At 50.6% G+C, this 122,550-nt stretch overlaps 3 protein-coding genes and 2 long non-coding RNA genes across 6 annotated transcripts; 2 read left to right on the forward strand and 3 right to left on the reverse strand.

Annotated features, from left to right (window-relative positions):
• Nucleotides 1-17,144: 17,144 nt before the first annotated feature.
• On the reverse strand, nt 17,145-47,159 carry NCKAP5L (NCK associated protein 5 like). Its single transcript, XM_038577607.1, is given in 14 exon segments — nt 17,145-17,739; nt 18,159-18,301; nt 18,378-18,686; nt 19,017-19,098; nt 19,330-19,492; nt 20,396-23,019; nt 24,103-24,216; nt 27,247-27,366; nt 28,094-28,132; nt 28,257-28,325; nt 29,100-29,156; nt 29,158-29,259; nt 30,229-30,288; nt 47,024-47,159. Coding segments are annotated over 12 exon segments (4,002 nt in total). The 5' UTR covers nt 29,224-29,259; nt 30,229-30,288; nt 47,024-47,159; the 3' UTR covers nt 17,145-17,523.
• Nucleotides 47,160-47,242: 83 nt separating this feature from the next.
• On the forward strand, nt 47,243-81,143 carry LOC119866371. Its single transcript, XR_005380128.1, has 4 exons — nt 47,243-47,364; nt 64,515-64,733; nt 65,456-65,581; nt 79,937-81,143. It is a non-coding gene; the product is annotated as an uncharacterized LOC119866371 (long non-coding RNA).
• Nucleotides 62,204-69,199, reverse strand: BCDIN3D (BCDIN3 domain containing RNA methyltransferase). The gene is made up of 2 exons (XM_038577608.1): nt 68,928-69,199; nt 62,204-65,108 (listed from the first exon to the last, which is right to left on the reverse strand). Exons 1-2 carry the CDS (start codon nt 69,156-69,158, stop codon nt 64,464-64,466), a joined length of 876 nt encoding a protein of 291 aa, XP_038433536.1. The 5' UTR covers nt 69,159-69,199; the 3' UTR covers nt 62,204-64,463.
• An 8,036-nt stretch (nt 81,144-89,179) lies between the features above and the next one.
• Nucleotides 89,180-122,346, reverse strand: FAIM2 (Fas apoptotic inhibitory molecule 2). 2 transcript variants are annotated; one of them, XM_038577609.1, is made up of 12 exons: nt 122,188-122,346; nt 118,595-118,790; nt 115,804-115,898; nt 115,315-115,379; nt 114,885-114,938; nt 108,801-108,851; nt 108,437-108,476; nt 107,875-107,912; nt 107,245-107,332; nt 106,879-106,974; nt 105,198-105,251; nt 89,180-92,743 (listed from the first exon to the last, which is right to left on the reverse strand). In XM_038577609.1, exons 1-12 carry the CDS (start codon nt 122,200-122,202, stop codon nt 92,594-92,596), a joined length of 942 nt encoding a protein of 313 aa, XP_038433537.1. In that variant the 5' UTR covers nt 122,203-122,346; the 3' UTR covers nt 89,180-92,593. The 2 variants fall into 2 exon arrangements, with proteins under 2 accessions (XP_038433537.1, XP_038433538.1); XM_038577610.1 differs by lacking the exons at nt 118,595-118,790; nt 122,188-122,346 and adding an exon at nt 117,588-117,717.
• LOC119866370 lies at nt 116,655-119,498 on the forward strand. The gene is made up of 2 exons (XR_005380129.1): nt 116,655-117,618; nt 117,919-119,498. It is a non-coding gene; the product is annotated as an uncharacterized LOC119866370 (long non-coding RNA).
• Nucleotides 122,347-122,550: the final 204 nt, after the last annotated feature.

A 122,550-nucleotide genomic window follows, 5' to 3' on the forward strand; every position in this document is an offset into this window, starting at 1 on the left:
GCAAAACCTCCCACACCCCAGATCTTAGTAACTAGGACAGTGGGCTCCCTTTTAGCCCTCCCTCAGCGAGCCTGCCAAATAGAAATTAAACAAGAGACTAACGCACAGCAGCTCAGTCTGTACCTAGCAGACATGCAGGCCTGAAGTAGGGTGAAGAAAGCGCTGGTCGGGACCGAAGTGGAAGAGCTAGTCTGTCCTGCCTAACCAGGTGACCAGATGGGGGCATCCACTAGGCACCAGGCCATGTGCTCCGTACTGGGGGAAAGACTGATAAGGCAATGACTGCCTTTTAGTCCTCCCTGGCGGAGCAGCGCAGGAGAGCTGCATGGAGACATTAAGGTGCTCACATTGGGTGTAGGCACAGTGGCCATGAGACGATAGTGGGAGACAGCCCTGCCTGGTGGTTTAGGACAAAGTGTTTTGGAGAGGACACCCAAGAGAGCTGAAGCTCCAAGTTAAAGTGAGACACATGATGAGGTTAAGATAGGTGTGGGAGCATCAAAACATAGGTTTTGCTGGGTTTTAAAGTTTAAGGAGACTGGCAGGAAGTAGGAGGGAGGGGGAAATCGGGAAACAGTAACAGGACCGGGCTTGTCCGCGCTTAGTAACTGGCTTTGTCCTGAGGGCAACCGAGCCTGAGCCCAGGGCAGGACTTTGAGCGAGGGAATGGTCAGATTTGCATTTTTACATCTCAAATGACTGGAGGATGGACCAGGATGGATGCCCCTGAAAAGCAGAGACACTCTAACATCCAGATTGTGGCCTTTCTCATTTGCCACTAAAAAGAACCAGAGCTCCATTGGGAAATGGTGCCGAGAGGTGTGTGTAGATATGCTAGATGAACCTGGAACATGATGTTATGGCAGAAAGTCAACAAGCTGTCAAAAATGGTGTAACTCATAAGGACGCAGGCTCCTGGCTGAAAATGGGATCATTTGAGCATCAACAGGAATTACAAGTATGATGGAATGGGGATCCCTGGGTGACGCAGCGGTTTGGCGCCTGCCTTTGGCCCAGGGCGCGATCCTGGAGACCCGGGATCGAATCCCACGTCAGGCTCCCGGTGCATGGAGCCTGCTTCTCCCTCTGCCTGTGTCTCTGCCTCTCTCTCTCTCTCTCTCTCTCTCTCTCTCTCTGTGTGACTGTCATAAATAAATAAAAAAATAAAAAAAGAAGTATGATGGAATGAAAAATGTTTTAAATCTGTAAGGTCAATATTTTATTGGTCACTTTGAAGGGTGCAAGTACTTGTTAACAAAGGGATGGAAACAAACATTTATCTTTCCTGTATTAACAATACTTCAGGGTAATCAAAAAGTAAGTGGAAGTTTGTAGGAATATTCTAGCTGTTGGGCGGGAGGGGTGGGGAAACTGGGTGACGGGCACTGAGGAGGGCACTTGATGGGAGGAGCACTGGGTGTTACACTATATGTTGGCAAATTAAACTTAAATAAAAAAAAAATTCCAGCTAATAGATGATGGAATTATAGGGTTAATTTGTCCCTAATTTGTAAACCTCTAATGAAATAATGAAGCAAGGTAATGACAACAGCCACACTATCGTAAGACTATAGCTGACGTCATGTGCCCCCTGCTGGAAGTCAACAATACTTTCTTGCAAAAGAAAAAAAAAAGTCCATATTAAGTTCTAGATCTAAATACCAGTTTACAGGAAAGACATGAATCTGAGGACTGTGTTCAAATGACATCATGAGGATGTAAGCAGCAAAAACCAGTAAATGTAAAACTAAAGAAAATCTGGATCCTAAAAAAAAAAAAAAAAGACAAATGACAAAACGAAAAAACAAAAGACAGAAAGGAACCTAGATATTTAGAGCCATATCAACAAAATGCAAGCATGGATCCTGATTCAAATAAGCCAGCTATCAATGGAGACAACTGGGATAATTTGAACCTGTGGTTAACCATTCTCTAGGACGACCCTCTAAAATCCTAGCCTCCTGGTATTCACACCCTCTCACAATAAGGCGGGCTGGCATGTGTGTGACCCACACATGGGTCATGAAAGGTCTTGGAGCTTCCTCCTTGGATCCCTGGTTCGCTTGCCCTGGGGGAAGCCAGGCAAGGTTCTAGGGCCATTCAAGCTGCCGTGTGGAAAACCCTTGTGGAGAGGACCAGAGCCCCTTGCCAACAGCCAGCACCCACTTGCCAGCCAGTGTCGATGAGCCGCATGGAAAGCAGATCCTCCAGTACCTGTCGGACTTCCGGGTGACTGGCATCTCATGAGACTCCAATCCAGAACCAGCTAGATCATCTGCTCTCAGGTTTCCAACCCATAGAAAGTATGAGCAACAGGAGATGCCTGAGTGGCTCAGTGGTTGAGCAGCTGCCTTCAGCTCAGGCTGTGATCCCGGGATCTTGGGATCTTGGGATGAAGTCCCATATCGGGTTGCTCGTATGGAGCTTGCTTCTTCCTCTGCCTATGTCTCTGCCTCTCTCTCTCTCGCTGTCTCTCATGAATAAATAAATAAAATCTTAAAAAACTATGAGCAACAATAAGTGTTTATTATTGTTTTAAACCACTAAGTTACACAGCAGTGGATAACATACAAATAGTGATTAGTTGATGATTTAAAGAATATTTAGGGGATCCCTGGGTGGCTCAGCGCTTTAGCGCCTGCCTTTGGCCCAGGGCGCGATCCTGGAGTCCCGGAATCAAGTCCCTCATTGGGATCCCGGCATGGAGCCTGCTTCTCCCTCCTGTGTCTCTGCCTCTCTCTCTCTCTCTCTCTCTTTCTCTCTATCATAAATAAATAAATTTAAAAAATAAAGAATATTTAATGCATAAGTGAAGAATGTTATTGTGATTGTTATTTGAGTGTTGTTTCAGAGCATACTGAAGTATTTACAGATGCATTAAGATGCTGAGATTTGCTTCAAAATAATACAGTTAGGTGGCAGCAGGCAGGGGGCGGTATAGATGAAGTGAATGGTCATGAGTTTATACTGGTTGTAGCAATAGACATACTCATAGTCTTCTCTACTTTTTGTGTTGTTGAAATTTGCTATAATAAAACATTATTAAAAATAAAACATTATGAAAAAAAAGGTACTTACGGTGGTCCACACAAGAGAAAAGGTGGCTGCAATAGAGCAGTAGTTATAAGGGTTGTAGAAAAGATGATGGAAGCAAAATATTCAGAAAGCAAATGTTTAGGCCTTAATGACTGAACAGACCTGGGGAGGTGAGAAAGGAGAATCAAGGGTGACTCTGGGATCTGGATAGACCTACCGGACGCTTGCCAGCTGTGCAAGCTTGGACGAGTTACTCAGCATCTCTGTGCTCATTTTCCCTCTCCCTCTGCCTCTCCCCCACCCCTCAAATAAATAAAAAGTCAACAACAACAACAACCCAGTACTACCTAAAGGATTAAATTAATTAAAATACATAAAGCACTTAGAACAGTATTGAGCACATAGTAAACCCTCAAAGTGTTAGCGCTTCCACTGGGGAGGCCCAGGACTCCCGTGGGATGGTGGTTTTGGCTTTGGACATATTGAGAGTACAGTGGTGAGGGACTTTCATGAAGCTGTCAACAGGCATTTGCATCCCAATCTGAAGTTCAGGAGGGAAGCTGGAGATAGAGATGTGGATGATTTGATACATCTTATTTTATCTTATTTTTTATTTTTTAAATTTTTATTTAAACTCAGTTAAAATATAATGTATTATTGGTTTCAGAGGTAGAGTTCAGTGATTCATCAGTCTTACATAACACCCAGTGCTCATTATATCACGTGCCCTCCATGACGTTCATCACCCTGTGTCACTCTGTCCCCCCGCCCCCCTCCCCTCCAGCAACCTTCAGTTTGTTTCCTATGATTAAGAGTCTCTTATGATTTGTCTCCCTCTCTGATTTTATCTTATTTGTTTTCCCCTCCCTTCCCCCATGATCTTCTGTTTTGTTTCTTAAATTCCACATGAGTGAGGTCATATGATAACTGTCTTTCTCTGATTGACTTATTTCGCTTAGCATAATACCCTCTAGATCATCCAGGTCGTTGCAAATGGTAAGATTTCACTTTTTTTTTGATGGCTGAGTAGTAGTCCATGGTGTGTGTGTGTGTGTGTGTGTGTGTGTATACATACATATACACCACATCTTCTTTATCCATTCATCTGTCAATGGACATCTGGGCTCTCTCCATGGTTTGGCTATTGTGGACATTGCTGCTATAATCATTGGGGTGCAGGTGCCCCTTTGGATCACTACATTTGTATCTTTGGGGTAAATCCCTAGTAGTGCAATTGCTGGGTCATGGGGTAGCCCTATTCTCAACTTTTTGAGGAATCTCCATACTGCAACCTCCAGAGTGGTTGCACCAGCTTGCATTCCCACCAGCAGAGTAAGACGGTTCCCCTTTCTCTGCATCCTCGCCAACATCTGTCATTTCCTGACTTGTTCATTTTAGCCATTCTGGTTGTGGTGTGAAGTAGCATCTCATTGTGGTTTTGATTTGTATTTCCCTGATGATTCGGCACATTTTAAAACCTTAAGAGTGAGTCAGCCCTTTGGACAGACACTTCACCAAAGAAGATATACAAATGTCAATAAACACATGAAACAATGTTAAATATAATTAGATATTAGGCAAATGCGAACTAAAGCAACAATGAAATATACCTACTAGAATTGACTAAAATTTTTTTTAAAAATCGTGATAATACCAACTACTGGTAAAAATGTGGAGCAACTAGAGCCCTCATACTTTGCCAGTGGTAAAGTAAAATGGTACAACTCCTGGAAAACAATTTGGCAGTTTCTTTTAAAATTAAGTACCATCCAACCCAGCAATTGCACAGTTTATCCTAGAAAAGTAAAAATGTGTGTTCAAACAAAATCTTGTACATGAATGTTTGGAGAAGCATTATTGGTAATAACCAAAATCTGGAACAATCCAAATATTCTTCAACAGGCAAATGGATAAACTAACTGTGGTCCATCCAGACAATGGAATGCTCCTCTGCAGTAAAATGGACTAAGCCATAGCCATCTACAGCCACCTGGATGGATCTCAAGGCATTATTTTATGAAGAATGATTGAGCCCAACAGAACCCCAGGAAACTCGTATTTTTTTTTAAGATTTTTATTTATTTATTCATGAGAGGCACAGAGAGAGGCAGAGACACAGGCAGAGGGAGAAGCAGGCTCCATGCAGGGAGCCCGACGTGGGACTCGATCCCGGGACTCCAGGATCATGCCCTGGGCCAAAGGCAGACGTTAAACTGCTGAGCCACCCAGGGATCCCCAGGAACCTCATATTTAAGGAGCATATGGAAACCTCGTCCCTTGCTCTCTAACACAACACATGCTGCCTAGGTTTGGGCCCTACTGAATCTTGCCTGGGCTAGTGCTCCAGCCTCCTCACTGGCCTCAGCCCCTCGCCTTGGGTCTCTCCAGTCCACATTGCACACTATTTCTAGATGGATTTTCCTGATAGTAAACACTGAACTTTTTTTTTTTTTAAGATTTTATTCATTTATTCATGAGAGACTCACAGAAAGAGGCAGCAACACAGGCAGAGGGAGAAGCAGGCTCCCTGTGGGGAGCTGATGTGGGTCTCAATCCCAGGACCCCAGGATCACGCCCTGAGCCGAAGGCAGATGCTCAACCGCTGAGCCACCCAGGTGTCCAACCCTGAACTTTTCAATAGCACATTTTTGCTGTCAGGCTAGAGTCCAAACTCCTCCTTTATACAGCTTACCTCTGTCCTCTCATTTTTCTTTTTTCTTTTTTTTTTAATTTTTTAAAAATTTATTTGTGATAGTCACACACACACAGAGAGAGAGAGAGAGAGAGAGAGAGAGAGGCAGAGACACAGGCAGAGGGAGAAGCAGGCTCCATGCACTGGGAACCCGACGTGGGATTCGATCCCAGGTCTCCAGGATCGCGCCCTGGGCCAAAGGCAGGCGCCAAACCGCTGCGCCACCCAGGGATCCCCTCCTCTCATTTTTCAATGCTCCAGCCATTATGAACTCATCTTTATGCTATAGAATGTTCCATTTGGTCCCTCACTGCGAGGCTTTGGAATTTATATTTCTTTCTTTCTTTCTTTCTTTCTTTCTTTCTTTCTTTCTTTCTTTCTTTCTTTCTTTCTTTCTTCTTCCCTTCCTTCCTTCCTTCCTTCCTTCCTTCTTTCTTTCTTTCTTCTTTCTTTCTTTCTTTCTTTCTTTCTTTCTTTCTTCTTTCTTTCTTTTCTTTCTTTCCTTTCTTTCTTTCTTTCTTTCTTTCTTTCTTTCTTTCTTTCTTTCTTTCTTTCCTTTCTTTCTTTCTTCTTTCGATTGTATTGATCTATTTGACAGAGAGAGAGAGAGTGAGAGCACAAGCAGGGGAAGAGGGAGAAGCAGGCTCCCCACTGAGCAGGGAGCCTCATGCAGGGCTCGATCCCAAGACCCCCCGGAATCATGATCTGAGTTCAAGGCAGACGCTTCACCGACTGAGCCACCCAGGCACCCCGGCATTTCAAATTTTCGGCCTAGAGCTCTTACCCAACCCTCTGGGTGTGACTCAGTCACCGCCACCCTGCTGGTCTAGGTCTTGCTAGCACCTCGTGGAAGGAAGACTGGCCTATAGAGCCCCTTCGGCGGCCTCGAGAGCCCAGGGGTGCCCCCCATCACAGCACTAGCCACGTTCCCCTGGGATCAGCCACAGATTGTTTGGCACCAACCAGTAACACTGAGTCCCGAGGGAAGGGACCTGTCATCACATTCGCCTCTGGGCCCCCGGAGTCTAGCTGGGTGCTTCACACCCACCGAGTGTCCAACAAATGTTTGTCGTCTAAACAACGGCGTGGGTGGATGAGGAAATGAAGGAGTGAGCGGGGAGGTCCAAGTGCCCACATTCATATTCTCTCGGTGGGGCAACCCTGGGAGGGCACCCTGCATTCTCCCTTCTCTCCACTGGGTGACAGTTGAGGCCCGCAAACCTCTCAGATGGGCGCTGCTGCCGTTGCACCCCCTGGTGGCCACACATTCTCCAGCTGTTCTATTGGAAATGATTTTTTTTGTATCAAGAATCGCAAACAAAGAAAAGATGTGGTAAATTTAAATTAGGGAAAAATGACTCCTTAGAGTGCTCCTAGCCTGTGGGCTTCTACATGAGTGGGTGACAGAAGCTAGATTTCCTGCTGGCTTTTGCCACCTTGGGTCCCCCTGGGTGGCCCTACCGCCCAGACTCTTCCCTGCCCATCACTCTACCGCGAGGCCCTCCCTGCCTTTATCAGAGCTCTGTCTCCAGTCGTCCCTCCCTGCACACCCATGTCACCCCGGGTACTTCAGTGTCCTGTGGATGACCCTTCACCCCCCAGCTCCCAGGTTCCCTGCAGTGACTTCCCTTCTGCCTCATTTCGGCCAGTGGCCCCGGATGTGAAAGTCCACCCTTCCGCTCTCAGGCCGCAGCCACACGTGGATCCGGCCCCCACTTCCTCCCCCTGCTTCTCCCCTCCGCTGTGCTGGCACCCACCCCCAGCCCTGCCCCTTCACCCCTGCTCCTCCCAGCAGCCCCTGCCTCCCTGCCCTGCTTTCCCAGGCGGAATCACGGCTCCTCCCAGGTAGGCCTCGGCCTTGGCCTCGTTACTTGAGCGCTCTGAGCCTCACGCCCTCACACTGAAGTGGGGATGACCACACGCAGGCCTGAAAGAGTGTGGGCTGGAAACCGAGTCACTACGGGTGAGCACTTAGAATGGGCCTGGCACAGCCTACGTGGTGTCTGCTCCCAGGGGTTATCAGCGTCGTTCAAGCCGGAGCCCCTGGTGGTTGGCCACACCGGCCACCTCAGACTCCCTCATCAGCCAACCGGCCCTTGCACTAATCCCACCATCTTCCTTCTCCACACTTAGCGCCAGGCCTCTGCACCCGGGGAGACAAGAAACAGCAACCAGAGAGCTCCACGGCCCCTGGAGTGCTGCCGCCAGCCACCCCCCTTCAGCCTCTGCTGGCTCCAGGCCCATTTGGAAAGCCTTGATTGTCCTCAGCTCGGTCCCCCCGCTCTGTCGGCAGTGGCCATTCCACATCTTCACCACGCTCCCCATCCACATGCTGAGAAGTCTAAAGGCCCAAAGGGGTACCACTGATTGGGGTGAGTGGATAAACACGGCCACAGTATTTTGTAGTTTCCCACCGACGTGTGATGGCCCCTCACCTCCCACACTGATCCTCACAGCCCTGCGTGTTCCCTACTCTGTTCCCATCTCCTGAAACGCCTCCAGCGGACCCTCTGGAGTCGCTGCTCCTCACCTGCAAGCTCCCTCTGGACACGGTCTCTGTGAAGAGCACCCCTCCCTTCCTGCCTCTTCCTGAGGACGCTGCTTCTTTCCCTCAGCTCGTGTGTCACCAGCCCAGAAGGTGTGCAGCCGCCACCCTTCAGCTCTACTTTCAGGCCCTTCTTCTTCCCTAAAGTCCCTCAGCTTTAAATCTCCTGTTGACGCACGGTACCGCTCACTCTACCTCCCTTTTCCGCTCACCTATCAATCCCTGGGTTACTTCTCATTTCTGGAAGGCTTTAGCTCCTGCCTCATGCATTCCTTCTGATGCTAATCCTGTCCACGTTCTCAGAGATTCCAACATCCACACGGACAGTTCCAGGATCTCTTCTCTTCCAGTGACCTTGCCCTTTACCCTGTCTGAACCACTCACTCCCATGGTCATTCCTGGTCCTTGTCATCACCGACAACCGCAGTCCCTCTCTATTAGTGTCCCAGAGCTGCTGTAACAAAGCACCACCCACTGGGCAGTTTGAACAACAGAACGTTATTGCCTCACGTTTCTAGAGGCTGCAAGTCCGAGATCAAAGTGTTGGCTGGGTTGGTTCCTTCTTGGAGACCATGAGGGAGCATCTGTTCCCTTCGGACCTCTTCCCTAACTTCTGGTGGTTTGCTGGCAATCGTCATTTGGCATTCCTTGGCCTGTAGACACATCACCATAATCTCTGCCTGCATCTTCACATGGTCTCTCCCTGTGTCCCTATCTGTCCTTATGTCTTATTTTCTGCTTTTTGACACTGGTCATACTGGATTAGGGCCCACCCACATGACTTGTTTGAACTGGATTACCTCTGTAAGGCCTCCATTTCCAAATAAGGTCATGTTCTGAGGTACAGGACGGCACAATTTAACCCATAATACCTCCTATAAATTCAATCCCATGCATCCCACCCACCAATCACCACCTCATTTCTTCCCAACTCATTCCCTCTAGTACCCTATCTCCAATGTTCCTTTGATCCCACCATGACCTGCAGGTCACTGATCATCCCCCTCTCCCCCCACCATGCCTCTCTCCTTTATCATTCTCTCTTCCCTCTTTAACCAATGGAAAGCCCACAGCTTCTCTCTCCTCTACGGTAGTCATTTCATAAATTGGCAGCCCTGGCTAGCCTATTCTGTACTTAACATGGCAGGAGAAAAACCCCAATACGTTTGTGTTAATAAGTCTCACTTTAGGGACGCCTGGGTGGCTCAGTGGTTGAGCATCTGCTTTTGGCTCAGGTCATGATCCTAGTCTTGGGATCGAGTCCCGCATTGGGCTCCCCACAGGGAGCCTGCTTCTCCCTCTGCCTGGGTCTCTGCCTCTCTCAGTGTGTCTCTCATGAATAAATAAATAAAATGTTTAAAAAAAAAAGTCTCACTCTAAGGGGTACCTGGGAGGCACAGTCAGTTGAGTGTTTGACTCTTGGTTTCTGCTTGGGTTGTGATCTTGGGGTGGTGGGATCAGGCCCGGGTTGGACTCTGCACTCAGCATGGAGTCTGCTTGGGACACTCTCTCCCTCTCTCTCTCTGTGCCCCTCCCCACTGTGTTCACGTTCTCTCTAAAATAAATAAATAAAACTTTAAAAAAATAAGTCTCACTTTAAACTCCTACTCACTTCAAGTGGATGCTTCATGCTACTTGGGAGCTCAATACATTCCCTAGTGTATGTACACTCTTGATCTTCTAGATGACTACTCATATTATCTCCCCTCTTCTCAAATCTCCAACACCTTGTTTTCCCATCCTTCCTCTTAGCTAATGACTTTGATTATTTCCTTGAAATAAAGCAATCACAAGAGTACTTCTATAAGCAGACACTCAATTGCCTTGTGCCTGCCTCGCTCCTATACCTGTAGATTCTGCTTAGGGCCACACATGCCCTGGAGCCCAACAATTCCCTTTTCTCTCTCCTGGAATCATCAAATTTTCTCTATTTTACCTTTCCCATAAGTATGAGAAAATGCCTTAATTTCTTAAGAAATTAGATTAGGGGATCCCTGGGTGGCTCAGCGGTTCAGTGCCTGCCTTTGGCCCGGGGTGTGATCCTGGAGTTCCGGGATCGAGTCCCATATCAGGCTCCCTGCATGGAGCCTGCTTCTCCCTCTGCCTGTGTCTCTGCTTCTCTCTCTCTCTCTCTCTCTCTCATAAATAAATAAATAAATATCTTTAAAAAAAAAGAAATTAGATTAGGATTTCTTAAGAAATCCTCTCTTAGGTGGACACCTGGATGGCTCAGTGGTTGAGCATCTGCCTTTGGCTCAGGGCGTGATCCTGGGGTCCTGAGATCTAGTCCTACATTGGGCTCCCTGCAGGAAGCCTGCTTCTCCCTCTGCCTATGTCTCTGCCTCTGTTTCTCCATCTCTCATGAATAAATAAATAAAATCTTAAAAAAAAAAGAAAAAAGAAATCCTCTCTTAGGGCCTAGGAGGAGCAACTCTGCAATAGCAATGAGCATACCCAGCCTCCAGATCTTGGTTTCTAAATATCAAACCCCAGTAAAGGGCTCTTTGGAGAAATGGCTGATTCCTGGGTTGGGTTTAAGGAAAGTCCAAGATGAACTTTGAGCATGTCATGCCAGAAAGTACATCCTCAAAGAATAATGGGGGTTTGTCAAAGAGATGGAAGCCAACTTGAAGGGCCTCCTACTGGCCAAATCATGGACAATTTGAGCACCAAAGTAAATCATGATAGTAATAGATTACAAACCATTGAATAAAATGGGAAGTCATGAGTCCCTACTGATATAAGCAAATGAGTAAGTAGAAAGTTTGATGAAAATGAAACATTAAAAAAAAAGAAAATGAAACATTTACACAGTTTCAAAGTACCCCCCATGTTCTTATTAATTATAAAGGGAAAATTATAATTTTGCAATTATAATGCATAATGAAGTCCAGTAAACATCAACTTAAGTAATGAAAATGAACATCCTTAGTAATGACGTAAATGGCAATTATGGCCTGTAAAGTTAAAAAATGTCAAGGTCTCAAAAGTCAAGGACAGTTTGGGGGCACCTGGGTGGCTCAGTCAATTAAGCATCCAAATCTTGATGTCTGCTCAGGTCATGATTTCAGGGTTGTGAGATTGAACCCCATGTCAGGCTCCCTGCTGGGAGTGGAGCCTGCTTGGGATTCCCTCTCTCCTCTGCCCTCTGCCCCTCCCTCACCTCTCTTTCTTAAAAAAAAAAAAAAAAAAAAAAAAAAAATTAAGGACAGATTGAAGAATTGCTCCAGTTTGAAGGACACTAAAGAAATGTCTAAAAGCAAGGTGCGACTTTTGAACTGGCTATAAGTGACATTATTTGGACAACTGGTAAAACTTGGATGTGGTTCCAGGGACTAGATTGTCATTATATGTTATTCCTGATTTTGATGATGGTATGGGGCTTTATAAGAGAATGCTTTTATTTGTAGAAAATCTATAGTCAAGTATTGGGTGATGGAACATCAAGTTGGCAGCTTTCAGCATGCTAGGAGAAGAAAGTTTTTGTACTGTTCATGAAACAGTTATGTAAGTTTGAAATAGTTTCAAAATAAGACTTAAAAAAATAGTAAAGATTGCATTTCTTGACCCCACTCTCCCCTCCTGTTCTCTACTCCACTACTTCTTACAAGAGTCATCTACACTCCAATCCTTTCTTTACCCTTTTTTCTTGAACCACTTCAAACAGCTTTCGTTACCACTGATGCTCTCGCTAAGGTCACCAGTGACTACTGTATTGCTAAGTTGAAGAAACAATTTTCAATCCTTATCTTGACAGACACATCAGCAGAATTTGACACTGATTAATCTTTCTTGAAACATTTTCTGTATTTATATTCCAGGACCCCACTTCCTGTTGGTATTATTTTTTTTCAGTCTCCTCTGTGATCTCTCCTCATTTCCTCTGACCTCTGAAGAAATGAGGGATCCCAGGATTCTGGACTCAGACCTTTCCTCTTCTTACTGCTTTGTTGAGTTTATTCAGTCCCCTGGCTTTAAATAACATCCATATGTTGATGACTTACTAATTTATATCTCTAGCTTAGGCTTCTTTTCTAAACTGTGGACTTCTATAACCAAATGCTTACTCCACATTTTCCATTGGATGTTGTCCAATAGCCATCTCAAATTTAACATGGCCAACACTTAACTCCTGATCTTCCCTCCCCCAAGTCTGCTCTATTTACTCTCCCCCTTATCGGTTAATGGCAACTTCTTCCTACCAATTGCTCCAAAACCCCTGGAGTTACCCTTGGCTCTTCTCTTTTCTTCACATCAATTACATTAGCAAATTTTATTGTCTACTGTACCCCTACCCTGGAACAGGTCGCCACCATCTGTCATTGGAGTTACCCGAGAGGCCCCCTTACTGGTCCGCTTCCATACGCTCCAGTTTATTCTTTGTCACTCTCTATTGACTCCCCATTTCACTCTGAGTAAAAGTCAAAGTCCCTAGCATTGGGGCACAAGACTCTACATGGTCACTTACTCTGACCAAGTTGGCTGAGAATAAAAGTTTGATAATACTGAATGATGTAGGGGCACCTGGGTGGCTCAGTCGGTCAAGCATCTGCCTTTGGCTCAGGTTATGATCTCAGAGGGGAGTCTGCTTCTCCTTCTCCCCCCTGCCCCTCCCCCCACTCATGCTGTCTCTCTCTCTCAAATAAATACATAAAATCTTAAAAAAAAAAACCAAATGATGTAGAAAATAGTCCCACTTATACAGTGTTAGTGAAATGCAATTTGTTAATATCTATAAAATATTTAAATTAAGCATATGCTGTGGCCTAGCAATTCCATTGGTAAAAATTTATCTTGTGAAAATACATAAGTGGTCAGACACACATATGCTATGTTCACTGCAGCATTATTTGTCATGGCAACACAAATTAACATGGCACATCCATACAATGGAAGACCATATATGGTAATGGAAATTCATGGGCTTTGGAAAGATCTCCAAGATATATTGTTAAATGCTAAAAGAGGGGCACCTGGGGGGCTCAGCAGTTGAGCATCTGCCTTTGGCTCAGGGTGTGATCCCGGGGTCCTGGCATCAAGTTCATATCGGGCTCCCCGCAGGGAGCCTGCTTCTCCCTCTGCCTGTGTCTCTGCCTCTCTCTGTGTCTCTCATGAATAAATAAATAAAATCTTTAAAAAAAAATGTTAAAAGAAGTAGATTGGTTGGGAACTGTGGAATAATCTCATAGTTTAGTAAAAGGTCAACATAAACATGCTCTGTGCGTGCATTTAAAACATGATTTGCAAAGGTTACCGATCAGCTTGGGCTATGTCTGCAGAGTGAGGGTGGGAGCTGGAGTACAAAAAAGATGCGTCTTCCTATTCATTTTCAATTACTTTTTTTAAAAAAGAGAAAATACGTGTTTTTTTGAAGATTTTAAAGAAAAAAATGTACTTTTAGGGGATCCCTGGGTGGCTCAGCAGTTTAGTGCCTGCCTTTGGCCCAGGGCGTGATCCTGGAGTCCCGGGATCGAGTCCCGTGTCGGGCTCCCTGCATGGAGCCTGCTTCTCCCTCTGCCTGTGTCTCTGCCTCTCTCTCTCTCTCTCTCTATGTCTATCATGAATAAATAAATAAAATCTTTAAAAAAATTAAAAAATGCACTTTTATAATTTGTATGTCTTTAATAATTATAAAGATTTTATTTTTTAATTAGAAAAAAGATTTTATTTATTTACTCATGAGAGACACAGAGAGAGAGGCAGAGACACAGGCAGAGGGAGAAGCAGGCTTTGTGCAAGAAGCCTGGTGTGGGACTCGATCCCGAATCCCAAGATCACACCCTGAACCGAAGTCTGAGGCTTAGCCGCTGAGCACCCAGGTGTCCCGATTATAAAGATTTTTAAATGTTCATCCCCGTCCCAAGATCAGAGAAATGCTCACCTGTATTTACTTCAAATTCATGTGTCTTTAAAAAATATATATGTTTGAATTAACTCACACAGGATTAAAGAATGGGTGTGTATATCTAGAGTTAGCTGCAGAGCATGACTGTTTCTTTCTTAAAACCTTTTTTTGATAAATAAAACAAAATATACTATTTGTAGAAAATCTAGCAATAAAAACTCTTGGCAACCCAGAGAAAACCTGTTAATATTTTAGGACATTTCCTGTAAAAGACAGGGTGTCCAGTGATGTGGAACCTGAAACCTTCTCAGTCTTTTGCTGATGCCTTGATGCCATTTAGAGGGGTTAAGCGGGGCGGGGGCTGGCAGTTTTGCCTTGCTTTGTTTGGAAAATTCAGCAGAAGGGGTTGTACACGATGGTGAGGCAAACGTCACCCATTGTTCATGGGGAAAATAGTGAGGTCACCTTAATGCTGCAAGCAGATGTTGCAAACTTGAGATGTGAAGCATTCTGGCATAGTGAAGATCAAATAGTCTCTTAGTCAAACCCTTCCTTCAAGTACAAGGAGAAACTGGCTCCCCAGGAGTGTCTTGAACTCACTGGCATGTCCCCCCTTCACAGAATTACTTCAGATGGAGGGTGCACACAGTTCTGTGGGCTGTGAGATGGCTCATCTGGGCCCACGACCCCTTAGCAGGACACAGGCTGGGGTGGGGGGGGAGCGTATTTAGGAATGAGAGCCGCCTACCTGCTCCAGCAGTCCGTAGGGCAGGGCCAGCCCCAAGGAACCAGGTGTGGCTGATGCTGCTGGCCCACATTGCCCCAGGGCCCAAGGTGACACTGCATTTTTTAAAAAAAGGTCTTATTTATGAGAGAGAGAGAGAGAGAGAGAGAGAGAGAGACAGGCAGAGGGAGAAGCAGACTGGAGTCTGCTGGGAGCCCAATGTGGGACTCGATCCCAGGACCCAGGGATCATGACCTGAGCCAAAGGCTGATGCTTAGCCACCAAGCCATCCAGGTACCCTGACACTTTGCATTTGCAAACCCTGCAGAACAGAGCCGGACCCTGGGGACAGAAACATGATGGACCATTCAGTCTCAGCTTGTCAGAGGTGGAGTCCAGAGTCAAAGCCACCTCGCCAAACTCTTTTCCCGGAAAGGACATAGGGTAAATATCCTGCAGGCGAACAATTCTGTGCTAGCAAGGAAATGAGGTAATACATCAAGGTTCCAGCAGAGAAAAGCTCTTGAAACCCCAGAAATAAAAAGTGAGGAGGACTTAGCCTTGGGAATCGCCCTTGTGGCAGGAGGCAGGTTAGCAGTTTGGCAATATCATATCATACTTGAGCCCATGAGAGTGGAAGGGACAGTGGGATAGGACCTGGGAGGGGAAGACCAGGTGCGAAAATGGGATTCGGACATTTAAAGGAAACCAAGATATCTGATGTGACCCTTCTCTAAGTCTTTTCAATTTCTTCCACGACATGCAACCAAGGGAAATTGGTGGGAGGGAGAGAGCCAGCCTGAAGGAAGAAGAGAGCTAAGGACAAGAGAGGTCCGGTGCAACCTCCCAATCTTCCCTCCATTGGTAAGGAAAACCAAGGCCCAGAGAAAGGATGCACCTTTCCTGCAAAACCAGACTCAATGGCTAAGACTCTTGACTTCCAGTCTAGTGCTCTCAAGCCTTGCCCATCAGGAGTGATCCGCAGGCCAAAAAGGAAGGAGGCGATTAATGTCCTTCCAGAACAAAACAAAGCTACACACTCGAAAAGGAATCACTCTCACCAGGCTCCGTCACTTCTCGGCCTTAGGAAACCATTGAATGTTTCCAAGCCTTGACGTCCTCATCCCTGAGAGGAGGCTCTGGTGGGCATTAGGGATCAGGAGGCTGGGGGTGCAGTAGAGATTTATTTTAAGGGGCAGTTCTTCTATGGCTCTCTGGAGCATTCCAGCTAGAGACCCCACTGCAAGGCACTAGTATAAAGGGAGGCCCTGACCCCCTCCTGACCCCCACCTTCCTTAGGCTGCCCAGAGCAAGGAAGGCAGCCAGTGGTATCACCGAGGTGTGAATGGGCCCAGCTCTACTCCCTGCCAGGCACCCCGACCTCAGCTCTGCAAGCCTGTGGTGCCAACGCAGACCATGTTCACCACAGGGCCTCCCATCCCCGCGATGAACTGTCCAGAATCCCAGCCCCAAGGCCAGGGGTGCCGAGTACATGCTGCCCAGGGGGCCTTCAGACCATACGTCGTGGGGAGAGCCTAAGTGCTAGGTCAGGTGGGCATTCTAGGCAAGTCACCCCACATCTGGAAACCTGGGCAGGAAGGAAGGCCTCCCAGACCCAACTTGGCCGGCCAGCGTATGACGGTCTGGCTGCACCCTGGTTTACCTTCAGGTAATGCGCAGCTCCACGCCCAATGGGGAATCCGAGGGCTTAGAAGGCCACAGCCACCCTGTGGCCTCTTTGTGCCGTGTGGGGAGGACAAAATAACTCCTGGAAGCCTAGACCCTTCCGCACAGCCTCATTCTTGGCCTCTCTTTCCTGAATTAAGAATTTCAGAGCACGGGAGGAACTTCTGGTTGAGATCTGAGGTAGAAATAGGGGCAAAAAGATCTGGGGGGAAAGCCCAATGTCTAAGGAGGGCTAAGAAGGTGGCAACAGGAGGCTACTTTATCTACATGTCAGCCCCCGAAGCTTGCTTTGCACATCCTACTTGCCCCCTCCCCGCCCAGTGTGTACAGGAGTTGGAGTGCACGCCCAGGGCCACCGTCCCCCCAGGCTGCCGGCCTTCCGCCCTACCCAAGGGGCATCCCCAACCCCGGGTGCCATTCCAGGCCTGAGCAGCCCCACCTCCCCACCCCCACCCAGTTACCTTTTAAGGTGGGGCTGCCTCACAAGGGCACCTAAGGCAAAGTCTAAGGTCCTGGGGTCCCTGGCCCTGGTGCCCATGCAGCCTCCACCCACCTGTCCATCCCCGAGTCCTCCCCCCAGAAAACAAACAAACAAACAAACAAACAAAAACGGGAGTCCAGGCCAGGGAGGGGCCTCCACATTTTATTAGGAAGAGGGCAGAAGCAGAGGCTGGAAGCAGAGCAGCCGAGTTCTTAAGGACAGATAAATTAACCGCAGTGCGGGGATGGGGGTGGGTGGGGACTGGTCCAGGCGCTTTAATATAAAAAAACAACAAAAAGACAGACAGACGGACCCCAAAGACGCGGGGGGGGGGGGGGGAGGGCAGCACCATCCAGACGGCGGGGGGCCAGGGCAGACAGGGAGAGAAGGCAGCGCGGCCCTTCGCCCCCGACTCCAGCGCCCGGGCGGGGCGGGCGGAGCTGGCACAGCTGGCACAGCTGGAGGGCGGAGCCCAGCACCTCGGACGGCCCAGCCGGGCGGTCTCTGCCCAGCCTCAGCCCTGACTCCCGCAGGACGACAGCGAGTCGTAGAGGGAGTCGCTCAGAGACTCGGAGGTCTCCAGGCCCGGGGGACCCCCGCTGGCCCCTCGCCCGTCCTCGCCCACGTCCGACGTGCTGGGCGTGCGGCTGCCCCCGAAGGCGGGGCCCTGGGGCGGCGGGGCCGGGCGGCTGGTGGGCTCCAGGCTCCGCTTGCGATCGACGGGCAGGGCCTGGGGGGGGAGGGAGGAGGGGGGAGCTCAGGAGGCCGCAGGGCCTGGGGGGGAGGGGGGAGCTCAGGAGGCCGCAGGGCCTGGGGGGGAGGGGGGAGCTCAGGAGGCCACAGGGCGGGGAGGGGGGGACGGGGGGCTCAGGAGGCCACAGGGCGGGGAGGGGGGGACGGGGGGGGCTCAGGAGGCCACAGGGCGGGGAGGGGGGCGAGGGGGGCCTCAGGAGGCCACAGGGCCTGGGGTGGGGAGGGGGGAGCTTGGGAGGACGCAGGGCCTGGGGGGGGAGGGAGGAGGGGGGAGCTCAGGAGGCCGCAGGGCCTGGGGGGGAAGGTGGGGGTGGAGGGGGTGAGGGTTGAGGGGGAGCCCCAGTCGTCCCTCCTGCCCTCTGGGCCCGCCCCGCCCCAGGCGGTGGCCGCGCTCACCATGGGGGTCCTGGGCAGCCCCTCCAGTTGTCGCGCCGGGCAGAGGAAAGGGTCGGCGGAGCTGCCGGCTGCCCTGGCGTTGGGGAAGGTCCAGTTCTTAGCCAGCTGGACGGGGGCGGGAGGGCCCGGGTCTTCACAGGGATCTGCGTGGGGACAAGGGAAGGCGGGAGGTGGCGCGTGGGGCTCCCGGGCCGCCCGCCCCCCTGCGCGGACACTCACCGTCGGGGCAGGCCTGATGGCCCCGGTGGCCCGGGGGCGCGGCGAGCAGCGCGGGGAAGGCCGGCAAGCTGGGGTGCCGCCCGCCCACCAGCAGCTCCTCCAGGCCCGGCACCTCGCGCTCCAGCGTGTGGGCGCGCCGGGGGACTTTGGTAAGGGGCGGGGGCCGAGCTGGGGGCACTCCCGGGCCGGGGTCCAGCCGCGGGGGCTTGGTCTTGGGAAGATTCTTGCTGGGGGTCCCATTGCTGCCGTGGTCTGGGGGCGGAAAGGTCCCAATGCCACTGTCCAGGGTGCGAGTCAAGGAGCCACAGGCTGGGGGAGGGGACGGTAAGTCAAGGACGCGAAGCTGCAGGTTCAGCCCCTCTGCCTCCCTCCGGCTTCCTGCCCCAGCCCAGGCTCCCGGGCGTGGCCCCGCCTGGCCCAGCAGGCTGTCATCCCCCACCACTCCTCCCCCAACTCCCCCAGACTTGGGCCAGGTGCCCAAGGGCCGGGAGGGATTTAGTTCTGTGCAGCCCCGGTGCCCACCTGGTGCTTGGCACCAAGAGGCACTCAGGGCCTGGTACCTGCTTCGGTGATGGGAACAGGGTAAAGTGGGCAGGGGGCAAGGGGCAGGTCCCATCCTGGGTCCCTGACCCTGCTGACCTGTGAAGTGTGAGGTGGGCACTGGCTCAGCCAGGCTGTCCTCTGAGGGCATCTCTTCCCGCCTTCCTGGCTCGCTGTTGGGCTGCGTGGGGGTACAGGAGACCTCAGAACCCATTCCTCACGCCCCCACCCGTACCCCTCCCCAAGCTCTGCCATGAGGACACTATGGGTCTGAGAGCCTGCAGCCCACCGGGCCCCAGAGACCGTGGTGCACCTGGCAGCTTCCACGACCCAGGGCAGGGGAACCCTCCAGGGGTGCAAGACCTGGCCGGGCCCCAGAGCTGGGCCCAATACCTAGCAGCCAAGAACCTACCTTTCCAGGAGGTTTTCCACAGCCCTGAAGAGGCCCCACCAGGCCGTTTCGAGGCCCACAGGCTGGCCAGGGGTTCTTGGGGTCAGAGGACACTGGCTGGAAATCGCCATACTCGGGTTTGGGCTCCCGCCAGTTCTTGGGCGGCAGCTCCTTGCCATCCACCCTACAGGCAGCAGTGCACACGAAGGTGAGGGGAGGCCTGGGTCCACCCAGACTTTCTGACCTCACTCCCTCCAATGCTGCTGGGCCTAGTACAATACCCACTGCCCCCCAGGATAGGGGACCTATCCCTGGTGGCTGCCCCCCATCAAGTCCTCCTGATGCTGGGAAAAGGCAGAGACCTAGGGAAAACCTCAGAGAAATGGCAGGGGAGATGGGACAAGTTCCCCAAAGCTACACAGGGTCAAGCCTAGAGACTTCTCGACGCCATCTGCTAGCAGACGGCAGATGCATCACCTCCTGGTCCACACGTGACACACCCCTGCCTGCCCCAGCTGAACTCAAGCGCCCTTGCTGTCCAAGCCACACCCCACCCTGGTGCCCAACCCCTAGGGACATTGTGCTTCATCTGGCTCAGACGGAGCAACCCCAAGATGGGATCGCCCCTTCTCTGAACCCCATTTCCACTGCTGAGTCTGTGGCAGGCAGCAATGGGCACCTCCTTGCTCTATAGGATAGGAAATCCCAGAGTAAGACCTTTATCAGCCCACGGTTATGAACTAGTGGTCCCTGAACTACGGCCTCATCTGATGCTAGAGACAATTTAGGAAAATGTGGCCTGTTAATTCTCCTTAAATGAGAAACTGGGTGTCAGCACATGCAATGTCAGACGGCCAGAGAGGAGGCGAGCTGGGGCCCAGACCCCCGGCTTCCGATTCCAAGCCCCATCTTTCCTCGGGGCCCGGCCACGAAGCTCCAGATGCTTTGGTGGCACTTTTCTTGACCTCCTAGCCTCTTGGCTCTCAGGATAAGCAGGGCCAGCCCCAGGTGTGCCCATGGAGGGAAAGGGCCCCCCCACTCCTGAGCACCCGCTGACCTGGCTGGCTGACTGGTCCCAGGCCCTCACCTGTTGAGCAGCTGCTGCATGAAGGTGTCCGCGCCCTGGTACATGCCAGCCAGCTGGCCCTGCACCTGCCCCAGCCCTGCACTTGGCCCCGGTGCCGGTCCTCCGGGCCGTGGCCGGGCCCGGCTGCTCAGATAGGCCTTCTCCTCCTCCAGTGCCCGGCGGAGGTCTTCTGCTTTGGCCATCAACTTGGAGATGTTGAGGCTCTCAGCCTCCAGCTTCCGGGCTTCCATCTTGACCTCCTTCCGGAGTGGGGAGCCCCCGCTGGCCCCTTCCTTGCTCTTGGTGGTCTCTGTGCGGCGGTTGAGCGCGGGCAGCTTGCTCTTCTTAAGGCCGAACCAGCTGGCAATGCTGCTGGTGTTGCGGTGCTTGACCTCGGTGCCTGGCGCCCGTTCCTGGCCCTGCAGCCGCAGCACGTTCTCCTCGATGCCCTTCATCACCTTCTCCTCGATGGCTGAGTGTGGGGCCCGCCCCTCGGGGCCTTGGCTTGGGTCGGCAGGGCCAGGTGCGGGGGATGGAGGCTGGGCCCCAGGGCCGCCACAGTCTGCCCACGGGGGGCCCTTCCCCTTGTCAGGCTTCGGGGGCTCCTTAGTGGTCGGTGGGGCCACAGGCCGGGGCACCACCTTGGTGGGTGACTTGGACGGTAGCTTCGTAGGGCTGCCATGGGGGCTCTTATTGGGCTTGCCGAGGCTGGGGGCTGAGGTTGGCACTTTGGCAGGGGTGCGGGGTACCTGGGGGCACAGGGCCCCTGCCAGCCGGCTCTTGGCCAGCTCCACTTTGGTGAGGCAGCTCCTCGGGGAGACAGGCTCCAGGTCCACCCGGGCCCCCATGGAGTGAGAGGAGTAGACCCGGGCCCCGGGGTCCCCCAGGAGCCCAGGTTCTTGCTGCTTCAGGCTGCTTGTGCCTAAGGCCACTGCCCCCCGTGGGGTCCCCTTGGCTTCTGGCCCTTCGGGAGGCCTGGGGGCGGGGGGTGCCACTTCTCCAGTGCTCTCCCCTGACCTCCCTGCTCCCCGGGCCTTCTCGGTGCCAGGCCTGGCTGGCACTCCATTTTTCTCTGGCCCCTCGGGGCCGGTCTTCAGTTTCCCCAGGGCTGCCAGTCTGTCCCGCAGAGGGGTAGAGCCAGGATCCCCAGGTCGCCGCCCTGCCCCCTGGCTGGGCTTCTTGGATGAGCTGCTGGGGGTCCTGCGGCCAGGATGGGGAGACTCCGGGCCTGCTTTGTCCAAACTCTTCTCCTGGGCACTCACATAGGAGCAGGATTCCGGGAGGCAGGGGCTGGGGGGAGCTCCGGGACTTCTGAGGACCTCAGGGGCCCGTGGCACCTCCAGAGTTAATTGTGGGTAGGTGGGTACCTGCAGTGGGGATGGAGGTGGCTCTGGGGAAGGCCCCCTATAGGTGCTCCGGGAAAGGTCCAGGATGTTCTCGTAGCAGGGAGATACCACGGGTCCCGGGGACAGCGTGGCGGACAAGGCTGGCTGGGGAGGTCTGAGTTGCGCGGAGTCCAGGGCTGTGGAGCAGGGCGAGGGGCTGGTGGGTAGGCCCTGAGCTCCGTCCGGGGACAGCTCTCCTCCACCCAGACCCCTGCGAGCCAGCAGTGGGGACGGGCTGCCATCAGAACCACTGTTTCGACAGGGAATTCGGGAGTTCCGGGGAAGCTGGGGGCTGAGCTGGGGGCCTCCTGGGCTGGGGACCTTCTCCGAAGCTGGAGGCAGCTTTAGAAACTTGAGACCTCTGGCTGGAGAGGGCAGAAGGGGTCCCTGGCCTTCCCCAGGAGAAGGGGGGCCAATTTGGAGCTTGCTTTTCACCTGAGATGAGGAGTAGGGGTGGCCAGGCCGCGAGCCCAGGGGGGCATCACCTGCACCCACGAACATGCTGAGGAAGGGGAGGGGCCCCTGGCCCTCTGAGGTAGCACCAAAGCCCGGCCTCTGGGCCTCTGGGATACCCCCGCCCCAAGCTGACTTGGGGAGGCCTTTGGACTTGGACAGCTGCGGGGGCCCCTGGTCTGGGGAAGATGGCTGCCCGGGACCGGCCTGGTCCCCGCTGAGTGGGCCTGCTGCAGCCCCAGCCAAGAAGGCCTGTAAGTAAGACTCTGTGTCCTCAAGGAGCTGGCCCAGGTTCAACTGTTTGCGGGCCAGGGCCCCAAGCAGGGTGTCAGGGCTGGGTGCCTCGTTGGGGTCACCTGCCTCATCGGAGGAGGAGGAGGAGCTGCTGCCTGGGGCACAGGGTGGCCCAGAGCCAGTGCCTTGGGTCTGGGAGGAGCCCCTACTAGGGCCCCAGGGCCGCCCAGCACCCTCTTCCTCCCCTGGGCCCCCCAAGAGGCGTTCCCAGTGTAGCAGGCCTCCCAGGCCCCCAGGGCCTAGTAGTAGGTAGGGGGCCCAGGATGACTGTTCCGGCTGAGGTGGGCCACACAGCTCGCCGTTGATGGGCTCTGGGGAGCCGGGCCCCTCGCCTGGAGGCCGCCAGGGGGTGGCAGGCGAGCAAAGAAGCAAGGGGTCGGTCTCTTCCAGGGCTCTTAGCACCTCCAGGATCTGGGCCTTCTTTCGAAGGAATGGGGATAGGGCATCCAGTGCTGGGGGTGGGGCGGCCGGGGGTCCTGGGCCTCCTGGCCGCAGCTGCTGCTCCCAACACACCTTGGGGGAGAAACGACATGAGGGGGAGCCCACGTGCAGGCCTAGGACCTGAGCTGGGCCAAACCGAGTGTGTCAGAACACAGCTGGCCTGCTTTTGTCTGAGTCCCCAAAAGGAATTAACAGCCTCTCGGATACGACAGCTCAGCTTCCAAGTCACCGAGCCCTGGTTCCCCCACTCTTCCTCCTGGTGGGCCTGGGGTTGGGCGGGCGCCCCACCTCCCTTCCTGGTTATCCCAACACCCCCCACCACCACTTCCCACTACTCTTTGGGTCAGCAGGGCCAACACCACTGACGTGGTATCTATGTTTGCCCCGGGGAGGGAGGCCTGTCCGTTTTCTAGGCTCCAGAAAGAACACAGAGACTCAAGAAGGGTACGTGATGCGGCCAAGAGCTAAGTCAGTTGCTGCCAGCAAGCCCAGGCCTTCTCGGGTCAGACAGCTGTCCTGCTGCCCTACTCCCCACGGTGGAGGGAACTGGGACCACTCTCCCTGTTTCTGCCCTGCTCCTCCTGGGGCCAGCTCCTCTAGCACGGTGGTTAGCGACATGGGCTCTGCAGCCAGACTGCGCAGGTTCCAGTCCTAGGTCTACTGCTCAGTTAGCTTGGTGGACTTCGGCAAGTTATTTAACCTCTAAGCTTCACGGCATCACCTACAAAAAGGGATGGCTAATCATGCTTAACCTCACAAAATAAATGAAATCAGGGAAGCAAAAGAATAAACAGATACTAGTTCTAGACTTGAAGAAGTAAGTATATAGACAATTGGAAGTAGACGCCAAAAATTATTTTAAAAAAATATATAAACGAGATCCAGGGGTTCAGCACAGTGTCTGGCACGGAGTGAGAGCTCAGGAAATGTTAAGGACGCATCTTACTAACGCTCACTCACCCTGCTTGCAAGGCTAGCTAGTGACTGGCAGGGGGACTCTGTTTCTCTGGGTGTGAGGCTGCCAGCTGAGGGCTCACGCCCAGCCCGGAGAAGGATCTGCCCCTCCCCTGGGACTCCTTAGGATATAGCAACGGGGTACGGACTCAAGACTCCGTAGCCAGAGAAGCCACGGGCCACTGTGCCCGGCCGTCCTACCTCTCTCTGCCCAGCACAGTGCCCCAGAGGCAGCGAAGTGGTCGGTCCCTCGGCAGAGCTCAGGGACGGAGAGGCTGGTGGCTCGGACGGAGGCTGGAGTGGCGTAAGTGGGATCTGCAGGCGAGAGGCAGAGTTAGCATAGGGGCCGTCTGTCCCAGGTCTCTACCCCCTCCCGATGGGAAGGGCCGTCTTCCAAGTCTGCTCCTTCAGGGACGTGTCTTGGCCTACAGTGCAGCCTTCACCACACTGTCCCCCCACTAGGTCAGAGGAGGAGCCTTGGGAGAGGGCGCATAGGAAGGATGAAGAAGTGTGAGCCCGGGGGCAGGGAGATGGGACCGATCTGGGGCTTTAGAGAAAGAAGACTGCGCCTGGGGCGCCGAGGGCAGCGGCAAGCCTAATTTGGGTGCCCCTGGCAGCTCTAGGACCACTTTTCTTCCCGATTACGGAGAGGCCCTGCCTCGAATGGCCCCTTCCTGTTCTCACTGCCTGTGACCCCAGCATCACAGGGATGGCTGAGACTAATGGAAAGACATTTGTTACCGGGTCCAAAAAAAGAGATGGCAGGAATTATCATCTCGGTCCCCCCCAGCTGGTCTCTGAGGATGACAAAGGTACTGCTGTTTAACCTCAGGTCAACTTCGCTCTCAGTCCCTGAGAATGTCCTTTCCATCTCCGAGGCATCTCGACTAGCCATGAGTCAGCTTTACACTCCTGCCTCTGTGGATTCCTCTCTGGCTGGCCAGCGGCGGCCCCGATCCTCACTCCTCCTCCGGCCTGGATGCTGCTCAGCATTCGTCTCCCTGACCTCGTTTGGTGGCTTCACAAACGTCTTATCTAACAAAGCAGCTGAAAGTATTCTTTTTTTCTTTTTCATCTAAAGCGTCTTTGTGCTCAGAGCCTCCTATCCCTGCCCACTGCCTAAGGAGACAAGTCTGGACTCCTCTGCCGGCAGTCTGGGCCCGGCCTGCTGGTCCTTCCCCAACGCCACCTCTGGTGCTCACTCACTGCTCCTTCACACAGCCTTTGTGCCGGCCCAGCTGAGTGGCTTGCTTCTGCAGAGGCTTCCCTGTAGTTCCTTCCGCAGGGCATCCCTTCTCCCCACCTTCAACTCTACTTCTTATTTATTTATTTTTTTAAGATTTTATTTATTTGTTCATGAGAGACACACACAGAGAGAGGCAGAGACATAGGAAGGGGAAGAAGCAGGCTCCCTGTGGGATCCCAGGACCTGGGATCATGACCTGAGCCAAAGGCAGATGCTCAACCACTGAGCCACCCAGGTGCCCCTCAACTCTCCTTTTTAAATCTCCCATCCAGCGAGGGCCAGGTCACCTCCTTAAGGCCACTCCGCTGGCCTCTCTGCACTCCTGGACAGCGCTGTCACTCTGCCCCAACCTCTGGCTGTCTAGGGACCCTCCTGAAGCCCCAAGCAGTCCAGTCCTCAGGGTTTACGTGCTCTGCACAGACCACAGCCCTGTCCAATTCCATACACATGTTGGCAAAGGCGCTGCTCTCAGTAAGAGCTTAATTAGCATTTGCTCAATGGAGCTTTCATCCTAGCAAAGCACAACTTGAATGTAACATTAATAATGATAAACAGCTGCTAATTATTGATTACTACCATGAGCCAAACGCTATATATTGTTTCATTTCATCCTCACGATAACCTGCAACGTAGGTACCTTAATCCTCACTTATAAGAAAAAACCCCTGGGGTTCATAAGGTTAAATAATTTGCCCCAGGTCACACAGCTAAGAATTAGCTAAGTTAGGGACCCAATCCAAGTGCATCTGAGGCCAAGGTTCACGCTCTTTCCATCATGTCATGTTACCTCTGGGGAAGATAATCTATTGCCCCAAACCCCAAAATGTCCCAGATTTCATTTCAGTGATTTAAGGATGATCTACATCTCTGTTATCACTGGTCACCAAGAAAGGTATGGACAGGGTGAGCCTGGCTAGTGCGGTTAGGCCCCTGGGGGTTCCAGGGTGACCTCTGTGGCAGGGACAGGCCTGGGGCGGGAAGAGCCACAAAGTTACTGCCACTGATTCAGACCCAGTTCTGCACTGGCCTTGGGGACAGAGCCTCCAAAAAAGCCATGGGGTGATGAGACACCTCTGCCAGGGGCCAGGCTTCCCAGTGAGCCCTGGGGCATCCTCCTTACAGTCTAGGGGCCAAGAGCTGCCTGGTTGGCATCAGACAGGCACAGAAGGTGCTTCTCTTCTTGGCGAGGCTGGAGGTAGGATAGGGATGTGCTGGCTGACCGCACAACCCAATCTTCACCTCAGGGCCTGGAGCTGGTCCTGGTCCTCCCACCCCCATATCTCACCCCAGCTGCGGAGCTCCTGATAGAGTGACCACATGCGACACGTCTTTTTTGTTGTTGTTGTTTTAAGTAGGATCCACACCCAGTGTGGAGCCCAACACAGGGCTTGAATTCACAACCCTGAGATTAAGACTTGGGCCGAGGTCAAGAGCCGGCTCTTTAACCGACTGAGCCACCCAGGCGCCACCCCAGCCCAAGTGACATCTTAACTGAGTTCAGAATTCACTCCTCCTAGCACTCTGCATTTCCTGGGTGAGGCAGGTGTCAGGGGTAGAATCAAAGACTAGCACCTGAGGACATGGCCTGTGCGTCACCAGGCAGGCAAATGCAACTCTGTGTGTGCACACACACACAGAATGACCCAGGGGGACGTGCCTTTCCTGACCTCTCTGTGACACCCAGCACTGGGCGCCTTACGCCCAGCCCCGCCCCTGCCCCTGGCCAAGAAGCTGCAGTGCAGTGGCCAGAGGGGCCCCTTGGGAGCTTGAAATCACTGCATTTTCAGCCTCCACCCATCGCCCCACACAGGGCAGGAGCAAGCAAGAACCTTCTCTGTCAACAAGAAGGGATGCCATCCAGTGGGGCAAGGAGCACGGGGGAGGAGGGGGAGAGCCGAGCTTGAGAGCACTCCGGGAATCTCCCCCCACCCCATCTAGGCTCACATCTATCAGTTGAGATGAGCCTTTCTCAGATGGCCATAGCACCCAGAGGGGGGATGGAGGGGGACGGCTGCCGCCTGCTTCTTCAGGTATCAGGAGAAAAGGAGGTGACGATGCTGATGGGGCATGAGGAGGGAGGGACAATGGCCTGTGCCCACCTGAGGGAGGGAGCCTGTCGTCAGCTGGAGTTTCTGCTGAAACAGGGCGCTTAGCATCTGGTTCTGTCGCTCCAGGTCAAACACCCTCTTCTTCAGCTTGATGCACTCCTCCCGCAGGTCCTGCCACCCAGGGAGGCGGAGGGAGACAAGGAGAGGATGGCGGGGAGGGGGCGAGCGGTATGAGCACAGTCTCCTTCATCAGAGCAGTGGGCACTAGTGCTGGTTGTGCCCTTCTGCAGCCTCCTTCCAGGGGGAGCTGAGCCTGCCTCTGTTTGTAGCTGTCACATTTTTCTGGGGATGGTAAGTTCTCTAAAGTTTACCCCTGGTGGGAGGTAAATCCTATTCCCTTTGGCATCTTTCCCATCCCTGGAGCCAACCCCCTGCCTCTTAGAAACCACACATCAAAGAAGGGCCCATATAAGGCAGAGGAAGACCTGGGGGTCAGAGTGGCTCATAAGTCAAGGAGTTCCCACAGCACTTGAGTAAATATTTAGATGCCACCTTATGCTCACAACATTAACATTGCTACCAGGGCCATCACAATCTGGAGAAACCAGCTGGGGCCAGGATGAGGGAAGGATTCAAGCCCAAATCAAAGTTACCACAGCTCAGAGACCTGGCCTTACCTAGCCCACCTCTGCCTCCGGGTAGAACAGTATGGACCTGTCCGAGGTGGGGAGAAGGAGCCTTGTTGGAGGGTCCGTAGGCCTTTTCCACCAAGCTCCCTCCTCTAGCCCCTAAGTGAGTAGGCTCAGGGGTCCCCAGGAAGGACATCCCCTGCTGTATTCAGGGCCTCTCCCCAGGGCATCTGGGTTCAGGGGTGAGACTGTCCCCCATGGTTGCTTACCTTCTGGTTTAGCAGTGCCTGCACCACGTGGTTGGCAACCTGGGGACAGAGGGCCCGAGGCAGAGCTATCAGCCCACCAGCCCCTGCCTGGAGCACTGACCACCCGTGCTCCTCCCCACTTCCTCGTAACCCCTACACCAGTCCCCCCAGAGACCCCACAGACCTCATCTAGACAGCGCTCGTAAGTCTCCCGCTGGTTTTCATTGGCCTGGGCAAGTGCCGAGTTCTCTGCCTGCAGGAGGGAGAAAGAGGGCGATAAAGGAGGCTGTGGGATCATTCTTCCACCAGGGTAATTCCTTTTGGGGAATGGGAGGTAGGGCGTCTCCTAGCTACACCCCTAACCCAGCTCTTGGCTCTGGCTGGATTCCCCACGGGGGTAGGGTAGGGTGGGGTGGGGTGGGGTGGGGTGGGTGGTAGCTACAGAGACAGATGGAAGGCATCAGAAAGGCAGAGCGGAGATGGCTGGTTTTCTGTAAACCCCAACCTCAGTCAGGGAGGATGGAGGGCCTGGGGAGACACAGTGGCCAGGATACGCTGGAGGATGCCAGGAGTAATCCTTATTTCCCCGCAGGGAGGGCAGAGGAGGCTGGGGGAGGAGACTATGGCGAAGAGCCTAGTTTGGGGATCCATGTTTGTCCCCCGACTCCTAAGCCCTGGGTCATCTAAACCCTTCTTCCTGTGGCCTCCGTGACCGCGCCTTTCCTAGACCAGCAAGGGCATGAAAGTGGGGGAGAAAAGGGGGGAAGAAGGGAGACCTTTGGGGATTAGGACAGCCCGACCCCTGTGCAAGATTCTTGTCCCAAGTCACCCCCGACCCCTCCACCCGGATCAGAGAGCTCGGAGCAAAGAAAGGGCTTCTCAGAGGAGCTCTGTCAGAGAATGTTCGCTCTGTTCCAGCCCAGCAGAGGTGGGCTGAGAGGAAGGCCCCCCCCCGACGTCAGAAGAGCCCATCCAAGCTCCTGGGGCCTCTGGTGGGTCCCGCCACCCGCACCCCGGGGTGTCCCACCTCTAGCTCCCGGAGGCGGCGCAGGAGCTCCTGGCAGGTGCCCGGCTCCGTGGCGCCTGTCACCACCCTCTCCCGGCCTTGGCTTTGCGGGACTCCCGGCGGGCTGGTCCATGGCCTCTGACATCAGGCCCTGGGAACAAGCGAGAGAAGCCCTGGCAGGCTGCTCCAGGGCGGGGGGGGGAGGTGAGCGGAGGAGGAGGACAGACAGGACACTTGTCAGTGTTCCTGAAGTCCAGTGTGACCGACGTGCCATGGATACTGTAACAATCCAGGGCCTGACTCAGGCTCTTCTGGTCACAGGACAGACCCACAGACACACTCTTCCCATTTGAAGAACGGAGGCTATTGTTTCATAAATCTCAGCAACCGCGCTCACCCTAGTGCAGGTGACACAGATGCTGGCCAGGTGTGGGGATAGGCTGCCCCCCAGCTCCCTGCTCCCCTGAGACCCGGGGGCCCGGTCTCTTTGTGCATCCCGTTCCCTCTGCAGAGGTCCCCTGACACCTCCCTGCCTGCCACTTGGCCGCTCCTTCCTATGCATTCTTTGGGGTTCCCAGTCCCGGTGGCATGGCTCTGTGCCTGCCTGTCGGGGAGGGTTGACCCCGTGAAGGCAGGGACTCTGTGTTCACGTCCCTGCCCAGACTCCCGCTCCTTGGTGGGGAACCCGGCTTGGAGGAGACCGATTGATGACAAAACCGACTAGTGTGTCATTGCCCGAGAACGACACAGCCAGGGTCGTGGCCTGTACTGTGCGCTGTGATGCCCCCCACGCTGGACCACTGTCACAGCTACTGGCTGTACCCGACCAGGCTTCGGCAGCTATCTGAGGTTCAACTTCTCTGCTAGAGGAAAGCATTCGTTTCCTTCTTTCACACAGATATTGTAGAAATTTCCAGAAGATGGAAAACCCTTCCTAACATAAAAGGGTGGAGGCCCCTAGTTCACCGTGGACTACTTGCCTCTCTGATCCGCTGAAGCCCCCACAAAAGGAGCTTAGAGCTTTCAGGCCAAGGAAGAGAGGAGCCCTCTGAAAGACCCCCCTCATCCTCCGCTCACCCACCCACCCCTCCCCCACCTACCCCTGCCCTCCGGGCCCCCCACCAGCGTGCACAGGCTCAGAGCCCCTCACCTCTCTGCCTCCTCACCCAGGCTGGCGCACTCACTCTAGCAGCCGGAAAGGTCACCTCGCCTGTGGAGAGAGAGGGAGACGATGGCAGCCGTGCTTTCCACAAGCATTCATGTGGCTCCTGCCATGTGCCAGGCCCCGGGCCTTGGGGATGAACAAGCCTGGAGAGAGCCCTGCCTTTATGAAGCTTCCATTCCACTGGGGGAGGCAGATAACACACAGGTGAACCAATGAACAAGCATCAGGTCCCCAGAAGGCACCGAGAGGTGACAAGGAAGCAGAGATCTCAGGGAAGTCCAGATGAAATTCTGGAATGAGGGAGGAGCACTACAGGCGGAGCAAAGAGCCAGTGCAAAGGTCCCTAGATCTCAGCCAGAAATCACCCAGACACCAAAGAGGAATGAGCGGCACCACATGATGCTTTATGGCTCTTCCACAACATATGCTGTCTTCTTCTTCTTCTTCTTTTTTAATATTTATTTATTTGAGAGAGAAAAAAAACAAACTGTGCACACATAGAGGGAGAGGGAGAGGGAGAAGTAGACTCCCAGCCAAGCAGAGTCTGACTTGGGGCTCGATCCCAGGACCCCAGGATCATGACCTGAGCTGAAGGCAGACGCTCCACTGACTGAGCCGCTGTCTTCTTTAATCCTCATAACCACAACGGGAACTAAACGCTATGATCAACAACACCTATATTTGAGACGAGGAAACGGAAGGGCAGGAAATTACGCTTCCAACACGGAGCGTATCCTGTGTGCCAAGCAGTGTGGCGGCACTTTCTCAGGCACTGCTGCACCTGATCCTCCTAACAACCTTATGGGGGGGCACCAGCCAGGATGAGGTGCAGTATCTGGAGGCATATGGCTGGTTCACAACAGCGGACAGGCCTCCATTCCCCCTTCCTACGCGGCCTCTCTGCACACACACGGGTTTACAGAGAACTGTAAGCTCCTTATACTCTGTAAGCTCCTTAGAGTCCCAGGGCCCCTGGAGCTCTGCAAACGGGACAGATCTGGGTTGGAATCCCGACTCTACAAACTGTTTCCTCACCTGTAGAACGTGCATGAGAATACTTGGCCCAAATGGTTGTTGGAGGATGAAATGAGATAATGCGTGTAGAGGGTCTTGCAGGAACTCAGTAAATGGACGTTTCCATGATTACAACCCCAAAGAGGCACAATGCGAAGTCCCGCCTGTTCCCTACTGCTGTCGTCTGCTCACCTATAAGGGACCCCGCATCCCGGGCTCCTCACTGTGGGGTCTGGGCAGTGGGGGCACCCCCGGACCTGACAGGGCCGCTCTACCCACCTTGTGCTGGGGTGGGGGGGAGCTCCTCCTCCCAACCCCTCCCCACCAGCTGCCAGCCCAGCCTTCACCCCAGAGGGAGAAAGAGGCAACTACAAGGGCAGAGAAACTTCTTTCCCAGTGTACGTGCCCTTGTGTGTATGACAGCGGGAAGGGGGGTTCTGAAAAGTGCGGGAAAAGGAAAAACTTGTAATACTTTATTTTTAAACACTCCACAACAATCTAAAGTCCTTTGTTATTTTAACAACATTAAAACATGTATTGGGTATAGCTTCATTTGCTCATGACATTATCGTGTTTGATATTTTTAGAAATGGACAGGCTTGGAAAAAAATGAAAAAAATTCAGGACATATCCTCCTTCCCACATACATAAATAGGGGTTAAAACCAAAAAAAGGCCTCGGGTTACCTCTACCACTCGGGTTCCATCCCACCCCAGCATGCCATCTCCTGCTAGTCAGGGGCTCCCCATTATGCACGCCCTCCGCCCGGTTCCCTGGCTCTCCCCTCAATCCCCTCGCCATCTCTCCCCCGTGGACACCTCCAGGGAATAGCGGGGGGTGGGGAGGTGGGGGCCACACAGTAGGGAGGGTGAGGAGAGCAGTGGGGTGCACCCGGCAGTGTCCAGGGGCCAGAAAGGGAGAATGATAAAGCTGGGGAAGGCCCAAGTCTTTGTGTCCTCAACCACCACAGCAAAAAGCAAACTGAGCGTGAAGATGGTTTAGGAGGCGATCTTTTCCTAAAGAAAAAAAAGCAAAAATGAAAATGCACCCAGGAGGCCAGGTCGTGGGGACTGGCTGCGGGTTATGTAGGGGCTTTCTGTGTGCGGAGGGGGGTGGGGACCCCCCTGGGCCCTGAGAGCCCGCTGCTGAGCTGAGCTCCTGGTCCCGGCGGGGGACCCTCCGAGCCACAGGCCGCCCCAAGGCAACGGCTCTGTCGCGGGGGCCAGGGTCTGTGTCCCCGGCTGCGCTCCGGGAGTGAAGGCAGACTGTGACTCAACCTCACTGTGGGGACAGGGTTTCTGCCCTGGGTCGGCGGCCGGGCCAGCTCGGGCGGCGGCCTTCTCTCCGACGGGCAGGGCCAGGGCCGGCTCGGGCAGTGCAGGAGCTCCGCGGGCAAGAGCACCTCCTACACCCCCTCCCCGGTCTGCGCTTTCCGCCTAGATCTCGGGGACCGGCAGCCCGACTGCCCCCCAGGGGCCTCCTCGGGGGTCGCGGGGCTCCCCTCTGGCCGGGGCTGCACCCCCGCCGCCCCCCGCCCCCGGCCCCTACTCACAGCCTCCGAGCTCGGCCCCGCCCGGGCCACCCCCGGCCCGGGTCCTCGGGGTGGCCCCGGCTCCCGGCCTTCCCGCCGCGGCCCCCCACGCCGCGCCGATGCCACGCGGGGGACGCCACGCGGGTCGGGGCGCGCCCCCGCCCCCTGCAACCGAGGCTTCTCCCGCCAGAAGTGCCGCCGGGCAGCCCCGCCCCCCACAAAGGCCTGATTCAGAGGGAGGTGACCTCAGTGCCGAGGGGCGGGCGGGGGAGGGGACGGAGGGGACCCGAGCCTCCCGGGCCTCCCGGGCCCTCCCTCGGCCTGACCCGGGAGGGGGAGCAGCTGCTGGGGGGCTCGGGGAACCCGGGGACACCATGCACGGGCCCCGTCCAGGCCCTTCCGTCGGCCGGAGCAAAGGAGCAAAGGAGCAAAGGAGCAAAGGAGCAAAGGAGCAAAGGAGCAAGGCCCTGGCGCCTGGCCAGCCGGGGCGCAGGCAAGACACCGACCCCAGCCCCAAGCCCCGGCCTGGGAGTCAGGACTGAGGGGTGGCAGCAAGCCCGGCTCCCAGGCGCCCCCATCCGGCCCTGAGGAGCCCCTCACTCACCAGCTGTTCCCCCCAGAGTCCTCTAGGGAAAGAGGCCAGGGACCAGGAGGGGGAGGGGGTGGGCAGCTGTGGGAAGGCAGAGATGGGGAAGCTCACTTTAATAAGAGAATCATCCGTAACAACAACCGGTTCCCCCCTGCTCCCCCCCCATCCCCCAGCTGCTTTCTGGAATCCCCGTCACACCCAAGAGTCCACTTGTAAACAGCAACTTCTGCACCCCACAGCCAACACTCCTGCCAGACAGTATCAGTCCTGGGCTGTTGGGAGTGAGGGGATAAAGGGACTGAGGCCCCAGGGCATTCCTGGCCTCAAAGTAGCCACCTTAATCCCAGCCCAAAGCATCTTTTAGCCCTAAGAATTCCAACCAGCCCCCCCACAACCCCACCCCCCGCGGGGAAAGAGGACAGACAAGAATTTCCTTCCCTCCTCCAGACAACTGGCCCCAAGACACAATAGGCCTACAGAGAGGCATGTGTCCATGGGGAAGGGGCCCCCAGCATCCCCTTCCAACTTCCTCTTCGAGAGCACTGCAAGAACCTCCAGCCCTTGGTGCAGCATCAGCCCCCTGCCCCTGCCCTTCCGAGGCAGGCAGGAGGAAGGGCAGTCACGCTGAGCCCCAAAGTCTTACAGACTTCGACACCCCTTACCTCCCCTCTCCCGCCTCCTTCATGCCCCTTGTCCAGGCATAACCCAACAACAACAACAACAACAAAGCAGCTGCTGGAAGTGGGGAGCTGAAGGGGCTCAGACACAGACACAATGGGTTTACTTATAGGGCCACATGGCCAGGGGTTCCACTCCCCAAAGCCTAGCTGGGCCCATTCTCGCCAAAAGGCAGATTTAGAGTCTAGTCCCAACACTACAATTTATGTGCTGTGAGGCTTTAGGGAAATCACTCAATCTCTCAGGGACAAGTTGCTTTATGCCAAAAGGAGGCTGTTCTACAACAGTGGTTCTCAAAAGATGGTCCAGGGAACCTAATGTTCTTCTAAGGAATTCACAGAGTTGAAACTATTTTCATACTACTACTAAGACATCATTTGCTTTTTTAAGTTTCACTCTCTTAGGAGCATATAGTCGCATTTTCCAGAGACTACATGATCCGTGATATCACAACAGACTGAATATAGAAGCAGATATGAGAATCCAGCTGCCTTTTATTAAGTCAGACGTGACATATACAAGAACATATATGCCATTCTTTTCACTGCTTTTTTTCTTTTGGAAAATATATAGTTACTTTTCATAAATATGTTAACATATGCTAACATACATGTGGGTTTATTATTTTAAGTCAATGAAATGTTTAAAACCCTCAGTTCTAAAAAAATAAAATAAAATAAAACCCTCAGTTCTAATTTATAGGACAGTAAGTGGTCAATAGGTAGAACCTATAGAAACCAAAGCTCTTTTGGGGTACTCAACTTTTAAGAGGTAGGAGAGGTCCTCAGGCCAAAATAGTTTGAGAATCACTTTTCTAGACCAGCGTTGTCCCCTGGGGGGACAGAAAGTTCTTTCTGTGATGATGAAATGTTTATTCTGTGCTCTCCAATATGGTAGCCACCAGCTACATGTAGCTCTCGAGCCCATGAAACGTAGCTAGTTCACCTGAGGAAATGAATTTTAAATTTATGTAACCACACGCAGCCAGGGCCTACAAGTAACCACATGCAGCCAGGGCCTACTGCACTGGACGATCCCTGGGATTCCTTGACTTGGGCTTTCAAGGTCAATGCTCTTTTCCAGAGTCTAGAGGTTGGGGATAGGGCAGGACTTGTGTCCTCAGCTTTTGCTCACACTGTTCCTTATTCTCTCCTCACCAAAGGGAAGCCATCCCAGCCAGCTCATCAGTTCTCCTGACACTCCCACCAAGGTTTAGTGAGAGTTGCACTCTTATCTTCTAAGGCTACTTCACACCCACTCCACTCTCCTCAATTGTCTGCCCTCATTTCCCCAGAGGATTAAAGCCAGCAAAGGGAAAACCCTTCAAATCTCCTATTACTGTCAGTCCTCCCAGCCCCATCGAACACTTGTACCTCCCCACCTCCTCCCATCACAGCAAAGGGGCTGCCATCTTCTAAGGCAAGGCCAGTCCTTCCTGCCCCAGCCCACTCCCACTCAGGCCTTCGCTATTTACCTCCTGAAGGGACCTTTCCCACCTGCCCATTTTATTTTTTTTTAAAGATTTTATTTATTTATTCATGAGAGACACAAAGAGGCAGAGACACAGGCAGAGGGAGAAGCAGGCTCCATGCAGGGAGCCAGATGCGGGACTCGATCCCAGGACCCCGGGGATCAGGACCTGAGCCAAAGGCAGACACTCATCTGCTGAGCCACCTGGGTGCCCCTCCCATCCGACTTTAAAACTTCTCAGGTGTCTTTCTTCTAAAAAATAATTTTCCCCTGACATTTCCCTAGATAGTCCCCCTCCTGCCCTCCCACAGCCAAACTTCTCAAACACACACACACACACACACACACACACACACACACACACACCCTACAAACAACAACAAAACCCATCCTCACGTCTCACTCCTTCCTCAACCTGATCCAACATCAGCAGTAACGGCTACCATGCTAAATACAAACAAGATTTTTCCATCCCCGTTGCCTTCTCAGGCACAAGTGCCTCTGGTGACCACTTCCTCCTGGACTTTTTTAAGCTTCTAGACATAGTTCACATCCCACATGACTCACCCATTTAAAGTATGCAGTTCGGTGGTTCGTAGTGCAGGCACAGATCTATGCCATTGTGGCAATCTTAGAACATTTTCATTACCCTTTAATTAGCACCTCCCCCCCCAGGGGACCTATTTTCTGCCTATAGATTTCCCTACTCTTAACATTTCATGTGCATGGACTCGTGTACTAGGTGGTCTCCAAGACTGGCTTCCTTCCCTTGCGCCACGTTTGCAAGGTTCATCCATGCTCAAGCGTGGATCAGTACTACGTTCCTTTTTATGGCCAAATAATATGCCATTGTATGGAAGCCACCCGCTGTTTATCTAGTCATCTGTTGATGGACATCTGGGCTGTCTCCACTTTTTGGCTCTCGTGAATAACACTGCTGTGAGCATCCGTGTGCAGGTGTTTGTATGGATGTAGGTGCTCACTCCTCTTGGGTGCACACCTAGGAGTGGACTAGCTGGATCACATGGTGACTTCAGGTGTACATTTTGGATAAACTGCCAAACTGTCTTCCAAAGTGAACGCACCGTTTTACAGTCCCGCCAGCAGTGTGTGAAGGTTTCCCTTTCTCCATGTCCTCACCACTGGTTATTGTCTGATTTTTGGATTCTAGTCACCCTAGTAAGTGTGAAGTGATCCCTCATTATGATTTTGATTTATATTTCCCTAATTAAGGATGCTGAATGTTTTTTCATGTGCTTATTGGCCATTTATGTATCTTCCCTGGAGAAATGTCTATTTGGATCTTTTGCTCTTTTTAATCAGATTCTGTGGGGGTTTTTAAATTGAGCTGTAAGGGTTTTATTTTATTTTTTAAAGATTTTATTTATTTATTTGACAGAGAGAGAGCACAAGCAGGGGGAACAGCAGAGGGAGAGGGAGAAGCAGGCTCCCCACTGAGCAGGGAGCCTGATGCGGGGCTCGATCCCAGGACTACAAGATCATGATCCGAGCCAAAGGCAGACACTCAACCGACTGAGCCACCCAGGTACCCCAGTAAGGGTTTTAAAAATATATTTTGTGTACAAGTCTCTTATAAGATATATTACTTGCAAGTATTTTCCTATTCTGTAAGTTGTCTTTTCACTTTCTTAATGTCTTTCACTTTCTTTCACCTTCTCCTGGATGACTCTCCCCTGGTCTATGATGCTCCTCTTCTCTCCCCAGCCATCTTGCACCTCTACTTCTAGGTGTGTGTGTGTATTTTAAAACTTTATGTGGTTTTTTATGATTGTTTATATACACACACATACTTAAAAAAAAAACAGATACAGCATGTTCTCACCGTTCTCCACCTTTCTTTAGAAGGACAATTAAAAAAAAAAAATGAAACCACAGACTTTATTTGAATCTTACCAGTTTTTCCACTGATCTTCTATTCCAATATCTAATCCAGGATCCCACATTGTAGTTAATCACCAAATCTCCTTCTTCTCCCATGATTCATGATAGTTCCTCAGTCTTTGTCTTTCATGACTTTGACATTTTGGAAGGGAACTGATTGGATCAGTATTTTGGAGAGTGTTCCCTTATTGGGGTTTGCTCGATGTTTTTTCCAGTTAGACTGAGGTTATGAATTTTTGGAAAGAACACCACAGCGATGATGTGCCCCTCTCAGCGCATTATACCAGGAGGTATAATGCTGAGATGTCTTATGATGGGTGAGGTTAACCTTGACCACCTGGTTAGGTGGTCTCTACCAGTGGGTTTATCCACTGTAAAATTACTAGTTTTCCTTTTGTAATTAGTAACCAGTTGGGGGGCAAAACTTTGTGGCCATGCAAATATCCTGTTTCTGCTTAAATTTTCACCCACTAATTTTAGGATTCATCGGTGGATCTTGCTTACAGCAATTACTGTAGTGTTCTAATGATAATTTTTTATTTCCCTCATTCCTTTTACGTTTATTAATTAAAGTTTTCGGTAAGGAAGAGCTGTCCCTTCACTGCCACCGATTTACTTAATTACATATTTATATTAGCATGAACTCACAGATATTTTATTCTTTGGATTATAATCCAATATTATCATCACTCGTCTCATCGCTTAAATTCCAGCTTTGATCATTGAGAACTCTTTCAGGTTGGCTCTTCTTCTTTCAACATTCCTCCATTTAAAAAAGTTTATTTACTTTTTAACATCTGCTTACTTCCTGGCACCATAAGATGTTCCAGACTCGTATTTTCCCTGCCACCATCACTTTTCCAGGGAGCTCTACAAGAGCAATCATCTTTCTAAAACTGCAAGTCTGATTTGTCTCCCTACTGCCTCAAATCTTCCCATGACCTCTGACTACGCTGAGGACAGACCCAAGCCCCTTAGCACAGCCCTGAAGCCCTGCCCCGGCCCCAGAGCAATTCTCCTGCAAAACTGTCCTGAACTGATGCAGCCCACACTGATCTGTCTTCTTGAAGTGCTTCCTGCAGTATTTCCAACTGAAATGCGTCCAGTTGTCTGGTCCTCCCCTGGAGGAAGAGGGGACTTCCTGTGCTGTTAGAAGGGGAGCTCCCTGCAGAGGAGCCTGCCTGCACTTCTGTACTCCCCTCACCCCAAACTTTCTGCCAGTACATTGCTTCTGCCAGTGAAGCCCTGAACCTGATGATCTCTTTTCATTCCAGACAGAACCAAGACCAGAAAAAAGGGACAGTGGGCACATTAGGTTCTCTTATTTTTTTTTTTTTTAAGATTTTATTTATTTATTCATGAGAGACACAGAGAGAGAGGCAGAGACACAGGCAGAGGGAGAAGCAGGCTCCCTGCAGGGAACCAGACTTGGGACTTGATCCCAGGTCTCCAGGATCAGGCCCTGGGCTGAAGGCTGCGCTAAACCACTGAGCCACCGGGGCTGCCCCTCATCAGGTTCTCTTAAAGAACCCCAACAGGCCCCCACCCACAAGGCTCTGAGGGCCCATATGACAAACCATGCTGAGAGGTGCGCAAGAGACATTTTCAGCTTTGGACCCAACGCTGATATGACCTTATCCAAGCCCTCAATCCCCTCTCAGGCCTTGGGGACTCCCTCTGGCAAATGGGGCTAATCTGTTCATTCTGTAGGTATTTCCAAACAGATCACTCAATAGGAGGCACAATGCTGGGTACTGGAGGACAATTCAGAGATGGATCAGCTCTTCTGTCTTCCTGGGGCTTTCAGTCTAGCAGGGGACATAATTACATGCAGGTAATAGCTGTACTGTGAAGGATGTTCCACGAGGGAAGTCTTTTGGAGAACTTTAAAGATCAGGGGAGAAATATTAAGCTGCAGCTGGAACAGTTTTTCAGAATTTAAGGCATCGGGTGAACTGAGGCTTTAGAGAGCAGTGGGGTTTAGGTACATGGGAACGGCAAGGGGGTCATTCTAGGCAAAAGGCTGGCATAAACAGAAGGAAGCAGAAATCTGGGGGTGTGCACGGAAATGCAATGACTCAGTGCAGCTGGACTGAAGGGCATTTGAAGGTGAGTGTTTCCTGGGCCCCCGGCCCATGGCAGCTACTAACTCCTCTCCTATCTCCCGGACCAATAGCAGAGTCAGCATATTTGCAGCACCCGGGGTGTAACCAGAGACACGTGCTGGGTCCCACAGGAAGAGCTGAGGCACAGAGGCTCCTGGAGGCAGTCGGGGAGGCGACTGCTGAGTTGACTACTGGAACATCAGCTCTCTGCTCTCAGACCCAAGAGGAAGAGGGCCTGGAAGGCCACACAGCCTGTTGGCTCTCAGGCTGTACCTGTAGGCTACACCACTGGGCCCCCAGGTTCCCATCCTGGCCTCTTCCTTCAAAGGGGAACAGGCTTTGGCTGGCCAAGTGCCGTCCACATCCAGGCAGCTTCAGTGTTGACTCAGTGGGTGCCATGTGGCCAGAGTGTGGAGGTGACCTCCTAAGCTGCCAGCTCTGGCAGGAAGCAAGTAGCCTTCTGTGGGAACGCTAAGTAGCTCTGGCTCACCCACAAGCCCTCACTGGACTCTGCTCTTGTGCCCACAAATGGGAGGGAGGCTCCCTGGATTCCGGTCCTGGCTTAGCCATACTGAGTGACGCTGAGTGAAGCCTAGACCCCTTCTGGGACTCAGTTTTCCTACCCGTAAAGTGGGGTGAGCGCTCTCTGACTTCTCTCTTCTGCAGGGCATAGAAGGATGAGATCATTTCTGGACAGGGATTGCAGCTGGGAAGACAGGTCCCCTCGTGTGGGGTAGGGGGTTGAAGGTAAGGCACTGGGCAGGGCTTTTAGGGAGAAGCCCTTGGTTTACATTCTGCCTTCCTCCTACAGGGCCCAAAGGCTTCCCAGGAAGGCGGGGGGGGTGGGGGGGGGGGGGGGGGTGGGGTGGGGGTGAGAGTAGGGAGAAGGAAGGGTCAGCTAAGCCAAGAGCTTTAGCCTTCTTCTAGCCCCAGGGACAGGAAGTGAGGTGCCGTCTAGAGAGGAAGTGAGGAGCAAACACCCCCCAACTTCCCTTCGGCCGACAGGGGAAGGAAGGCTCTAGCTGCAGCAGCCTGCAGGCCCGGAGCTGGGGATAGACGCCGGGCAGTGGGGGTGGGGAGGAGGCACTATCAGCACCATCTGGCAGAGAAGGGGTTTCTTGTTTTGGACACCATAAACCTCAAGTGGCCCAGGACATCCCACAGACAGGCAGAAAGCGGATAAGAGAAGCCACAGAAGTCAAGTTAAAAACCCAGTTTTCCAGATCACATGTACTATATTCACAGTCCTGGCCCCAGACTCCCCCAGCTTCACGCCGGGCCGTGCCACGTGCCTCCCTCACCCCACACACGCGCACGCTCACCCATGCTACGGCGGATCGGGCCTTCTGATTGCTTGCTCTTACAGTCTACGCCCTTCCTTTGTAGCCTTCATCATGGCTGTAATTCTATAGTTGTTGAATTATTTGATTAAGGTAGATTTTTTGGATCATTACTGCACTCCCAGAGTCTAGCACGACACCCAGCACACAGTAACTGTTGGCCGTAGCTCGAGAAGTCCTCAGAGGCTGGGTTAGACCTTGGTGTCTGAATGAAGTTTAGTATATGATGGTGAACAAATCCTGCTCACGGCCTGGGATCAACTGGTGACCCCAAGGTGGGCAGTAACAATCGGAAACCAGAGACGTAACAGAAGGTGGCAGGAGAAAGCCACGCACACCCAGATATGGCCAACAGGTAACAGAGGAAGACCGTATATGCTATCTGCTATCTTTTGGATGAGGGGGAAAAAATAAGAATATATATTTATATTTATATTGTTTCGTGTAAGGACATTCTTGAGGGATATGTAGGAAACTAATAAGTGAGTATTGTGGAGGGAAAATGGGGTGGAGGTGGGAGCACAGTTTCTCAACATATACCTTTTTGTACCATTTTGATTTTTGGGCTCTATTTTTTTAAAGTCTAGTGCAAAACTAAAATATAAAACTTAAAAAAAAATGTTAGAAGGAACAACCACCTGCGCAAGTGATTTCTAAAGCCACTCCCACCTGGGGCTATCTAGTCTCTTCCCATATTAGGAAGTAGGGACTAGGCCCTCGGGACAAGGGAGAGAGAGGTGAGGAGGGCTGGCTAGATCAGTGTGGGGACGCTGTCCAAAGGACGCCAGTCTTCAGTCCTTTCCTTCCCATAAAGCTCCCCTTGGCCTAGGAGAGAGGCCCTTCCACCCCTAGGCTGTGGTATGGGATGGTTACACCAAACTGTTCAGAAGTTGGTCAGGGCCACTTCCTCTTGGGTAAGAGCTGGGCTCATTCTAGACCCCAAAGGGCAGGGGCAGAGGTGGGCAAGGGGAGAGTTTGGGGCAGTGGGAGTAAGTTGGGGTAAATGATACCTGGAAGTTCCTGCAGCTGCTTCAGGCAGGTTCTGGGGGTGTCTCAACAGATCCTCACACAGACGGACCAATTACAGCCCCCACATCAAGCCAGCCGGGGGTGAAATGAATCAGCCCATAGGAACAGTGCCTGCTGAGAACCCCAGGGCCACAACCCAGGAGCTCTGGGGCCCCTCAGCGTCCCAGCTAGGAACCACCTCATCATTCTTCTACCCAGAGGGTCATCAGGGATGGTCAATTTCAAGCCCTGCAGGAGAGTGAGAGCTGGAGACCGCTGCCCCAAGCAGCACCCCTCAAGCCTTGCAGGCATCAGCACGAGAAGCAGAATGGAGTCGTCTCTCTTTAAAATATCTATATCCATATAGATCTATAGATCCATATAGACATTTTAGAAAGCTTGGTGAGGGACGCCTGGGTGGCTTAGCGGTTGAATGTCTGCCTTCGGCCCAGGGCATGATCCCAGGGTACCAGGATCGAGTCCCACATCGGGCTCCCTGCATGGAGCCTGCTTCTCCCTCTGCCTGTGTCTCTGCCTCTCTCTCTCTCTCTCTCTCTGTGTCTCTCATGAATAAATAAAAAAAATATTTTAATAAATAAATAAAAAGCTTGGGTAGTACTGGAGAAATCAGGGCTCAAGGTCTGCCATCAGGTCCTGGGAGCCGTGCCTGACTGGGCTCTTCTCAGTGGCTGCTGGACTTTTAGAAATCAGTAATAATAGCAGTGCTAATTCCCCTTAATAACAGCCTGGCCTCCTCGGGCCTCTTTCATCCGTGTAACTCCCAGGGCTGGGAAAATGGCAATTACTGAGCAGGTGCCACACCCAGCGATGATGTGTTATTCATCCATCAGCCCCGGCTGGGAAACTGAGGCGCAGGGAGACTATCCCCTCACACAGAACTAAGGACAGAGGAGCCGAGGGTGCTGCTCCATACCTGCTGTGTTTGGGGAAGGTGTTGAAGATGCGGGCTCTCCTTTCAGAGTCAGCCGGGCCTGGGTTTGGGATGAAGGGGAGGAAGACCCCAGATGCATCCCAAGCCCCCTCCCCAGGCCGCAGCAGGGCCTGGTGGTGGTCTCGGCTGGGAGTCCGGGCCTCTGATCTTGAGCCCATACACTCCCTCTGCCAAAGTACCGCAGAGCAGGCCAACAGCTGCTCTGAGCATCTCTGCCATCTCCACGAGGCATGCAGGCACTACGGGGTAAGTGAGGGCTCAGCCCTCCAAACAGCCCCACGCCACAGGCACGGTCCTGCGAAGTGGGAACCCGGGGCACCCTGCAGCTGGGGGGGTGGTGGATCAGATAAAAAACGTGTCAAGAAGTGGGAAGGCTACTTCTTAGCAACCCAAGCCCACCTTTGCAGCCCAATCTCAAACTCTGGCACCAATCCCAAAATAATGATATCCTTCTTATAGCAAGGGCAGGGGAGGGTAGGCAACGAGTCCCAAAAGACTAAAGATCTTTTCCCACCCTGGCCAGAGAGGGAAGCAGCAGCGACGCAAATGAGGATGGGAGGGTAAAGATGGAAGCATTGCCTGTGCAGAGCCAGCCAAAGCCTACTACGTGCTTGGTACAGGGAGGGAAGCTGGAGCAGATGCAACCTCAGTTCTGGGGAAGAAGCCACAAGGGCCAAGCCAGGCAGCCACCAGTGACCCTGTACTCCAACCTTCCAGGGCAGGGCCTGGGGAAAAACAAGGGAGTTGTTCTAAGGGATAGGAAGTTATTTTTCTTCAGCATGTTAGATGTGACCAGAGCCCCTGGGAGGCCCTGAGCAGACACTCTGACCCTCCAAGGGTCGCACTCTTCACGGTCTCAGGTTCAGGAACTGCCCTTTCTGCTGTCAACTAGGCCAGGCCCTTCATGCATGAGAAATCAAGGCAGAGTGGGACCGTGTAGAACACCAGACCAGAGTCAGGAGCCCTGCCACTGACACTCATCATCGTATGAATCACTTCCCCCTCTGGACTTCAGTTTCCCCATTTTTAACACGAGGGCGTTGGACTAGATGTCTCTAGGATCCCTTCCAGCCTATGACTCTATGTTGTTTTGATGTGGCGGCAGATCCCAGATTGATTTACATAAATTTGCATGTTCAATCAGAAATCCCAAACTCCAAGTATAGAAAATCCAATCAGTCCATTAGTGCAGCCAGACTGGGGCTGGAAGAGCCTGCCAGGTTCGGGCGAGGATTGTGGAGCAGACTGGTAGTGGCGGGGAAGTGGGGGAGGCGCAGGGGAGGCAGGGCCAGAAGTGGCATTTGTTCCAAGAGAAGCAGTTGTGGTGACCCAGAGCTGATGGGGCCGGGGTCCCCTCTTCAGCTCTCAGGCAAGGGTCCTTCTCCTCCTGTTTCTAACGGGGCCTCTGGCTGGCCAGCCTCGGAGCCACACCCCAAGAGGAAACAGCAGCCTCTGCCTAGCAACAGCCGCATCCTTCACTCTGACAGGGACTCCACCATTAACCACTTTCTGGGAAACTGACCTCCCCGGGAGCTTCCATTCTCCATTCCAGGGGCTCCTCCAAGTGAGGAAGGTTTCCCTGGGGCTCTAGCCTAAACACCTCCCGCTGCAGCTCCAGTCCAGGGGCACCGGGGCCCGCGGAGAGGGCCCCCCAGGCCCAGCAGAGCTAGCAAAGGGAAAAGCAATGCAGAGAACGTGTCCCACCTCCAACCAATCCCACAGTCTCCCTAACCACCACCTCCTCTAACATCCCCCCCCTGGCACCTGGGAGATCAAGGATGAAAACAAACAAGGGAAACGTGAAGGCCTTTGGCTCTTGGGCTAGAGAGCAAGTCCCAACCTGGAGAGCCTGACTCCTGAGAAACCATACCCCCAGGAGGGAAGGAGGCCGGGAGAGGTGGGGCCGGGGCAGTTTCTCCCTGCTGCCTGGCTTCCATGGAAGGACCTGGGAGGCTGGCTGGGCTGGCTCGCAGCAGGGAGAACTTCTTAAGCCCACTGCCTTGGGCCTGAGGGGTGTGAGTGCACAGGTGAGGTGAGCAGGGCCAGGGAGTGAGATGGGCAACAGCAAAGGGGCTCTTGTCCTCTCCCCATAAGAGGGTGGATGAGTGTACTGTGTGTGCTCCCTGGCTCAGATCCTAAAACAAGTCCCAACAGCTGAGATGCAAACTGTCTCCTGGGAATCTGCTTACCCGGCTGGCCCTTGGCTGCCTACCCTTCCCTTAACTCCTCCCCAAAGACCCAACTCAAAGACTGGCCTGCCAGGATGTCTCAGCAGAGGCCTTGATGGGTGGGCCAAACCCCAGCCAGCAAGAGTTCATCCCCCAAACCACCAGGGGTGAGAAAGACAATGACTATTCTTAGGCAGAATAAGTGAGTCTGTACCCCCCCCCTCCACCCAAGGTTCTAGTCCTAAGTAACTGTGATTTAGAACCTCATCACCCAACACCTCCCTCCTCAAACTAAGTCACCTGCCAGAGGACCTTTCTCCCTTTCAGATTCACTGATCAGGGGAATCATGCAATGTCAAAAAGTGGAAGGGAACGTTACAGCTTTCCAGTCCAAGTGCTGAATTTTACAGAGGAGGGAAAAGAGCCCCAGAGAGGCAAACTGTCTTGGCCAAAGTCACACAGCAAGCTGGGAAAAGCAGGGGCCAGTGCTTCTGACTCCTTGTGCACAGTGATAGCGGCCTGCTCCTCATATACATTGGTTTCTGCCCACTGTGGAACAGCCTTCTTCCCTGCGACCCAGGCCATCTGCCTCTCCAGGTTCCCAATCTGTTCCAAAGACCTAAGCTGAAGAAAGATGCTTGGAAGGCCTGAGCCACCTCATGCACAGACCACAGACTTTGAAAACAAAGTTGAACTATGTGGGACTATAGACAGGAATACACATGTTTCTCTCAAGTAGGACACCCACTAACCCTAGGCTGTTCCTAGAAAGACAGGGAACCAATATGAGAAGTGAATTTTGTGTCTCCCTTCTGGAAAGACAAGGGGTCTTGCACGACAGGGTTTGGTTGGGTTCATTCTTTCCCATTGAGTACTGACCATAGAATGGTTAGACACTGACTCCCTCTATCATCTCCCAGTACCACCCCTGTCCCAGGCAACTGCCTCCAGCCACTACCTCTGGCGGACAACTGTGCTTAGGCAGGAGGACCCAAGGGGAGGGAGAGGGAGGCTGGGAGGGAATAAGAGAGATTTGCCTTAACACCCAGGAACCCATCAGGCTAAGACCCCCGGTTCCTCAGGCGAGCATTTAAGAAGCAGCTGGCAGGCGGGGTGGAGAGCGCTGAGAACCTGGAATATCAGGCCCGCGGGAGGTGCGGGCCCTCTGCGCCCTTGGGGCAGTGCCAGGGCTGGAGACCCAGGGCCTTGAGCCCAGAATAAGGAGAAGGGGGCTGGGGTTTGGTGAGCCGCTCTTCCACTCGGCCTAGGCCAGGGGAGTGTCGGGCACAGATACATTCTCTGCATTCTTCTGGCACCGCAGCCAGGACCCAGAGAGCCTTTCCTGCAGGCGCTGCCCTGGCCCCACACCCGGTCCAGCCCTTCTCCCTCCCTCAGCCTCTCTTTAGTGTTCAGCCTGCCGCCCCCCCTCCTTCTTTCCCGCAGCCCCTCAAAGCCACCAAAGGATTGTTCCTAGAGACCCCGGTCTCCCCGCCTCTCCCCATCCTCCCCACGCCCTACCGCCCCAGGCCACGGGGACTGCAAGGAGGGCGAAGAGGAGCCCAGGGCTCGGCTCCGCGCCTGCGCTTTGGGGCGAGCCCCCCCCCCCCACCCCGCGCGCAACAACCAGGCACCACTAAGCGGCACCCGGACGGGGGGCTGCGGGTGGGGTGGGGTGCGCAGCTGGGGCAAGGTCAGTGCTTTCAAAGAGGGAGGGAGACCGGCCCCCGGAACATCCCCCTGTCCCGAAAGTTTCCCTTCCGGGGCCATGGAGTGTGCGCGAGGAGGGCGCGGGGGGCGGGAGGGGGTGGGGTGGGGGTGGACAGAGTCGCAGCCGGACCCCCCCCCGGGACAGTGCGGCGGGAGGGAGGGAGGGGCGGGCGGCGAGGACCGGGCGGGAAGGTGCGCCGCCCCCTCCGACCCGAGGCTGCCACGAGAGCCGTACCCTTCAAACCGCCCACCCCCAGCCCGCAGCTCCCGGGGCTCCGCTCGCGCCCTTTAAATCCCACGTCGGCCCGGCACTCACCGAAATCAGGTGTCGGGCTGGGCCAGGGCAGGCCGGATCCGCCGGGTCCATGGCCGCGGCTCGGGGGCGGGGGGCAGAAGAAGGGGGTGCTGGGGCCGCCTCTTGATGTCAAGGCTTTAAAGGGGCCAGTGGGCCCCGCCCCTCGCCCAGACCCCGCCCCCTCCCTCGGCGCAGCCAATCCGCGTCCGCCCTGGATGCGCGCCCCTCCCAGCCCCGCCAGATGTTCCCAGGACGAGAGCCGAGGCCGCCCGGCCGGAGAGCGCCGCTTCCGCCCGGCTGGGGAGGGCCTCCCCTCCCCCTCCGGAGAGGCGCCGTCCTCGGGCCGGCTCGGGTCCCGCTCGGTGAGCCTCCCGGGCTCCGGGGCGGGAGGGGCCGCGCGGGGCCGAGACGGGGTGGAACGGGGGCATCTAGAGCGGGGACAACTAAGTAGGTGCGCGCGGCGCCACGGGCATGCGCGTCTGCGTCTGTGGGGCTGGGCGTGCACGTGTGTCTGTGGTTGGGAGCCTTGGTGTTTGTAATTTGCCTTCCTGCTTACGTGTTGGGTGTAAATCTATGGGAAGACGCTTGAGTGCCTCCTTGGCCTTAAATGCTCCCTCCTCACTTTTCCTCCTCGGGATCGGGATCGGGATCGGGATCGGGATCCGGTCCTCCCCGTAATAATGGAGAACTGGGCGCCTGGAAGAGGCTCCGCTCCTTTCAGAGTAGTGCTGGCCGTTTCCTCACTGGAGGGAAGGCCGAGCACAAAGAGGATGGGACCTCGTTCTCAGCCACTTGCTGTCTTGGTGGGTACGAGCACCTGCCCTGCTGAACCTACCGCGTGCTTAGAAGAAGAAAAGCCAGCAGCCCACCTAGGCCCCTGCAGGGCCTCAGCTCCCCTGAAGCTCCCATTCCCCTTGGTCCTTCGTTCAGTATCTATTTGCCCTTGTCTGGATACCGTGTGATCTTCACAGTCTGCATGGTAGTGTGTGGCCGGTTAATGCAGGTTCTAAATGGGGTTCTGCAGAGATATACAGAGGGATCCCTAGCCACCGTCTCTGCCCATCTTATTAAAATTGCTTCTGTTGTGGGAGTACGTGGAATGTATTAACGCATCGAAGCAGTCCGATAAAGGAACATAAAAGCAGAGGGATCTTGGGGTGCGCAAATTGGCTAGGATTAATCAAGAGTTCCTCTCGGAAGAAGGCTCCCTAATTTAGAACGGCACTTGAAGGGCAGAGAGAACTCGAGTAGATCCGGGCAGGGTAAGGACACAAGGAGACTCGGGTAGGAGAGAGCGTATTAGCTGCCCGGGACAGCGAGCCGATCACCTGGGCTGGGTGCGAAGTAGAAGTTAGTGGAGGAGGTTCAGTACGGAGAAGAGCAGAATGAGGGTATGGATTTGACAGGGTAAGTGACACAGGAGTCATTTTGGGTTCTTGAGCGTAGAAATGAGTGCTTGAGATCAGTTATTAGTGAAGCCTAATGACAGGTGGTTATTCCCACCAGCTCTCTCACCTTTGGTTTAAAACAAATTTTATTGGTTGAATTATCCTTAACATACAATAAAAAGCACAGATCTTAGGTGTCCTATTTGGTGAATTTCAACAACATACACCTATATAATAATCCAGAACAAGATAATGAACATCACCCCCAGAAAATTCCCTCATGTCCCTTTATATTTATAGTTAACTACCCTGCACCTACCCACCCCCTGCAACCTCCTTAATTCTAGCCCCATAGTTTTGTCTGTACTTGGATTTCACATAAGTGTCACCAACTAGTATGCACTTTTTAGTGTCTATATTCTTTAGTCATGTTTTTGACTAATGTGAACCTATTCGTTTTTATTGCTGAGTAATATTCCATTGTATGAATATATCACAATTTCTTTATCCATTCTCCAGTAGATGTATGGGTGTTTCCAGTTTTGGGCTATTATGAATAAGCCCTATAAATATAAATAGCCATAAATAGTCTTATGCAAACCTCTTTGTGAACATGTTTTCATTTCTGAGAAAGCTCACATTTTTTTAAATTAAAGTATTATTGTTGAAATACAGTATCATATTAGTTTTAGGTGTACAACCATAGTGATTCAACATTTATATACATTGCAAAATGACCACAAGTCTAGTCCCCATCTGTCACCAAATTTAATACAATATTATTGACCACATTCCCCATGTTGTACAGTACATCTCCATGACTTGTTTATTTTTTAACTGGGAGTTTAAACCTCTTGATGCCCTTTACCCATATCGCCCATCCCCCTACCATACTCTTTTCTGGCAACCATCGGTCTGTTCTCTGTTATCTATATGTCTGGTTTTGTTTTTCAGATTCCATATGTAAGTAAAATCATAGGGTATTTTTCTTTTTCTGACTTACTTCACTTAGCATAATACCCTCAAAGTCCATCCATATTGTTACAGATGGCAAGATTTCATTGTTTTATGGCTGAGTAATAGTCCATTCTATGTATGTATATATATATATATATTTGCATATATATGTATATATTGTATCTAATATATATGTAAGCATGTATACGTGTGTATAATATATATACATATACATATATACACATGCACACACACATCTTATTTATCCATTCATTTATCAATGGACACTTAGTTTGTCCTATATCTTGGCTATTGTAAATAATGCTGCAGTGAACAGGGGCGTGTTTTTGTTTTCTTGGAATAAAAACCCAGAGTGGAATTGCTGGATCATATGGTGGTTATTTTAATTTTTTGAGCAACTTCCATACTTTTCTCCATAATGGCTGTACCAATTTACATTCTCACCACCAGTGCTCAAGTGTTTGCTTTTCTCCACATCATTGTCAACACGTTTGTTATTTTTTGATAATAGCCATTCTGTGAGGTGATAGCTCATTGTGGTTGTGATGTACATTTCTGTGATACTGAGCAGCTTTTCATGTGCTTGTTGGTCATTAGTATGTCTTTGGAAAAATGTCCACTCAAACCATCTGTGCATTTAATTTTTAAATTTTTTCCCATCTCTCCTTCTTCTGTTCATTTTAAATCAGATTTTTTGTTTTAGCTATTGTTCTTTATATATTTTAGAAATTAGCCCCTTATCACATATATGATTTGCAAATATTTTCTTCCATTCAGTAAGTTGCCTTTTTTTTTTTTTTTTTTTTTTAAGATTTTATTTATTCATGAGAGACACCAAGAGAGAGGCAGAGACACAGGCAAATGGAGAAGCAGGCTCCATGTGGGGAGCCTGACATAGGACTTGATCCCGGGATTCCAGGATCATGCCCTGAGCCCAAGGCAGATGCAGTAAGTTGCCCTTTTGATTTCTTGAGTGCTTGCTCTGCAAAAACGTTTTTAGTTTGATATAGTCCCATTTGTTTATTTTTGCTTTTGTTGCCCTTGCCTGTGGAGTCAAATCCAAAAATTGTTGCTAAGACTGATGTCAGGGAACTCACTGCTTATGTTATCTTTGAGGACTTTTATGGTTTCAGGTCTTATATTCAAGTCTTTAATCCATTTGAGTTGATTTTTGGGTATGATGTTAAGATAGGGATTCAGTTTCATTCTTTTCCATATAATTGCACAACCTCCCCACACCATTTATTTTATTTTTTTTTCTACTCACTACTTTTATTCTCAGCCCTGAGGGCCAATGACAAGCTTGGCTGCGGAGAGGGAACTGGGGGTTGGCAGAAAGTGAGGCATCACTGTGGAGAGGGTGGTTCTTCCTGGGTGAGTGCTGCTGGAGAGAGGGAAGGGGTGGCTCCTCCCCAGCTGAAGAGGCTAGAAAGGCAAGGCCTGGAAGGGGCAGGAACAGCTAAAGCCCAACACCATTTATTGAAGAGATGGTCTTTTTCCTATTGTATATTCTTGCCTCATTTGAGGTAGATTAATTGATCATGTATGTGTGGATTTATTTCTTGGTTCTCAGTTCTGTTCCATTGGCTTTTCTGTTTTGACCCAGTACCATTCTGTTTTTTTGTTTGTTTGTTTGTTTTTAGAACTCTTAAATAATCACTATTCTAGTATCTTAGAATAGAGATTATTTAAGAGTTCTGAGAATCTTTTTTTTTTTTTTTTTTTTTTTTTATTCATGAGAGACAGAGAGAGAGAGAGAGGCAGAGACACAGGCAGAGGGAAAAGCAGGCTCCATGCAGGGAGCCCGACGTCAGACTGGATCCCGATCCCTGGTTTCCAGGATCACACCCTGGGCTGCAGGCGGCGCTAAACCACTGCACCACCGGGGCTGCCCACCATTCTGTTTTGATTACTATAGCTTTGTAGTGTAGTTTGAAGTCAGGGAGCAGGGACTGTGGTACCTCTACCTTTGTTCTTCTTTCTCAAGATTGCATACAAATTTTAGGATTATTTGTTCTATTTCTGTGAAAAATGTCATTGGTGTTTTGATAGGGATTGCACTGATCTGTAGATTGCTTTTGGTGGTATGGACATTTTAACAGTATTAATTCTTGCAATCCACGAGCAGGATATATCTTTCCATTTGTTTGTGTCTTCTTCAATTTCATCAATGTCATATCATTTTCAGAGTATAGACCTTTCACCTTCTTAGTTAAATTTATTTCTAGGTATTTTTTTAAAAAAACATTTTATTTATTTATTCATGAGAAACAGAGAGAGAGAGAGGCAGAGACATAATGGGAGAAGTGGGATCATGCCCTGAACTGAAGGCAGACGTTCAACCACTGAGCCACCCAGGTGTCCCTACCTTTTTAAGAAAAGATTTTTATTTGAGAGAGACAGAGAGAGCACAAGTGGGGGAGGGACAGAGGGAGAAGGACAAGCAGATTCCTAGCTGAGTGCAAAGCCAGACACAGGGTTCAATCCTAAGACCCTAAGACCATAACCCAAGCCAGTCAGAGGCTTACCCAACTGAGCCATCCAAGTGTCCCTATTAGCCATTGATTCTAGTAGTTTTTTGTGGAGTTTTAGGGAGCTTGATGATAGTGGCATTTTTGGAATCTTGCAGCACTGACTAATTCTTATTCATTCAATCATCAATATTTATTGAATAAGGATCAGTGGGCTAGTCCTGGGTTTACAACAAAGATTAGATATGATCCTTTCCTCACAGGGCTTAAAAATCCAGTAAGACTCCATGTATCTACTGCATTCCAAAACCAAGGGTAGAAAAACCTTACTTAATAGTATGCTAAGCATTTCTAACTATTTTGGGATGTTTCCAAATAACTAAATTTTTGGAAATAAACAGACCATCTGGATTTTTTACTTTTCATTTAGATATTTACTTTAAAAAAAAAAAACACAGCCAGAACATCTGCACTTGTCAGAGCAAGTATCTGCCCTCCTACTTAAAGGCTTTTGCACACTTGACAGCTTAGGCATTCAGATTTTGGCAGATTCTCTATACTTTATAAACCTTCATCTTCACTGACAAGAGGTTAAAGAAGTATAACTAATATTACCCATGATCACTTTGTATCTTAACTCCCTGGTGGTACTATTCACTTAAATTATTTAAGAAAAAATTTTAAAGATTTTTTTATTTATTTATTTATTTATTTATTTATTTATTTATTTATTTATTTATTTATTTATGAGAGAGAAAGAGAAAGAAAGAGTACAACTGGGGCAGGGAGGGTCAGAGGGAGAGGGAGATGTAGGCTCCTTACTGAGGAGGGAGTCTGATGCCAGATTTGATCCTAGGACTTTTGGGACCATGACCAGAGCCGAAGGCAGACGCTTAACTGACTGAGCCACTCAAGTGCCCTAAATTATTAAAAACTATACAGAAGTCCCATAGTTGGTTTTCCATACTTGTTATATACCATTTATCACATATTTTTTAAAAGATTTATTTATTTATTTTAGAGAGAGAGTGAGAGGAGGGGCAGAGAGAGAGGGAGAGAAAGAACCTAAAGCAGAATCCCTACGAGCTTGGAGCCTGATATAGGGCTGGATCTCACAACCTTGAGATCATGATCTGACCTGAAACCAAGAATTGGACACTCATCTGACTGAGCAAGCCAGGCGCCCCATCACATATTGTTCTTTACTTATCTGTGTTAAAAAACAGGCTAGGTCTCTTAGACCTCTTGTTGCCACAAGCTGCTTGTAATAAAACAGTTTAGTAGCAATGGTGCATATGGAGCTGATGACTGACCGGTAGATCACTGCTCACATTGGTACTTTGAATGGTTTTAAGCAGGGGGTTGGCATAATCAGAATTGTATTTTAGAAAGATAACTGGTTGCAATATGGAGAACAGTTTAGAGAAAGCAAGATTCAAGTCAGAGAACAGAGTTTTTGTGGTAATTGAAGGGAAAAATGAGAAATGATGTACTCTGGACTAGGAAAGTGATAGTGGCGATAGAGAGGAGATCACTTTAAGAAATGAAGAGCAGCAGAGTCAGCAGGGATTGGAAGGTGAGGGAAGCAGAGAGCTAAGCCAAGACTTCCGGACTGGGTAGCTTCCAGATGGCAGGGCCACTCACGAAAGTGGAAAAACACAAGGAAGAGCATTTTGGGAGATGATATGTTCACTTCCAAACATGTTAACATTGAAATGCCTGGGGAATGTCCCAGTGAAAATGTCCATCCAAGAGGTAAGAGCTTCCCAACTGTTGTGCATCAGGAAGAGGTTACAGATGTGCTGCATATTTTCCCAACTCGAAGCAGCACAAACTTCCTATGAAAGACTTTAGTCTTGTTAAGGTGTGTTGCCATGAAAATACCATCCTTCTTGGGATCCCTGGGTGGCGCAGCGGTTTGGCGCCTGCCTTTGGCCCAGGGCGTGATCCTGGAGACCTGGGATTGAATCCCACGTCGGGCTCCCGATGCATGGAGCCTGCTTCTCCCTCTGCCTGTGTCTCTGCCTGTGTCTCTGCCTCTCTCTCTCTCTGTATGACTATCATAAAAAAAAAAATACCATCCTTCTTTATGTGTGCCATGATATGGAAAAGGTTGGAAAGTATTCATGTAAAATGCTATTGGATAATGCTGTATAATGTTATATAATATATAATGCAGAGAGCAATTTGGACTAGAGATAAGAGATTTGTGAGGCATGAGAACATCAGAACATAGGTTGTAACTGCAGCTATGGAGTGGAGCTCATGCAAGGAGAGAAGAGGGACTGGAACAGAACCCTATGGAACAGCAACATTAGCGAGGGGTCTCTTCAGGAGGAAGACAACTTGCAGAGTGCTGTCACCAGAGCCCAACAGGCTTCCAAAACAACTACTTCCTGATATTACCAATGTCAGGTTGGATCAGGACTGAGACTTACCTGCTGACTTTAGCCACGTCATTTGTGACTTTGGCAAAACCAAATTTTGAGGGGTTGAGAAAGGTACAAAGTAAGGAATGGAGACTAAGAAGCACTTAAAACTTTTTCAAGAATTTTGACTATGCTGTGAAGGAAAAGCTAGGCAGGTGATTGTGGGAACAGGGAATGAGAATTCTTTTAAAAGGCTATTTTTGGGGATGCCTGGGTGGCTCAGCAGTTGAGTGCCTGCCTTTGGCCCAGGGCGTGATCCTGGAGTCCCAGTCCCGCATCAGGCTCCCTGCATGGAGCCTGCTTCTCTCTCTGCCTATGTCTCTGCCTCTCTCTCTCTCTCTGTGTGTCTCATGAATAAATAAGTAAAATCTTAAGGAAAAAACAAAAAGAAAGCTATTTTTAGAAAGATACTGCTTAATTTAAGACATTTAAAATTCATTATTTTCTTTAAAATATTTTTAAAAATTCATTTTTTTAAAAGACATCTGAACACGTTACAAATCATTTGTTCTGTTTTTTTTTCATTTTTTTTTTTTTTTAAGATTTCACTTATTTATTTGACACAGAGAGGGGGGGGGGAGAGAGAGAGCATAGGCAGGTGGAACAGGAGAGGGAGAAGCAGGCTCCCCGCTGAGCAGGAAGCCCAATGTAGGGCTCAATCCCAGGATGCCAGGATCATGACCTGAGCCGAAGACAGACGCTTAACCGGCTGAGCCAACCAGGTACCCCAAAATTCATTACTTTTAAAAAAGCATTATGTAAAAAAAAAAAAAAGCATTATGTACATCTGGTTAACAAATCAAGTTAACACAAGAGTAATTATGTACTGCACTTCCTACCCCCAATAATGAGCCATTTTAACTTTCTGGCTGATTCTTTAATGACTAAATATGCTTATACTCCAATTCTTTGATTTTTCACTTTTATTATTTCATTTTATTTTACTTTTTTAAAGATTTTATGTATTTATTCATGAGAGACACACAGAGAAGCAGAGACATAGGCAGAGGGAGAAGCAGGCTCCTTGCAGGAAGCTTGATTCAGGACTCGATCCCAGGATCCCGGGATCATGACCTGAGCCAAAGGCAGATGCTCCACTGCTGAGCCACCCAGGTGCCCCTGATTTTTTACTTTTAGATGTTTTATTAGCTATGTATATGTTCTATTTAAAAGGTACAGAGTTGGAATCTTACAATTCATACTGTTCTGCATCTTGCACTTAAAATATCTTGGAGACCTTTCTATTTTAACATAAATCTTGTTCTTTTTAACAATTGCATAGTAACTCGTTTGTGGCTGTACCATACTACGAGTTTCCTACTGATGGGCATTTAGATTGTTGCCAGCTTCTCACTTTTATTGGACAATTGTAATGGATAACATTGTATATACATCCTTGCATATTTATGTGAGTATATCCATGGGATAAATTCCTACCAATGGAATTCCTGAGTATGTGTAGTGTACGTTTTGACAAATAATGACAAATTGCCTTCCATATGGTCATGCTAATTTACCATTCCCACTAACAGGGTGTAAGAATGCCTATCTTCTCACATTCTCACCATCACTGTTTAAGAAATTTATGAATATTGTCCTAAGTGCTGAAATATTTTCATTAGTTTTATTTGCATCAGTAAGATTTAACAAAATTTCAGGTGTTTATCTGCCATTATCATTTTTTGTGAATTTCTTTTTCTAATAGATGTGTAAGAGTTGTTTGTATTATAACGAAATTCACCCTTTGTCTGTCACGTGTATTGTAAATTGTTTTCTTAGTTGGTAGTGTGTCTTCTGACTTTATTAGATTTTTTTTCCTTGCCTTGTAATCAATCTTTTTCTTTTTTTTCCTTGATGGCTTTTAGGCTTTTTATGTTTAGAAAGTACCTTTTTTTTTTTTTTTTTTTAAGATTTTATTTGTTTATTCATGAGAGACACAGAGAGAGAAGGGCAGAGACACAGGCAGAGGGAGAAGGAGGCTCCATGCAGGGAGCCCAATGTGGGACTTGATCCCGGACCCCAGGATCATGCCCTGGACTGAAGATGGTACTAAACCACTGAGCCACCTGGGCTGCCTGAAAGTACCTTTTTTAAAACCTTTTTTTTTTTTTTCTCTACTATGTTTATGGGTTTTCTTTTTTACTTAAATATTTCATCCAAAATCTAGTTAAATGGCAAAGACCACTATTATTTCTCACGACTGCTCAGAATGACATCCCCATCATACATCAGCTTGTCCTGTCTGTTCTCAACATACACAACTCCTTTCCTTTGTACCTTTGCTGAAAGGTTCCTTTCTCCAGGCTCGCAGACATGCTCCTTTCCCTCTTGTCCATCATTGTAAAAGTTATATTCCTTTCAGGAACAGCTCAAATCCCATATCCTTTAGGAAGTCTTCCATGCCCATTGTAGCCCACAAAGATTTTTCCTTTGCTGAAGCTCACATTATCACATGCTGCCTTGTTTGTGCCTCTCCTTTTCTCAACTTTAACATATTTGCTGAATGAATCAAATCCTTTTTTTTTTTTTTAAGATTTTATTTATTCATGAGAGACATAGAGAGAGAAAGCAAGGCAGAGACACAGGCAGAGGGAGAAGCAGGCTCCCTGCAAGGAGCCTGATGTGAGACTCGATTCTCCATCCTGGAATCACGCCCCGGGCCAAAGGTAGACGCTCAACCGCTGAGCCACCCAGGCATCCCTGAATGAATCAAATCTAACTTTTGGAAGTCCAGGGTTGTTTAATCTACTTTTTCCTACCCCCAAACTAGCTAAAGCACACTGGGTATATGGAAGGAATTTGATAAAATACTTCTTGATTTGCCACAAAAGTGTATGCAGTGGCCACATGTAACTAATGAGCATCTGAAATGTGGCTGGTCCAAACTGAGACAAGATGCAAGTTAAAACACATCAGATTTTGAAGAACAGTATAAAAAAACAATGTAACGTATCTCATTAATAATTTGTATACTGACTGCATGTTGAAATGCTATTTTTGGAAATATTGGGTTATATATACATGTAATATATATTTTTTTAAGTTAAAGTAGATCCAGGACCATTTTCTATTCTTGTCCCTCAAGAAGGCTTATTATGCCTAGTGCAGCTCCTAAGTTAGGTTGGTTTGAGGATAAATAAGATGATCTCTTGGAACCAAAGATATTCTCACTGTCCCCAAAGGCTCTCATAAGCCAGTATGCAATACCTTTATGGTATCAGGGCCTCATCTTTATGAACACTATACAGCTTCTTTGAAACTAACTGCTACAGACTTGAAATACAGCGATTCCTTTCAACAGGTCAGATAACTGCTCAGCCAATAGAAGTCAGGTTCAGATGCTGAAGCATCTCCTAAAGGTTTTAATGATTGAGGATTCCTCAGTTAACCATGCAGATGGAGCCCCTGCCTATCCCTTTGGTCACTGGGGCCATTTTCTACCATCAAAGAGTTATTTGGGACAGGTACCACTTGGCTTGTAGCCTAGCCTTATTGTAGTCAGAGCCCCTGTATTAGTTTCCTGTTCCTATTGTAACAAATCATCACAAACTTACTGTTTTAAAACAACACAAATTTATATTCTTACAGTCAGAAGTCTAAAATTAAGGTGTTGGCAGGGATGTATTCCTTCTGGAAGCTTCAGGGGAGAATCCATTTCCTTGCCTTTTCTAACTGCATTTCTTGGCTCACAACCCTTGGTTACATCACTCCAACCTCTTGCTTCTATCATTCTCCTGCTGTGGTCAAATCTCCCTGTTTCCCTCTTATAAGGACTATGATTACATTTAGGGTCCATCCTGATAATCCAGATTAATCTTTAAATTTCAAAATCTGTTACCCTTTTTAAAAAAATATTTTACTTATTTATTCGTGAGAGACACACAGAGAGGCAGAGACACAGGCAGAGAGAAACAGGCTCCTTGCAGGGAGCCCGATGTGGGACTCAGTCCCAGGACCCCAGGATCATGACCTGAGCCAAAGGCAGATACTCAACCGCTGAGCCACCCAGGCATCCCTGTCATCCTTTTTTAAAAAAGATTTTGTTGGGATCCCTGGGTGGCTCAGTGGTTTAGCGCCTGCCTTTGGCCCAGGGCACGATCCTGGAGACCGGGGATCGAGTCCCACGTCGGGCTCCTGGCATGGAGCCTGCTTCTCCCTCTGCCTGTGTCTCTGCCTCTCTCTCTCTCTCTCCCTCTATGTCTATCATTCATAAATAAATAAATAAATAAATAAATAAATAAATAATCTTTAGAAAAAAAAAGATTTTGTTTATTTGAGAGACAGCATACATACACGAGCAGGGGGAGGGGCAGAGGGAGAAGCAGACTCCCTGCTGAGCAGGGAGCCCAATGTGGGGCTTGTGAGGCTCTATCCCAGAACTCTGGGATCATGACCTGAGCTGAAGATAGACACTTAAGTGACTGAGCCACCTCGGCGCTCCTAAAATCTGTAATTCTTAACCAAGGTCCTTAATCTATATATCTTATACATTTGTATACATCTACAAAGTTCCTTTTGCTATCTAAGGTAGTATTCACAAGTTCTAGGGATTGGGATGTGAACATCTTGGGGGACCCTTATTCAGCCTGCCACAGCCTTATATACATTTCTTTGCACTAATCTGGTGAAGGGAGAGTCACAAAGTTTCAAAGTATCCTTAAGCTTTACAGAGAAGTAGGTAAATTCACATCTGTAACCACTGTGATCACCCTGAGACCATCATAAACTGGCTTCATTTCCATTAGCAATGATCATTCCCTCCCAGCATTGCTTCCTTTAAAATGCTCTGTAGTGCTGAAGCTGAACTCATTACTTTCTTATCCTAAAAAACAATTAGAGATAGTAAGATGCAAGTTTTCTAGAGATGAGATGTTTTTTCTCATAAGCCTTTAATCTAACAAGCATAGTTGTGGTCTGTGGCATGCTTACCAAGTGTAAGAGTGCTTAAGAGTGCTTAACACTCTATCTTCCGCAAAATAAGTGTAACCCTCCAGTTCATTTGGGCATAGGAAAAGGAAGGTCTTGTTATTTCAGTTGTACCGATGAGTAAACAGGTTCAAAGAGGTGAAGTGACTTGAACAGGGTGGTCATGCAATGAGTTACTGACAGATCTCAATTCTAAACCCTGATGTTCTTTCCACTGCATTCTTCCTGGATCAAACTTGATCTCATGGTGCTGAGAAGGATCTGATTGATCTCAGGATCTTAATACATCCTGGAGTTGAGCTTGGAATCCCTGACTCCTAAGCATGAAACAGAGACTAAAACCCACTTTTAGGAGGTCCTAGTCAGGGATCAAAATTAGGGGCAGATTGGGCATTTCAGGAATTCAGGGGAAGGTTAGGGTAGCTGGCAAAGGTACAGGTAGTCAAAGGTACAGTGAGAAGGAAATTAGGACTGAGGGAGACTTAAGAGCGTCTGTGTGTCTGTGTGTTTTGTGTAGCCGCCCACTTTTTCCAAAACACTCAGGAGGGCCACGCCTGTTTAAATGGTAGGCAGCAGCAGGGGTGCTACTTAGGTACTCAACCTAGAATGAGGCCTGACTTCTGTGAGGGGATTTCTAAGAATATCTGCAATAGCCAAGAGTGGCCTGGCTGGGTCTCCTCTTCTCAGGTTTGAACGTATAACTTGAGGAAGCACAGTAACTCCAAAGCTCAGGCTCTTTTACACTGGTTTTCTGGAGTTTCTTCCCAGTCTTGGATTTCTGTGACATCTCAAGGCATGGTAGCCAAGGCTCAGACTCTGCCACCACACTGTCTAGGTTCAAAGCCCAGCTCTGCTTTAGCTTTTTTTTTTTTTTTTTCTTCTGCTTTAGCTTTTATGTTGTCTGGCACATGGTGCTATATTATTAATCTCTTTTTTCCTGTTTCTAACTAGACCTCTTTTGGTTTCTCCTTTCTCCCTCACTCAACTATTGGCAGCCCTCAGACCTAGGACCTGGTCCTTTCATCATATCCATGTATTTTTGGAATTTACTACTCCTTAAACCTCAATCACTGTATATGAATGACTTCCATATTTTTATATCTACTCTTACTGTCCTGAAGCAAACAATTAATAGCCCAAGCCTTGATATGGACAGAGAGAGCACGAGCAGGAGGAAGAGGTAGAGGGAGAAGAAGCTGGCTCCCCCCAACTGTGCAGGAAAGCTAAACACAGGGGCTCAACCCCAGGACCCTGGGATCATGACCTGAGTGGAAGTCAGACGCTTAACCAAGCCACCCAGGTGCCCTCAAATGGGCACTTTATTGCAAAGATATGTTTGAAAAAAAACATATCTCAAACTTCTATGCCAAAACTAAGCTTACCTCTCTAATTTTTAAATTTCTCCCCATTTCAATTTCCTGGGCAATCTTCTGCCCAATCATAGATCTCCCTTTTCTTCATAATACTTTTTTAAAAAGATATTTTATTTATTTATTCATGGAAGACATAGAGAAAGACAGAGAGAGAGAGGCAGAGACACAGGCAGAGGGAGAAGCAGGCTCCATGCAGGAAGCCCAACGTGGGACTCGATCCCAGGACTCCAGGATCATGTCCTACCTAGGCCAAAGGCAGACGCCAAACCGCTGAGTCACCCGGGGATTCCCCTCTTCTTAATACTTGAATTCAGGCACATTCCTCTTTTGTTCATTCATATATTAATTCAACAAGTACTTCTCAGCTACCTGCCCTGTGTCAGCCATTGTGCTAGGGCTCAACGTACAAAGTAAGTTGGGCTTGAGGAGATATGTCTTATGGTGGTGGGACGGAGCCATGTAAGTAATTATAATATGATGAGGTAAATACTATAATAGAAGCTTCCATGCAAAGTCCCCACTAGAATGTGGTAAGAAATGCAAAGTGCTACAGGAGTTGGGGGAAGATTTCTGACAAAGTATTAACATCTGAGCCATCTTTAAGGACAAATAGTTCAGTTACATTGCAAGTTAGAGTGGAGGAGCAAGAATGGAAATAGAGGGAGTATGTGCTGAGTCTCAGAGGTATGAAAGGACATGGCAAGTCTGACAGGGTGGTAGGTGACTTTAGTGTGACCGGTGTGTGGAGGAAAAGTATGAAGACCACCACTGTTGAAATTTCTGCGGTGATTGAAATGGTCTACATCTGTGCTGTCTAACCAGATAGCCACTAGTCACATATGCCTATTAAACACCTGCAATGTGGCTAGTATGACCGAGGAGCTGAACTTTAAATTTTATTTATTTCGTTACTTAATTTAAATAGCAAGTGGCTACTACTGACCAACACTGGCTTAGGCACTGGATAAATGACAGGACATTAGACACTAGGAAACCACTGAAGGCTTTAGAGCATAGTACTTGCATAACTAGTTATTTGAGGAAGGGAACAGTGGCAGTAGGGATTGGAGGGTAGATGACTTAACAGAGAAATGCATGGTAGGCACCAGCCACATGGTTGGAATAAATGGGACTTACAGTTATTTGTAGAATTTACTGGACTTTTTCAATGTGGTGAATATAAGTGAGGAGACTCAACTGAAGTTTGTAGCTTGAGCAATGGGTGGATGGCAACAACATATTGGATTAGGTGTGAAATGAGTGTAATGAGTTTGCTTTTGGGATATGTTGACTCTGAGGTGACTAAGAACTTCTAGGATGATATGACTACAAAAGAGGAACAATATTAATCTATGACTGTGGAGGTGGGGCTACCAATATATTTGGGGGTTATTAGGATATAGGTGGTTGTTAAAGGCATGGGAGTAGAGGAACTCACTCGAGGGGAAATAGGTAGAAGAGGACTGTATGACCCCAAGGAATCCTAAGCAATCCAAAGTGTGGTCTATTTTGGTTTGCATCAGTTACCTGTGTTTTTTGTTGTTGTTGTTGTTGTTTTTGTTTTTTTTTTTGTTTTTTATCAAAAAACGATTCTTCATTGTCAGTGTATTCAATGCCATGGAATTGTACACTTAAAAACAGTTTAAATGGTAAATTTTATGTTATATACATCTTACCACAATAAAAAATTGCAAAAAACGCCCAAATCTGATTAAACCAAACTAAACTGATTCCCAGGCCCCACTCCTAACCCAAATCACTGTTTCTGGAGATGAATCCAGGACTCCAGGTTAACTTAAGTTCAATTACAATTTGAACTAACTGCTTCAAGAATGGAGAAAAACTAAGAGATGGGAAGAGAATAAAGGGAGAAGGGTATGGTGAAGAAACCTAGGGAGAGTAGTTTAAAGGAGGAGTCAATAGTGCTGAATAGTGGCCATGACCTAGGAGGAAGACTGAACAAGAGGCCTCAGGATTTGGCATTCGGGGATCACTGATGAATGGGAAATGAGAAAGCAAAGGCTGTGGGGTCTAGTTTTTCAAGGGCTTTGCTCATGTTTGGTGGTAAAGAGATGGAGGGAGAGATTAAATAAACTTGAAGGGCTAGTGGACACAGGGAAAGTTGTGGAGGTTTTGGAAGACGAGAGAGAGTGCTCGCTTCGGCAGCACATATACTAAAATTGGAAGACGAGAGAGAATTAAGCATGTTGGCAGGTGAACAAGAAGAAGTTAACGAGGCCAAGGAGACACCAAGGAGAGACTCAATAAAGCAATTTGGGAGAGGTAGTAGAGGTTGGGATCAGGAATTCAGGCAGAAGTTATTTGTGTAAAAGCTCACTGGGTAAGTTCAGAAGTGACAAGGAGGGAAAATGAAGGAGTCTAAGACTTAGGGCAAGAAAACACCTCCTGACACAGCAAACAAGAATGGTGCTGGTGCTGGTTAGGTCATCTGCTTAGATTAATGGAGTAGAGGTATAGAGTCAAGAACCTGCAAAAGGGTAAAAGTCTAGAAGAGTCACCAGGATGAAAGTGATCAGGAGCAGGAATATAAAAAGACTGAAAAGTAGTACTGGAGTCTGAGATTGGAAATGTCACCAACCACATAATTATCCTGCACAAAATAGAAAAATTGGTTTTCCTAAATGAAGGTTTGGGTTCTGTTTTTCTATCGTTTAGAGACTGTACTATGTACTAGTTTTTGCTCTCTCATGCATAAAGTTCAAATTCCCTAGCAGGAACTTTTACTAACTTCTCCATCAAGAGGTCCAATGTCTAATTGGTGGTTCACTCTCTTATTCCCTACTCTTCCTTCTAAAACTTCAGAAAAATAGGTTCTTAAAGATTTTGAAGCTCATCAATCCAGTCTCCCCTCTTAGCTAGGTATATTTTGTTTTTTTCATCTTCTCTCCACCAAACAAATCTTTCTCCATCTCCCTTGGACTCAACTCACAGGTGTCAAAACCTGACAGACATTAGTGACACCTATCCCATAGCACTTGTGCTATAGCCCTCACTGTAGACTGCATTTTATGCCTGCTTCCCTGCATATTATTCCCACTCCCATACTGGTATGGTTTGGCAGAGGACAAAAGTCCTGAATTAACTTACTCTTTGACATGATTTCTGTTCTGAGCTTGGGTGAGGTTCTTTTTCTTGAGCTGAAACCTCCTCGGATAGAGTGGTTAAAGTGGTTAAGTTTCCTACCTATGCCAGAATCACAGAGCATTCTCAATCATACTCAAGTCACTTTTATTATATATAATTATACAATCCCACTTCATTTATTTCATTTGTACCATTTGGATATTGGGTTCATAATTTAAATCTTTAAACATTTTATAAATGCTAGTCAGTGCAATTTGGCTAGTATCTGTTACCTGCTGTGCTGAGCCTGGGCATGTTGGAGACTTGACCTGCTCTGGAAAGATAAGATATTTTTCTTACTAACCCTCTCCTTTAGCCAGGCCACTGACTCTTCATTCCAGATTGTATTTTGAGGTTTTGCCTGAAGGCAGGATGAGTAAATCCAGAAAAAGCCTGAAGAAGCCAGATTAGATTCAGGTTGCCCATGGCACTGATACATTCTAAGGCTAGCCTGGTCTGAGTCTAATCACTAAAAGCAGCCCCTTCCATATCCTAGAACCAGGATCACTTTCTCTAGGCTATCTCAATCTGGATAGCCCAGCCCACCGCCCATATATATTTTCTTCTAGGATCAACTCAAACAGTAGGGTATAGATGCTATTGATTCTTTCAACTGCATGTCTTGGACATTTTGCCAAAAGTTTCTGCCAGGTTTTGAGGGTGCCTTATAATCATGAATTAAAGAGAGTGAACTTAATTCTTAGTGTAACACCCTTTCAATATCTCTTTCTTGGTCTTCCCATCCTCCCATTTCACTGTCTCCAGAATCTTAATCTGTTCCTTTCTTTCCCTTCCTCTGTCAGTAATTCAGGAATCGGATGAGTCTCTGTAGTTTGTTTTGCCCTGAAGAGCAGAAGGCTTCGGTCCCAGCTGGTGTTGCCAAAGCAGCATACTAATTCCATGCCATGGTCCTGGGTCAAGATCTGCACAATCTGATTGGCCATATCACCTCGGATGGCAAGGGAACGGAAGTGGTCAAAATCATGAAGACCCAGCTTCCGGAGACGCCTTGCAGCTGCCCGGTAACACTTCCAGGGCTGTGGCTCCACAAGGAGGTAGCGGCAAAGGGAGGAAAGGTGGGCCAGGAACTCCCATAGGCCATGGTCCCCGTGGTTCAGATGAATCCACATGGTTACTGACATACAGAAGCCAATATCAAAAACTGAACGTCCAAACTGGCTTAGGAAAGAGTTCAAGAGAACTTTCCGGGTCCTTTGATTCATAAAGTCCAGGGTGATAAAGGTCAGGGCATCAGGAAAAGGGCATTCTTTTTCAGCTCGCTCCACCAGGACTGGATCTATGTCGCAGCAGAGTAGATGGAGTTCTCTTGAGGCATCTGAGCAGGTCTCCCCATCACGTAGGGAAAGGAAGTGTTTGTATAGAGCCACACTCAGATCCTAGAGAAATCCAAAAGAGCTTTGTCATTTCAGCTCTCAACCAATGAATAGAAGAAAAATCTGTATCTCTTATCATCCCACTGGACTGTCACTTACTCTTGGCTTATAGAATGTGAAGCTCCTAGACTAAGTTTGCCCAAAAAGTTTTCTACAGAGCAGGTTCTCAGCGCCCTCCAGGGGTCTTAGGCTATAATGTGTCCTCTCTCTACTTTCCTGACATTGATGGTACATTGGATTGTATGGCTGAAAGTTACAGCCAAATGGATGCAGCAACGGAGCCAAGAGCAGTCTTTCCCAGCTTAAGTAATATGCTGGTAAACTCACTTTTTTCTCTTTTCTTTTTTTAGGTGTCTTAGACCCCAGGGAGGAAGAAAGAGTTCCAAGGGCATAACCAGTGTTCCTTATCAGGAAGGTGAGGAACAGAGCAAGCACCATCTTATAAAAATCTGCTTTTCAGACTTGTATGTACCTAGGTAAGTCTCAATTCCAAAAATTCCTCATTTAGTCTTCACTCTATCGCCTTAATTTTACTACCTGGCTTATGCTTCACTACCTCCTTCTGAAATTTATTCTGCTTCTGCATCCATTACTCCCAAAAGTCACTGCTAATCTTTCTAGCCAAGTCTAATGGCCTGTGATTTTCACCATTTCAGCACTTTTTTGACTCTTAAACAAGTTACCATCTCCTTTCTCTCACTTTGACTTCTTTTTTTTTTTTTTCTCACTTTGACTTCTATAACCATTATAACCACTCCAAATGTGTTGTTCTAAGCCATTTTTTCAAGGAATTTTTATGTATCACCTCATTTTGCTCTGTGCAACAGTCTTTTTTTTTGTGTGTGCAACAGTCTTGTAAGGAAAATACTTATGCCCTTTGTGCAGGTGAGGAAAGTGTGGCTGGAAACCACCTAATGTCCAATAATAATAGCATGGATAAATGTGGTATAGTCATTAAGATGGAATACTAAATAGCAGTTTAAAATGAAATGAAGGAATTCAGTTCAGTGCATCAACATGGATGACTCTCACAAATATAAAATGGTGGGGTGCCTGGGTGGCTCAGTCGGTTAGGTGTCTGCCTTCAGCCCAGATCGTGATCCTGGGATCAAGTCCAGCATCAGGCTCCTTGCTCAGCAGGGAATATGTTCCTCCCTTTCCCTCTGCCCCTACCTCTTGCTCATGCTCTCTTTCCTTTTTTTTTTTAAAGATTGTATTTAAAAAATACACAATGCTGAGTAAAAGAGAAGACACAAAACAAAATACATGGCAAGCTTCCATTTATATGAAGTTCAAAAATTCCAATAAGATTAAATTATAATATTTAGGGATACAAAAATAGTGAGCTATAAAGAAAAGCAAGTAAATAATAATAAAATGAGGCTAGTTGTTACATCTGGGTGGAGGGGGGCAGTTTATGAACAGAGGAAATGAGAGAAGGGACTTCTGGAGTACTGACAATGTTTTATACTTGATCTGGACGATAAAGGTGTCTACTTTTTAATAATTCGTAAAGTATAAATACATGTTTTATGCACTTTTATGTGTGACATAGTTCACAAAAAATTCCATATTTTAAAAAATTATGGTTCAGAGGCTGACTTGTCCAATGTCACATGGTTAGTACATAGAAAGATTTTTTTTAAAGATTTTATTTATTTATTCATGAGAGACACAGAGAGAGAAAGAGGCAGAGACACAGGCAGAGGGAGAAGCAGGCTCTCTGCAGGGAACCCGATGTGGGACTCGATCCCGGGACTCCAGGATCATGCCCTGGGCCAAAGGCAGGTGCTAAACCGAGGATCCACCCAGGTGTCCCAGTACATAGAAAGATTTAGGCTACATTAGGTTCTTCCCTCTATACCAGGCTTCTCACACTTTAATATCTATATTAACAATAATATGCATATCACCTATGGATCTTATTAAAAATAAAAATGCTGATTTAGTAGATTGTGGGGTAGGGGAGACTGACATTCTGTATTTCTTTTTTTTTTTTAATTAAGATTTTATTTATTTATTCATGAGAGATAGAGAAGGAGAGACATAGAGAAGCAGGTTCCTTGCAGAGAGCCTGATGCGGGACTTGATTCCTGGATTGGGATCACACCCTGAGCGGAAGGCAATGCTCAACCACTGAGCCACCCAGGCATCCCTCTAGTTTTCTTTTTTTTACACATAGGCTCCATGCCCAGTGTGCAGCCCAAAGCAGAGCCTGAACTCACAACTCTGAGATCAAGACCTGAGCTGAGATCATGAGTCGGACTCTTAAGAGTCATCTAGGAGCCCTCTGAGATTCTGTATTTCTAATATGCTTCCACGTCATGCTGATGCTGTAGATCAAGGACCACATTTTGAGTAGGAAGGTCCTATACTATGCTCCTTAGTCTACCCATTTCTCTATTTCTTTCTTTGCTGACTCCCTCTTCCTATCTGATCTTGGGTATGCCAGTTTCAGTAGTCATTTTGTTACATCAGTCCCTCCTCCACATCTCTCCACCCTCTCCATCCTCAATTCCCCAATCTCAGAATACCCTAGAAGACTGAAAAAGAAAATGCAGACTCAAGGGCTCAATCACCCAAGATCCTGAATCAGTAGGTCTGGAGAGGGACCTGAGAGTTTCAGAAATGTAAAGAAAGCACCCTACAGGGGATCCCTGGGTGGCTCAGCGGTTTAGTGCCTGCCTTCGGATCCTGGAGTCCCGGGATCAAGTCCCACATCGGGCTCTCTGCATGGAGCCTGCTTCTCCCTCTGCCTCTCTCTCTCTCTCTCATGAATAAATAAATAAAATTTTAAAAAAAGAAAAAAAGAAAGAAAGCACCCTACAAATTATGGTACATCCATACAATTTTGAAGCTGCTAAAAAAAGAATGTAGTGACACGACTGCTCTCCAAATTAAGTGAAAAGCAAGGTGGAAAATAGTGTGCTCTTTATATAAGGTAGGATATTTATCCACATAGAAATGATTGTGTACACACAGGATGCATATCCAAAGAATGATAAACAGCGGTTGCCACTGTGTTAGGGGGAAAGGAGAATTTAGGGTCAGGAGTGGAGACTTGCTTTTTATTATATGCATAGGATTTGGAAGCATAGGGTCAGAATGTCTGCGTCTCTAGGACATGCTAGTAGTTAACAGATAGGTGTCGGAGAGACATTGTGATATTCTGGATGTGATTTCACTATAATCTCTCTATGCCTAAGAATACTTTGCGGTAAGAAGACGTGGCAATGCCTTCCTCTACCAGGAAGCTGTATTTTCCCTCTCGATCCTCTCCTCGGTACTCAGTCAACTCATTGCTTTTTAAATAAACATCCACTTGGCTCCATCCTACACTGCATGGCAGGCACGTGACTCTTAATTCCAGACATGATTCCGTCACCCCGGCTCACCTCGCACAGTAGAGCGATCCCAGCCCTACGTTCCCAAAGGTGGGTGTCCAGAAGCCCCCTCTCTGCAGCCTGGGGGTCCCCCAGCTGCGCTGGACAGGAGGCTAGCGCCGGAAGCCCAAATACGGCGGCCCTTCCCACAAGAGGTCTGGCCGTCAGGCAGCGAACGCACGGGACGGGATTGGAACCGAGTTAAAAATCATTCCTCCCCAGGATTCCTGAGCGGGATGGCGGTGGGTCCCCGATGGTCCCCGATGGTGGAAGGTCCGGCAGCAAGGGGGTCGGCCCAAGCGACCTCTTTAGAATCATTTTTGGGAAAGTCCTGGGGGTGGGGGGTGGGGTGATGTCACGCCCAAACCCAAGCCCCAGCGAACGCGGAGGAAGCCAGAAGTCGGGCTCCCCGACCTCCGACCCCGCCCCTGTCACTCACCCCAGAGTTACACCCCACGTCGAGCCCCAGGATCGGCCTCGTTTCGGAACTACTCGGCGGAAAGAGCCGGCGAAGCAGCTCCGGGGGCAGGAGGCGGAGCCGCTGTTCTGGAGGATGGAAGCGGGAATAATGTGGGAAATTTCCAAATGGGGCTGCCCCCGGTTCCAGAATTCGCGGTTCCTCTGCGGCCTCCTCAACGCCCCCGGCGGCCTGTCTCCCGGACGCCGCCATTAGGGAGTCGGGCCTCTGGGTTCCGGCGGAACCGGAAGTCGGGACCGGCTCGCCCGCGGCCGGGGCGCCAGCGCGCATGCGTCGAGTGGCGGAGGCGGATGGGCCCGAAGGCTGAGGTGCCCCGCAGATCGCTGACAGCCTCGCTACGACAGCACTACGACCTCGGAGGTGGTTAGTAACATACATTTTTAAGATTATTTATTTATTTATTCATTCATGAGAGACACACAGAGAGAGGCAGAGACACAGGCAGAGGGAGAAGCAGGCCTCCACGCAGGGAGCCGGACGCCGGACTCGATCCGAGGTCCCCAGGGTCACGCCCTGGGCTGAAGGCGGTGCTAATCCGCCGAGCCCCTCGAGCTGCCCCGTGGTTGGTAATATTATCCCGTTTTACATGGGGGGGGGGGGGGGGGAACCAACGCAGAGAGCTGAAGTGACTTGCCCAAGGCTGACATAGTTTCAACTGGAGCTGCCCAGAACAAGGAGGTTGTTGGGATGTTGGAAATCCATTTTGGGCCAGCTTCCTTCCTTTACAGGTGCATTAAGTGAGATCCAGAGGGGGAGAAACTACTTACCTAGAGTCACACAAGGAATCGGTGGTGTAGGCACTTGCTCCCGATTCATCCTATGGTTCCAGGAAAGGGTAGCCAGGAGCTAGGGATCCCTTGAAGGGTCGGAAGACCAAGATGGCCCTGACGGCCAGGCGGGTCAGGTGGATAAGGGCAGCTGTAATTTGTGAGCTCCTTGAGAGGCAAGGACCATGCCTTAAGAGCCAGCACTTACCAGTGATTATCGGGTGCCAGATGCCTGTCCAGGACCTCTACACATATTCATTCTTTCAATCCTCACATCAGTCCTGCGATGAAAAGACCGTAGTTATCCCTTTCTTATATATGAGGACGTTGTGGTGTAAGGAATTTGTAACCGGCTCAAGGTCAAGCAGTTAGAAATGATGGTACCAGGATTTGAACCCAGGCAGTTTGGCCCCAATGGGTGTGCTTGTCACCATTATGTTATTCTTAGCCTCTATCTCTTATACCTACCGTAGTGCCTGGCCCAAAGATGCTCGATAAATATTCGTTGAGGAATCCCTGGGTGGCTCAGCGGTTTAGTGCCCGCCTTGGGCCCAGGGTGTGATCCTGGAGACCTGGGATCGAGTCCCACATTGGGCTCCCTGCATGGAGCCTGCTTCTCCCTCTGCCTGTGTCTCTGCCTCTCTCTCTCTCTCTGTGTCTCATGAATAAATAAATAAAATCTTTAAAAAATAAAATAAATATTCGTTGAATGAAAACTATGTGGCCCCTGGGTAGCTCATGGTTTTAGCCTCTGCCTTTGGCTCGGGTCATGAACCTGGGGTCCTGGGATGGAGCCTTCCGTCTGGCTCCCTGCTCAGGTGGCAGTCCGCTTCCCCCTCTCCTCTGCCCCTCCCTCTCTGTTCTGCTCTCTCACTTTGTCTCTCAAATAAATAAATAAAATCTTTTTAAAAAAGAAAACTCAGTATCAATAAATGGTGCTAGGAAAATTGGATATTCATATGCAAAATAATGAAAGTGGATCGTGATCTTACACAAACATCAGCTCGAAATGGATTAAGAACTTAAATGTAAAAAAAAAAAAAAAAGAACTTAAATGTAAGACCTGAAACTATGATAGCTAGAAAAAAAGATAGAGGAAAACTGATCTTGGCAATGATTTCATGGATATGACACCAAAAGCACAGACAACAGAAGCAGAAGTAGACAAGTGAGACTACATCAAACTAAGAAACTTACTTACGCATAGCAATGAAATCTATTGATAGAGTGAAACGGCAACTTACAAAATGGGAGAAAATATTTGCAGACTATAGATCTGATAATGAATCAATTTCTAAAGTGTTAAAGGAACTCCTATAACTCAATAGCAAGAGAACTAATAACTGAAAAATGGGCAAAGGATTTAAGAAGACCTGTCTCCAAAGGAAAGCATGCAGATGGCCAACAGGTATATAAAAAGATGCTCAATGTTACGAATCATCAAGGAAGTGCCAACCAAAACTACAAAATGCAGGCAACCTGGGTGGCTCAGTAGTTTAGTGCCTGCCTTTGGCTCGGGGCATGATCCTGGAGACCTGGGATCAAGTCCCACGTCGGGCTCCCTGCACGGAGCCTGCTTCTCCCTCTGCCTGTGTCTCTGCCTCTCTCTTTCACGAATAAATAAATGAAATCTTTTTTAAAAACCCTACAAAATATCACCTCATGTTAGGATAGCTATTATAGAAGAGCAAAAACAAAGACAAGTGTTGGCAAGGATATGGAGAAAGTGGAACCCTTGTACACTGTTGGTGGGTATATTAAATGGTGCAACCTCTACAGAGATTCTTCAAAAAATTAAATAGAACTACCATATGACCCAGCAATCCCATATCTGGGTATTTATTCAAAAGAATTTTTTTTAATTTTTAAAATTTATTTATGATAGTCACACACAAAGAGAGAGAGAGAGAGAGGCAGAGACACAGGCAGAGAGAGAAGCAGGCTCCATGCATCGGGAGCCCGACGTGGGACTCGATCCCGGGTCTCCAGGATCGCGCCCTGGGCCAAAGGCAGGCACCAAACCGCTGCATCACCCAGGGATCCCTATTCAAAAGAATTTAAATCAAATTCTTGAAGAGAGAGAAGTAGCACTCTCGTATTCATTGTGACACTATTCACAAGATGTGGAAACAAATGTCCACTGGACAGATGAATCGATAAAAGAAATGTGGTATTATATACAATGGAGTATTATTCATCTTAAGAAGGAAGGAATCCTGTCATATGTGACAACATGGACAAACCTTGAGGACATTTTGCTAAGTGAAATAAGGCAGTCATGGAAGGCCAAACACTGCATGATTCTACTGATGTAAGGTATCTAAAATAGTCAAACTACTAGAAACAAAGAATATAATGGTAGTTGCTAGGGGCCAGGGGGAAAGGGATAGGAGTTGATAATCAATGGCTGTAAAGTTTCAGTTATGCAAGATGAATAAGGTCTAGAGATCTGTTGTATAATATTATGCCTATAGATAACAATATTGTGCTGTACACTTAAAAATCTGTTAAGAGGGTAGATCTCATATATATATTTTAAAGGTTTTATGTATTTGTTCATGAGAGACACAGACAGAGGCAGACAGGCAGAGGGAAAAGCAGGCTCCCTGTTAAGAGCCCAACGTGGGACTTAATCCCAGGACCCTGAGATCTCGCTCTGAGCCAAAAGCAGACTCTCAACTACTGAGCCACCCAGGTGCCTCGAGGGTAGATCTCCTATTAAGTGTACTTACCAGATGAAGTAAAATTTAAGAAAACAAAAACTCAATAGAAGCTGCAAATAGATGACTAAAGCCAGGTTTGTTTTGGGAAAATTAGAATGGAAAGAAGAAAGGAGCTGAAACAGACAAAGTGGAATGCAGGTGGCCAAAATCTGGGCTGAGCCAGGGGAAGGAAAAAAACAGCTGGTAAGGAGAGAAATCGAGGGGTTAGCCCAGGTAGCAGTTTCCAGTTAGAAGCCAGGATGGTTCAGAATAATCCAACAGGTTCAGCCAGAAGTCAACAGAGTTGTGTTGACCTCTCCCCACCTGGCCAGCCATCTTTTTTTTTTTTTTTTTTTTTTTTAAGATTTTATTTATTCATGAGAGAAACAGAGAGAGAGGCTGAGACACAGGCAGAGGGAGAAGCAGGCTCCATGCAGGGAGCCCGACGTGGGACTCGATCCTGGGTCTCCAGGATCATGCCCTGGGCCGAAGGTGGCACTAAACTGCTGAGCCACCTGGGCCCCTGGCCGGCCATCTTAAAGGGCCTCTTGCTACATGAGGCCAGTCGTTTGCTGAACTTCTAAGGGGCTAAAATGTGACCCCTGCAGAGTGCTATCAGGCTAAAATGGTCCCTGTCTGTTGCCCTCCCAGGTTGTACTTCATACTTCTATCTCTGCCTGGTCTATTTGGGGACATAAGTTAATGAGCAAAAGTCACAGTGAAACTGAGTAAACCACAGTAACCCTGAACAACTTCCAGAAGAGTAGGGGTGGGACAACAGCACTGGTAACATTTCTCTCCCCAGTGTTTTTGAGATTTTGGTGAGCCGAATTTACCTCTTTTTGTCACTAGGTGGTGCCAGCACAAACCCTTGACAATCCTTAATATTCAAGGAGCTGCAATCACCTTGCTTTTGTAAACACCTTTTTGTTTGCTTTTTAGAACAAGTATCTATTATTGCCAGTAAAGTGTTTAATTTCATTAAGGACATGAGCGTGTTTTTGAGTTTTGAAACAGTACTCGCCAGAAAAAAAAGTCACCAGCCTAGATGGTGAATGGCAGGCTCCTCATTAATCCTGGGATCTTTGAGAAGCAAAGATAGGGGTGGGTCTGGTAACGTTACTAGGGACCTAACATATCTCAGAGCCGAGCACATAAAGAGGCATTTTAGTTTGATTCTGGTGACTTTTTGAACCTGTGTCCATTTTTCATTTTTTTCATTTTTGATTGGCCCAGATGACCTGACAATACTCAGCTCCTGGGCTTGGGGCCTAAGTCACCAGCTCCAACACCTCAAATAGCTATAGCAGCACCTAAGAGCATGCTCTACACTACAGCTGGCAAAGTTTTGGGGAGCATGATGCTTATAAAATTGTGGCAGTTGGTGTTCTTGGCAGGTAGGGGATGGGCTAGATGGGTGATGGAGATTAAGGAGGGCACTTGTGATGAGTACTGGATATTAAGTGATGAGTCACTGAATTCTACTTCAGAGTTCTAGTATGTTAACTAACTAGAATTTAAATTAAAATTTTTTTTAAAGATTACAAATATAAAGACATGTAAAGTGAGTATCTATTTGCAATGAGAAAATAAATCACAAATTACAGGGGGATCCCTGGGTGGCTCAGCGGTTTAGTGCCTGCCTTCGGCCCGGGACATGATCCTGGAGTCCTGGGATCGATTCCCACGTCGGGCTCCCTGCATGGAGCCTGCTTCTCCCTCTGTCTGTGTCTCTGCCTCTCTCTCTCTCTCATGAATAAATAAATAAAATCTTTTTAAAAAAATCACAAATTACACATTTTTTAAAGCTCTGGAATTTTAGCTCAGACAAAAGAAACTTGATCAATATCTTTCCCCAATTTGATAACAAATTTAAATTTACATGACATTGTCAATAACAAATTGTGAACGTGAAAGAGACTTTTCTAAATGATCAAATAATAAAAGGCAAATTTGGGGGCACCTGGGTGGCACAGCCAGTTAAGCATCCAACTCGGTTTCAGCTTGGGTCATGATCTCAGGGTCATGAGATTGAGCCCCATGTTGGGCTCCGCACTCCGTGCAGTCTGCTTGGGTTTCTCTGTCTTTCTCCCTCTGCCCCTGCCCCCCTCAAATAAATAAATCTTTTGAAACTTAAAATAAAGGACAAATTTAATCTGCTATGCTAAGAAAAGACTGAATTATCTTTTTTGTCCTCTCTTAGAAAATGGTACTATTAAATCATTGTCAAATGAAGAAGCAATTGAAGAGTATGTAGCCAAAAATGTAAGAAAAAAGTAATATTCAAGTGTGTCTAGCATTTAATTCATCAAACTATTATGGGAGTTTTTCATGATGTTTGTGGTATTTGTCAGCTTTTAAAAATTTTCCTATGCAAGGACTAATCTTAGATATACTCTTCAAATTGACTACATTTACTAGCCAATTTGCCTTTGAAAACCTCATTATAATTGGTGTATTATGAGTTGTTTATTATTTGCCTTGGTACTGGTGATTTGTGTCATCAAAAAATATAAAGATGAGAATTCTGAGAAACTGTATTTTGACAGTTCCCATCAAAGAAGAAAATAATGTATGATACATTTATAATGATATACTGTGTTATTGAGTATATTGCCAACAGAACAAAACTTATTTTGACCAGATGTCAATATGGACAGAATCTTCTGCTTATATTTTTGCACAGCTGACAATTGGAACAGTTTTCCTCAGACTGTTTTCTGGCTTCATACATCTTCTAAGCTTTGTTTTCTTCCACTCCTGCACAGTTCTGGTACCAGGTTCTAAATGTAGGACACATTTAGATCTTGATTTGAACTCTGACCATACACCTATAGGTCATAACATGAGGTGAGTCAGCACATGAGTGGATAAGAGACTTCTAGAGTTATTCCTTCAGTGGGTAAAAGTTCAACTATGCATGGAAGTAATTTTAAACCATGTGAATAGATCCTAAATGGAGTGTATCTCCAACTAAACTTCTCCTTAGCTGGATTCCAAAAAAATGCCTGTAGCCATTCCAGTGCCATCTAACACAAGGGCAAATGTGAAGAAAGGAAAGTCAAAGCAGAAATAGAAGTTTTGACCTCCTGCAGTTAAAATATCTTATTTTTTCAAATTTTACAAAAACAAATGACCTTGCAGACATCTTTCTAGGGCCTTAGAAGTGTTCTATGTGTGAATGAGGACCCTGAAGCTTAAGCTTCATTAGCTCTATGGAAAATTAATCTCTTTCCTGCACAGAACATACTCCTAAGAACAGTTAAAATGAAGAGTTGTGTATATATAGAATTAGAAGTATCCAAGTCAGGAACGATTAACATGTATAATGGTTTCTATGGCTTCCTAAGGAACCTTGTGCAGCTGACATCCTGGCCGGTGGTCTAGACCATCCTACCCTCCCTTCTTTCCCTTTCAAATCATGCCCTAGAACCTCTGCTCAGTCCCTGCTCTCCCACCTCACTCACTGCCTCCATCTGGGGATCAGAGGGCCTCAGAACTGTGGTTTAAGCTGGAATCTGTGTATATTTTAAAATATTGAATCTATTTTCTCACAGAAACAATGTTCCAACAAGGAACTTCTGCCTGGACTTTTGGAACACAACCCATCTGTAAATGGAGAACTTACTCCTTATTATAGTTGAGAAATTCTATAATTAGTCCTTGCAGAGTTTTAAACCACTTGGAAATAATAACACAAGATTTATAAATGGAGTGTGCTAGCTGACACACAACCAAGAGAATCCCTATTTTGAACCCCTCATTTTCAGAAGAAGAAATTGAGATCCAGGAGGTAAAGGCAGTTTCTCCAAAGATGGAGCCAAATTAGTCAGGACAGACTAAATGCTGTAACAAATAACCCCCAAATCTCAGTGCCTTACCATAGTAAAGGTTTATTTCTCCCTCGTTGTCACAGTCCATTGTGGGTCAGTGGGGTCTCAAGAGAGGAAGGGCTCTAAATATACTAAAATATATTACATCATACACTTTAAATGGGTGAAGTCTATGTAATGCAAATTATATCTTACTAAGTCTATTTAAAAAAATTTTTGGAAAAAAAAAAAAAAGGCAGCCCTGGTGGCTCAACAGTTTAGTGCTGCCTTCAGCCCAGGACATGATCCTGGAGACCCGGGATTGAGTCCCACGTCAGGCTCCCTGCATGAAGCCTGCTTCTCCCTCTGCCTGTGTCTCTGCCTCTATCTCTCTCTCTCTGTCTCTCGTGAATAAATAAATAAAATCTTAAAAAAATAAAAATAGTAAGAAAAAAATTGAACATACATACTTCACATACATGCATACATTACATGAATGTTCACAGGGCTTTATTTGTAATAGCCAACAACAGGAAACGACTAAAATGTCCTTCAGTAGGTGAAGGGTTAAATGAACTGTGGCAAAGCCATAGTTTGGACTAGTACTCAGCAATAAAAAAGAACAAACCACTGATATATTAAGCAGGTCAAATGGATGTCAAAGGCATTATGCTGGGGCAGCCCCGATTGCTCAACTGTTTGGTGCCACCTTCAGCCCAGATGTGATCCTGGAAACCTAGGATCGAGTCCCACATCAGGCTCCCTGCATGGAGCCTGCTTCTCCCTCTGCCTGTGTCTCTGCCTCTCTCTCGCTCTGTGTCTGTCATGAATGAATGAATGAATGAATAAATAAATAAATAAATAATCTTAAAAAAAAAAGGCATTATACTGTGTAAAAAAAAAATCCCCCCCCAAATAGAAACTATATGATTCCATTGTATAACATTTTCAAAATGAAACAAAATTATAGAAGATGGAAAGCAGATTAGTGGCTGCCAGGGTTAGGGATGGTAGGGGTGGATGTAATATAAAGGGATAGCTCAGGGAAGGTGTTTGTGACGATGCAGTGGTTCTGTGATTATTGCAGTGACAGTTACATGAATCTACATGTGTGATAAAATGCCACAGAGCTATACAACACACATTCCAATATAAATGTCCCAGTTTGGGTAGGGCACTATAATGATAAAAGATGTAATCATTGAGGGAGACTGGGCAAGGAGTGTATGGGACCTCGCGGCACATATATTTCAAAATAAAAAGTTTTAAAAAATAAGAGGAATTGCTAGAGAATCATTATACAAAGAAGTTATACCCCACTCCCTTTACTCCCTTTACCACCCAGTGCAGGTGTCTGGGTGTGCTCCTCACCAATCCCAGCAGAAAAGTGAAAAAGGTAAAATAGAGGTCTGGTCGGGGGATCACAAGTCCATTGGTGGGAAGATAACCTGCTGTGAACTTAAGTAAGCTTATACATTGAAGGTTGAAAACCTCAGATTTCTTGACCTATCACTTTCGAGATAACTGACAGCCAGGATTATGCCCCTTTTAAAAAAGATTTATTTGCTTGAGAGAGAAAGAGGGGGTGTGAGGAGGAGGGGGCAGAGGGAGAGGGAGACAAAATCTCTAGCAGACTCCCCACTGAGCACAGAGCCCCACACAGGGCTCGATCCCACAACCCTGAGATCAGGACCTGAGCCGAAACCAAGGGTTGGGTGCTTACCTGATTGCACCACCCAGGCACCCTCAGGATTATACCTTTTGGGTGAGAGGTTTGGAGAACTTTGTTGGGGACCTGGGCGATACTACCAATATCAGAGGTTCTCTAGGGAAATGGTCCAGCTCGTGAAGCCCACAAAGACAAGCCTCACCACCAGCTCAAAGCTTCAAATCAGCAGCTGAGTACTCATTTATTTTTTTTTTAAATGGAAAATTTCAAACATATGTGAAAGTAGGGGATGCCTGGGTGGCTTAGCAGTTGAGCGCCTGCCTTCAGCTCAGGGTGTGATCCTGGAGTCCTGGGATCGAGTCCCATATCCGGCTCCCTGCATGGAGCCTGCTTCTCTCTCTGCCTGTGTCTCTGCCCCCCCTACCTCTCTCTCTGTCTCTCTGTCTCTCATGAATAAGTAAAATCTTTAATAAAAAAACATATGTGAAAGTAGAGAAAATGGTATAATCTCCATGTACCTCCTATCCAGCCCCAACAATTATTAACCTACAGCCAATTTTCTTTCTTCCATACCTCTGCCCACTGTACCTTCACCCCAATTATCTTGAGGCAAATCCTAGACTTTGTATTTTATCTGTAAATACCTTCATAGATCTTTCTAAAGATAAATACTCTTCTAGCCACAGTACTATCATCACCTATGTATGACACTTTAACAATAATTTCTTAATATCCAATATATCAAGTAAGTGATAAAATTTCCCTGATTGTCTCATAAATATATATATTTTTACAGTTTGTTCAAATGCAAGAACTACACATGGCTTTTGGTTGATGAGTCTTTCAGTCTATAGTGACTTCCCCCCCTTTGTTTTAACTTAACAGTGTATTTGTTGAACAAATTAGAAATATTGTCCTATAGAGTTTCCCATATTGTGGCCTGTGGAAATCATTTAATATATTTCTTGAACTTTGTATTCTATATAAACTGTTGGTTAGCTCTAGAGTCTTAATCAGATTCAGATGTGGTTTTTGGCAGGAAAATTATTTAAATGGGAATGTATTTCCCATTGCATCCCATGGGGAGGCTACTCTTAAAGTAGGACAGATGACCCTGGATCATCAGACATTTGAAGAAAGTCTCTAATATGAAAGACAGAATCCAAGCAGCCTAGAAACAGAGGAGCAAAGACTGCAGGGAGAAGAAATAATACAAAATCATAAAATATTAACATTAATATTTCTCAAGAAATAAGAGAGGTATTGCATCCATGAAACAAGCTATAAAAAGAATCCAGGTGATGGTTATATGGCTATTTACCACAAAATTCTTTCAGCTTTTCTATATGTTGGGGAACTTTCATAATAAAATATTGGAGAAAAAGAACATTTAAAGAACAAAAAGTCTTGGAAATAAAAAATATAATAGCAGGTATGAAACACTCTATAGAACAGTTGGAAGATAAAACTGAGTCAGTCTTCCACAAAGTAAAACAAAAAAGGCAGAGATAGAAAATGGAAGACAAAAATGGAGTCCAGCCCAGAAGATCTGATATCCAAACATTAGGAGTTCCAGAAAGAGAAAACAGAGGGAACTATCAATCTGTCAAAGAACTATCAAAGAAATAATTCAAGAACATTTCCTAGAGCTGAAGGGCTGACCAGGTGTCAAATATAATGGATAAAGATAGTTACACATCAGAATACAGCATGGTCAATTTTCAGAACACTGAGGAAAAAAGAAGAAATCCCTACATGTTTTTACAAAGGTTAAAAAAAAAAAAGGAAAGAAAATCAAAGATTTCATAGGAGGGAATCAAGAATCATAACAGCAGTGGATTTCTCAACAGCAACACTAGCAGCTAGAAGGCAGTGAAACAATGTCTTGAAAATTCTGAAGGAAAGTTCTTTCCAATCTTTCATTTGATACACAGCCAAATGATTAATTAAGTGTGGACACAAAATGAAGACACTTCTAGACATGCAAGAAGCCAAAAGTATTATTTCCCATCTTTTTCAGGAAGTTGTTGGAAAAGATTTTCCACCAGAATCAGTAGAAAACCGAGAGGGGAGAGGTTCGTGGAATCCAGAATGAAGGTTTCCAACAGGGGAGTGTGGTGAGGGGATTGATTCCCCAGGATGGAGCCAAGGGGAGATTCCTGCATAACAGCTGCACCACAGAGCTTTGGAGCAACCAGTGCAGGTTAGAGATGTCAGAAGATTTGGAAAGAGAATATGGTGTCAACAAGATAAAATTGATAGAACATCTAATGTATTTGAACATATTGAGAGGATATTTACCCACTTAAGGTAGTGAAGAAAAGTTATTAATAAAGACATAGGAAAGTACATGAACAAACAACTAACAATGTAATAACTGGTTAACTTCCAGAAAGGCAAAATGTTGTGCAAGAAAGGAAAAGTAATCACCATATACCACATAGTCCAATGGTTGACAGGGGTTACAGTCTTAATATGTAAGCATTGGATATTGATCAGTTCATAATTACTGATATAACCAAATCAGAAGGACCCAGGAAGTGGGTGGAAGAGGGAGAGAGAGAGAGAGTATGTGTGTGTATGTGTTTGCATACACTTGACTTCCATCTCTCTGTTTGTTTTGAATACTTCCTGTATTTTCCTCTGACTGCCCTTTTTATTTTCTTCAAACTAATATATTTTGCATGCTTTCAATAATGCACACGTATTAGTTTTATAGTCAGAAAAAAAGAACCCAACACAGCTTATTACAAATAAAGGTCAGGAATGCTGTATCCAAGCATCCTCAGCTCCCCTTTTTAATTCACTATGGACTTAGCATCTGTAAATTTTTCTAAATGTTATTCGAACCTACTTGTGTTTTCAGCATGTACCACTGCTTCGGCATAATGAGTTTCATAAGGTCACCCTGCAAAGTATTCTTTCATAGAATCATAGAATCCTACCTTTTCAGTTATTATCTTTCAAATCCAAGGTGTTCCCTACAGTCAAGGGTTTTGTAAGGTGTATTTAGGACAATGGGGCTCAGGCAAGGTCTGTGAAGGGAACAGAAGCCTGGGGTGCTTTGGGGTTAGTGGAGGCAGAGGAGCTGGTGAAGAAGCCAAAAAGAGGAGATGAAGAACCACCCTCTCTCCCACACACAGAGGAAGACAGATCTAACTCGCTGGCTCCCTGGTGCCTACAGAATGAAGTCCAAAGTCCTTAAATAAAGGCTTTTGAAACATGAATATGCAAATGAGTCACTTGAACCTCTGGTTAAAATGCAGATTCTGATTCAGGAGGTCTGGGGTCTGCATTTCTTTCTTTAAGAGAGAAGGAGAGTGTGTGTGCTTGAGAATGAGGGGGTGAGGGGCAGAGGGAAAGAGAATCTCAGGCAGGCTCCATGGTCAGCATGGAGCCTGACCTGGGCCTCCATCTCTCTATCCCGAGATCATGACCTGAGCTGAAATCAAAAGAGTCAGATGCTTAACCCACTAAGCTACCCAAGCGTCCCTGGGATCTGCTTTTCTGACCAGCTCCCAGATGATGCCAAGGCAGTTTCCCATGGACTGTTCTGAGTGCCTAATGATCCAAAAGGTCCTCTAAAAACTGACCTCCTACCTGTTTCTTCAGCTTCATCTCCAGTACCCACTCCCCACCCCATGCTAAGGTCTCTATTGCAGTCATGCTGAACTACTTACTCAAGGTACCTAATGTGCTGGGTGGGAGCTCCATGTCCTTGCACAGGCTGTTCCCTGTGCCTGGAATCTACCCTCCCCCAAACCCCGCTCCCCCCACAATTCGTACTTTCCTGAGACACAGCTTATGTGTGTCCTCTTTTATGAGACATCACCACCTACTCTTCTTCAGAAAGAGTATTTCCCTCCCTCGACCTAGATATGTGCCTATTACTGCCGTTAGCATACAAGATTACAAGTTTTGATTTACTCTGAACTTATTAAAGAAAGTGACCGTGTCCTGTCTTTTGTATCCCCAGCATCTGGCACAGTGCTGACAGCTAAATAAATGCCACCTAACCAAATAATGCTTGTTTTATAAAGACAATGTACAGTTTTACAAAGAGGACAAAGAAAGTAAGACTAGGAAAGGATACTCAATGCACCAAGTAGGTGTATTACCAGTTTCCTTTTGCATCTGCCTTTTCTTTCTCCTCTCCTTTCCAATCATCTTTCCCTCTTTTTTCTCTATTTATTATTTGAATTTTTTAAAAGATTTATTTATGTATGGGGGTGAGGGGCAGAGGCAGAGAAAGAGAGAACCTCAGTCAGACTCCCTGTTGAGGGCAGAGCCCACCGAAGGGCTTGATCCCACGACCCTGAGATCACGACCTGAGCCAAAATCAAGAGTCAGCTGGCTAACCCACTGAGCCACCTAGGCACCCCTATTCTTTGAATTTTTCATTTTAGTATATTTCATTATACAAATTATATAATTTTTCAGTATAGAAAAATTAGCAAATCTAGATAAGCCAGAAGAAAAGACTTGATGTCTTATTCACCACCTGGAGATAATCACAATTAACTTTTTTTTTTTTTTTTTTTTGTAATTAGAGAGTGAGAGAGAGATCACAGAGGGAGAGGGAGAAGCAGACTCACTGCCAAGCAGAGAGCCCCATGCGGGGCTCCATCCCAGGACTCCAAGATCATGACCTGAGCTGAAGGCAGTCATACACTTAACCCACTGAGCCACCCAGGTGCCCCACAATTAATATTTTTTAAAGATTTTATTTATTTATTTATTTATTTATTTATTTATTTATTTATTTAAGAGAGAGAGAGAATGAGCCAGTGGGGAGGGGCAGAGGGAGAGGGAGAAGTAGGCTCCCTGTTGAGCAGGGAGCCCAGCTTAGGGCTCAAACCCAAGACCCTGGGATCATGACCTGAGCCAAAGGCAGACACTTAACCCACTGAGCCACCTAGGTGCCCCACAAGTAACATTTTAATGTATATCCATCCAGATTTTTTTCTTATTCATAAGTACACATAAAATGCATGTATGTATCTGTATATTTAGTCAACATTAAACAAATTAACTTTTAAAATATTACTCACTGCAATATGCAACTGTGTGTATAGCCTCCTTTGGAGATAACACCAAAAGCCTACATTTCAGAACATTAAAAAAATGTTTAGGGGATCCCTGGGTGGCTCAGTGGTTGAGCGCCTGCTTTCGGCCCAGGGTGTGATCCTGGAGTCCTGGGATCGAGTCCCACATCAGGCTCCCTGCATGGAGCCTGCTTCTCCCTCTGCCTGTGTCTCTGCCTCTCTCTCTATCTCTCTTTGTCTCTCATGAATAAATAAATAAAATCTAAAAAAAAATTTTTTAGATCTTTTTTGTATTAGTTTTTAATTTTAATTCAAATATAGTTAACATAGGGTGTTATATTAGTTTCAGGTGTACAATATAGTGGTTCAACAACTCTATATGTTACTCTGGGCTCATCAGGATAAGTGTACTCTTTAATCCCCATCACCTATTCATTTCAGAACATTTTTTAAGGAATATAAGCCAGCTAGCTTGTGGAATATCCCTCAGTTTGGTTTTGTCTAGCATTTTCTCATTATAAAACTCAGGCTTTGGGTTTTTTTGGTAGAAATTACATGAGTAGAATGTTTCCTTGTTAGTACATCACATTAGAAGAGGCATATAATGTCAATTATTTAGCTCCTCCGAACCTCTCCACCAGCACACACACATCAGGCCTTTGTTCAAGCTGTTGCCTTGGTCTTTCCCTCTTCTCTCTTGCCTGTTTGACTAAAATTTGCTCAACCTTTAAGATCCAGCTCAAAGTTCTCGGAGACTTTTCTAACTCTTCATCTAACTATCCTAGCGTGGCACTTAACGACATTACAGTCACTTCCCTGTCATCTCCATACCACTATGTTGAGTTCCCTGAGGACAGGCCCTCTGTCTTGAGATGGCAGATATGTGCTGGTTTTGCCTGCCTGGCATCCAACATCCTCCTGGGAGCCGTACTCTGATTTTCCTTTGGGGAAATATCCTTCATTTTCCCCATCCCCATCAATGAGTGCAGCTCAGGGGTGAAAACATGACCTGGATCCAGTCACTCAGTGCATTCCACCCCAGTGCCATGGGGATCGATCCAGTGAAGAGCTAGCTTCTGAATCAAGGAGGTCCCATCAGGGTCAACCAGGACTTCTGCCAGAATTCTGGGCCAGAGCTCTCCTGGAACTCACACAATAGCACTTCCGTCACATTCCATTAATCAAAGAACTGTGGTCATTGTTTAAACAGCTCCATTCTACGCTCTGGCCTCATGCCCCTCCCAAGATCCCCCCAAATTTTATCCCACTACAACATTGGGCTTAGACTTAGAGTCCAGAATCACATCCAAATCAAGACTATATACATGTGAGGCTCCTCAGGTTTGGTTCCTTAGGTAGGGCTGTTCTCAATCTGAACTAAAGAAAAGCTATTTACACGCACGCACACATGCATACACACACACACACACACACACACACACGGCATATAATAGGACAGGCATAGGACAACTACAATAGATCCTCTGGTTCAAACAGGAGGAAGCCAGAGGTCCACACCAAACACTGATTATGGCAATTCTGAACTCTAGCTGGGTGTGTGTTCCCAGTTCTTTGACTAAGGCCCAGTATTGAACCCTGGCAATGATTGGCTGTGGCTCTTAACTCTATCCTCTGGCCTCCTGGTTTTGCCTTTGGAGTCACCTTTTCCATAGGAAATAGCCTATATTGAAGCTGAGTGGTTTTCTCAGCCTGCTTCCTGCCCTTCTTTAGAAGTTCAGGAGTCCAGAGGTGCCTGGGTGGCCCCGTCAGTTAAGCATCTGACGCTTGTTTTGGCTCAGGTCATGATCTCATGGTCATAAGATGGAGCCCCTTGTTGGTCTCTGTGCTCAGCACAGAGTCTGCTTGGGATTGTCTCTCTCCCTCTGGCCCTTCCTCCACTTGTGTATGTGCTCTCTCTCTCTCTCTTAAATGAGTAAATAAATCTTAAAAAAAAAAAAAAAGGAGGTTCAAGAGTCCAAAGGCCTCTTTTCATTGTGTATTATATATTTCCCTTTCACATTGAGCTGGTGGTGCTTCAATGAACACAAGTCTTTTTTTTCTTTTTTTCTTTTTTAAAAATATTTATTTGTTTATTTGAGAGAGAGAGGAAAAAAAAAAAAAACATGGGTGGGAGAGGAGCAGAGGGAGAAGAGAATCTTAAGCAGATTCTGTGCTGAGCACACAGCCAGACTCAAGGTTCCATCTCCTGACCCTGAGATCATGGCCTGAGCCAAAACCAAGAGCCACCCAGGCACCCCCCCGCCCACCCAATATGGGTCTTAAAAACTCTGTGGTTTTTCTATGAATCTTACTGGGGGTCACTTCATTAGACAAGTCGCACTCATCAACCTAAGACAAGGCCTCCTCTCTCTTGTGCCCCAGTGAGGCTGCTGAGGGATAGTATCTTTAAGATCTTGAGAAGCCCTATTGTTTAGCAGAGTGGCTGTGCAATAAACACCTTTAAGACTCTTAGGCATACTTCTGTCTGTTTGAAAGATTCTATGAGGCGCCACCTTAGAGGTTTCTGAGGTCTTAACAAAGGGCTTTATAATCACCCTTTTGGCCTCATGTTTACCAGCAGACCGTATTTTCCTGACAGTGTCCTGGATTTGATTTGTACCATGGGGCCCTTTATTGCTTTGAGAATTATTTGCTGACTTGAAAGACTGTCCTGGGCTTTTTATATCTCCTCCAAATTCTGCTTAAAAACAGAATAATTCCTTCTTTAGCTTTTCTTCTCACTATCTGCGTCTTATGAGACAAAGCCAAGAGAAGCCAATTGACATGTGCAACAGTCTGCCTGGAGATCTTCTTAGCCAGATCTATCAGTTCACTGGGTACTTTTCCTATTGTTTATATTAGTGCAGAGAAAAGTTTTGCTAAACTTTCTACCATGACACTACTAGGGTCTTTGTTCCTACAGGTTCCAAGTACAGTTTCCTCCACTTTCCTTTGGACTTTTACTTGCAGTCTCCTTAAAGCCCTTCCAGCCTTCCCTAGCAGACTCACTGAGGCCTATCAGGCGTCTCCTATCACTTGGAATGCCAAAGTAACGCCATGTGTTTGAAGTTTTGTCATAGCAGCATCTCACTTCTGGGTACCAAATTTTGTTTCCGTTGTCTGCTGCTGCAAAGCAAACTACTTCAAACTTAAGCATAAAAGAACAACTATTTTATTATACTGATGGGTTACATGGATTAGGAATGTGGAAAAAGAGGGTTTGTCTATGTTCCATGATGTCTTGGGCCTCAACTGGGAAAGCTCACATGGCTGGGGGCTGGAATAGCTAACGTTAGAGAATTTACTTCCAAAATGGTTTCTTCCCTAACATGGTTGCCTCTTGATGGGCGTGGCTGGAAGACTGGACTCAGCTGGGTCTCTCGGCTAGAGCACATGGCCGCCTTAGCATGGAGAAAAAGGAGCTAACAAAGGGGCATAGAGGTATTGAGGGACAGGATGAGGCTCATTTCTTTTGGCAAGGTTTTCCCAGAAAAGAAAGATTTTGCAGAGGGTTTAGGGATAGTAGGCTGGGAAGAAAGGATCTTGGGTCTCTGTGTGTGTGTATGTGTGTGTGTGTGTGTGTTTGTGTCCAGCAAGAGGACAAACACAAGTCTGCTGGGAGTAGCCAGACTTGAGTGAAAGCAGATGACATATATGATGAGCTGGATTAGGTCAGCTCAGCTCTGTAATTCCTCCAACCTGACTTGAGCACATGGCCTGGGAATGTGAATGAAGAGGCTTGAGTGAGGAGCATCCAGGGGTAGGGGTAGGGGGATGTGCTTTGGAGGCCTCCACTTAGGAGAGTAGCTACCAGAAGGGAATGGATGGTATGGTGGGTTGTATAGTGATATCCAAAAAGAGATGTACAAGTCCTAACACCCCAGTACCAGTGAATGTGATCTTTTGCAGAAATAGGGTCTTTGTAGATATAATTAAAGACCTTGGGGTGCTGGGTGGCTCAGTGGTTGAGCATCTGCTTTTGGCTCAGGCCGCAATCCCGGGGTCCTGGGATAGAGTCCCGCATTGAGCTCCCCACAGGGAGCCTGCTTCTCCCTCTGCCTATGTCTCTGCCTCTCTCTGTGTCTCTCATGAATAAATACAATCTTAAAAAAAAAAAAAACACAAAAAGACCTTGAGGAGAGATCATCCTGGATTTAGGGGGGCCCTAAATCCTTGACAGGTAGCCTTATGAAAGAAAGGAGAGGGAGATTCAAGACATAGAGACACGGAGGGAGAAGGCCATATGACGATGGAGGCAGAGATTGGAGGGCAGCCACGAGCCAAGGAACAGTGAGGATTGCCAACAGTCTCCAGAAGCTAGAAGAGAGGCATCGAATGGATTCTCCCTCAGGACCTCCAGAAGGAGCCAACCTTCCTGATCCCTTGATTTCAGGCTTCTAGCCTCCACAGCTGTGTGAGAAGAACTGATTTTTGGTGTTTTAAGCTACCAGTTGGTGGTAATTGGTTACTGCACCCCTAGGAAACCAACGAAGAATGACCTGGCCGAAGGCAGATCCAGTGCGGCTGAAGGGCTGGCTGGGAGTGGGAGGAGGTGAGGCAGCCCAGTGTTGCCAACCCCACTCCTACCTCCTGCGTAGACGCCTTCCCTCCCTTTCCACCAGCGCTGGTGCTCAGTTTTCCACTTTTTTTTTTTTTTAAGATTTTATTTATTTATTCATGAGAGACACGGAAAGAGAGGCAGAGACATAGGCAGAGGGAGAAGCAGGTTCCCTGTGGGAAGCCCAATGCAGGACTCGATCCCAGGACCCGGGGATTGCAACCTGAGCCAAAGGCAGGTGCTCAGTCACTGAGCCACCCAGGTGCCCCCAGCCTTTCACTTTTGACCCTGACTCAGAGGGACCCTGCACCACATCCATTCCCCCCACCCCCCCCCCCCAACCCCCACCACTCCGCATCTCCTCAGCACTTGCTTCCCTGCCAGGGATGCTTTAAAGAGCATTTACTTGGGACTGTCAGCTAAGTGGTCCGGAGCTGTCCTGTATGTTTTCTCTCCTGCGACACTGCTGTCTTCTCCCTCTCCCATCTTTGTTGTTTATGGCAGTGCTTTGTACACAGTGGGTGCTTAATAAATGTTATTTATTCACTCTCCAGAGTCCCCTAAATATTACCCTGCTCCTTCCCCTGCTGCAGCTGAATTTATATCAAAACCTTGTCACAGGCGAGGATAATGTCTCCCACTGCGTCAGTGAGGCGGTCCCCCTCCCACACGGCACCCTCGGCCCCAAGTTCCCTGAAGAACTTGGCCATGTAATCATCACCCCCATGTGCCTTCTAACTTGTATATAAACTCGGCCAGGTCACTGCATCTCTGCCCCTGGGTTTCCTCTTAAGGAAAACAGAAAGATTAGAGCAGGTGCATTCATTCCTCCATGTATCCCAAAACCACTTGCTGAGACTATTTGCCATAAGTCCTATGAATTCAAGGGTGAACAAGACACACAGTCCATGCGTTCAAGGAGCTCAAGTGTCGTAGGAGACAGGAGGAGAGGTTAAAATGCAGCGAGGGTGGTACCAGGTGGGGGACTCTGAGGAGGGGGTGACCAGGGCACATGGGGGGAAGGATTGAGAAAGGCTTCATGGGAGAGGTGACCCTCAAAGCTGCAGTTCTTGGGCATCCCTCCAGCTACAACATAGGCTTTCCTTCTAGGGATACAGATCTTGGGTCAAAATAAGGAAAACTTCTTTCCTTCTTTCTTTTCATTTATTTGAGAGTGAGAGGAGAGAGAGAGAGAGAGAGAGAGAGAGAGCAAGTGCATGAGTGGTGGGAGGAGCAGAGGCAGAGGGAGAAGCAGACTCCCCACTGAGCAGGGAGCCCAATGTGGGTCTGGATCCCAGGACCCTGAGATCATGACCTGAGCCGAAGGCAGATGCCCGATGGACTGAGCCACTCAGGTGCCCCTAAGGTCGACTCTCTAACAGAATGACACACAAAGGCTTCCCTGGAAGGCCCCCTATCGGGAGGCACCTCCAGCAGGGCTGTGACAGGTACAGGCATCCAAAGAGCCTCTGCAAAGGGCATATATCGACAGGAGGACCGGTGTTTCTTTTCCACATCAAGATAAGTGTGGAGATTTAATTCACACTTAGCCATGCTGGGAGAAACAGCTCTGGTGCGAACCTTTCACACGGAATCAGAGTTAGACCTTACACACACACTCCCCCGGCCATCTGAGGGAACACACAAAAGGCAGAAACGGTGCAGGTGTCATAATTTTATTCTTATCTCCTGTCAGTCACGGGCCGGGAAGGTGAGGCCAGGAAAGGGAACAGGCGCGGACCCTGGGTGACTTGGAGGAGCTGAGGCCAGAGGCTGCGTCTGGCGGTAGGTCTGTCTCTGCCCTGTCACTTGGGGGAAAGCTCAGGGGCTGGGCAGGGCAGGTGGTTCCCAGCAGACAGGTGAACAGTGTTTCCCCGAGCTGTGGCAACGGATGAACTAAAGGGAACCATCGGAGGCTGCTGATGCGGGAGGTCTGGGGAGATCTGGGAAGAGTCCAGAATGAAAGCGGAATCCTGCCTGAAACATCAGGCCATACAGCCCTTCTGCTTCCTGCCTGCAGAACCAGGCCCTGCCTTTCCTCAGGCGGCCACGGAGGGGAGGCAAAGTGCTTGTGTGAAGCCAGCCCACGGGGACACCTGACAGGTCCTGGACCTGCCCCGGGAGGGCCAAGGAGGGAGAGGCAGAGGCGGAGGCTTTTGAAATAAGGGTATCTGTTGGATCCTGACTCCCCTGGGAGGAAGAATCACGATTCCTGGGGCTTCCTCAGGCAACACCAGAGTCACACACGTGCCTGGGAATTGGGGCAGGAGTCTGGGGAATTCCACGTGCCTCCTGGGACCCCAGCTGCAATCCCAGGAGAGGATCTCTTGATCTGTCTTCCTCTTGGCAGGAAACCTCTGACCTCACATCACAGATGGTCAGATTCCCGGCTGCCTCAAGCTCTATAAAATCCAACCTACCCCTTCCTGGGCCCAGCCCCACCCCTGCCAAAAATGTGAGGGGCCAACAGGCTCTCCTCCTCTGCAGATTGCAGCACCTGCTCAGCTTCGATTTCTCGGTTTCTCCTAATCCTGCATTCCTGCTCCTCCGCCCTTCCTCCTTCGAAGGCCCAGCCAGGTGTTTCTGGGGCTCCTTCTGGCCTCAATGTGGGTGGAACAGAGGGCCCTGAGCCCTGGCTCTGCTGCTGGCTCAGTGTGTCCCGGATCCCTCACAGGACCCAGAGCAGGGTACGCACTCTGCCCTGAGAATGCCAAGTTGCCCGGTCCTGTTGTTTGTTGCTGAGGGCTTACCTCCTCCCCCAAGCTTTTGGAGCTCCACCTTGGATAAGCTTCTCAATCCTATTTCTGCATAAACTGTCCTAGGAAGAGGAAGATTTAGACAAGAGGATTCTGGGAAGCATGACCAAGGCCCAGGCTGAGAACAGCAGGGTAAGGAGTAAGGGAGTGACCCCTTTTGGAACTGGGACCAGAGGTTAGGAGAGGAAGTGAAGGGTCGTTGGAGGAAAGGTGGCAACTGGGTAATGAAGTCAGTGGAAATAAATGCTCTGGCGCCTCTCCCCGCTTGCTGATAGGAAACTAATCCCAACTTAATACCACGAGCCCATCCGCAGTGAGGCTGGGAATCAGACACCAGAATCCTGTGTCCCAGCTTGGGTCTAGAAGGTGGAAATGACAGAGTACAAAATTTGGTGGTGGTAGCTGGTGGGGTGGGCAGGGCAGGAGGCCAGGGGTGACACCAGGGACAACGGATCTCCAGGGACATCGGGAGCTGTCTGGCCTGACCACTCAGTTTCATTCTAGCCCCAACCTAGTAGGTCAGCTCTATAACCTTGGTTTTGTTCCCGATCCCCTCAACCACCTCAGCTTTCCCCAGGGCTGCTTTCATGGATTCATGTAGACCAGCACACAGTAGGCATCCAGCCATGCTCCGGGTTGCCTTTGTCTCATCCACAAGCACCACCATCGGTTCTTGGCTCCCTCTTTCCTCAAAGACCCAAGGTGGAACAAAATTTCAAATGCTTCTGTAATATTTCATGAAAGCTGAAAATAGGGAGGGTGGAGAAGGAAGAGTCAAAACAGATTGATGACGTACCTAGTCACTCTCTCCAAGAGCAAACAGAGCCCCCAGCACAGGGAGTGAGGTAAGCCCCTGACGGAGAGGCCAAGGGAAGGTCCAGGTATCTGAACCTCCCTGACTCCACCCAGTAACTTTCCACTGGCCCAGAGTTGGCCTGGAGGTGCCAGCTACACACTTCCCCCAGGTGTGGCCCCCTGGTCCCCTCCCCAGCAGGGCCTGCAGGGGACTGGGTGGCTGACGCACACCCTGCCCGAGATCTCAGCTCTCAGGCTGCCTGGAGGCTGATAAGGAGACCCGACCTCATCACATGGGACCAGCCGGAGGGACCGGCTCTGGCTGTTAGCATCAGCTGAACAGCTTCCAAATTGGAGAGATAAGGAGATAAGGGATGGAGGGGGCTTAGGACTCTGGGGTGAGTGGCTAGAGGAGCCCGGGTGGGGGTGGGTGGGGGATATGGGCGCTGCCAACTGAGGCCTCGGGAGGCCTGGCTTGGGGATAAGCCCACACATGGCAGCAGCCGATGGGGGGGCGATTAGGAAATAAGAAGTGCAGAGAGGCCTCAGGGCAGGGCAGGAGTCTCTCCCAGGGGGCTGGTTCAGCAGCTGGTATAACCCTCTCCTCAGCGCTCCACTCAGCCCCAGATCTATGGTGGGGGACCACCTGGGGGGGCCAGAGAAGAGGGTGAGAGGTCAGTCCTGCCAACAGTAAACACTCCCCAGGGAGATGCAAGTCTGGGTGAATCGGTGCTACTACAGAGCCCACGCCTCCCAGGGGCTCCTGTTCCCACCTTCCACCTCCTTACAGCCCGGGGGGTCCCCACTTAGGAGCAGCACCCCTTGTCCCCAGCCTCCTGCTCCAACAGTGCTCTGTCATGACCCAGGAGGGTAAACCAAGGCAAGTGCAGATGGCTTCCTGTGCCTCTCCCATTGCCCTTGGCCCCAGGGCTCAAGCGCCTAGAACAAGCTGCTAGTCTCAAAGCTGAGAGGAGGAGCAGCTGGGACGGCCATTCTGTCCACCCACATTCTCCCACCTGCAGAGCAGCCTCCTGCCTCCCCGCCCCAGCTTCCTCCCACCTCCTCTATAGCGTCAATGCCTGATTTGGAAGAACAGAAGGGTGGATTTGACATAGGACAGTGTGCCCCAAGGTCACACAGCTATGGCAGCCATAGGAGGAACCTCGGTGGCATGGCCCTCAGCTAGGCATTCTGGGGTCTCTTTCCCACATCTGGAATCCTGCCGGGCTCTTCCCACTTGTCCCTTGGGTCCTCAAATCCAGGGGAGCCTCCAGCCTTGACTGTCCACTTTGGGAGTGGAAGTAGGGGGAAGGGGCAGCATAGGGGGCGTGTCACCTCGGGTCCACGGGGCCCCTAATGGTGGGGTACAAGCTGCAGAGGGCGAGGATGAGCATGGGGCTGAGGGGAGGCCAAAGGACAGGCTGGCAGCTAGTTTTATATCTGGGCTTGCAGGAGTACAGGGAGGGTCAGAGGACCAGCAAGGGGACATTCTTGGAAAGCAGGAAAGAAGGAAGGAAGGCTCTTCAATCCCGGTTGGTGCCAAAAAGCTGCAGGAAGAAGGTGAAGATGTAGATGATGTCCAGGTAAATGTTGAGGGCTCCAAAAATATACTCCTCAGGGCTCAGTGAGTGGCGTCGGTTACCCATCAGCAACTGGGTGTCAAATGCCAGGAACTGAGGGAAGAGGGAAAAGAGAGAAGTTAGAAGGTCCGGTCACTGTGACACTGACCAAGGGGTTCCAGGGGGCCCTCCCAAGCTCCGCCCCCCCCCCCCCCCCAATTTCGCTCCCATCATCTGCTGCGTGGCTGCCCAGTGACCCTCCTGGAACAGTCCGGGATCTGGAACATCCCCAACACGTTCCCTCCCTAATGAATACCAATCTCTCCAAGCACCTACTAGGTGCCAAGCACAGGGAAATAGTAAAGAACAAGACAGATAAGATCCCGGCCTTAGAGTCTGGAGTGGAAGTAATGCTTAATAGGAATTAAACCAAAGAGAAATGCGGAGTGTCCCAGCAAGGTGGCTGATGATGAGGAACTTGACCTATGTGAGTGTCGCAGGGAGCTAAGGAAGGCTTCCTGGAGGAGGGGACCTTTGAGCCGAGGCCTAGTCTTCTCAACATCGCCTCAGGGCGCTGCTCTTAGAAGATGAACAGATGCTTCGTGTAATGGTGAGCAGAGAATAGGCACTGATGCTGTGTTTTTCAGACATCAGCCCACCTCGTCCTATTACCAGCCCTTGAGTAGGGATGATTCCTGGAGGAAACCGAGGCCCAGAGATGCTAAGTTCCTGCCCAGGGTTACAGAGCTGGGAAGTGGCAAAGCTGGGATTTGAACCTGAGCAGGCTGGCTCCACAGGCGCCACGCTTAGCCATTCTGCTCTGCGGTTTCTGAGCATCACCAGGGTTAGTGTGTCCCCTGCCAGAAATACTTTCTTCCCAGGGCACCTTCTTGGCCTAATGGACTATGAACAGGTATCCGCTTAGAGGTGGCTCCTCTCTGCCACCCCGCTGCCCCCTACCGACCAGGCCTTCCTTCTGTCTACACTGACTCCTGCTCCCACTTATTCTCTGGGGTCCAAGCAGAGGTAGCAGAACCCCCTAGCAGCAGCATCTGACACTTCACGGGCATGGTGTAGTTTTCGGGGAGAAGGCCAAAGGTTCCACCAGTGTCTCAAAGGTTATGAGCCACTGGGCCCCCGTGGATTGGAATTCTTTAAATCCACGCACATTCTTGTTAACTGGGCTGTGCCCAGCTCCTCCGTCCCTTGTGTGTGGAAGACCTGTGTACCTTCGGTCCCCTGGAACATTCGTTATGCAATAAATATGTATGGGGCACGAGCTGGTGCCGGTGACCTGCTGGCAGAGACAACACCGGGCCACGCCTGCCTTCCGGGGCTCACCGCTTCGTGGGGGAACACTTACCGATGATGACATTAAAACTTAGTAAATGCCATGATTAGGGCTGGCTAAGCAGGAGGAAGGTAGCCCAGGAGGGGTGACATTTTAGCTGGGGCCTGAAGGATGAGTAAGAGTTTGCTAGACTGGAAAGGCCCAGGGAGGTGCAGGCCACGGTGTGAAGAGTGAGGAATTCAGTGTGGCCGCAGCAGTGGGGCAAGGGGTTGGAGGGGAAGGGACCGGAGCCCAGGGGCCCGAGGCTCCAGTAAGGAGCATCTCCGGCACGTGGGACCTCAAGGCATGACACCCTGGAAGGTGGGGAGGTGGGGGTATTTATGAACCCCGGCTTGAAAGTCAGCCCGACGTGAACTGCAGCCTCAAGTCTGCTCCTCGCTAGCTCCGGGACCCCGGCTTAAGGCAGTCTCCCTGAGCCTGAGTCCCCATCCGTAAGAGGGAGATGGCTGTGCTTGCCTCCTGACGTTGCAAGAATGAGGACGTGTGCAGAGCGCCTGGCCTGGTGCCCGACACGTGGTAAGAACCGAATGACCACTGGCCGCTGATGTGGGTTTACAGTTATTTTCTGCAGGAGGAGAGGAACCCCCTTGAGAACGTGTCATATGCTGCTGCCGAGACCCAGGTGTCCCCGGCGGCCCGTCGAGGAGGCGGATATGTTACTAGGGGACGCTATGTGGCCTCAACAGAAGGAAAGGAGGGTCCCAGCCGGGGCTGAGGGGCCCTGTGCAGAGCGTGTCAGGCTCCCTGCGCTCGGCAGCAGGACGGGAAGGGTGCCTGAGAGCACGGCACTGCGTGCTGGTTCGTATCTCGGGAGTCCTCACCCGGCTGTCCTCAGTGTGCTCATCTATAAAATGGGACAGTCCTAACGACCACGCGGTGCTGCGGTTTTGAGGGCAAACACATGACAGTGCGTGCGGCGTCACCCACCATCACCTTCAGTGTGGTGTCGCTTCTTGCCGCTCTGCTCCTGCTGATTTCGGTTTGGATTCCCACTAAGTTCTCCCTCTCCGGAGAGAAGGAGCAAGGAGGGGCAGCGACCTGAGAGCTGCAGGCTGCTTAGCGGTCATGCTGCCAGCAGAAGTTAATAAATTGCTGATCTGGCTTATCAATCAGTGGCTTGCTTCGTTGATTTCTCAGAGCCCGGTCACCCCTGGCTGAGCTAATGAAATTGAATCTCTCGACCTAGAAGGCTTGGACCTGACCAAGTCTAGGGGTGGCTCCTCCAAGGAGCACCCAGCCAGGAGGCCTCCTAGAGCAGCCAGCAGGCTTTGCTCTTGCAGGAAAGAGGAATGAGATGATTTCTGCCCCTGCCCTTGGCCTGTGGCCAGGGATGCTTATCGACGTGGTGCGGCCTGGGAAAGCCTGCCCCGGATTTCAATTCTACTGCCTGGTACCACCCATCACCGCAGCCCCACGCCTGCGAGTCAGTCAGAAGGCTTTTCATTCATTTAGTCCCAGCGGTATTTCTTGAGCACCTACTATGTTCCGGGGAGCTTGCCTTCAAACAGCTGGCGGTCTAATGAAAGCAGGTTATCAGGGACTACATTATGAGCACGCACTCACGGCATTAGAAAGTAACTCGACAATCTTGGGTTATGGGGAGCATTGTTAACTAACGTCTTGGTTGAGAGCAGCTGTCTTGGTCATAGTTGACATCTGGGCAGCAAAGATCTTAGTTGAAGGCTAATGGCTGGGTTAACGGCTCACACCTGAAAGGACACAGGTAGTGGGGTTGGTAGCCAGCTGAACAGGAGACCTGCAGGAGGAGGGCGCGGGACGGGGCGAGAAGCAGAGGGGGATTAGGAGGCTACCAACTCACATCTGAGTGGCCCTTTCACACAGTAATCCTTCATCTCATCTCACCTCATAGGGGCTGGGTATCGTTATCGCTATTTCACGTACGAGGAGTCTCTGAGCAAGCGAGTGGCTTGCTGATGGTCATTTCTCTGGAACCAGACAGATCATCTGTCTCCTATTTTGATCAAGAAGTAGGTAGAGTGGGCTTGCAGGGGCAGGAGGCGTGCACGTAGGGCAGAGGCACCAAAGGTAAACTTTCCTTGTCCACTCTGTTGGCCAGGCTGAGCCTGGTTAAGGGCCCCCGGCCACATGGTTGGCCCGACCCTGCCATGTCCAGGACCCAGGCTAATGTCTGTTGTCCTCCCAGAGGTGAGGCTGAGAGGCACTGGGGGAGCCATGCATGGAGAGGCCAGCTCAGAGCCATCAATAAATAGGCACTGAATACAAAAAGCTGGGGTTACAATGTGTTGAATCAGCACCAAAAAAAAAAAAAAAAAAAACCCCACAAAAAACAACAACAAAAAACACATGGACCGTGTCCATCCTACAGAAATGCCAGCGTGAGTGTGCAGAGCAGCATACCCAAGGCCACTTACAGCAGTGCGGGTTCTAACAATGAAGTCCTGAAAACCCCAAACGCTCAATGAGAGGATGCTTAAATAACCTGTGGGCAGCAGTACTGAGGCAGAAACATCGCTGAAACATGCTATTATGAGAAAAAGAACAAGCTGCAGAAAAATCTACATCATAAAATCCCATTTTTATAGCAACGACAAAAAAAAAAAAAAAACCCACACACGAACCTATGTCACAAAAGCCTATATAGCAAATACCTATAAAATGCATATAGAAAGGTCTGGAAGGAGAGACAATTGACCACAGCACTCACTACGGAGGGAGGTGCGAAGGACATGCAAATGACATTTGCTTTATCTGTATTATGTAAGATTTAAAAAACTGAAATATATGAATCAATGTATTCGTATATTATTTAATTAGAAAACTTTAAAGGAAGGATTAAAATAACTCACACAAAAAGAGTTGGTGGAATCTTTTCATTGAATCCTCACATAAACCTCTAGGACACGTGTTCCATTGTCACGTGCATCGTGAAGCTGAGTTTGGGGCACACAGAGTGTGCGTGCCCACTTCACCCAGCCAAGAGGACAGACTTCAAATCTCATTCTCCTTCCACCACATGACACTGCTTTGGGGCATGTGTGTGTGTGTGTGTGTAGAAGGCTGGAAGAGATGGGAAGAGAGGCCCAAACCGAGCTCAAGGCCAAGAGCCCTGCAGGCTTCCTGGGGGTGGGGTGGGGGGGATCTCAAACACCGCTTTCGGGCCTAGAGCGGGAGCCTGGGCTTGGGGGACTCTATAGGAAGAGGCTGCCAGCCTTAAGATGCAGGACGTGTGAGGGAGTAGGGATGCGGAGGAGAGGCGACGAGTGGAGACCTGGGGTCCACTGTTGCCCGGTGCCAATCGAAGACAGTCGCCTTCACTGGCCTGAATGTCCCAAGTTTCAATGGCACAGCAGCCCTGAGTTCTGGGAAGCACCTCCAGGCGGCCCCTGGAGGAGCAGGGTCTGGGCGGTACGTGAGCCAGAAAGCCTGCCCCAGGGGGAAGGGGAGCCACGTATGAAAGTGTGTGAAACAGCCCACGTGTGGTCCCCTGAGGACGGGCACGGGCGTAATACAGTGCTTAAGAACACTCGGACTGGGGGGATGCCTGGGTGGCTCAGTGGTTGAGCATCTGCCTTCGGCTCAGGGCGTGACCCCAGGTCCCGGGATCGAGTCCCACATCAGGCTCCCTGCATGGAGCCTGCTTCTCCCTCCGCCTATGTCTCTGCCTGCCTCTTTCTCTGTGTCTCTCATGAATAAATAAATAAAATAAAATCTTAAAAAAAAAAAAAAAAAGAACACTCAGGCTGGGAAGTCCTGCAGACCTGGGTTCAAATCTTACAACCTGACTACTGCTAACAGGTGATCTTATTGATTGATGATGTGCCAGGCACTTTCTAAGTGCTTTGCATATATTAATTCACTTGCAAGTCACAACGATCTAACAAGGTGGGTGCTATTAGTATCTGCATGTTAGAGATAAGGAGACGGAAGCACCGAGAGGTTACATGATTTTATCAGTCCACGCAGCTGGAACGTGGCAGAGAATGGATGTGAACCCAAGTACTCTGCTCCAAACTTTGGTGCTCTGCGTTACAAGGTTAGCATTTACAATAAGGGCGAAAGCTACCTTGGTAGTCTAGAAAGGACCGAGTTCCTGGTGCCAGGCTGTTCTCGGTTGTCCTTTCGTATCGTATCTCATTCTTACCGCAGCTTTGCGGAAAGATCCACATCAGCCCATTTGAAAGATGAAGCAACCTGAGGCACAGAGAAGTAACTTGCCCAAGGTCACAGGGGTGGGAGGATGAGCTAGCCCTTGAAAATTGTTTGGGTAGAGCGCATGTGGCCACCGGAGAGCTCCCTGCTGGGGTGACAGCAGGAGGGGGGCCTTGGGACAGCACCTCCTGGCTCTGCTCTGGGTGCGAGGCCGGGGACTCCTCCCTTCCCCGGCCTGGGAGGGAGCTGCGCCTCGGCCCTGCTCCCTGCGGGAACTCGGAGCCGCCCCTGGGGGCTGGGAGGGGGCTTCTCTCACCTTCCCGGGTCCAGGTGTTCTGGGTGAAGGGCCAGCTGTGAGCAGGGCGTTGGTTGCGGAGGATTAGCGCCTGAGGAAGTGAAACTGGGGAGAGTCCCGGGAGGGGGCCCTCTAGTGTGCTTTCCCCCTGAGGGAGCCGTCACCCGGCACCCCCCACCCCCAGCTGCACTCCACTTCTGGGGGGCTCAGAGGAGGCTCGGGCGGGGCGTTGGGGCTGGTTTGGTGGCCGGAGGCTGGGAGGCTGGGAGGCTGGGAGGCCGAACAGAGAGGCTCTTTCAGGCTCGTGTCAAAAACCGAGGCAAGAGCCTGGAGCTCCTGAACGAAATGCACGAAGTCTACAGTAAAATCACGCCCCGCCTCGGGTTTGTGTAGCCACGTCTGCTTTTCAAAGCGTCTACTCGGGAGGAAGCCTGGGCCCTGACTAGAAAAGCAAGGGGGGGCGGGGGGACAAACAGGGGTCTCCGTCCAGAGTCCTCCGGACGCCGCGGGGCTGGCCTAGGCCAGTCACGGGGACACAGGGAACAGACTGTCCGTGGGGCTGGATGGAAGTAACTGCGAGAGGCCTGTTCTGCGGCGGAGAGCCTCTCTGGGTCCCGCCGTGGACAGAGTCCATCTGGGGACCCCTCTGGCCTCTATTTTCCCTGACAAATGGACAAGGAGGTCAAGTTGAAAGAATGCTGGGCTGAGAGCTACGGAATGGGGCCTCCGTCCAGCTTTGGCAGCTCACCCCGTGTGCCTGCGGGTGTGCGACACGTGCGCGGTGCGCGGGGTGTCTGGGGGGTGGTTATGTGGGAGGATATGCGGGCGGGCGCGTGCTCTCCCGAGGCCTCGGCGCAAGTAGGTCCACGCCAGCTCCGAGGACCCGGAGTCTCGGCCAGGGGCTCGGGACCGAGGGCTCATGCGTCTCCCCCAAGGTCGGGGGCAACACCCGGGGTTGCAGGCCCAGCACCTCTCCAAACGAAGCATCTTCCTACCTAAGCTTCAACCATCCAAACACCATCAGGCCTGAAGCATCCCGTACTGACCCGCACACCTTCGTCCCGCCACCCTGTCGCGGACTCTGGGACTGTGCAGCGGCCTCCTAACTGGTCTCTCTGCTCTGGCCTAGCCACACAGCTTCTTGGTAACCTTCCTTAAAACACAGGGACTGTGATGTTTTCTGAGGTCCCCAAACTGGCCAGGCTGGACAGGGGAAAGCTCTGTTCCTATTGGGCTTGTCACCTGATTTCTAAAGTCCTACTTTCTTCTCTAAGTCTCCTGGCTTGGCGTCCCGATTTAGGTGGCTGGGAGACCTTAGCGTCCCAAAGAAAGACGGGCTCTGAGGTAGAGCCACATAAGCACAGAGGCTCAGCCACGGTGGGGAATCTGCTGGCCAAGTCCTTGGCCCGACCTGCTCTCTCCGTCTCCCCTGCCTCGACCGTCCTGCTCTATCCCAGTCCCTGCATGTTGCCCCATCATTCCATTCAGCCAAGTCTTCATGCTCCCCGGCCTAACCTTCCATGAGTTTCTACAGGAAAGCACCCAAGGAGAGGGCACGAGAGGGGTGAGGAGGCTGAGGCCACCGTGAGGTCCCTGTGGGCTGACTCACCCGCTTCTACTGACATTTGGGTCCGGTGCGCAGCGGGGGGTATGAGATAGGGGTGAGGCAGAAAATCCAAAGCCTCCTGAGAATGTGCCAAGGCTAGACAGGTGAGGCCTAGGAGGGGCCAGTTCCTCGAGGCTGGACCTCAGCCCTAAGAGGCCTGGGCTCCCCCCACCCCAGCTTAGCCTTGTCCAGCTGGGGGCCCCGCCCTCACAGATGACGGAGACTATCAGGGAGGGGCTAGGGTCTCTAGGAAAGGAAACCATTAGATTCTAACAGCCCTTCCAAGGCCCAGGTTGGGAAGACTGGGGGGGGGTGGCTCCTCACTGGGGGTCTGGGACCTCCTCTGATGCTTCTCCCCTGTTTCACACATCCTCCTGGCTGCAGCTGGGCAGGGATGCTCTGGGCGCTGTCTTGTCACTCTAGCTGCAATGCTGGGAGGGCCTGTCATAGTGCCGAGAATTCTCCGAAGGCTGGGGTGGGAGAGGCCTGGGGGGGTGGGGTGCAGATGAAGAGGCTAGGGGACCGCAGCTCCCATAGGACAGAAATGACCCAGGAAGCAGGGTCAAACTGAGGACGTTCAGAGTTGGGTTAATGGAAAGGCCCAGAGATACCTCTTTCAGGGCTGGGCCTCTGATGGTCTCTGTCCCCCTGAAACTCAGAGGTGGGAGGAGAATGAATCCAGCCCCCTGCCCAGCTCTTTCCTGCCCCAGGGGGCCCAGGGGACCTGTGGCATGTCTTCCCTCCTGGTGACCCCGGTGAACAAGGGCAGGGGATGGAGCTAGGGGTTCATACTGTGCTCCTGACCATTGTTTACATAATCTGCAGGAGGAGCCAGGGCCTGTCAGTGTGTCCTCTCCTAATGAGACATTAACTGGTAATGAGGCGCTGTGGTTCCTCCTCCCCTGTGACTCACTGTGCAACTGAGGCTGTCTTTGCGCTGCTCTGACCAGCACCTCAGCCCGCCCTGGCCCCTTGGCCGTGCCTCTCAGGCATCCCTCCATCCCATAAACATCAAGGGGGTGCCTACTAGGTGCCGGGGACTATGTCAGATCCTGGGGCTGCAGCGAAGAGGGAGCCAGATCCCAAATCCCTGCCAATCAAGGAACTTACATCCTGCTGCAGGGGGACAATCAACAAATCACAAAAATATAATAGTATGTCAGAGGATGAGAAGTGCCATGGCGAGGAACAAAGCAGGGAAGAGGAGTAGGGAGCGTGTGAGTGTGTGCACGTGTGGGCGTGTGTGCATGCTCAGTCACATAGGATTGTAAGTGAAGTGAACACTCGAAGGCGGGGACACACAGAGGGCTGTGAGTGGGTCCGAGGGGACAGGTGGCTCAGCTGCAGCTGCAGATGTGCTGGGCTGGAGTGAGCCCGGCGGTCACGGGCAGCAAGGAGGCCCACCTACATGGCTGGGGCAGGGTTGCAGGCTGGGGGGGAGGCGGGGCGGGCATGGGAGGAGATGAGGTCAGTGGGGGGCCTGCAGGCCTGGGTGGTGCCCTGGAGGCCAAGCAGGGGCATGATCTGACCCCACTCACACTTAACAGAGTCACCCCAGCTGCTGCACTGAGCACTGGCTGTGGGGCCTGCACCTGGGGAGGCCACAACAGCAATTCGGGACACGGGCTGGGGAGTAGCCATGCAGGTGGAGACAAGTGGTCAGATTCTGGCTGGAAGGTGGAGCCAACAGAACTTGCTGCGGGGCCAGACGTGGGTGTGAAGAGAGCGGAGGAGTGGAGGCTGTCAGCAGGGCGTTTGGCCTGAGCAGCTGGAAGGATGGAGCTGCCATTTACACAGAAGGGGGAGCTACGGGAGAGGCAGGGGTTCAGGGAGAGAGCAGCTGCTCAGTTTTGTATATAATCGGTTTGGGGCGCTTCACAGGTTTCCAAATGAGGGGTGTTGAGTTGGCAACTGGAGATTCTAGTCTGGAATTCTGGGCTGGAGGTCAGTTTTAGGGCCATCAGGATTAAAGATGGTATCCGAAGCCTTGAGACAGTCTGAGATCCCTTAGGGAGTGAGCGGAGAGAGAGAGGAGCTGATGGCCCTACGGCATTCAGTGTGAGCAGGGGGGTGAGAGGAATACAGGCCAGCTGGTGGCCAACATGCCGGGAAGAAGATGCTTCTGGATGGAGGAATGAGCAACTGTATCAAAGAGGCTGAGGCTGGCAAGGGGAGGGCTGGGAGATGACCTCTGGGTTTAGTAACTGGGAGCCTGTCGCTGACTCTGGTGAGAGCATTAAGAGAGTTTAGAGAATTGGAGAAGGATTGGGAGGAGATGAAAAGGAAATACACGTACCCCCGCTTTTCAAAAATTCAAGCTATACCATTTCATTTTTACGAAAGACCTGCAGTAGTACCTGCTTTCCCTAACCTGAAGAAATCCAATGCGGATTTTCACTTTTATAAAAACACCAACGTAGCATTCAGCATTTGCTTTGCAGTGAGCTGTTACAGAGGCACCGTGCACCGCCAAGCAACGAGTGGCCCCCCCCAAGCTCCTTGCCTGGGAACAATATCCAGCATCTCGGCCTCGAACCGCTACAGCTTTGAGCTGTGTCTGCAAGCCCCTGTGTTTTATCTCTATTTATTTTGTGCATAAGGTCAGCAAAACATGTCCTAACATAGCAGAAAAACCTGAGAGGTTATTTTTCGGGTCTGGGACCCTCAAAATCTCTTCCACATAAATTAATGGTAATTGCTGCTTCACTTTAAGCCATTTCCAGCTTATGAAAGGTTTCATAGGAACGGTCTACTTTCAGGGGAGCCTGTAGTCAGTATAGATTCCCTTATTAGAGCTTTTTGCTCTAACTGGGGGTGCTAGAAGGAGATGTGGGTCAAGGCTGGTGTGTGTGTGTGTGTGTGTGTGTGTGTGTGTGTGTGTGTGTTTCCAGATGGGAGAAATTATAGCCTGTTTCCATGCTGGTAGGAGTAATCCAGAGGGCAGAGCTGGTGGGGGCGGGAGCAGAGGGATTCCTGGGGAGAACTTTCCAGCTTCTTCCCAACTCCAAGCTTGGAGTTGTCTTCTTTGAGGGGGACCCCAGGGGTGCTGGAAATGATACCAGCCTGGGCACAGTACACCGGGGTCCTGTCCTAAATCTGCCCCTTACTGGCAGTGGGACTCTGTGCCAGCCCTCAACACCCCAGGGCTCCAGATGTGGAAAGCAGGTCCTATAACATCAGCACTGCCTCCCACCCTGGGTTGTGGTGGAGATCCAACGAGATCATAGGTGTGAAAGTGTTTTGTAAAATGTAAAGGGTGGAACAGACGGTTGGGATTATTTTTATTATTCTAATAACACAAAGGATTATTAAACAAATTTAAGGGATTACTGTTCATCCAGCCCTACTTGTAGGTACGGCCTTCCCGCTTAGCTGACATACTAGCCGTGACCTGATCCACACGATGCCAAGTAAACTTCCCAACCCTCCACTGATGCTCACCTACCTCTCACTCTGCCCTGCATATGGACTCCTCTTCTTCCGTTTGTCCCTGGCAAATGCTGCCCTCTGAGGCCTCCCAGCGTGACCCTGTTTCTTCCCTCCTGGCCCTAGTCCCTACCCCATCCCCTTCACAGCAATTCGCTTTAAGTAGCTCCTGCCTGAGGGAAAGAGCGTTGGTGCAGGAGCCAAGAGAAGTTAGTGCTATATGGTGACTGACCTTCCCGCTTTGCCCAGGATTTAGAGCTTCCCTCAAGAAGTGGGACTTTCAGTGCTCAAATGGGGAAAGTTCTGGGTGAACAGGGAGAGACTGGTCAACCTTAGTCTTGACCACGGCCACGCTTAGTTGATATGCCCTTATCTTGGCAGGAAATGAGACAAGTCATCTAACTTTTTTCTGGTCCAGCTTTCTCATCTCTAGGGGAAGAAGGGCTTGGAGTTTCACTAGATCCCTTTTCAGTCCCTTCCAGACTCAAGTTCCAAGCCTGAAGGTCATCTTTACTCATTCTGCCAATATTTTACTGAATGCCATGATGTGCCATGCACTGTGCTCCTCCCGTTGACCGTGGCACCCTGGACACAGAGCCTAGCACCTCACACATAGTAGATGCTCAACAAAGACCTGTGGAAATGAATGATGCATCTACCACCACCACCCATTCCTAATCCGCACCCCCCAAAACATCTGCTCATAGTTCCGGTCTTCCATGTCTTCCCCAGGCTGTCACCCACAAGCCGGTGGAACCTGTGAATAAGCCTAGAACTCGGGCCAGACTGAGTTGAGCCAAACATTCCAGTGAGGGACAGGAGGGTCAGGTCACCGCTCCTGCTGGCGGTGGATGTTCACCTTGTAGGCTCCCTGAGAAGATGTCACCAAGATGAGCTTGCCCACCTGTGTGGGGCCTGGGGCACCATCAGACATTCAGGTGCTTGGAGCCCATCTGAGCAAAGGGCCTGCGGTGGGCTGCTCCAGGCAGACGTCTGCCCCTGGCTTCTTCCTGTCTCCCGGGCACCTACTTCCAGCCACCCTTTGCCACTCCCCATGTGGCCTCATGCCCAGAGCGGGGCTCTGGAGCCAGGCCATCCGGGTGTCCGGTCTGGCCCTCCACTTCCTAGGATGCCGCGTGAACTTGGGCAAGTCATTTAGTCTCTGAGCTTCAGGTTCCTCATCTGAATCTGACAACTATAGAACCTATTTTATAGAGTTACGGTGAGGATTAAATGCACATGGAGAGCTTGCTGGGGACGGGGTAGGGGGGTGCGGGGAAGGGGAGTGCTCAGTAAATATTAGCTATTACGGTTATCACCACCGTGGTCATCAACGCTCTCAGTTCGGTGAGAACAACCAAGAACAAGCTTGAGCTAAGTGCATCTCTCACACTTGGAATCTCCCTGACTCCAAGAAGCCTTCCCGGATTACCCCTAAGAGAGCAATGACTAACTTAGTCCCCGCGGCCAGGGCACCCTCATTCTCCCACCCTCACAAGCAGCACGGGCCCTCCCCACGAGCTAGGGCCGCCTCTCCTCAGCTCTGTCTAAAGGCCTCATCCCGTTGTTACGAACTTCCTCCTCCCCTGCCCAGAGAAGCCCTGAATGCGGCACTGAGCCCTGACCGCCCACGGGAGCTTCCTGGGGTGTCAGGGAGGAGGACTATGAGGAAGACAGGGACAGTGGAGGGACCTGGGGAGGTGATCAGAGGCCGAGAAGGCGGGGGGGGGGGGGGGGATCTCCAGGGAGCCACACTCACCAACGTAAACACGCCTGCTCCCAGCACGGCATACACTGCATGGAGCCAGGGCACCTGTGGGGCAGGCAGGAAAGGAGTCAGGGTGGCAGGGGTGAAGGGGCAGGGAGGTCCTGCTTTGTCCAGAGGCCAGTGAATACAGCAAGACCTCCCTAGTGGATTCCGTCTCTCACAGCACCCCCATGCCTCCCCCGCAGTCCCTAAGAAGCCCCAGGTCAGAGAGGGGTCCTCGATTCTCCGTGTGCTCAGGGGGGGTCTGGGGAGCCCCAGGATGACAGTGATTGTGGAGGGACTGGCAGGGGAGTTCCCAGTCCATTGGTACTTGTGCCCTGCACGCACCATCCCAGGCTCAGGCTGGATGAGGGAGACTCATCCAGTTGGACCCCTGTCACCCTCGGCCTGAGCCTGGCTTTGGGCTGCTACCTCCCTGCTGTGCGAACCCATCCCTGTCCTGTGTGGGGTCTGTGTGTTCCTCTGTGGGGGGACTGCCCAGCTTTGCTTGAAGCAGCAGGGGGCTCAGATGTGTGTGTGGGGGGGGAGGTGGTCCTCTGGAGTCCGTGCCGGCTGCAGGGGGTTGCTGACAGAGACTGGCACAGCGCCCTGCCCAACCCTGGCTCCCCCAGGTCTCAGGGCACCCAGGTGGGTGTGGAAAACCTTCAAGTTTCAGTCATGCACCCTCCACACGGCCTACCCCCAGAAGATTCTTGGAAACACAAGCACCCTATTAGCCCGACCTGAGTCAATAAAGGGTTCTTTGAAGCTCTGAGGCCCCTTCCTGTAACCGTGCCCCCATCCTAGATACACAGAGGGCCCCCAGACCAGCTCCGGCCCCTCCCTTCGTCAACAGGATCCTGGGAAGTGCCAAGGAAATGCTAGAACCAATCCTGATGTCCTGGACTTGCAGCCAATACCCTGGGGGCCTGGCCAGGCAGGATGGGGAAGGGGAAGGGGGGGAGAAGAATCCTGCTCCTAGGCGGGCAGTGGGGAGATCATGCACCAAAGGTGGCTAAGAGGAGCCTTGGGTGGGGGCTGGGGCGGTATAATGACTGAGCCCTTAGCAGGGGTCTAATAGCTTCATCCCTTGGGTTCCCAGGGATGCCCTCAAGCCGCCCCTTCTCCATCTGCAGCAGCCTGCCTGCCTCAGTCACCAGTGAGCCCTGTGCAGTCCTAGTTGGATTTCCCAGGGCCAACCGGACAGCTGAGATGTGGCTGGCCCCACTGACACTCTAACGGGGTGGAGGTAGGCTCAGAGCCCCACTGCCCCACCTGCCAGCCTGGCCAGCAGGATTCTGTCTCTGGCCTTGGCTGATCCCTCAAGAGCTCCAGGGGACCGGGCTCGGAGGCCCTATGGAGCTCCTGTGCTCCCTCCCCTGCCCAGGGTTTAAATGTACTGTGCTCTCCCCCTCAGGCTCACCTCACCCCCTCAAGGGGAGGATGAGAAAGGTGAAGCCGGATGTGGCTCATGGTGCAAGCAGGTGCCCAGGCCTGCCAAGAAAAGCCTCCCTGTTTGTTTGCTTATACTGCCAACAAGCCCAGGGCAGGTGCCAGGAGGGTTGGACAGGATGGCAGGCTGTAGGCCTTTGGCTCTGGGCCTTCCCTGGAGGGTGTGGGAGGAAAGGGCACCCTTGGGCAAGGTGGGCTCTCCCTCCCTCCCCGGGGTCCCACCGGGAGACCCGGGACTCACATATTGGAAGGGCAGGAGGATGGCCAGGATGAGTCCGCTGAAGAAAAGAGTCATGAGCAGCACGAAGATCACACCCTGGCAGGACGTGAAGTCAAACTGCAGGGAAGGGATAGGCGTCAGCTGTTGGGCCCGCACGGAATGGCCCGCCATTCCTGGGGCCCCAACCCGGCAGCGTGCTGGCAAGAAGGCTGGGGCCTATGCAGCAGGCCGCTGTCTCATGCTCCCCCCTAGAAGCCAGCATTCCTCCTCCAGGTGGCCTCCCCAGACCCTTCTCACCCTCTTTACCTCTCCATAGCCGGGGACCCAAGATTGGAGCCCCCCCCCTACAACCATCCCATGGACCTGCCCATGAGCCCCAGAGCTGACCTTGGTCTGGAAGCTAAAGACGGTGACTGAGAGGCAGACGAGGGCCGTGATGCCCAGGCACAGCAGCACAGACGTGGTGTTGTAGTAGCTGCAGGACGCAGGGCCAGGGGCTCGGCTTCAGGCCGGGCTTCTGGTCTCCCCGGCCCTCCTCCCAGGCCCACCCTCCTGCCAGGCCCTGATCTCTAGACCTCTGGTCCCCACGCTCTCCCTTCCCAGGGTCCTACCCCCTCTCTCTGCTTTCCCAACCTCTTCCCTGGGTCCTGCCCTCCCCAGCATGCTTCGACTCAAACTCCTGTTGGAAGGATCCTGAAGAGGTGGGAGTGGAGGGTGGGGAGGGCTTTGTGCTGCTGCCGGGAGGTGGCTTACAGGAAATGGGGTCTGACCCAGTCCGAGGTCTTTCAAGCTACAGCTTGAGAGAGGTCACCTTGGTCCCCTCATTCCCCACCGCCACCCCGCTGAGCTGGCCACATCCTGCTGTCACTGCTGAGTGTGCAAGACAAGGGATCTGGGCCAATGTTCCCGCCTGCCTGAACCCCCTCCCCATCTGAACGCTCTCTGAAGGGACACTGTTCAGGGGCAGCTCCCCTCAGGGTGTGGCCCGTCCCCCCCCCACCTTTCTGTCCCCTTTACCTGGACAACATCCCAGTGAGGTAGGCCATGGACAGGGTCTGGAAGGAGAAGCAGGATGAGGGAACGCTCCAGAACTCAGCCTCTGGGGGCCCAGGCACCTTCAAGGCCCGGCCTGGGCTTCCACCCCTGCACACCCCTTAACTCTGCATGTGCCTCACCCCCACACACATTCACTTCCACAACTCAGGCCTGGTGAGGAGCGTCCCCGACGGGCCGGCGCTAGCTGTCTCCTCCTTTCTTTTGCAGCCCTGCTCTCTCTTCACTTTCTACTCTACTCTTCATTAGCCATGGCTCTAGGATGCCTCATTCGAACCTCTTCAAAACAACATCACCAAGGAAAGAGACAGTGGATGGTGCCGGGGGAAGGGGAAACTAAGCCCATTTGCAAAGGGAAGGTAGGACATCTTTGCAGCAGAAGTGGGATGAAAATACTCCTGCCTCCACCAGTGAGCTCACATTGCACATGCCCAGCCCAGGCTTCTTGGCCCTCGAAGCCCACCCTCCTTCCGCCTCCCACCGTCCCCACGCAGCATCTGTCCCCAGGCACCCCTAGATCACTTACGAAAATGGTCAGGAGAATCAGGTTCCAGGGGAAATGCCTCCTGTAAGGCAAGCCACTGAGTTCAGAGGAGAAGGGGGGTGCCGACAGCCACAGGCTGGGTCACTGCAGCGGGGCGGGGGTCTCCCCATCCCCACTCCTCGGAGCCCCTTCCCTCAGCCACATCCCCGTATATCCCCATCAGCAGATCCACGTCACCCTGCTGCTGCCTCAGAGGCAGCAAGGAAGGGGCGGGAGGGCAGGCTGGATGGAGCCCAGGGGATAGAGCCCTCTCAGGTGCACAGCGCGCCGCGGCAGGCAGCCTGGGGCCCGATCCTTCAAGATCCTGCTCACGTTCCCACAAGGTGCTCCTCAAGCCATCACGTACCTAGGTCCAGAGCAGCAGGCCAGGGTCAGATAGGTCGCAAAGAATACAGCGCTATACAAGGAGACAGACGACGGGCAGGTCAGCTGTGCCCCCGAGCCCCTCGGTCCCGCTCATTCTGCTCCCTGCCACCCCCGCCCACAGGTGCCGGGCACTATGATGGGTCGGGGTGGGAGGAGGGCGTTTAGGACAGTCATCCTAGAAGCCCGCAATGGGCAGGCCGCTGGTCCGATTCCAAGACAGGAACGGGACTCGGATGAGCCTGCTTCTGGAGGTACCGAGTCCTGGATGCCACGGGACAGCTGGCTGCCCGTCCCAAGGTGGCCTCCCCGACACTCCCGATACTTCGCCCAGGAACTTTGCCCACGGTGTCCTCTGTGTGCCAAGCAGAGCGCTAAGTGCTTTATGAATAAGGATTGAAGGGCTCCTCGCACCTTCTTCTCCAGAGAGCCAGCTCTGACCACCGGCCCACGCCGCCCCGCAGCCCCTCCCACCCTTCTCACTACCTGTAATGCCCCTGCCACTCGCTCTTGGTCTACCCTACCGGCCTGCCAGCGAGTCAGGGGAAGGTCCTCATCTGCCCCGCCAGCCCCTGGCATGAGCAGAAAGTACCTGTGGTGCGGATTTCTGGATCACGGCCATGTCCAGGGGATGGTGGGCAAGGAGCTCAGGTGCCCTCAGCAACAGGGGCAGAGGATCGAGGGTTGTCTAGACAGTAGTGGAGGTGAAGGCCAGTCCAGGAGGTGGAAGACTGGGCTGAGGACCCAAGGGACCTGCTCTTGGGTGCCCAATGAGATTGGTGCCACCACCAATGCACGGTCTCCAGCCGCCAGTGGGCCCTCAGCACGACGCCTGCCATCCTTGCCCCTCGGTTTGTCACCTGTCCCCCACAGCAGCAATTCCAACCATCCTTCCCGGCTGCCTCATTCCTGCACGGTCTGGCCTGATGCATCCCAGAAAGATCTGAGATGATGCGGGGCTCCCTCGGCTCCCCGCCTGCTCCCTGCAAGTCTCGTATCATGCATCTACGTGGCCCTCCTCCTGCCTTCCATCCCAGGCCCATCTCCCCAGCCTGGGCTGCGGGCCCACACACTCAACTGCCTCGCCCTCTCTAGCTCCAACAGCTCACCCCTTCTGCTGGCGCCTCTCCTCCCATACAACCCTCCTCAGCTGTGTTCCATCTTCAGCCAATGTCCTCCCTGGTTCCAGCTACGCCCCTTTATCCACCCTCACAGACAAGCTTCTTGAAAAAGTTATCTCCCTGGAGCGCCTGAGGGGCTCAGTGGTTGAGCAACTGCCTTTGGCTCAGGTCGTGATCCCTGGGTCCTGGGTTCAAATTCTGCATCGGGGTCCCCATGGGAGCCCGCCTCTCCTTCTGCCTATGTCTCAGCCTCTCTCTGTGTCTCTCATGAATAAATAAAATCTTTAAGAAAAAGAAAAATTTATCTCCCCTCACTGTCTCCTTCTCCATCTCCGCATTACTCCTCAACCCCACAAATCCCAACCCAGCCCCACATAATGAGAGCTGGCTTTGCCACATCCCTGTGACCTTGATGAGCCCAAGTGACACTAGTCAGTCCCTGTCTTACCTGACTTTTCAACATCTGCTCACTCCCATTGTTCCCCTCGTTCCACAATGACACACTTGTGGGTCCCCTCCTACCTCCCTGGCCACTCCTTCCCAGTCTCCTTGCCGAGCATCTAAATATGCCCTGTTCCTTTGAGATCGGGTCCCATCCGACTGGCTTGCTCCTCCACGGGACTCCCTCTAGCAGGCAGATGCTCATGGCTCCCACACCCTTGATTCTGATCTAGATGTTTCCTCTCGGCCTCAGACCTGAATAGGCAACTGCCAACTCGGCAGAGATGTCCATTCAGAAACGTGCCAAACCCAACAGGTCAGGAGCGAACTCGCCCTCCTCCCTGCCCCTGCTCCTGCGTCTCCTACTGCGAGGACGTCATGCGCATCCAAGTCGCCCAACCAGAGAGCTCAGCATCCTCCACTCTCACCGGCCTCACCCGATTAATCACCTGGGCCTGCTGATCCTCCTACCCAGGCAGCTCTCGGATCTGTCACCTTGTCTCCATGCCCAATACCACCCTTTTAGGTGGGGCCACCTCTCTCTCTATCTGGTCCTGCTGCCTCCAGCCCTACCTCCCACCCTCCGAGTGACAGATCCGACCATGGGACTCCCTTGTTTAAAATTCCCAAAGACCTGGGTGAGGCCCTGCTAGATCTGCCCTACGTACCTCCCCCTCCCCTCTGCGCCCTTATAACGTGCCTGCCGCACTCTGCTCCTGCTGGAAAGGACCAACTGGCAGGGATGCCCAAGGCCGGGATTAGAGGGGCTGCCTCGTGCACCATGGACATTCTTCAACTGAGGCCAGCACCCACACACCCGACGGGCTTGATCATCTGAACCCCCACCTAGATGTAGCATCCGGAGTGACCTAGTCATTTTACATTCCTACCATTTGCCCAGGGCCTGGCAATGGTTAGGTGACCTTTAAATACTTCTGGATGAGGGACACCTGGTTGGCTCAGTGGTTGAGCGTCTGCCTTTGGCTCAGGTCATGATCCCAGGGTTCTGGGATCGAGTCCCGCATCAGGCTCCCTGCAGGGAGCCCGCTTCTCCCGCTGCCTATGTCTCTGCCTCTCTCTAAATAAATAAATAAAAATAAATAAATAAATAAATAAATAAACAAACAAATAAATAAAAAAATCTAAAAAAAAAATACTTCTGGATGAAATGCAAAAGCATAGGGGATTTAGGGGTGGAGAAAAGCCTACTGGATTTGGCAAATAGGACCTCTCCGTCTTCACCTTCTCCTATAAGTATCAGTGGCTCTCAAGTGATGTGGAACAATTGTCATGGTGATTGAGGGGTTCTTAGTGCCAGGGACCGGCGAGGGACAGGAGAATCATCCTGCCCCAGATGAGAAACAGTCCAGGATCCCCTCTCTTCTGGTCTCACTTGAGTCATTGGTCAGTCACTGAGGCAATATTGATAATAATAATACCCTTGTCTATGTGCATCCTGGGTGTGAATCCCATCTCCCTGTGGGACTGGGAGCTGCCAAAGCAGAAGGGCCGGGTCTCCTTTCCTCTCTGGCCCAGAGCTCCTTGTGGGTTGAGGGGGGTCGGAGGGAGGGCAGAGGGGCATCACCTGGGGGTTACGATGTAGCTTTGGAACCTGCCAAAGCTCGTATTCTTAGCGCAGCTCTGCCACTATTGTGTGACCTTGAGCAAGTTACTTAATTGCAGAGCCTTGTTGCCTCCTTTGTAAAACAGGAATCCTGGTACCAATTCAAGAGGCTATAGCAGGACTGGCTGAGAGCATAGCAGTGAGCACAGGGCCCCGCACAGGGTGAGGACCCGGGAACAGGAGTCGTTACAATTAGAAACCCGCCTCCTGGAGAGGCTCTGCTCCACCTCTTCCATCTCTGGTCTCCCAGTCTCCTCCTCTGCCCGGGGCCCCCTCACCCCCCCCCCCCATTGCCAGGGCTCAGAGGGAGCAATCAGACAATACGGCAAGAGCCCACTAAGGGAGATGGCTGGGGCCCTGCGAAGGCAGTGAGCGGAGCGGGGTGCTGGAAGGCCGCCACCCCAGGGGCCAGAGAATGAGTCACAGAAGGGAAAGAAAGACTAACTTGCATGTCGGAGCCGGGGCCCCAGGGCCTGGGCTGGAGCCATGGTCTGTTTACAGAGTGTCAGAACAGGGGAGTGAGGCGCAGGTGGGGGCCGGCGTCCAAACCCAACGTGCCCCCTCCGAGTGTCCCGCTCTAGGGCCAATCCCGGGCCAGCAGGGAGGCAGCCGAGCACTCAGGGGAAGTGCTCTTAGGAAGAGCCCTACAATGCTGCTTAGGAAGCAATGACTTCCCGCTGAGCCTCACTCCCTCATCAGTAGAATGGGGATAACCACAGCATCGGCCTTCTAGGGTTGTTATGAGGATCAAATGACAAATTCCTATGAAGCACTTAGCACAGGGCCTCACACATACAGAAAGAGCGGTTTTATTCTTACTGCTGTTAAGGGCTTGGTATGTTGTAGGAGGTGAGACCCACTAGGCCTCAGACCCAGAAGCAGATTCCAGGCGCAAAGTGGATAGAGTTGAGGGGTGGGGAGGGGGGGGAGGGCAGGGCAGAGCCACCGGCTGGCTTTCTGGAGAAAAGCCTAGCATCTCGGTGGTGGAGTTCCCAAGTACCTCCAAGGCTTTGAGACACCCCATCCAAAGCAGACGGTCCATGCCCACTCCCAACTTCTCTCCACCCCCATCCCCACCCACCCCTGAGCCGGGAAGAGCATCTCTGCTCTTTTTCTAGAGGGCTGCTAAATCTCTTCATTCCCAGGCCAGATTCTCATGCCCACCCTCAGCAGGGTGGACTCTGTCCCCACTTCGTAGCCTGCTCATTTCCGGCTGCGTCCCTGCCACCGTCTGCTCAGGACGTGCAGTCCTGCGGACCCTCCCCACAGAAGGCCTGGTGAAGGGCCTGGGGACTCCGTTCCCGAGTCCTCAGGGCACCCGGGTGTGCCAGGAGGTGCTGACGTGCTGGGAGCCATGCCAACCTGCCATGTGGGCTGGCTCGGGTGGCAGTCCCTGGGGCCTCATTAGCTTTATACACAGAGCCTCCCAGTTCCCCCAGTTGTACGCCTCCCTGTCTGGGCTGCAGACAGGCCCTCTGTCCTATGCCCTAAGCAAGGCTCTGGGTGAGAAGGTCTCCTCCCCTGGGACTCCCAACCTGACTGAGCCACCCGTCCGTTCCTCTGCTCAGGAGCCACAGAGGCCAGGATGAGCCTCCTTCCCGTCTGCTTCTGGTTGTCTGGTGTTAATCAAGGCCAGCTTTAGAACTGTTCTGGGCTTGGGGCGGCCCAGAAGGCTTTGGGCTGAGCCAACATCTCCACTGGATCCCCACCCAGGAGCAGGCGTAGGACAGCTGTAGTGTGCAAGCTCCTTGCCAGCCATTCAGAGCTTCCACCCCATAAGCCTCCACTGCTCTCTGAGATGTCTCAGATTCCCCTACATGGAGGCTTCTAGTCTCCTGCCAGTCTCATCCCTTATGTACCGAATATGCCATGTGCAGACCCCTCCTGTGCTTTTGCTTGAGCCACTCCGGTCTCCACTGAGGCGCTCCCTCCAAAGCAGACTGAGGGCTTGGGTGTCTCGGCCTCACGCCCTCCTGCCTCCTCTCCTCTGAGTGCTGCTCGAGCCCACGCAGCCTGGTACCACTCACTCACTACCTTCCCCTACAGAGGCTTTTGACCCAGCAACCCCAGTACCCAGTACAGGGCCGAGCTCACCATGGGTGCTGAAGAGGACTTAGGTGCGAGTGAATCTGCCCTGAGCCCAGGATAGTTCTACCGTAGAATTATCCAGGTTGACCCTTAATTGCCCAGATAAGAGGGTCAAGAATCACCTACACCGTCAAACTTCTCCCCTTAAGTCCCCTGCCAATGTTCCTTACAGAGTATAGGACAAGCGGGTGAGCCAAGCGGCTTGAGAAGAAGGGAATCTGCCAAGCAGAGTGATTAAGAACACAAGCCTCAACCTGCATCCTGGGTTTGAATCCCAGCTCTGCCACGGACTAGCTGTGTGACCTTGGGCAAATGACTCAACCTCTCTGAACCTTAGTTTTCTGAGGTAATCATACCCAGTTGACTTGAGGACCGAATGCAATACTGTGCATCCAGCACACAGAACAAGGCCCAGCCCTCATTAGGCACCCTGTAAGTGGTAGCTATTATGATTAATAATCCATAAGTATTAATAACAATGCTAATAAGAATAGCAACATCATCATTAGTGTGGATCAAGGTGTTCCAGCTCCCCTTCCCCTCAGGGCTAAGGTCTGGGTCTCTAGCCAGGGCCCCAGCCCCACCCTCTCCTCGTCGTGCGAGCACCAGAACCTGTGCCTGTCGTCCCTCCCCCTTGGAGCTAAACACCACAAGGGCCCCCCAGGCCATGCTCTTGTGAGGACGATCTTCCTTTAGAGGAGAGAAAGTCCATGGGCTTGGAATCTGTCAGCAGAGACGTCCCACCTCGTGCCACAGAGGGTTCTCTGGCAAGGGAGGCCTGGGGTATACTCACTAGGACGCCCAGTACCATCCTGGGTTAGCCTGCACGTAGTCCTTAACGGGGTCACTGCAGAGAAAGGAGGGCGAGAGAATCAGAATTTACCCTGTCTCCATTTCCACATCTGCGCCTGCCCCCACGAGAAGAAAGTGGGGAGGCACCCCCAGTGGCAGAGGGAGCCCCAGCCCCAGTCCCGGGCTGGGCCGAGGCTGGGATGTGGAGGTGCCTGGCTGTGGGGCTGGAAGATCTGAGAGGAATGACTGCTTCCCAGGCACCTGTCGCCCCGGAAGGCACTAGCTCCTCCCCCGGTGGACGGAGGACTCCTCCGTGGGCACTACCTGAAGTTCTTCCCCAGCACAAGGGCATCCTTTGCCCCAACATTCCCGGAGAGTGGGGCCTCGCCACAGCCGCCCCCGGAAGGTGCCGGGCCACACTGCCAACTCACCAGAAGGTAAAGAGAGCCACGACACCCAAGGTCACCAGCAGCTGGATCAGCAGGATTGTATAGACCTAGGGGTGGGAGGGAGTTCTTTTCAGCTTGGGGAGCCCCACTTGAGGCCGGGGAGACTTGGGCCCCCAGTGAGGCTCAGCTTCCCAGCAACCCATGTCCTCTCTAGAACCTGCATCCCGTGCCCTCCACTCTCCCTCTCAGGGGTCACTGGAACGGACCCAGGACAAGGTGGAAGAAGGGCAAAGATGCTCCAGTGCCACCCCCACAGGACAAGGGGCCCCACGCATTTACAGAGAGGATGAGACACAGTTTCGGCGTAGCAGGGGCCCGCGGGGTGAAGCCCAAGGATGCACCTCCCAGCAGGTGCTGTCTCCAGGGTTGGCCTCTGCAGACCCCTGCAGACTGAGGGATGGGCCAGGGTCTCCTCAAGGGACTCCCCCAACCTAACCCACCAGTCCTGGAAAGTTGGGGGGAGGCGGTTACCTTTCTGATGAAGACTCGGCGAACTTTCTGATCGTCCCAACTGAAGGTGGTGAAGAGCTCATGGTCTCCGGTGGGGAAGCCATTCTCGTAACTGTCTGGATGGACATGGGGAGGGCCATGAGGGCTCCCACACATATATACGCTGCCCCCGACGGCCACCTGCTCGAAGCTGACTTTGGTCAAAGTGGCTCTCTGGACCCGGCGAGCCTGTCTCTCTAGCCCCGTTCCAAACCTCCCACCGCACCCCATCCCATCCCCAGATCTCTCCCCACCTGCTTCTCCTGCCTGAGTCCTGAGAATAAACTGTCACCTCCCCTCCCCCTCCTGCACGCAGGTTGGGGCTCCCAGGGGGCCAAGGCCTGCCTATGAGCGACCCTCTCCTCTAGCGTTCCTCACTCCTCCCTGGACGTGCTGGCTCCCTTGTGGCTAAGAACCAGAGAGGGACAGCAACTCTCCCAGGGCCACCCTGCACATCCAGGGCTGGAGGTCCTACCCCCGCTTGCCCTGAGACCTTTGGGGTGAGACCTGGGGACCAGGTGGGAAGGAAGCACCTGCTGGCACTCCAGCTGGGAATCAAGGCAGGGGGAAGCCTGGAGGGGGCAGTAAAGCCAAGACAGGGCAAGGAGGGGATGAAGTTTGGGGGTCAGCTCTCAGAACTCAGAACCCAGATGTCAGGCCTTTGGAAGAGCATGGGATCCACAGCCAAACAGTCTTCTTCCTCTAAGACTGACCAGCGGTGTGACCTTGAGCCAGTCACCAGCATCTCCGGGTCTCTTCTATGACATGGGTCAGTTGACACTCTGGTTGACACCAGTTGACACACGGGGACAAAACTAGATGGAAGTGAAAGCCTATGGCCCTGGGCCTGGTGGGGACCATGCTGCCCTCTCCTCTGCACCCGTCAGCTGGGCCATTTCCGAGGCCTCTGCTCTGTTCTCCTCCACTGTCATTTCGATTCCAGGGGCCCTTCCTGCCATTCGTCCAGGGTCTTACCCCCCACGGCAAAAGCGTCAGTGTTGGTCTTTCAAAGCTGACCCTGCGTCAAGCTCTCTGATGGCTCCCCACTGCCTTTTGCTCACGTTCAGGTCCCCTACCAAAGCCACCACAGCCTCCCCTGAGCGCTCAGCCCCGGTGCACATTCCTCTCTCCTACTTTTCTCCAGCCTGGCTCTATTTTTTTTTTTCTTGCCTCTGGGCCTCCACATGTCATATTCTTTCAACCCGAACACTCATTTCGCTGCCTCTTCACCAGGCTGACTCTCGTCGTCCTTCAGGACTCAGCGTGGCTACCCCTTTGTCCAGGCAGTCTTCCCTGACTGCCAGGTGGGTTCGGCAAGCCGCCTAGGCCTCTGTCACCGCATCTCCACTGTGTGGTACTCGTCTGCCTACTTGTCTCTACAGTCAGGTCTGGGAGGGCAAGTCTTGCAAATCAGCATGTCCCTAGGAATTTAGCTGAGTGCTGGACACAGCGCGTGGCACGCCCTTAGAAATGTTTGTCATATGTTGACTGAAAGGAGCTTCCTTCCTGCCCCGACGGTTCCCTGGAAACCCTTTCTTAAGGCAGCTGGTCTGGGCAACCTGGAAATGGAAACGGAGGAAGGGGGCGAGGGGAAGCTCGCTGCAAACCTGGGGCCTGGAGGCCCTCCCTTTAATCCTTCACTTCTCTTTCATGTTCTGTCTACACCCCCTGCCCAGGCCTGAATGGCCAGGCCACAGAGAAGAGGAGAGAGAAAGCCTTCCCGTGTGTATCCGGGGCAGTGAGAAGGGCTCCCACAAACGCCAGACCTTCATTGGCCCTCCAGTAGGTCACAGTGGGGTAGGTTTGCCTGGCTCTGGACTGAGGGGGTTTGTGGTAAGGGGTGCGGACCATGGTGGCCACTCCTGGTGAGTAGAGGCTCTGTCGGAGGCATTGTTCTTGACATGCCTTCTAGAATTCTGCTGGGGAGGGTGGGAGTTGATACGATGGGACTGGGTGGGTGGGTGGGTCGGAAGGGGCTGCTGAGGGAGGCCGCAGGGGCCGAGGAAGGTTTGAGAGGGGGCCCTTCCTTACAGCTTGTGAGGAGCTGCATGTTCCCAGCCCTGAGGCAAAGCTCTCACAAGCTGCTCAACCCAACAGGGGCTCCCACTGGCTGTGAGTCTTGGTCTGCAAGGAGCTGGAGTTCGCCTGGGTGAGTCTGCCTATGAATTCCGCCCCGCCACGAGGGGCACGAAGGCTGGCACCCACACACCTTCCCCACCTCATATCCTCCTGTCCCCAGCAAAGGCTTGGAGAAGGGAAGAGAGACAGGGAAAGTGAGGGTGAAGTGATCCTCAGACCCCTAGCCCCACCAGCCCTGGGGCCTTCAGGGGGACATGTCCCCATTCTGATTTCAGATCAGCCCACATGGAAACACACTGCATCCCCACTCACAGCTTAATACCCTGCCCCTTCCTGTGTCCACTCTCTCCATCCTTCTTATGCACCCGTTTCTTTGAGAAGAGCCTTTCTAGAATAGTCCCTGGTGTTTTCTCCCCATCTGTCCTTTCTATTTGCTCTAGCTTGGTGACTTGAAAAAAAATCCGCTCTTCCCCATCCAAGAGTACTGTGACTGCAGACACGATGTCTCTCCCTTTTCACAGAGTCCTTCTTGACCTACCCTTGGAATAGCCCACCAAAGCCCAAGCCTTTGACAACAGGGCCTCATATAACCACACAATGCATCTATTTATGGGCAACTTCCTTCTACCCAGGTTTTTCTTCTGGGCCCACTGCTCCCCCTAATGCTCCTGCCTCCAGGAGCTGAGAGACTTACTAGGGTCCACGTAGGCCCAGCTGGGGTGGAGAGGCACAGCTGAAGGGGCTGGGGGGAAGGGCCCTGCCTTCAGCCCCTCCCCAGAGGTGGCCTCCTCGTAGGAGGGCGGGGCCGAGGGCACTGCTGGAGTCTCCTTCTTCTCAGCATTGGCCTGCTGCTGCCCCTCCGTCCCGGGGGCCTTATTAGCCACGGAGATCTGTGGAGTAGGGGCAGACAGAGACAGTCACCAGGGAAAGGGTGCCTTCCAAATCCTCCTCACCAGCTTCTGCTTTCTGGAACTTCCATGGGTATTCTCACCGGCTCCTAATTTCTGGGACTTCCCTGGGTACTTTCTCACCTAGAAGGGTGGGGGTACAGACAAGAGTCTCCCTGTTTTGTGCAGGGTATGCAATATTATTCAGCCTTAAGAAAGAAGGAAATCCTCCCATTTGCAACAACATAGGTGAACCTGGAGGATGTTATGCTAAGTGAAATGAGCGAGACACAGAAAGGTAAAAACTGCATGATATCAGTTATATTGGGGATGGAAAGTAGCCAAACTCATAGAAGAACAGAGCAGAATGGTGGTTGCCAGGGGTGGGGGGTGGGGGGAATGGGAAGATGGTGGTCAAAGGGCACAAAGTTTCCATTGTGCAAGATGAATAAGTTCTGGAGATCTAATGTACAGCATGGTGATTATAGTTAACAATACTGTATTGTATACTTGAAATTTGCTGAGAGGGTGGATCTTAAGCTTTCTCATCACACACACATAAAGGTAACTAACTGTGAAGTGATAGCGTTGTTCACTGGCTCGACTGTGATCATTTCACCATGTATACATATATCTAAACATCAAGCTGTATACCATAAATATATATGTATAAATATATAAATAAATTATATATATATATATATATATATATATATATAAAATTTCTATTTGTCAATTATACCCCAATAAAGCTGGGGGGTGGCAGGGAAAGACTCTACCTTTTTTTCATAGATGGGAGAACTGAGCTCCAGGAGGGTCGGGGCTGGCCCCGGGGAACACACTGAAGCTGGTATAAAAACTAACGAAGGAGGGGATCCCTGGGTGGCTCAGCGGCTTAATGCCTGCCTTTGGCCCAGGGCCTGATCCTGGAGTCCCGGTATTGAGCCCCGTGTCAGGCTCCTGGCATGGAGCCTGCTTCTCCCTCTGCCTGTGTCTCTGCCTCTCCCTCTGTCTATCATGAATAAATAAATAAATAAAATCTTAAAAAAAAAGACTAAAGAAGGAGGGCACCTGGGTGGCTCAGTGGTTGAGCGTCTGCCTTTGGTTCGGGGCGTGATCCTGGGACCCTGGGATTGAGTCACACATCAGGCTCCCCTCAGGGAGCCTGCTTCTCCCTCTGCCTGTGTCTCTGCCTCACTCTCTGTGTCTCTCATGAATGAATGAATGAATGAATGAATAAATAAATAAATAAAACAAGGGAACTAAGGCTCAGAAGAGAAGAATGAAGTGTCCAAGGTCATGAAGCCACACATGCACAGCCCATTGGGCTGCAGAGACCGGGTACCACTGGGACAGGTGTTGGGCTGGAGAAGACACTGAGAAGGTGGGGCTGGCGAGCCCCGAGGAAGGATGGGGACTGCAGGAAGGGCAAGAAGTGCCAGGTAAAAGGGAAAGGGTCTTGTTTTGGCCTCATGCTGTTGGAACCCCAGCCTCTCTCCTCAACCAGAACAGAACCGCACCCTGTCACGCTGGAAGCAGGCATCTAGTTCAGTCCTTTCTTTCATTTTACAGAAGAGGAAACTGAGGCCCAGAGGGAAATGTACTGTGGCAGGTTGAACACTGAAGTCTATATTTTACACTCCGTTACACTCGCCCCTAGAGTGTCCGCTTAAGTCTTGGTGACAGGATGTGAGCCAGGAGGGTCCGAATGCCACCCAGAGAGGGTAGACAGTGGGGGAGGAGGTGGTAGGAGGACTGAACCTCAGAAAATGAATGGGAGTGAGGTTGGGCTTCAGAAAGAACGCATTAAACCCAAAGGGCAGTAGAGCAAGGGCCGCAGAGTTCCTTCTTCTCAGGGTGCTTCTGGCTGAGGCGGCCCAGAGGTGAGCGAGCACCGGAAGATCTCTTGCCTCCATGTAGGCCTAAGGACCACTGAAATGGGGGTTCTTCTCCATTGCCAGAAAGCCTGTGAGCAAGCTGGAGGGGAGAGGCAGAGGAGGCAGGGGCAATGCAGGGCATTCACCCCAGGACAGGAAGCAGTGTCAGCAAAGTGACTGGGGGGTGGGGGTGGAATCAGCAGCGGTGGTGGGGGAGTGGGGGTGGAAGCTCTTCATTTTCACCACAATGCACATCCTTAGGGAAGAGAGCCTTGGGCATTCCTAGGCCTCTGGGAATGCCGCCCCACACACACACCTGATGCCCTCCCACTCTCCTGACCTCCTTCATCACCCAGACCAGAAGGGTCACATCCAGGAAAATCCAGTTCAGCCCAACAGAATCAAGGTCCTTTGAGCTCAGCCCCAGGAAATGGATTGGCACCTCTGACTTCAGCCCTGTCCAGAACAGGTCCTCCTCCCCAGCCCCCCACCCTGCTGATCAGCTCCAGGGCCTCCAGGGCCCTGCCTCCCCTACACAGACCACACACACACACACACACACACACACACACACACACACACATCCGGCATTCCCAAGTGAGGTCTGCCCAGTGGCAGGAGGTGGTATCACCCAATGACATCATTTTGAGGTCTCATGAGCTTAAAAACAGGGAGAGGAGGATCTGAGAGCCCAAGGAAAGATGCCATTGGCTCTGAGGCTCATCTTGGAGAAAAGAAGGGGGAGTGCAGGGGAGGTTCCTCTTCTGTTTTCTCTGCCCAATCCTTAGCGCCCCCAAAACAGAGGGCCAGAGGACCCTCCCCCCTTGCCCCAGGCCCTGCTTGTTGTATAATTCCACAGGCTGTTGATGTTATGTAACCACACTAGGCCGGCCAAGTCTCTGCCCCAGCCCCTCCCCTCCATTTCAGGCCTAGAACTGGGGAAAAAAGAGAAGACGTTTTATCTGGTCCCATCTAGTCCCATGCCCAGCCAAAACAAAAACAAAAATTAGAGCATCTTGATGCAGGGTTGCCATAGTAAATGCCTCCCCACCCCAACCACAAGGGATGTGTCCAGGTGTGGAATAACGACAGAGACTGGGGTGGGGGGTGTCACTGTGGAGAGGCGAAAGATGAGCATAATGTGGCTGGGATTGAGATTGGAGCAGAGGAGGGCGCAGGATCGGCATGGCCCCTCGGGGCTCACTCAGGTGCCCTCCGCCGGTCCCCCCAACCACACCCTGGACACCCAGGCTGATTCCTCAAGGGAACCTGAAGGGTCCTAAGATGCCAAAGCCCCCCCGGGGAGGGGGGAGGCAGGAAGGTGGGCCTGCTGGGCAGGAAGAGGCCCCAACCCATTCCTTGAAAGGGGCCTTTGGTCCTGGGACTTCAGCAGGGACCACGGAGGACAGTGGCCCCAGCGCCCGGGGAGGATGCTCAGAGTGGTCCAGAGAGTTTGCTTGGGATGCCAGGGAGCTGGGAGCCCACGGGTGGAGGACGGTGCAGGTGGGGGGAGATGCCGGTACCTTTCCTTGGGTCATGGTGCCGTGTCTCCGGGAAGGGGTCCCTGAGGCAGGGGCGGCCGCTTGGGTCACCGCAGCCTGCCTGCGTCTCTTCCTTCCTCCGCGTGGGTTCTAGCAACATCCACTGCAGCCGGGCCAGGCGGACCGGAATGTACCATTCGGGCGCGGGAGGAGGAGGGGGCCGGCGGGCGGGCGGCTGCTGCGGAGGCCGCTGCGGATTCCCGGCGGGAGGAGGCGGCGCAGCGCCCCCCGCCCCCCACCTCCCGGGGCCCCCATCCCGGCCGGAGCGCGCTGCGGGGCGAGTGGATGCGTCCGCGGGGCGGGGACCGTGACGCCGCGGCTGGAACCCGAGCCGGAGCGGGGTGT

Source organism: Canis lupus, chromosome 27 (genome assembly GCF_011100685.1).
Source record: "Canis lupus familiaris isolate Mischka breed German Shepherd chromosome 27, alternate assembly UU_Cfam_GSD_1.0, whole genome shotgun sequence".
Lineage (NCBI taxonomy): Eukaryota > Metazoa > Chordata > Mammalia > Carnivora > Canidae > Canis > Canis lupus.

What these genes read in the sequence shown, in the direction of transcription:
- BCDIN3D (XM_038577608.1), bottom strand. Translation starts at nt 69,158, where the DNA reads ATGGCGGCGTCCGGGAGACAGGCCGCCGGGGGCGTTGAGGAGGCCGCA. An exon ending in ACGTGGGGTGTAACTCTGGG is followed by an intron (nt 65,109 to 68,927) that starts GTGAGTGACAGG and finishes GGATTTCTCTAG; the next exon opens with GATCTGAGTGTGGCTCTATA.
- FAIM2 (XM_038577609.1), bottom strand. An exon ending in CTCACTGGGATGTTGTCCAG is followed by an intron (nt 107,333 to 107,874) that starts GTAAAGGGGACA and finishes TGCGTCCTGCAG; the next exon opens with CTACTACAACACCACGTCTG. An exon ending in TCTTTAGCTTCCAGACCAAG is followed by an intron (nt 106,975 to 107,244) that starts GTCAGCTCTGGG and finishes CCTTCCCTGCAG; the next exon opens with TTTGACTTCACGTCCTGCCA.